The sequence below is a fragment of the Coturnix japonica genome, chromosome 3, assembly GCF_001577835.2.
Source record: "Coturnix japonica isolate 7356 chromosome 3, Coturnix japonica 2.1, whole genome shotgun sequence".
NCBI lineage: Eukaryota > Metazoa > Chordata > Aves > Galliformes > Phasianidae > Coturnix > Coturnix japonica.
Window position 1 is genome coordinate 1,354,449 of NC_029518.1, and position 121,896 is coordinate 1,476,344.

General features: G+C 44.1%; 1 protein-coding gene and 1 long non-coding RNA gene across 3 annotated transcripts; one reads left to right on the forward strand and one right to left on the reverse strand.

Moving 5' to 3' along the window:
- Nucleotides 1–67,948: 67,948 nt before the first annotated feature.
- LOC107310681 lies at nucleotides 67,949–72,129 on the reverse strand. The gene is made up of 2 exons (XR_001553679.2): nucleotides 71,890–72,129; nucleotides 67,949–70,924 (listed from the first exon to the last, which is right to left on the reverse strand). It is a non-coding gene; the product is annotated as an uncharacterized LOC107310681 (long non-coding RNA).
- SPRED2 (sprouty related EVH1 domain containing 2) lies at nucleotides 71,721–121,228 on the forward strand. 2 transcript variants are annotated; one of them, XM_015856534.2, is made up of 6 exons: nucleotides 71,721–71,897; nucleotides 98,172–98,349; nucleotides 99,585–99,753; nucleotides 101,997–102,061; nucleotides 116,921–117,070; nucleotides 117,670–121,228. In XM_015856534.2, the coding sequence occupies exons 1-6, from the start codon at nucleotides 71,851–71,853 to the stop codon at nucleotides 118,318–118,320; spliced, it is 1,260 nt and encodes a 419-aa protein (XP_015712020.1). In that variant the 5' UTR covers nucleotides 71,721–71,850; the 3' UTR covers nucleotides 118,321–121,228. The 2 variants fall into 2 exon arrangements, with proteins under 2 accessions (XP_015712020.1, XP_015712021.1); XM_015856535.2 differs by lacking the exon at nucleotides 71,721–71,897 and adding an exon at nucleotides 90,717–90,827.
- The last annotated feature ends 668 nt before the right edge of the window (nucleotides 121,229–121,896 follow it).

The window sequence follows — 121,896 nt, forward strand, 5'->3', positions numbered from 1 at the left end:
AGTCACACCAAAACTGCACTCCTGTCTTCAAGCTGCAACTGTTTCCACGAACCAATTTGAAAGTGCCTTGCATCCCCTGGAATGTGTAAAAGGTGCCATAAAAATTTTACTAGCTGACATTATAATAGACTTTTCCCTCTTTGGTCTTTGTTCCCACACTCTCTCCAAAGGCCTCACAGCTCAGCATGTGGGCTGCACAGCCTTTTCCCTTCTGTGTTGCAACATTAATACTAGGCAGCAGCAGCACAGCAGCCCGATGAACAGAAGGCTTTTTGAGTTCTTCATCCTTAGTTAACATCTTTTCCTTCCACGTAGTTACATTGGCATTAACTCAATGCCCAAGAGGGCAGAGCAGCTCTGACAGTCTGATGGTGTTAGTGTAGCTTCTTGGTTAGCTGCCAGACTCAGCAAGAACAGCACTCCTAGTCTTCCCATTCCTGAAGAAGAGATTTTCCTCCTTGTTTACTGCTCTGCTGGCATGTGCAATGCTGCAGAGCACGGAATCATAGAATGATTTGTCTTGGAAGGGACCTTTAAGACTATTTAGTTCCAGCCCCCTGCTATAGGCAGGGACACTTCCCTCTAGAACAGGTTTCTCACTGCTCCATCCAGCCTGGCCTTGAATGCTTCTACAGAAGGGGCATCTATAGCCTCCCTGGGCAGCCTGTTCCAACACTGTCTATAAGCTTGCAATGCCAGAGATTTCAATTAGGTCATGATATATATATTTCAAAAGAGACCTAAGACAAATTAAATCAGGACCTTCCACTTGGGAAGGATCAGGTGTGCACAAATGCATCTCTCTGCTTTCAGCTTAAAATGAAATGAAAATGATAGCAGAAAGACTTTCCAAAAGAACTGCAGAGTCTGCAAATGCATCTACTTGCAAAAACTCATTTTGTGCCTGCTTTCTAAAATGCTCCTCTACTTCGACATTGCTTGTTGGTATGATGCTATTGTAGTCTGCTTGCATAAGCTAAGGACACTCTAAATCAGGGACCCAGACTGTTAAGTAGTATTTAAGGTACATAAGAATATCAGAAACCAAGAACTGAGGGAGTCTTATTCTCTGCATCTTCAAGCCTAAACAGCTCTAAGTTACAATTCATCCTGGGTTGGAGAAACCAGGATAGTCTGCCATCAAGAGGTGCACAAGTGGGTCTGATGTTATTGCTTTCTTTATCTGGCTGCAAAAATATCCTGGAATAATCTAAATGTTGAAACCAGAACAAGGTGAGCCATATCCTGGCTGTTATTTTACTAAAGCAAGTACCACAGATGTAGCAGACAGTCATTTCCACTTTAAACGGGAATGGCTCAACATCAGTAACAATCAGTGATTTACACTGCTCTAATGCATAACCCTCTGTACTCACCAGGTTGAGAGCAAGTAAAAAAATATACTGATGGTCAAGCTTATGGCCTCCTTTTCTCTTTCCAGACAAGTAATAAAGACAGCTTCAGGATTTCACTCCTAGACTGAATGCTTTTGGACTGACAAGTTATGGTATGATCGTAGGTGACACAACAAGAACAAATTTTAAAGGTGGGCCAAGCTGGTGAAACACTCAGTCCTAGAAGCATCAAAAGGTCATGAGTCTGAAAACAGACCATACCTCCCTCTTGAGTGCCTCCTGACTCCCCAGGTAAATGTAAGCTGGCTGAGGGGACAGCACCATTAGCAGTTACTAATGCACGTTCCACAGCATCCATCTGAGGTAAGAATATAGCACTGATGCTACCTACTGAACAGACTGAACTCTCTGTCCTATATGCTTGATTTCTTTCTGCTGGTTTCACTTTGCTCTTTCTTTTAATATATCTTCATTTTCCATGGGCATTCAGAATAAACATTTTATCTTGGCTAAGGAAGTTGTATGATAGGAAATCACATCTTAATGATTAGGACTGAACACAAAGCAAAAACAACAACAACAGCAAAAAAAACATAGGGCAGTGGAAAGGCTGGATTAACTAGAACTCCGATGGAGAAAGCTAATGTCCCACACAGCTGCTTTACTGGATCATGAAAAGAGATCCAAGTTCAAGTTGTAAGAAGTCAAGCCAAGTGTAGAATGAGGGCCATGAGGGCCAGTTTTTTATTCTTTTCAATCTGTGGAAGGCCTGCTTTTCAGCCTGGATTAATTTGTCCAGGGGGCCTAAAGGAGCAGGGCTTTAATTTGCATCTGGCTTAACTTTTGGGGTTCCTAGCAGTGGCACTTTCTGAATTCTTACCCATCAAAATAATTAAACACTCACACATAACTCGATTGTGCACTCATGCGTAAATTAATTGGGTGTGCAAGCATGAAAGAATTGGGCTCTCATGCATGAATCAATTGGGCACCCATGCATGAATTAACTGGGCATGCTAGCATGACCTAATTGGGCGCTAAAGCATGAACTGATGATTGGGCGCTCATGCACAAACTATTTGAGCACTCATGTATGAATTCACTAAACCCTGCTACCCATGCCCAAGATGTTCTACCCTCCACCTCTGTGTTTCAACATAAGTCTCTTAGAAATTCTACTTTCAACATTATCACAAGCTTAACATACAACAATTGCAATCTCCACACCCTTACTTCTCCCTCCAAAAACCAGGCAGGAAGTATAAGCACTGTATCACACACACACTTCAATCAGCTCAGCACTAAGAGCTGGTTGTTCCAACCAAACTCCTCCCTTTTCCTCTGAGCACTCACTAACACCTTTTAGCAGGCCCTTACTCTGATGGAGACCCTTTGCTCAAGCCCCCAGTCCTGTCAAGTGTAGCTGGGCACTCTAGGACACGCTTGGAGGACAGCAGTGACACCACTGCAGCTTCTGGATCCCAAACCCTGCCACATGTGCTGGGAGGGCACTTGGGGTACGAATTGGTTGCAAGCTCATGCATGTACTAATTGAGCATTCATGCACAAGTAAATTGGGTGCTCATCCAGAACTAATTGGGCTCTCAAGCATGAATTGATTGGGCTCTCAAGCATGAACTAATTGGCTGCTCATGCATGCACTATTTGAGCAATAAAGCATGAGCTAATTGGGCACCCATGCGTGAAGTAATTGGGTGATCATGCCTTGGCTAATAGGGGACCCATCCCAAACCAGGACAGGTCAGACACTCGGATATGGCTGAAACCAGCACTCATGCATTAGCTAGATAGGTATTCATGCACAGATGCAAGAAACCTGCAATTTTTGCCCCTTACATTCTTCCCTTCACTCCTGTGAAACATTTAAGACCTGTTCAAATACATTATAAACCCCACTTTAAACATCATCACAATCTTAACATTCAGCAACTATAAACACTGAGCTTCTTCCCTGTAGACCAGGGAGTAAGGTCCTAAAACAGTAGCAATGTGTACGTTCACTCATTAAAAATCTATTTCTCTCCCACAAAACAGATTGTGGGAGTTAACATCACAGTCAGATGATACTACTCATCACAAGCTCCACCCTATGCCCCTACAGATCAGTCTATACAAGGGGTTAATACTGTAACAATCTCACATTCACTTACTAAAATTCCACTCCAGCCCCCTGAGAGCCAGATTACAGGGGTTATCATCATCATCAGAGCCTGACCTTTAATTCAGTACAAGCTCCACCCCCTTCCCATATGATCTATATTGCTGGGGTCAACCTTCTCACAATCTGGATACACACACTCTTCACAAACTTCAGTCACCATCTCCATGGATCAGACTGCAGGGGTTAATTTCACAATGGCCTGAATGCATATGTATTATTATGTCCCTCAGGGCATAAATTGCAAGGCTTACTGTGTTCACACATGAGTGCCCAGCAGACTCACACAATGATGCCCAACTAGGTCACACTCCAACATCCAGTAAATTCATGCATGAGCACTCAGTAAATATGTGCATGAATGCCCAATTAGTTCATGCATGGGCACACAAATCATTCACACCTGAGAGCCCTATCAGTTCATGCATGGGGGTCCAATCAGCTCATCCTGGAGTGCCCAGTGAATTTACACATGGATGCACATTTAATTCCTATCCAAGTTCCAAATGAATTCATGACAGTCCACCCAAGTAGCTCATGCATGAGTTCACAGTCATTTCATGCATGAGTGCCCTGCTAATTTATACTTGATTATCCAATTAATTCCTGCACTGGTGCACAATTAATTCCTGCTTGAGCACCCAGTTAGCTCTCACATGCATATCCATTCGATTCAAGATGCCCCATTAATTCATGCATGATTGAACAACGTGGTCGCACATGTTCATATGATAAATTCATGCATGAGTACCTAAATATTTCACACATTATCACCGTTCATTCTGGACATGCACCAAGTTTATTCATTCACTCAACTAGCACATGCACAAGCACTGGATTGAGATCACACAAGTGCTGCACAGTGCATGCAATGAAAGGTTTGGCACAAGGGGAAAAGAAACATGAGCAGATAGTGAAGGAGACATATGAAGGGAGAGAGGGAAGAGAAGATGCATGGGTAGGGGTTTGCTCATGGATGGAGGAAAACCATGCCTGAAAGATGCTCCTGAGGGACTGCAGCATTTAGGTGAGCTATGCAAGGGCAGGGGCACCCTTGAGGGAGGCACCCTTCCTTATTCAAATAAGGAAGCAGAGGTAGAACAGTAAGTGTACACACAGATTGCTATATTAACCTGTGCAGTCTATTCTACACAGATTCCACCCTTTTTCTCTAGTGGGTAAGGTCTTCTGACTGTGGCCTTAGCTCTTTTGATGTGGTTCACAAGGCAAGGAACAGAATTCTAGAGAGTGTAAATACCCACTGCTACTATATGAATCACTATTAAATGTTTTACATAGGCAAAAGAAAGAATGCATTGGACAAATTGCAGTATTTACTGGCATTTATATCGTGCATGGATACCCAAACAGTTCTTGCCTGAGTGGACAGTCATTTCCACTTGGGCACCCAATTAATACACAGGCATGAACCCCATTACCTCATGCATGATCACCCGCTTGGTTCATGCAGACATTCACAACCAACTCACACTTGAGTGTCCAATTAGCCTATACATGAGCACTTGATCAATTGATTTTTGAGCACCCAGTTCATTTGGGCATGAATGCTCAACTGTACATACAGGTACCCAGTGTGCTCACACATGGGCAAGTCTTCTTGGCTTTTGTGCACGTGGCCAAGGTTCCAAGCCACTGGACACATTCTATCTCTCACCTGATCTCTTAGCTTTCAAAAACTCCTACAGGTGGCTCTGAACTCTTGTTTCCCATCTGTTTACACATTGTTCACACCTACTCACCCCCACCAAGACTAACAGACACCACTTACACCCCGGATTCCCTATGCTAGAATCAAGACTCCTTACCATGCCTCAGAATCATGCTATTTATTCCAGCCCTGGCCCATGCCCTGGTGTAATGGAACTGCCTCACCAAAAAAACAACTCCTTTACAATAGGAGTATGTGGAAGCCTAGTCCATATGCTGCGTGTTTCTGCCAATAGACGCATCTTAACATTCATCTGACTTTGAAATGCAAACCACACAGCAACTCATAATGTAATGCTGTCACGGAGTTCTCTCTAGAGCTCAGGAACAAACCCGGGGAGAGAAGGAACAAAGTAACTCTCCTCTCTAACAGCACATGCGGCCCGGCCTCGTGCGCTCCAAGAGAGGGGAAGGGAAGGGAGATTGAGAATGGGTCTAGGGGGGTTAATGATGAAAATAAAAGAATGATCTGCAGTTTAATGAACCCAATGACACTAAACAACAACCAGAGAGTTTCAACAAGGTGAAAAAACAAGTCCAAATCTCACCGTAGGGCTGTGGGAGGCGGGAGGTTCCAACCGCGCTGTCTCCTCACAGGGAACCCCGTCCCCTTCCCTCCCCTCATGGCCATTTAAGGCGGTCTACCAAAAAAGAAAAGAAAGAGAGAAAAGAAATACTTGTCCCCTTAACTCCCGTTATCCCACACGGTGCTCTGATGTGGAATAGCAACACCAACCAAATTACAAAACCACAGCAAAAATCTCCAGAAACCCATGTTACCTACTACAGGAGGGTTGTTTAGGCCTTGAAATGCAAGTCACTTCTCTGTTGCCTTACTCTCAAGCCATGAAAGCCAGGAGGTAAAAAAGCTTCCATCTGATCAGAGTAAAAAATAAACCTCTTTGGCTTCATCTTGTCAGCGCAAAACAGCTGGAATTTGTGGCAGTTGTGATTGTAAAAGTACTGTTTAATTATAAGCTTAAAACTGAACAGCCACACACAATCCACTTGTTTTGATGCCCATCAGGGCACCCTGGGCCATTTAGCTTAGCCACACACATCTACCTCATTACCAGTGCCCCAAATTAGCATGGAAAATAAATGCCACATCACAAGACCACAGCTTTAAATGCACTCATTCCTTACCCAAATTCAAATTTCACATTCTGCTACAAGCTGACAAGATAATTGTTAGGTAATTACACTGTCTTCATTTCCAAGTACAGCAAAGATACAGCAGCAAGAGAATGCACAAGTGTGATAAAAAGTACATATTGGTCTGCTTTTCAAAAATTATTCAGCTGGCCTATGCATTACCATATGAGCACTTGCCTGGAAGGAAGTAATGGCTGGGGAATGCTTCAGATTTCTACTCTTGTTGACATAATTAACATTTGCAGCTAGAATAACAGAGGGTAACAAGAAATGGTAGCTCTCCCACCAGCTCTTCCTTGCCTACCAATGTTAGGGCACCCCAAAGTTGCCACCACTGGCACACAGGAAGCACAGTGGGTACAAAAGAGGGTTAGGAGAACTGGGAAGGCACTGCCAGACCTTTGTCAGCAGTAGGATATCTTCAGCAGTTTCAAGCCTATTTCTACACTATAGTTGTGGGAACGCAGGTAGACCTGTCTAAGACAACTCTAAAAGCAGCTCAACACAGGATTCCAAACTGTGCTCAGGAACAAAAAATAGGACTGTTCTTGCAATGAGGTACTTTCAGGGTCACAGACTATCATGGGCACTTCATTGCTGTAGCTACTTTGAGTGCAAACTGCAAGGTGGACCAGTCCTTCCTATTCCTACTCAAGATTTCAGCAATCCATTATGAAGGACTTCCTCCCTGCTGGTTACCATAAGCCAATTTTATTGTAACCGTGTGGTATTGCACCACTTCAAAGGGAGACACCAACTTGTTAGGAAGCCTACATCCCAAAAGAGCACTGTTTTTAGCTGCCTACAGGCACTACAGAAGTTCAGGCAGGCAGAGAAGAAATCAGACTAGAAATGTAATTCTGATTTAGTTCAAATATATCAGCAATGGATATCATCAGTTGATCACTGGATATCAACAAAGATATCAACAGTTTAGATTAAAATAATCTCTAATAATGGAAAAGAAAAAGAATCAGATAAAAACTAACTAATCCAAGAAGCTCAGACCAGCCATAGCCAAGAGGATCACCACACACAGATAGTAGTTTCCAGCAAGTCACCCTCACAGGTGTTCATCACGGTCCATTATACAGTATTAGTTTATACTCCTGATGGTGGTTTACACATCAGGACATGAGGACATTTAATTAGTGTTCACTCCAACAGGATGGGTTTGCTCACATAGCTACTTTACTCCTGGACCCCTGGCCAATGCATGGCAATGTGCTTACTTGGAAAACAGTTCACTCAGGGGTAATACAAAGATCTCAAACATGATGCTCCATTGTGTGGTGCAAAGATGCACCAAGCGTACTCCCTTACAGGCAGCAGGGTGTTCTTAAAGTGGTAGGAACTGCTGCAGACACAGGTCAGTAACAGCCAGGCACATATTGAAGGTCAAAAATATTTAGCACACCCAGCTAATGAAGCCAGTAATACAAGTAAATTATGTCTTTGACACAACGAACAAGACAGTTTACGGACGAAGTGCACGTGACTGTTTGCAAAGTATTTATCGACTAGACTTGCACCGTCCTACAACAACTTTCAAATGAGAGATGCAACATTCCAAGCATTTCAAGATGGTCTGTACGCTTTTTGCTGTTCCAGTGAGTGTTCATTTGAGCGTTTTCAGGCTCTGCACACTGTGGTTCTGAGTCTGGTCCAACTACTTGTTCTTTCCTTTTGCCTGTTTGAGATATCAGTTGAGCACATCTCTGCACCAGCAATGCTTGCCGTTTTGTTTCTCTTCTCTAAAAATGATCTAGGGCTACTGCAGAAAGATAAGAGGAAACAAAAGCATGGAACAGAGCTGTGACAGGAGGATGGAAAGGGATGAGTTGGTTGGCTATCCTTAACCAATTGGAAGGTCTACTGTGAAAACAACCTAGTTCAGCAGCGTAGTTCAGACCCTGGTTACCCAGCAAGAACCCTAGAAGCCCTAAGGTGAATGGATGGAAGAATTTGAGCTCTTCCCCTAGCTGAGTGAAAGGAGAGTCATACCTGGAAGATCTTCTCAGCTGAAAGGCTGACTAGACCAGAAAGTTTCAGAACATATTCATTTTAAACAAATGACAGCATGGATCTCAACCCAAACCCCATCTCCAAAGAGAACATATCCCAGTCAAGCTCGGCTGTATATTGTAACTCAATAGCCTAGAAAAATAACCTGAGATTCTTGGAGGAAATAGATAAAAAGGTGCACAGATGGAAGATGATAACTTCAGGGATCTTTTCACTGACTGATTAGACACACTCTGGATGTCTCCCCACAGCCAGTAAGAATATAGGAGGGCACCACAGCATCCCTAAAAATAAGAACCTAATTTGCATGCATTTTTCTTCATCTCACTGATACCACAACCCAGGAGCACCTTTGGATACTGGCAACACATGCAAAATGCTTGTATCACAGATAAGCCTAGGAAGAGGGAAGATGATCTGAGGTCCAAAGCTGTGACTCACATGAATCAGCCAGCTTCCTCAGAGTTAATAGAGTTCATCCAGCTAAAGACTTAACCTTGTTTATGTATTGTTTTACTCCTCAGAGGAGTAAGTGAATTCGCCATCACAGACATGCTTTTGGGATTACCTTGCTAATGTAACCTTGATGAAACCCTGCTATTCATCTCAGCAGCACTGAGTACTGCAGTACTGCAGCCCCCACTAAATCAGAACATGCCAGGCTTTCTGTAATTCTTAACTGATGCTTTGTAGTTTCTACTCCTCCCCACCACCATTTAAGAAAAAAAAAAACAGAGTGGATGCCAATTTCCCTGCTGGTGCAAATGAATACACTTCCACTGAAACTGAGAAGCTTCAGCCAATTTCAACAAGCTCAAAGCTTGAATCTGGTTGCTGTTTCTGCTCCCGCATGCAGCAGTTTTTAGATCCAGCAGAGTTCTTGCAGAATGAGTAACAACAATCAGTTATCTCTAAAGCAGCTTTAATGGAAAGGCTTCCAGTCCTTGACAGCAGTTCCAATTACCAACAAGTTTTAGTTCAGGCAAAGGAAGGAATAACTCGGGCAAGCCTTAGCTAAACAACAGCCAAACAAGGATATGCCCAAGCCCCAGAGACCAGGCTTCTGAGTGCCTGTTTCACAACCATGTTCAACCAAAGTATCTTTTCACTGAGGGACTTTAAAATGAGGAACCTTCTCGCTTTTTTTTTTTTTTAATTGCTCAAAACCACAGCTACCACATTAAGACACATTTCTGAGCTTTAAAAAAAGGCCGCTTTCAGCATTCCTAATTTTCACTGTTTATAAGCCATGACTTCAATGAATGATTTTTTTTCCTGCATAGTTGAATATGCCCTGTATCTAGAGGGTAATTTTGGCTTTAATCTGCACTAAATGCTAGAATGTCGGACAAGTGAAGCATTTGATGGTGATGATAATGAGTAGCCCATTAAAGGTAATTTTTAAAAAGTTAATGAGCTCTCACTAAGGGACCGACACGAACTGTAATGAAAAATGTTTGCATAAAGAATATAACTTTCTAGCTATTTATTTTACTTTATAGAGAGCCTATAAAACTTTTTAATATGCCTTCAATTAATTCAGCACTTTAAATGACTCTTGAGTTTTATTTTCATTCTTGTTTTGCCATACTGGATATAGAAATCTAGTTTTCTAAGGAAAGCAACTGATATCCCAATCAATCACTCTTTTACCACCCTATTCTCTATTGAATGTCCAGGGATTCAATTTCCCTCCCTCCCTTAATTAAGGGAACTCAGCAACAAAGTGATTTAGTGATCATGACTCTTGCCATTTCTTTAGCTGTGTGGTCACTGTTAGCCACTATTTGAATTTACCAGCATAAATAAAGCTCTTCTGTGACTAAACAAAGTCAAAGTAGCAATAAATTAAGCCTGCCATGTACACTTGGTTAAACCTTTAGCCAACATAAATACAAGTGGCCTTTTGCTGTGATTTGCATGGTACAATGACATCATACATTTCCAAACAGAACATCAAGACCACAGCCAAAAAGCTAACACAATTCCCTTACGTGAATCAAATTGCAACAATCTCGAGTTTGTTGCAATGACTGTTCATTTTCTGGCTTCTCCACCCTCCAGTCTCATGTGACCACATTATAAAATATTCTACATGGTGAGCTCAAGTTTGCATTTTCTGCATGATTACATTTTGGCAAGGGGACTCCTCATGTTGTCTCTCTCTGCAGGAATGTTTTGAAAGTTACTGAAGTTACTGAAAAGTCAGAATTTCTCAGCTCAGAGTCAAATGCAATCTTTCCGTGCTGAGCCAAACCCTAGGAGGAACAAAGGCTACAAAGCATTGCATCCAGAAACAGACAGAAAAGCAAAAACAGACACAACGACTGCCAAATAGAGGCTGACTTAACTGGAGATAAATCTAGCCAGGGTAGATGAAAGGGAGCTATGATCATTTAGGTGACAAAGTTTCTAGGTTGTGGGGAGAAATAAGGAGCTGTAGTGTGACAAGCTTTTCTCAAGCCTGGCCTGGGCTGTGTTTCTGCTCACCTTCACTTAGAGGGACTGGAGTCAGTGGTCTCCTGAGGTCCCTTTCCAATCTCTGTAATTCTGTAATCAGTGTCTCTACCAGAGGACACAACTAAATTGCAGGACAATGCACAGCCCAGAAACACCTGAGGCACTCCACATTTGAAACCAAAGTGATCCTGGGTCAGAGGCACTGACCTCTACTGGGCATCACCCCAGACTCTGCTTCGAAAGAAGGACTGCTGCTCCTGAAGTCCTTTGCAAGGATAGCTGGGACTGACTAGGGGCAGCATTCACAGCACTGCACTGGGTTCCCTTCTCCATCCACAGAAGAACATGCTCAGTTGATTTCTATCAAGCAGTGCTACTGATAACCTCTCACAGTAGGGGAAATATTGTTTCCTCCGGTGTTGCTATGAACAGCACGTCTAAAAGCAGGCATGGTAACTCTGTTAGGCTGTAGTACAGTTGATGTTATGAGCTGCTGGAATGAAAGGATAAATAGCCTGCATTTCCTTCTCCTTTCCACCTCAGCACCAACCTGGTTTAATCCGGAACTACACCTCCTGAAGAGTCATGCTCTTTTGCTTGCTCTCTGCTAAAAATTCCTTCCCTAAGTAAAGCGAAACAAACATTTTAATGTGGAAAGGAATCAAATAAGAAATTCTATCATAGATGTATTATTGATCCAGAGATGGACAAAGAACAAAAGATGAGCAAGACCTCTCTGAGCCCGTGTGTCCATTTTAAAAGGAGAAAAAATAATAGCTCATCAGTGAAGCCACAAAAAAAGGTCAGTAAGAGGCTTTGGCCTCAACCAGCCTTGGGCTGAGCTGTGTAATTTTATGTCACTTTTTATTTACATTTTCATCATGAAAGTCGTGTTGAAAGAAAAGCACTAGAAAAATAATATATGCTGGTCTTTATAATAGATTATATTTTTACAGTACTCTAAAAACAAAGAGACAAAGCAAAGTCCTTCATGTATCGACTTATTCTCTACTGTCCCTTTATTCTCTTAAGCTTGTGTTGAGTAATAATTCTTGACTTGCAGATCATGACATATTAAGAATGAAAAAGACTTTACATTCTTTTTTTCTCCTCCCTTTCTTTTTATTATTCCTTTTGAAAGATCTGCAAAGGGCTGAAATATCATTGAGGCCTCTCTGAGGCCAATCAGCACAATGCTTATTAAGCACTGCACAGAAGACGTGATCTATTTTTAATTAAGCCATCTTTGAACAATGCAAGGTAAGGAACCTGGCTTTTGAACTGCATGGCAATATCAGTGAATGGATGGTGAGTGAATTAAAAGTAAACATGAGGAAGAATTCCAAACATGGGGAGGGTTCAGAGGGGATTAAAAATAATAACAAAATTAAGGAAGCGTTCTTAAAGAAAGAAAAAATGAAGATATGAAGATTTTCTTCTCATAATTTAGAGGGTGTGTTTCATTCCCCATTTTGATTCACTTTTTCAAACCACATCCGGTTGTTTGTAAAAACAATTTGTTAGCAAATATGTGGTTCTCCTCTGCCCAGAACATTAGAAACTGCAACATATATACAACACTTACTGATGTTTAAGTATCAATCAGATTGTGTATTATTTGAGCAGAGTATACATTCAAGTCCACTTTACACCGTTATGGAACAGACTAAACAAACCTGACCTTAGAGGTGACCCTCATAGGATCCCAAAAGATTGAAAATGTATAGTAGGCAGTCACCACGAGACTTTTACAGCCTGGTAATGGCATGCAAATGACACTCTGTCTCTGTAATGCAGCCAAATTCTGGGGTTGTATATGAGAGTAATTTCCTGAAGAATTTGGAGAAAATGTGATACTTTTCCTTTTATGTATGAAATTCACAACATCTCGTCCTTTTACTGGAGCGCTACAGGGAGAGTGCTGACAAACTTACGGCCAAGCTGTACTGCTCCCTGTAGCAGCCCCTCTCCAAAAGACTCCCTCCGTAAGTTCAGTGAGCATGTTGCCCCAGCATACAGGGAAGGCCCAGTGTGCCAAAATCATTTCCCATGGCCCAGAACAGAGGTCAGCACCTTGCTGAAATATGTGTAGGAAGAAGTGTCCTCCAGAGCCCAGTTTCAGGCAGGAGAGTGGGGAGAGTATTCTGAACTGCCCTGTGGAGGACACATTCCCCCCCTTCCAACATTTATATGGGATGTGAGGGAACCAGCTATGGTCAGCTCCTTAAAGGCAGTCAGTGAGATACCTACTCTCTCCCCACTTCTAAAAAGAATATACACAGTGAAAAACATTGCTCATCTCAAGTGTGAGTCTAGTGCCAGTGCAATGGGTGAAGGTCTTGCTTTGGTTGCTCCATTACTGAGAATTAAGCCCATTTTCACAGTAGCAGCTGACCTACACTTCACAAATGTAATTACTTCTTGCCTATCACATCTTTCTCAGCACTTTCATCCCTGTGGTGTGTTATTCCAGTTTTGCTTCAAGGTTTTCAGTGCAGCTGTGTATACATTAGCCATAAATCAGCTTATCTGTTCCTACTGGAGCTCTTAGCAGAGCAAAATGAGACAAGGAGGGAGAAGTAAGTGCATCTTCCACAAGTCTTTGTTCCTTCTGGTACACTGCCTAGCAAAGGGCCAGGATCACACTGGCATAACACAAAGGAACACAGTCGTGGTTCCACCCTGAGCTCTGAGAAACAGCCCCCTCCATTTATGATGAGAATGTCCCCAAAGACTTTGCCTGGTACCTTGCTTGGTTTTTACAAGAGCTCACAGATGGACTTCTGCTTTGAGACATTGCCATGATCACAAGCACTCAGGAAGGCTTTTTTTTCCTTGCAGCCTGATCCTAAGACTTTCACAGTCCATTGGGAATCTCCCTAACATCACCCATGCCATTATCAGATCACTGCATACTGATGCAGTGTAGTCCACACATATACACATCAACAGGACCAAAACCCAAGGGAGAAAAAAGCAGTTCCATTCCTTTGCACCATTTTCTTGCAGAGCGCCGTCTGGCACTCATGTAATTCTTTTTTCACCTGACTTCCTCAGCCATGAGACACACCTGAACACAGGATTGCCACAAGGATTTATGCTAGACAATGACTTAGCTCAATAAGTTGAGATTCTTCTGTTTGTAGTGACAGCGTTAAAGGGGAATGCAGGGAAACACTAACAAACATGATAAAACTGTTTATTAGCACTTCTGCTAGGTGGGGCACTTAGGGAGACATGGAGCTTTGTTTGGGAAGTGCATCTATCTTCCTGAAGATACTTGATCTTCAGGTTAGCCACAATTAGACACAGGGACTATGTGCTGGATACCTAGCAAAAGTGATCTCAATGAGAAAGTAAAAGGGACCGCAGGTAGGATAGGATGCCTGGACCTGATCTTGCAATTCTCAGCTGAATCCTGCTTCAAAACATCAACACACATGGGAGCCGAGGAATCTAGCCCCATTAAAAATTACTACAAATTACCTGGTATGAAACGCTTACATTATGAAAACAGGGATGATTTTGCATCTGTTAATGAGGATAATGACTAATATATTCAGGCAGTAGACGTGACAGCTGTCTGTATGTTTTTAGGAGCATGTATTTTTAGATGCCATTTACCTACGAACATATTAACTACTACATGCACCCCAAGTACTCCGAGCCCCCAAAGCTTAAGAACGTAGGTTGAATTTCTCTCTGAACCTGCATCACCCCATTGCATCACTCTGCCTCGTTATGTGGAAGCATTCACAGATCTGCCACTCAGATCCTCAGCTAAGTGATATGGTAAAGGGAAATGGCTAATGCCGATGTGAAACAAAACACAGTTGAAGTCTCACACAGAAACTCTGCTTAAATACGACTTCACTGCCTGCTGCTCCATTTTAACTAGTTTAATCGCCTGCTGACCAAGCAGAGCTTATAACTGTTAAGGAATATATGTTTGTGCTTTTCGTCCATTTTTCAAAACCACAGATTTGCAAGACGAACTCCAATTTTAAGACAAAAGTCACCCCATTAAATCTTAACAGATGTTTCTCAAGTTTAGAAGATTAAGAAAGATTTCAGCATCAAAAATCAAAGAAAATATTCTATGACCTTAAAAAAGGATAAATCACAAAGCTCTAAACAAACCAAAAGTCCACTTTGACAGCTGCATCTGACTGAATTGATGAGGTGCTATTGATGTTTGGATTAAACTATGCCTCTGTGATCAAGTACTCAAACATGGGATAAAAGAGGAATATATTCTTTAATCCCACCAACTAATTTGGTGTAGGCAACAGTTGCAGAAAGCAGTGGTTACAGAACAAACGTTGGAAGTGGCTTCACTTTTGCTTATTGACAAAGCTATTTTTATTTCATTAATTCACCAAGTATACTATCAGCGTTTAAACTAACACGGGGAAATCTATATCGGGCACAGTATTCTCCACAAACAAATCACTGAAAATTTCAAAGTCATTAAAGGTAGAATCAATAGGATATGATTCTGAAAGGGTAGGAAGATGTGGTGCTAAAATGTAATAGAAAAATTAGGTATTGATTTCTTTATATAATCTTGATAAAAAAAGTAAACAACACAGGATATTTCTGTTCTATTTTTATAGCATCTCTTCCAAAAAGGGAAAGGGTTAAAAGACAGCTATGTCACTTGTTAATTACTGTCTTCATTTCATAACACTAGAAACTTGCCACCTCCATGAGAAGACTACATAATGTGTGCTTTCCAAAACTCATAGCCAGAGCTCCAGACACTCCATTACCAGGAATTCAGATGGGAGAAACCTGAAAACAAAACTGATCGGCTGGAAGTCTACATCCTCATCTGACTATATTTGAGATCTAGCTTAGTGACAAACTGGAATCAGAATCAGACCTGTAGTGCCAAAACAGTGGCTTTGCACCCACTACTGCATGCCAGCACACTTGGAGTTCAGACTCATCACGAGAAGGATGCTGCATGGGAGAGATTTCCCAGCTGTCTGCAGGAAGCCCGCATTGTTTGGTGGGGAAGAAAATCCAGTGTGGAGATAAATAAACTCTCAGGATGAAGAACCTGCAGAAGGCAGGTATAGCAAGTGGTAAACATCACCTGTAGAACCATAGAAACATCAAGGAGGGAAAAGACCTCAAAGATCATCCAGTCCAACCATCCACCTAATGCCAGTATTTCCCACTAAACCATGTCCTTCAGTACAGTGTCTGTCCTGGAACACCTCCAGGTCACCAGTCCTGGTGACCCCACCACCTCCCAGGGCAGCCCATTCCAGCACCTGACCAGAAAGATCTGGATTACAATTAAAGCTTCTCTGCTCATGCATAAAAAATCACATCAGATCATTATTTCACACAAGGAACTCAAAAACTGTGATGTTAAAGTTATTTACTGGAGAACAATGTCATTTTAGGGGAATAACTCCCATCAGTAAATATTTACAGGAAGAATCTTTTCATTGAAATAAAGGGGAAAGAAAGTGATGTGAAGAGATCAAAGGCAAAGGTAAAGGCAGTAAAGGTAAGCAGGCATTCCCAAATTGGGAAGGAAAAGAGAGGATCACTAAGTTGGTCCACTGAACTTAATGGCAAAATGGTTTCAGAATGGCTGGGAGTTCACCTCTAATCCTTTACTCTTCTACCTCTTTTTGTTACTGCCATTTCTCTCTGCAGCTTCTCTCCCCATACAGATAGGAATGGATTTGCAATGACTGTTATTTTATTGCTCAAACCTGAGAAGAGGAAGAAGAAAGCTTTTTAATTCTGAGAACTGTTTCTGAGAAGAGCCAAGCACTCCCAAGCTATACTGAACTAAACCATACATTTTGTAGGATTAAGCCCAAAATAACCAAAAGCAGCTGCCTTGCATTCGAAAGGGGCAAGAAAAGTGACACATGATATGACAAAAATATAAGAATGGGTGCTCTCTTCACCTAACTTATAAACCTAAAGAGGTACATCTTTGTTTTTGGGATCGTCTAGGCTCTGCAGCACATCTTCAGGTAGAGCTACATGAATGTTTTCAGGAGAAGAATGGATGTAAAAGGAGCTTTACACTGGTATCAGTTTGCTCTATTTTATACTCACTTGTTCTTGAAGGATACAAAACCACACAATAATGTGACTGCAAGACATCAGATGAGAAACTGTACGTAGTAATAACATGTCTGTGCATTAATGGCGTATCGTGTTTCTACTTTGTACAAAGTAGATGTAATATTGACAGAAAGTTTCAGTCTACTGCTCTTTTATATTTTATATATATTTATATTATTTTTAGCTGGATAAAATCTTTGAATTTTTTTTTTCCAAACTGTTGCAAACTCCAAAATATAACTGCTGATGCTGTCAGAATCATGGATATGAAACCAAGCAACAGCGCTGGTTATGATTTAAATAGTTGGTCTGCGGCTGTTGAGCAAAGATGGATTTTACCATTACAATGATACTTATGTAATCCTGACAGTTTTCCTTGTGTTGCTAGGGAATTCTGTAAACAAACCAAATAAAACCACAGCGTACTTCAATAGCAGTGACAACATTTTTGTAGCCACAATACTGAGAATATGGTCTAATTATTCTATAAACACACTTTGATTTGTTTACTTCAGTGTCAAATTAACTTCAAATATGTAACAACAGTCACTGATTTGATATGGTATACAATACTGCCAGTGACTGCTTTCATTGTAGTGTGTGTAAATCTATCTCTTCTTAAAATCAGTTCATTTCTGAAAGCGTCTCTGCCTTACATTGTGAATACTAAACAGGGAAACACATGTGCAACTTATTTAAAGGCGAATTATTTCCAATGAGTTTTGCTACGATCCAGCATATTTCTGCTCCGCTTTATTTTTCCTTTTGCACAGTAGAAGGAATAATTTTTTGGAAGGTTAATAACTCATGACTTAGAGAAACAAATTATAATCTCGCTAGGAAAAAAACGAGCCAAACTAACCTCATCTCCATCCATACAGTTGCCCTGAATCAGTAGATTGTGCTACTTAAAAGAAAGACAGAACTTTGACCGCTTTAACCAACTTAGACAACTGGGACAGAAATCAAACTTTTGAGCAGTTGGAAAGAACACAGATCCTGGAGAGATGCACAGAAGAAACGAATGGTTACACTGTGTTTTTCATTTCCTACTGCATTTAAATGAACAACAGTCTAGGGTGAACATCTATGGCTTACAAAAAGATTTGAGTGTGTGGCTTTGTTCTTTTCAGGGATTTTCATGGGAGATGTACAATGTTTGCTGCTTGCCATGACCATCAGTGGTGGTAAGTAATAGACTTAGTAATGGCAGGCATTGCTGTGCACAAATGACTTTGAAATGGCTGGTGATATGCACACCACAGCTTGGAAAACCCCTGGCTTGTGTCATAAAGTGCCCTTCACAAAGAAGGATCTCCAAATGATTTACAAGCTACACACATTACGTACAAGTCAGAAGCCCACCCGCTGAAAGAAAACCAGCCCAGGAGAGTATGAGACCACCAAATGGCATCTGTAAAACAAAATAAGAGAAAGCAGCAGAAAAAGAAATACTGTTAGTCCCACTCCCTGCACCAGTGGTTTCTGCCCATTTGCTCTCATTGTGATGGGAAATGTGACAGCATCCAGCAGATGAATTTTCTTTTGAGCCAGTAAGGAGTTAACATGTCATGGAAGGATAATCCATTGTTTCATAAAGTAGAGCACATAAGGCAAGAGTGGGGACCTGGGATCTAACCAGAACTCACAAGAACTCCCCTAGGAGTGCTGAACTACAACAAAAGAAGTCCCAGGAACAATAAGGGGTTAAAAATCTTAGTAACGGAAGATGTCACTCCTGTCCAGGTGATCTCAGGACTGGACTAGCAAATTTTCTCCTCATGGTATTGAAGCTCTGTGTTTTCATGAGGCAATAATCCACTCTTGATTTCTGTCAGAAGACCAACCCCCTCACCCCCTTCCCTTCTCCCTCCATGGAGGGAGTGATTGCACCCCAACTATTTATGCAAGCTATCTGCTGTGACTAAAACATTTCTCTTGCCACAGCTCAAATATCAAAACACTTAAGAAAGTCAGTGGAAGTACAGGTATATCACCCGCCTCATCACTGGGACTCCTCAGAATAGACAAAGCACACACTTCTTTGGCAGTATTTAGATATGAAAGGAACAACCTGCTGTGAGTAATTCAGGAAACTGGCCATTCAGGTGCTACAGCTGGTGACAGCACTGGACCAGTATCCTTTATGGATCTGCCAGGAAAATGATAATAAATAAATGAGTTCTGGGGTAAAACCATCATAGGGATAAGGCTACCTAGAGCAGTGTTGCATTTCCTCTAGAACGTGAAGAACAGCTCTGCAAAAGCACTATCTACCTTTATTCTCTAATACAGATGCAAAAATAAGTTGAGGAACTGCAGTAGAAAAAGGCAGAAGATCTGCCACTGCAGACGGTCAGCATCCCAAATACTTACAGATTTCAGGACTTCTCAAGTTGTCCTTTGGTCTCTACGTAAACACTTCCTATGTTTTGTCACTTCTTTTCTGCTACAGGACACCCAAAAAATCCTCAGCCTCACAGAGGTTCCTGTAACCAAGTACTGTGGAGGGGATTTGGCCCCAGGATGCTAATGTGTATGCAGTGTGATCAGCTTGGCTCTACAGCAAACTGCAATGTTCCTAGCAGTGCACCTCAAAAGTCACCAGTCAAGGGAGCTGCCTTTTAAAAGACAGGGTCCTACCCTTTAAAAGACTAAAATCTCCAAGAAGAAAATACTGGATTTACTGCCATTAAGCTGAAACAATCTAGGGACTCGGTGAGAGCTTGGATTTCCTATGCTTGTAAGGTAGAAATTGCAGAAATTAACAATGAAGTTCTGGAAATTAGAGGTTATTATTACAAAGCCTCTATTTAAGGGATAACGTTCTTGGCAGAGAAGTATACAAGGCAATAAATTGCCTTAATAGGCAATTACATTCCCAAAAGCAAAAACTGCAGTGAAGGCTGAATAATTAACCACAAATACCATTATACAACAAGGAGAGGATAAAAGCCATGAGATTGTGCTTTCTAAAAATATTACATACTCACACATTACCTTCCTCCATTTTTAGTACAACTAAGAGTCACCCTTCTTAGTATTTCCGTATAGACACAAGCAGTACAGACTGGGATCTAAAGGAATTTGATTCAGAGCTGAGACTTGGATACCTGATCCACCTGAAACCCATTTGTAAGGACGTGCAGATGGCCTGTAGATCAAGTGCATGGGTAAGGAAAAGTGTCAGACTTCTTAGAAAGTTCCAATATAGTTCTGCACTTTCACAAGCAGAAGAGAACAGTAAGAGATAAAGGGCAAAGGAGCATCCTCACAGAAAGCTGCTGTCCCACTCTCTGGAGGCACTAGTACAGCTAACACCTACCTCCAGGACTGGGCCCTAGGACAGTCATGTGAATGACTTGAGTGTAGAGAGCAGAAAAACACTCCTCCCTCCCACTAATTCATGGTGAATATCTTTTAAAAGAAATAACTTTTCCACCGCAAACCCTGAATGGTTAGTTGAAGCATACTAAGAAATACAGCCAGGTCTGTATCTTCATTTTCCTCCACTTTGGGAACTTGGGGCTCCAAGTATTCCAAGCCTGTTAATGTGGATTCCCTTTTCTTCCTTATTATGTATGGCTGAAAAATTGTAACTGTTTCACCAGCTATGAGCCTCCTTGCCATTATTCCTGCCTCTGTCATATCTATATAAGCTTGTTGTATGTGTATGGAGCATGCATCAACCCCAGGCTACACTTAGACTCACTTGGAAATGGGAGCAGAATGCAACATGCTATTGTTACAGACAAGCTCTCTAGAAAATGATTCTCCTGCTGCAGTTTGCACTGGCTACTAGTTAGTTTTCAAGAGAGGAAGTTATCATGATTTTGCACTGTAAAACAAGGCTTAGCTTCCTAAGCTTGCTGACCTATCTAACTATTATTTGGTTTCTAGGAAAGGGGGGCAGGCTGGAGCATCTGGAAAGACCAGTTTCAGCTCAGGAATTTTAAGTTTTCTGGGCAACTTCTACAAGTAATAGATGGAAATCCATTCCTCCAATGAACTGGTGAGAACTCTCATTTTCTGGAGTAGAAGCCTGGAATGAAGATCTGCCTCTGTCTTCAGAGTTCAGGTTCCCTACACTGGGATTACCTCTGTGAACACATTTACCACTCTCAAACAGTGGCAGGACTGTGAACACTAAGGTTGCCCAGATCTATTATCCTTCCTCTAGATCATTTAAGCTGAGATCACTGAGGCTGTGAGCATGTTCCAAAGTCTTCCTCTTCTGGTATGGTTGCATGGACACAGATAGCGAAGGGCAGAGGTGCTGGGATTCAGCTGCTTCTTACCTCAAGCTGGGCTGGCTAAGGGGAGACCTGTCAAACTAGTTATAAAGAGACTTTCAGACTCAGCTTTCCAAGATCCAGAACTGCCCCCTGCTTCAGTAACTGGGAGTTGCAACACTTACTGCAGGGGCAGCAGACACCAAACCACATGTTGATGTAACCTGTACCAACCAAGGACTGGATACGAATGCCCAAATATTGCTCTTCAAATGCATGAGGCAGGGACTGTAAATCTGAGGATTTTCAGGTGATCTGAAATGCCTGTAAGTTATTTAGTGTGCAATGAACTTCAGAGGGCCTGATTCTGCAGTTTAATTGACCTTGCTGTAAATGTTCTGCTGTTTGCATTCCTTACTTTTGACAATGAGCCTATTAAAATACCCGATTTTCCATCTTCTAATCTGACTTCTCACTTTAGATGTAAAACATAAACTCTCTTGGAAGACTGGAAGACTTCACTGGCCACAAGCACTACACAATAACTGCTGCACAAAAGCAAGTTCTGTGGCTAGCTTAGGCTTTGTAACTCCAAGTGGCACCTCCAAAACCTTCCACATCTAACAAGCAAAGCTATGGCTCCAAAAGGTAAATTGAAACTTTACCATCTGTTCCTCTGGGAACCTTTCATTCTTTGACTGCTCTAGTTATCAAAGGACCAACATTAATTGATTAAATTCTCCTTGCCTTGCACAGGAAATCCCAATACAAGGCAGCTGTCCGGGATGGATGAGGGCTAGTTAGCGGTTGGAATTGAAGTTCTGGAGATCAGCATTTATTTCCTCATACTGCACGAATTTCCTGGTTACTTGATCGCTCTGTGACCTGGGCCTATGCCTGTTACAGTCAGGTTAGCACTGTTTCATTCTTCCAGCATGCTTCACGTGGGATTGCCCAGGCTGAGAAGGCAGGGCTCAGCAGGTTTTTCATGACAGCACAAGCCCTATCACATTTGGGGGTTGGACTCGATGATCTCTAAGGTCCCTTCCAACCCACACGAGACTATGATACTATGATACATCTGCAGTCAGTGCTCTCTTCCTGAGCTGACTGTACCACCTGGGGACATTCTCATCACCCAGTGTCTCTTACTGACTTGTCTGAAGTCCAACCCATCCCTATGTATCTACTGGCCAAGAGGATTATCATGTAAACTCTCCTCAAATCTGCACCCTGCAAAGCTGCTTAGCTTTAGGATAGTTAATTCATTTGGCTTCCAGTAACTACCACTGACTGTTAGAGCCTTGCTTTCCTGTTCCACTGTGAGCTTGAAACAACTGTTTTCATCTCTTCTCCTTCTCTCTTTCCCTCATAACATCCAGTTTTTAACATTTCCTGCCAGACGCACCTTGCCTCCAAACCCCATCCTTAACACATGCACATGTATTCAGCCTCCTTGCTAACAGCTATCTCAAATCAGCCATGCTCCAAACCCAAAAACACCTTTGCAAGGCAAGCTTCCAGCCTCACTGGTCTGTGCCATCCAAGGAGTTCCTGGATAGGAACAGCTATGAAAATCTCCTGGACAGGGAAGGAGAGAAAACACATGAACTGGAAACTGCCTCATTCCTTAAGGTATTTTCTACGTCCCCTCAGGCAGTGACATCACCCTGCTGACAGTGGCCCCCTCAAATGCTTTCAGAGAAGTCTGATTCCTTTTCAGCTATCGTTTGGAAACCTGGTAATCAATCACTGTTTGACACTGGTTAACAATCATTTGATCATTAGTTAACAATCTCAGTTTAAAGCAACCCATCTGGTTTTACCTTTAACGGATTAGGAACAATGCATTTGATCCCTTTTGCAGTCAGAGCTATAACGCTGGGAAAAAAACATCTGGATTATTTTCAGCTCTTGCAGCTGCTTGCAAAGCCTTGGACATGACAGCAACAGTATTATGTGAGCAGTGCTCCCCCTGCAAGGGCTGGTGTTGGTCCCTTTGCAATAAGCAACCATTTTTACCTATGAATGTGTTTCCAGACCTCAGCACATGGATCAGATGGGCCTCCATTACCTTACAACTGAAAAGCATCAAAGCCCAATTCAGAGCAGACCTGTTTGCAGGAAGACCTGCAGAACTACCTGAAAGCAGTATAAGACTGTCAGACATTTCTTTTTTTTTTTTCCTTTTTACTTCTTTTTTTGAGTACTTTTACATTATGCCTACTTATCTCAACAGCCTACAGAAAAAGAATATGCTCTGATGAGTAAGCCTAATTGGCTTTGTCTTTATAATATCTAACACAAGAACAACCCTGACTTTTTTCCAGAGCCTTTTCTTTCCTCTCAGTGGAGTCTTCTTTCTGTACCTTCTCACACTTCTGTATGTGTAAGACAAATACCAGCTGCGTTGCCAGCTCTGCTGTCAGCATTAGCCACAAGAACAAAAGTCTGGGGATTTCTAGCACATGCATTTGGTGTGTCAGACACTTCATGGAGTGTTGCAAACCCCCAGGGAGGGGCTCTTGATTTGTGTATATTGGCTGTAAGCAAACACATTTCTTCTGGATTCCTCCATGCTCACGGGAGCCTTGTGCCACTCGCTCCTCCATGTGAGCAGAGCAAACTGGCTTTCATGCATCAGCTAAACTGGTTTCCATCTCTGATGAAAGCCAGCCCAAAGAAATATAGACAAGTAGATTGCAGTTACTTTCATTTTTTCTTTCCCGCCTTTCTTTCTCTCTCTCCCTCTTTTTTTTTCCTCCTAAGACCAGATACACTTGGGACACAGCATAAACAGATCTGTGGAGTGGAAGCCTCTGTTTAAAATATTAACCCTTTAACCCTGGGAATGAAGTTTCCCTCTTTCTCCTCTCTTTGTTCTGACCTCTTCCACCATAGCCAGCACACAACATTACTACCAGTGCACTGAATAGTAACACATGGTCCAAATCATTTCTTTTAATTAAAAAAAAAAAAAAAAAAAAAAAAAAAAAAAAAGGTGCACAGAGAAAAAAAGCATAGAAAATACCCACTGTCTTTTGGGAAAATCACTGCAAATGACTGTCTTGAGACTCAGAGAGGAAAAAAGCCCACTGCCATAACTAGCAGGTAAGGATTTCTATTTCTGCACCTTCAGTAGAGCAATTTGTAGTTGACAGGATCCAACAAGCAACCCACTAGAAATAAAATAACCTCCACAGATGAGCTTCAAACCCATGGGATCATCAAGGCACAGGATAGGAGAAAGAGCGTAGGGGCAGGGGATCAGCGTGAAGCCCACTGCTCAGTGAAGTGCAGTCAGATGTGATAAATATCATCAGCAGTTCTGCATGGGCAAAGCATCCTGCCAAGGTAAAACAGGGATTAATGTGTGTTCATAATGCAGCCTGTTCTTATTTTCTGCAAGGGTATTACAGACTGTGCTGTTCCACTGCTGACTCACCCTGGGCACACAGCAGTGCTGTCCGATCCTTTCCATTGGTGCAAAATGAGATCTGGTACAGAACTGCATTACTGATCTCTCTCAAACAGAGAAATTCACTTTAGATTTCTTTCTTTCCCCTCTCCAGGCTCTAGATCTTTCCGTAGATCTGAAGTGATATGCACATATAGCTCATTTCCTCTGAGCTGTTAAGTCTTCTGGCAGACTTTCTTGCCAACATATATGTGAAAGACTAAAGTCTCAGCTTGAGAGATAGAACTCAGAAACTGCACAAACTACTCACTGAACTTCTGTGCAGAAGAAGAGCCAGAAGCCAGTCTGAGTTGTAGCAGAGTTCTGCCAATGTCTGGAAAGAAAGATGCCATACTGGCCCATAAGGTGATAGAAAACTCCTCCTGAATGGAGGAGTTTTTATTATTTTATAATTAATTTTATAATTTTGCCAGGTGGGAAGGAGGCAGAACCCTGTTCCATTATTGCATGGCAGGAAACAGCTTTCTACGTGCATGCTCAGTTCAACAGCTAATAACTAAAACATCACATAGAGCATCGGAAGTCAAATAACTTCAAGGTACCTCAGAGAGATGAGAAAAGAGAATGCAAAGAAAAGAGATGAGTGTTAATTCCAGATTGCTCAGCTGTAGGGAGAATACGAGTTTCTCTCATGCTCCCCCTTTCTGGCTGGGCATCACAAATAGGCTCTTTCCCTCTGAACAGAGAGTACTGAAGAGAACAGGAATCTTGGTATTGCCTCCTTCAGAGGCCTGAAGGGAACTATAATTTGGAATATCACAGGTGAAAATGAAAGAGGTAAATGGGCATAAGCAAAACAGGGGGTAAGGAGTAAGGAGAAACTTTCCATCCTTCAGTTACAAGGAAGAAGAAACACATCTTAAATGCCCCTCTGTGGTGAAAATGACATAGGCACCATCAAGGCAGATACAGAAATGTTGGCTGAAACTCAGCCCACAGGTGTGCTACCTCTTTTAAAATAGATCCTTAGCAGACAGTGGATGCATATGACAGGACTTGACTCAGCTGCCTACAGTAGGAACGTTAATAGCTTTGCAACACAGTAAGACACAAACAGAGTTAAAAGTAAGCTGGGAGACAGAAACCAAAGTTTGGGTCGGTACATAAGAGGGCCACCCCTATACCTGACAGGAAGAAGGAAGCATTAAGCTTGGCCAGGAGCTTGGGAATGCCATCAGAGAGACCATGCTAGAATCAGGTTGTTTTGCTGGTGACATTCTCTCACTTGTGAACCTACCTGCCAATTCTGCAAACGCATTAATAAAAGCAGACCAAGACAATTTAATAAGCTCACTCCTGCTGCCAATTCCTTTTCCTTCTTTAAAAGAAATAACCTGGCCCTCTGGTTCCAGTCTGCTAACCATCTGGCATACAGCCCAAGTGGGGCTCAGCTCTCCAGCCCTGAAAGGCAAGAGGTGAAATCCAGCCCTCGCTTAATACCAACAGCATAAAGCCAATTTAAAAGTCTTTAAAAATCTATCTTTGATCGAAGGGAAGATGTTGTTTAATTGAAAAGTCTCCTTTCCTGGGACAGCTGGATTTTCCTCAAGCTGCAGCCACTTCAAAAGGATTCCCAGTAATGTCAGAGCTTCTTAGGTTTAAACTGTCAGCATCGGAATGGCTGCTACAGGCTTTCGTCTCCTGCAGGTTCCTAACGGCTTCTGGTGTATAAAGAACCATCTTAAATAATATAATGCTTTAAAAATACAGCAACAAGGGAGAATGCTAAAAAAAAGATTCCTTCCGAATATAAAGTTATAATAGAAAGTTTCACCGAGGACTGATTTATCTTCAGTATATTTTTAAATAGTAATACTTTTATTTCTTGTTCCTTTAGTTGTACAACTTGTAAATAATAAAGAGGAATCCGTTGTATACATACAAAAACATGTTCTGGAATTTCTGCTTTGCTTCATATGTATGGCATCTAAATGCAGATGAAAAATGCACTTAGGAAGGCATTATTACTCAATAAAGTGTGCCCTGTCATGTCACCACGCTTGACCAAAACTTTGTTACCCTGGCATAGCTGGCATAAAAATAGGGACGTGCCAATATCTGGATGGAGACATAACATCCTCCTCCAAGGAGAGAGAACAGGAGCTTAACAAATCTGATGTCCTGTCCAAAGCCCACAGGGCTTTGTTAAAATTTCAGAGCTGCCCTCTGAACAGAGACTCACCTCATGGCTCTGAAAGCCATGGGCTACACAGGCAGTAGGATAAGAGGTTTCAGACTATTTCTCAGTTGGGCTGGGAAGGGCTGTGCTCTAGAGAGTGCAAAACTGCAAGGAGGATGGATCTCCCCTGTTATCTCAGCAACCTGTTGGAGTGATACAGACCACATCCAGCTGACCTGGATTCTACTGCACCTCCATGCCTTGCCTTTGCTGCATATAGGATCCATGAACTCTTCCATTCAGTGTGGCACATAAACATTGCAGCTTTCCTTCCCCTGACTTGTACCTTTAGAAGGGAGCCTTATGCTTCTCTGTGCTTAAATTCCTCACTTGCACAATGAGAACCACAGGACTTCAAAGAGTACATGTGAGGGCAAATGGTTCAGAGACTGCAAGAATGGAAGTCGTAAAGTGTGATGCTGCAAAACATGTGACAGAAAAGTCTCGTAAAGCACAAAGAGAAAGTCCTAAAGAAATTCACCTGTGCACATTCTTAATAGCTGAGCTTCAGTTTCCCCATGTATGAGAACCTGTAAGGAATTTGCTATCAGATCACATGGCGTTATCCATAGTTAGACCAGCATCTAGAGTGGCTTCTTTTCTAAATGCTTGTGTTTGCTATCTGTAAATCTGGGGGGAAAGGGGTTAGATTAGACAATTAACAGCTTAATTGATTACCAATTACTTAGATCGCTCTGCTACCCCCTACCAAATCAGATCTACCGCTGGTGCAGTTCTACTAAGTTTCTGGAGTTGCAACAGGGACAGCTTTGGCTCAGCGTGTTTAAATGTATATTTTTTATTCAATACTCAGAGCTGTATTTATATCCAAAGCAACGTGTCTCTTATTACAAACATAAGTCTTTGTAATGGCATACGCCCTGAATGCATAGGACATTTCACCCATAAAAAATAACCAAGGTCTGATCCAATCTCTATTGAAATCATCTACAGAATTCCCATGATTTCTAATGGCAACAGAGTCGGGCCCCAACTTTTCTGCCCTTAGAGGGGAGAGCTGCATTCCAAGTTAGTGGTAATATCCCCATATTGATGAGTCACTCACTTTGCAGTACATAATATTTTATGAAGTACAGAATCACTTTCCCTTAGCAATTACAATTTTGAGACAGGATCTCAGACACCAGCAAGCTCCTTTGTTTCACATCCTGCTCTTATATGGCTCTGTAGCCATCCTGAACGCACTGGCCTGGTTATTTGCTAGGGCAAATAATTTGTGAGTTGTGAGCTCTGTGGGAAGAAGAGATCCCAGCTGGATATTAAAACAAGGGTTATGGTTTCATTGAGAGAGGGGCTTCCTTAAACTTCTCACCCCATTTCTTCAGGTCCTTGGTTAGGAGCCTGTCAGTAAGTTCAAGAATATCCACCTCTAAAGCACATTATCCCCTAGTGGAAGGAGTCCCCTTTACCCCTTTGCACTATTCAGTATGATGACAGAAGCTTATAATACATGCAATAATATGAGCAACTGCAACCACCACAGAAACCCATGAAAACCTTTTTTGTTACTTTAGCACTGATAGGAATGCAAACATTCTTTCAAGAAATTAGAAATTTGACAAACCAAAAATCTTACACCTCTCAGTCAAAACCACTAAGATCTAACGTGAACTCCTCCATTCATGGAAGCAATGCAATGAATTAAATCCGCTGTTCCATCAAACGGGAAAGTATGAAGTGGTGTGTATTGGTCAGCTTTGGTCTGTGAAATAGGAAGATTTCATAATTTGGGGGTGAAGCCTCCATGCTTAAAAAAGAAGAGGTACAAATGGACAGGGCATCAAATAGCATCTGACAGGCAGAAGCAAGGTTTGGGGGGTGACTGCGCTCTTATCAACTCAAGAAACGGCTTACAGGACTCAAGGAAGGCCTTGTCTTGGCCACTTGCTCTCTCTAGCGGCCAGAATGCAGAACGACTGAAGTCCTCGGCAGCGAGCGCATTTTAAAACGCCTAGCAAAGAAACAGACAAGATATAAACGGAGTTCATCAGATACTTGATCTGTCACTCAAAGCTTTGTCATGCCATCGTTACACTGGAGAGACGAGATGGGAGTTTCTTATTTTCCTCCAACAAACTTCTTACAGCTTCTAAGCAAACTCTCTTCTTCAATTCCTGGCACAGTGAAAGAGACTTTGAGGCACACAGTCAGTGTGCAGAATGACTTTAGAGAGGGACAACGTATGGTTCAAGCAACGAAGATCCCAGACTGGTTAGCTTCAATGCAGCATGTTTAACATGGAGTAGGAGCTAATCTATATCCAAGATAACCAAAAATGATGCTCCTAGAAATGATGCTACTGGAAAAGTGAATGTCTTAAAGGTAAAGAAGAACTAAAAGTTCTTGGTAAGAGTTTAAAACAAGTGGAAAATAAACAAGGACTCACTGCTTAACAGCAGTGGAAAAGACAGTGCCAAGGTTTTTCATTTGACTAGAACACTCCCATTCTGGGTAACTATTTTAATCCAGACATTGAGGTTGCAAGGCAGTACCTCGGTCTATTATTTAGTGACATTTATAACTCTATAATGGCATTTTGCAAAAATTACCTCAGGCTTAAACTTTTTTTAAAATTATTATTATGGAACAGACAATATAGTGATGTCATAATGCAAAGTTAGTAAATTATAATCTGTCATTTAGCTTTAAATAAGTGTTTTTCCTCCAGACAATAGGCATGATGAATATAAGCACAAATGAACCATGAATCTCTTCAATTATCCTTATTTAGATCCACTTTCACATGAATTTTCATCTGATTCTAACCACAGCCTCTCTACCATGAATCAAAAGCAGACCTGTCTTGCAGCAACACGTCTGCTTAATATAATAAACACCTACAGTCATTAAAAGTCGTTTCAGTGATCCAAGGCTCTTTCACAGCAGCGCAGCCTCCTGTTAGAGGCTGTGTTCTGGAATTAGCAATATTGTGTCTCATTCTCTAGCATCAGATTGCTACCGTTGCTTTTTACTGTTACTAACTACTGCAATTACACAGTAACCACATTAAAAGCCATATAAACAATCTTTTTACCTTTGACACTAATGGCAGGTAGCCTGAGATGAATAAGCACATGATTTTCCTAGCTCTAGAACCTCAGCTCTTCAGGCATTCACCATTCTGCTTGCTTTGAAGGCACTGAAATGAGCTGGCATTATCAAAACAGCCCATGTTGCCTCACTCGGACCAAAGCCCAAGGCCTGAGAGATTCCAGATCTGACATTTCAATTCAAGCAGATCCTCAGAGGAACAACATGGGCTATAATTGTACTAATAAAGATGCACAGCTTCAGCTGTTCCACTCTAGTCCATAGCATCACATGGCAAGTAGGTCCAGGCTCCAACCAAAACCTTGCACTCTAGTTCATGTTTACCTTTGAGCTGTGAACCACACATCTGTGTGACACCCTGAATCCCTCCTTCTGAACATCATGGTCCAAGCTGAGGCCACGACCCCTTGTGAGAACAAGCAAATGCATCCTAGTTCTCTATGAGGCTCCAGGATAATCCTATCACATCCTCTGTTGGGAACCACTGATTTAAAGCCCACACCAAGCCCTAAAATCACAGGGTACAAAAACTGTGCCATGACTCCTTTATGTTTCTTCTCCCTCACTTGCTCGCCTCGCACTGTCATAGCAGATTTTAACCTTCTGTTTTCCCAACCTTCGAGGCACACAATCAGCTTCAACCCACTTGCCAAGGTGATCCTTTTCAACTATGGGCCCTCCTGCTCCTCTCTCCCAACACTCTCCTATTGTAAGCCAGAAGAATAGGCAGAAGGCAAGGAGATAATCAGGCAGCCGATGTGGTCTGAATACAAGTCTCGTTATCTCTTTATGCATTCTCTCCTCAAATTGTACGTCCTGCATTTCAGGCACCCTTGGGCTTGGGATTTACATTTTTAATATTGGGGGCTTGTGACGCTGTCCTCTTGTTGGTTAATTGGTATCAGAGAGCAAGTGTTTTCCCTTCCACTGAAATAAATCTCCCCTAAAGCTGCAATTGCTCATTCTTTTGTTCCATCCTCATTTGAAATGGGTTCTGCAAAGCCTCCATACCACACTAAATAATCTTCAACTCTCACTTTTTAAAATCTGTTGGTTTATGCCTTAATGGCTTTGATGGGCTTTGCTATTCAGTCTTGTTACTTAAACCACTTTCCTCATATTCCTAAACTCTGTGTTTTCATTCATCCCTACCACAGTGGACTCTTTGAAGCTGAAAGGATTTATTTATTATCCAGAATACTTCCCCCCCTAGTTTTGGAAACATACGTTTTTAAATGACAGTGTGACACAGTTCAGGGTATTTTCCTCAGTCTAGAATACTGAGAATGAAACAAACACATTTTCTGTTCTGATTTGCTGAGGAAAAAAAATTCATCCACGCCTTGCAGGGAATCATTTTTCTAGCAGATCCATGTCAGCACCAAACAATAGAAATGCTGCACTCATCGGGAGTTTAATGTGATTTGAAATAACATTCTTTTTGAATTCGGTTGTTAGTGCCGTTAATAAAAGCTAATCAGCAACAATGGTGAATTTCTGGAAGATTACCGCATATGAACTGTAATTCTCCGTCTTCAACATGCATTGGTATTCTAAATTAAACTAATTTGGACACACATAGGAAATGTCAGTCTAGGTAATGCTGTGCTAACAGACTGAAGTATCACAGAGGAGAATCAGGAACAAATAAAATCATCTGTGTAACTTCGTTCTTAAATCAGTGTTGACACGTTTTCTGCTCCTATGACTATAATGTAACTTTCAGATCTTTCTTCATGTGCTGTCCTTACCATGAAGGTAAGGAATTACTGGAAAGCATAATCATCATCATGTTGTAAGTCATGTATTTTAGTTTCGCTCTCCAGTATTTGAAAATAGCTAAAAAGAAGGGTAGAATTTCCAAAGCCCATCAGTTAGTCAGAGGCATTTTCATCCCTTTTTCCAACCTGCAAGCAGATTCTCTGGAAAGATGTCCACACATCTGGAACACTGCCAGGCACTTCCAGGACAGACAGGTGAAATGCCCAGATTCCTCTGTTCTCCAGGGGGAAGAAGGCAACCAAGATCAGGAACCAGAAGTGTTTTGTTTTATCTTATATTTTTATGCTACTTCCAAACAGAGAGATGGCATCACAAAACACTGCAATCAAAACCAGCTCTTCTCATGACTTCAGCTGTAATTAATCTACTTTGGGATAGATGGGACAGTGAGGTGGGTTGAGAACTGGCTGGCTGGCAGAGCACAGAGGCTCGTCATTGGCAGTGCAGAATCCAGCTGGAGACCTGTATCTAGTGGTGTCCCCCAGGGTTCAGTGCCGGGTCTGGTCTTATTCAACATCTTCATCAATGACCTTGATGAAGGGATGAGGCAAAATCTCATACACTGCCACAGTGCTCCATGCTTCCAGAAGGACAGTTAGTGGTCCTGCAATGGAATGCAGTTGGGCAGTGATGCCAACCAGCATCTGTTAGGACTGAGGCCTGCTAAAGCACAGCAAAAACACAACTTGCATGCCACAGAGTTTTCCCACTTTTTTTGTGATGAGTGCTTTGGCCTCGGACGCTTTCAAGACACTGCTGAAGTAATTGCCTATGCATGACTGAAGAATCTAAGAGAGAATTTTAACTCTTCTGAATTAACTTAGCTTTCAAAAACAGAATGTAGCTGTATTCAAAGTACATTACTAGCTCAGGGACTAAGTACTTGTACATGCATATTTACCTCAGGTCAGATACCATGATTATATATATTATTCCCAAGACTGATTGGCACTCTTTGCCCTGATCTAATTATCCTAGATGTAGTTCATTTGCAAACTAACACAAGAGTAATCCCTATGCATCCTTAACACAGACAGTTCTATGAAAGAATGTCAGCAGGACTGTTTTCCTATAATCTCTTCTGATCAGAGGACCAAACCTCAGCCACTGCCCACCCTTCCACCTCTGCTGCAGGGGTGGGTAGGTCAAGTGGTAACTACTCTCAGTTACTCTCTGGTCCAAAGAAGTCCAGATAAATAAAACACCAGCAGGTTCTAATTAAAATGGCCAAAGTTGAAAGGGTGAGGCTTGTTAACAATTGCTTGATTGAACAGTGACTGAACAAGCTATGTAACTTACAGGGGCTTGTTTGGACTATGCCAGCTCAGGCAGCAGATAGGAAGGGGAAAGAATTAGACACCTACCACTAGACCTAAAGGCATTAACTTTGTGGAAATCTAAAAGGAGAGAAAACTTCTGCCAACATCACTACCTTGGTAAGGAATATCTGAGACAATATCTTGCTTAACTGAGAGTAGCAGTAATATATCTGGATACCCCACAGGCGACACTTACTGCCCATAACCACTGCAGTGTGTAGAGGTCAAGCATACACAACCGATTCCTGTCCTGTGCTGCTTCAGTTGCTGGCTCCATTTTCCTTGCCTGCCCATTCTGTTCAGGCTGTACCAGCCCAGAATTTGATTTAGCCTAAGCTAAAACAAAATGAGTCTGAACCACCTCAGAGAGACAAGTGTTCTCTCCCCTTTGACTCACTGATTAGTGCTTTTTAGCTGCTTCTGCTCCTTTTTAAAACTCACAATTTAAGAAGTGGAGAAAAATAACTCTTCTCATTAGCTGTAACAGTCACATGGAAAAAAAAAAAACTTATCTAATTATGGGCATTGTGTTCACAGCCCATTTGCTCTTGATCACCACTTCCTTTTAGTTGCTCCTTGTACCACTGCTTCATCTTGCCTTACAAGTAGGACAGCCGCAATGTAAGGAGTCCACTACCTCCTACTGCTCAGCTACCTCTTTTTTTGCATAACATAAGTGATTTTTTTCATCTCATTCCCAGAGGACGGTGGGGGATAATACTTAAAGACCAGCGATGACAAGTCCTGTGTAATATTACTTCTCACAGACGTTGCAGATCATAGCACTGGCAAACCAGCAGTATTTTTCCATGGAGTTTCTCTTTCCCAAAGAAAAAAACAAAAGCTAAATCTTGCAGCCACTTAAACCAATACTGCTTCCCTGGCCATCTGAAGGAGCTGGGACAAGACACCTTTCTGCTTGAGAAATAGTTAGAATAAGAGATGAACTCAACATCCAAAACTGCGGGGGGGGGGGGGGGGGGGGTGGAGGAGGGGAGGGGAATAAGACTAATCCAAACTGCTTTCTCTTCATCTTATTTGCATCCTGGCAGACCTGATTAGAGCTGAATTCTGCAGAGCATCACAGTGACATTCAGTAGACCACTTGCAATGTATTTCCTTCAAGTGTCCAGAACAAACTACATGGACCTGGAGCCAGGACAGATGTTTGCTTGAAAGCCAAGGTTCCCCACTTGCTTCTATTTGCCAGTTAAACTTACAAAGCAAACAATGGAGAAAGAGAAAACGTGTGTGGGGGGGGTGGGGAGGTGGTGGCTTGGAGGTGGCTCACAGTGTTAAGCCAGAAAATGTCAAAATGAGCCAGACATAGCAGCCAGTAGAACTACTTACACCACGTTATAATGTGCAGAGCATTGCCTGCCTACTGATCCTGAGAGTAATTTGTCATTGTGTTGAAGTTGCATTGCATTTGTTTCCATTAAGGGAGCCAGAATTCTCATACGCCAATCCCTATACTTGAGTAAATGTGGCTAGGCTGCATATCAAGGCATTTCAAGAAAAGGCCAAGATCTGTGCCTTGGAAAGCTGACAGTTTCTCTGCCTGTGCAGAAACCTGATGGACACAACATCACATGGAACAGCCTGTCCTAGTCTGAACTACTTATATTTTCTGGTATTGAATAAAGGTAACAAATCCTCCTGCTTGGGAAGCACAGGCTGGTACAGATATCAGTCAATTCAAGCTAATTAACCTTAAGGAGAAGCCAGAGCTGCCCTGAAACATGGTTGGACTGCCCACTTCTTTTAGCTCATAATCTACCTGCCCTGATTCCAGACCCCAGCGATACACAGGTTCTCTGCATGCAGCATGCACCTAAGATCAACCCTGAGCTCTGCACTCCAATACTGCTCTTCAGTACAAGCATTTACACTTAGTGGTCCAAGAGATAGTAAGTAAAACCATCAGCTGTGACTGATTCACCTGTAACTTCCCTTCCAGCTGCAGGTATGTCCTGTGAAACCGTTCAGGAGCTTTTCTTTGTATGAAACATTAAATGTACATAATTAAAAGAAATACTTGAATGAAGCAAAGTATCAAGTGCTTATCTTGTCCTTAGGAAGCTTCTGATTGACCTTAGAATGCAATTCATGCTCACCCTTTGCTATAAGAAAAGCGGTAATCCTTATAAAAGGCAGATTATTCCAACCTGCCGTTCTGCTTTAGACTACAGCAATGAAAAGAATGTCCTTGGTAATTTGGACTGTTATAGAATATGCCAACAGGTCTGTTTTGTACTCTAAAAGGGAAATCAAATAATTGCTTTGGCAAGACTGCACGCTCTTTATTGTGCGTGGTTATTGCAAAACCACTGGTAAAGACACTGCAATATATTTATCTATGGCTTTGATTCCCAAGAATCTTCCTTTGCCCTCAGCACCCTCTTCTTTCTCACCTTAAAATCTCAGTTTCATTTCATCCCTGACCACAGAACCAGCATCAAATGTGAAACCTGAAGGGAACTGATTGGGGAAAAGTGAGCGGCTAAGCAGTTTCTAACTAAAGGAGAAATAAAACTTAAATGGATTTTGGCCATTTTTAAATATTAAAGGCTGAAACCACAAAATCAAAGTTTTGTATTTCAGACACTTTTATGTACTGGTCTAACTGAAAACAGTTTTGCATAAAAGTAGAGTTTTGCAAGTCAGCCCGCTTCCATAAGGAGAACTAACCCCTCAAGCTACTGCTAAGAGGTTGTTTGGCCTGCAGAGATTTGGCCCCTTCTGTCGTATGCTCCCGTTAGCAAAATAGGAATGAACCAGCGTCCCATAAACCCCTACACCCTTGGAATACAAGAGGCATTCAAGACAAAGAGTAAAAAAACCATCAATTTGGTATTCATTTCCCTATTTCTGGACTTGAATTTCAAGAAGGTTCACACACGGGGTTAGTTCTACACATTTTGTGGGGTTCCATTTACTTCAACAACTGCTAACATTGGGAGGCCCAGGGACTCGAAGACGAACTGGAAATCAGCTGCTCTCATCTCTTTAAAAAAAGATCCCAGCTATCTGGAAAGCCCATTTGCATTGGGGGGAAGAAGGGGGGGTTGGGGCTGTTAGCCTATTACAGTTACATTAGTCCAACTGAAAGAAAACAGCAGGAAGGAAAAAAAAAATAGCTCCCACTTCCTTTCCACTCCCAAGTTAGTTTATTATGTGTATTTGATGGCCCTTCACAACGAGGCAGTAAGACCCTGAACCTGCAATGACCCCTGTTTCCACACAGAACATATGGACTTCAGCACAGGGGTCTGCCTGGACAGAGTTTGTTGTTAATTCAGACTCAAAATCCCCAAGCAAGCAGAAAAACAAAAACATCTTTAACATTAAGTCCAGTAGATTCTGAATACTCTATCACACTTCCTACCTCATTGTTTTATAACTCAACACCACTTTGTAGGCACTGAATGCTCTGCACCCTCAGTGTTTAAAGCACCATTCACCATCTCTTGAGCAGTGTTACTCGGCACCTTCAACTCTTTTTGAACCCTGATAGAACTGTGGGCATTCAGCCCCTCTCCGAATGGGACACAAAACTAAGTTCACTTTGATCTGAAGTGCTGGAATTGTTAGCGATTAAACTTCATTTCTTCAAATCCCCAAATTCATCCATTCCCCTAACAGTTGCAACTTCCCTGCAAACAATACATGCAGAAATCACTAGCATCACGCATTCTATTGAAGATGAAGTTAATTTACACAATCTAGACTTTAAAACACAAGGGTTTCACAACAAATGTGTAGCTATAGCAACAGAGTAAGCTTATGTGAACTTCAGGCATTCATATTCATAGAAACTCCTGAAGCAAGACTGACTGTTGGCCATAACATCCTTACTCTTGCCAAGATTCAAATAGTGGATGAATTATGCCAAAAATAAATGGGTGTGACTAATACAAGCGCATAGAACACCAAGGGAAAAAGAAACACCCAAGCTTTTGCCTCTAAGGCAACGTTTGTTGATAGAAAAGATGGGCATTTGGAAAGCATGCCTTTTCCTTCCTTCAGTCTTTTTGCCTTACTTGCACTTCATAAAAGCCCCACATGCACATTTGCCTCCCATAAATTGTACGACTGCTAGTAATCGCACATCTTTGCAGTCTATAGAACAAATCTTTTTTTAAAGACTTGCTCCCTTTGTACTCCCCTGGTATTTAAGGAGCACGTGTGTGTTGGAGAAGAAAAGTCAATCTGTTTTAACTCATACTCTTTTCTCTCACATGGCTGCAAGCAATTCTATTTGTAGACCCAGAAAAAAGTAAAAAAAAAAAAAAAAAAAAGCATGCCTAGCCTTAGCCTGTGACAAGCTCTGTAACACTGAATATGTTGAAACCCTTTCTCACATTCTCTCTACCCTATATAATCTCTGCACCTCAGCCCAACCAGCCCACTCTCATTTACCAAGGTCAGACTTTTCTAAGGGCCAGCCATGCATTTAACATGCTGGATCCAGATCTGGAAACTTCCTGCTAATTACTGTGGTCACACTTCCTGATCCAACAAGCTTCAAACTGCACAGTAGTCTCTCAAGTGGAATAGGTCACCTAGCTGCCTGCTTCAGGTCATTCAGTTGGCAGGCTTCTCTTGATGAAAGATAGCTCTTCAAGGTAGCTGTTCAAACATGAACAGCAATCTTGACTAATTATATGTGATACACCCACTCTGACTCATGAGGCAGCACAGAAGGGAGAGAGGGAAGGGAGGAAAATTAAGAGAAAAAGAAAGATAAGCAAGGTAACTTCATAGCTCATCTCATGCCACAGCCACTCTGCATGTTTCACTCCTCATTCTGTTCCCTATCGAATAGAAATTCACTGCAGATTTCAGATTCCAAGAATTTATTCCAATCAAGATGTGTCCTTTCTGTCTCATCCTCACCCAGCTCCTCTTCCTGGGCCATACTACAGCTCTGGTTCCCATTATACTTTAGGCAAAACCAACATTTGCTTCTCAGAACTCAGGAACTGTTCTCGGGTCAGAGGAACTCTATAGAGGCTGAACATCACATTGTTCAAAACAAACACAAAGGCAGCAAAGGCCTCTCTTTGGCTGTCATTTCACTTCATGTTCCCAGAGATGACTTTACAGAGTCTCTCAATCTGCCCAAAACTTGATTTTTTTTTTCTTAATGGTGGAATTAACTCAAACACATGTCAAGAGAAGAATGTGATGACACAAGAGGTCTCAGGAGGCTGTGGTAGGCAGCTATGAGTAGAGGTCTTGCAGTAGGAAAACATACAGCCCATCATATTACTGTTACAACCGACTTTGAAGTTTGGTGTAGGGATATGGAAGACGAAGTTTTTGCATGAAGTTCTTCAACACCAGTGTCAACTTGCTTTCCCTTCTTTCAGAAGCAATGACAGCCACAAAAACTCAGTAGTTAAGTTCTGGGTGGGCAGCATTTTTTTTTGGGCTTTAAGATTTTCACCTTTCTTACCCTAGAAATCTATTAGCTTGACTGTTTTTCATTTACCTTGACAGTAAATGATTTTGAAGTAATTTTAGCTATTCATATGGAGTCTGGAGAAAGAGCCTGTTGTAACATGGTTGCTTGAGGACTGGTGCCACTGGGTGGGATTTGTTTACATAGATCCTGTTTCTGGTGTAGATTGTACTGGTCTAGATACTAATTTAAGTTTGCAGTTTGCTGATGCAACAACAACAAAAAAAAAAGTCAAAATTCACTCAAGTCTCTTGCTAATTATAGTACCTTCTGTTAAGATGGGTATGAAAGTTCAAGAGGGAAACACAGTAGGTCTTCATGAAAACTCAACTTGTTGATCCATTTGGACAATCCACTGACAAGTCCACTTGTGCATAGTAGAAAAAACTATATATAGTATCCAGGAGCCAGCCTGGAAGCCAGGAAATCTCATGTGAGGTATAAAAATCCATGAAGAATAAGGGGGAGGGGAAGAAGTTGAGAAATCACAAAGGCTACAGCTTGAACCACGGATTACTTATGAGTGCCTGTGTCTATGTTACCTGAATGCCTGACCTTGCTTTGCCCTGGATACCTCATAATGTTGACAGTAAGTCACAACTTGTCAGTAAAATCACATTGGGTTACTCATCACCATGAGATGGGCCTCCTTCCAAGCAGCACAGATCCAACCAATGCCTCAAATGGCACGTATTCATAATACTTAGCCAACCAACTGGCTATTTCCCAGCCATGAAGATTCTGGTAGCTTGCCCTCCAGCCTCACTAGCAGCACTGAGCTGAAAATAACATCTCTTCTGAGCATGCTGGGGCATTAGCAGGCACTGTACAGCCAGGCTTGCTCAGAGCTCTTTGAAGGGCTCACCTTGACTAACATACACCTTGGGTCAAATTTCAACTCCCTTGCCATCAGGCTACAGTAGTCAGCCGAGAGAAAGAAACCCAGATGTGGACTCATCCACTAGACTTTACACTGCCAAACGTAGTTTACTTTTCATTCACTTTAGAGAGATCACTTTAATCTGAGCTCTATCATCTCATTCTGAAATGCTGGCTAAGGTTTCTCTGTCTTCTTTCCACAGTCACATTGGCTGATGGGTTCTTGAACTCTCCTGTAGTGTTTCCACTCATTGTGTCCACGGTGTGTCACCATACCAAGTATATACAACCTCCTTGAGAGCCCCAGCACAGGACTTTAGCAGAATGTAAACATCACTCCCTCATGCTCTAAACAGTTTCTTCTTTCAGCACAATACCTTGTAGACAGTATGGACTAGCAAAAGGCTCACAACTTTATATCATTTTTACTTGTTGAATGCTTCTGGTGCTCTCAGCCCTTTGACATAAATATTGAACTACTGGAAAGGAAAAACAAATTCCCACTATCTCTATTCCACCAGTAGCCGTGGCTGAGTTGTCTAGACAAATGTGACCACTGTCCGTAAATGTGTTAATTGTGCTCTTTGGAGAAGCATGCATGCAGTCTTGGCAAAACTGAATTACTCATGAATTACTCGGGGACAAAAGGAAAAGACAGAGACACTGGTGAGCATCTTAAGAGGAATCCTATAACTTGTACTGATAGAGGGGGCTTAACTACTTATAAAAGAAGGGAAAGCAACTACATTCCTAATTCTTACTTAAAGCACTGGAGTTATTTAAAATAAGTACACTGAATATCTACTGATGTGCCAGATTCCAAATGACTCTGTTCTTGGTAGACAAAGGCATTACTTTTCCTGGTAGCAAGATGGAGATCTGGTGCTTAGAGATGAAAAATATTTCTCTCATTAATTTCAATTGGTCTGCCTGGATATCCAAATCTTAAGCACGTGCTTATGTACTTGATTTAACACAGAAAGGACTTAAGCACGTGTTTAAGTGTTTTGTTGAGTATTGCCATATTAATTTCAACATGAATTTACAGATCTATGGCTTGACTGACAGATTCAACCCTTTCAAACGTGTATTATCTAATTAGTGCCCAAAGGGAAAGGCCTAGATATAGAACATTTGTCTTTTAGAACACAGCTCACACAGCATTTCATGATGTCTTGACACTTATTAATTGCATTCTGTTTGAATATAAACACTGTCACATGATTCTTAATTGAGAGTTGGCTGAAAAACCATAAGCAGAGAATTACAAGCAGAGAGCATGGAAGATGTGTCAGGGAATGCCATGGGGAATTTTGGTTATGCCCAATCTTGTCCTCGAATAAGGAAAACTGAATTAAAAATAAACAAACATTTGCAGATGGATCAAAACAGGCATGAGAAGAGCCTGAAAAACCACATGCTTAGAGATGCTTGAAATTCACACTTCAGAGAAAGTAAGAAATCTTCTATGATAACTCTATCTTCTTCCTCTCAGCTAGCGCAGATAGAATATTCTTTAACAAGGCCTATCCAAAGAGCGAAACTAGAAACAACCCAACACGGATGAGCCAAAATATACACAGAGTAATAGCATGGACAGTACCATGATTCTAAGAGGGAGATGCTGTCTCCAGGAAGTGAGGAAGAGGAAGGAGTTTTCTGAAAAACTGCTATGCCTTCTTAAAAGTCAGCAGGAAAGGTGCCAGTTTAAATCCTCACCCCCACCTCTGTTCCATCTGCCAGCCTTACTCCTCAAACCTGTTGCAACCTTACCACCTCCAGGTGCATAGACTGCAGACTGGACCGTGGACTTCAGCCATCCTAACTCATGTGATATGCTAAGGCTTGTGACAGAGGCAAGATAAACTATTTTTCCCAGCTTCGTTGTGACACCTGGGAAACTCCTTCCTTGCACAACTGACACCAACATGCAGCAGAACAAGTGGATGACAGAGAAGCAGTTCTGGGTTTTAGAGTCTCCTACAGGCAGGTATGACAGAGCCTCTGTTCAGAAAAACATGGAAACTCCTATGGGATTACAGGACACAAGTCTAAATTCACATGGAAAACTAAGAGGAGGACAGCAAATTATGGTACCCTCTTCTTGGATGGATTATGCTATGTCCTTAAGCTAAGATGAAGGATATTGTTGGAGCCTACATTCTGTATTTGTAGAGCTGTAAAAGGCAAGCCCAGAGACATTTTTTCACATTAGCATGGCATTTGTTAACAGGTACTGGAGTTGCATTTATAGCACATCATTTTTCAGATGACTAGGCAACTTATTTTCATCTGCCTGTCAATTAATTCATTTATCATTTGGACCCTTCCTGTAAGCAAAAGTGTTCTCTCATAACTTTCATACCATTGTAAATTTCTACCACGTGAGGGAATCAAGTACAATTCATCTGAGCTTTCAATCAAAGTGAGGTATATATAGATATAGAGAGGTATGAAGAAACAGTGGTAACAGCATTGCATTTCAGAGCAAAATCATTTATTCTGCCTAACAATGAAGCTGCTATCTAGAAACAAGACTGATTATTCATAATACTACCCACTGCTATTACCAGGACTCTTTACAACCCCCGATAAGCTTTTATCTAACATGTTTAATATGTCAAAGTCAATTTTCCTTTCCGCATGTATATTTCCTCATGTTACTTAAGTATGCAGCTGAACACCCAAGTATTATATAGAGTGTGCATGTATTTATATTTATTTAATATTGCCCCAGCTGCTGACAACTTTAAAAGAACACACAACTTAAAAATAACCGAGGTTTCTTCAGGAAAAGCTCTGCCATGAAAAAAATGTGTGTTTTCTTTCCCCCCATTTAAGTAGCTCAATAGTGGAGAATTACTGTTTTAGAAGTAAGAAGAAATGTTCTGTAACTGTATTTCTCTAGAGCTACATATTGTAATACACAATACAAATTACACAGCTAGAGAACAAAGGACGAGGATATCTCCCCTATTAAAAAGTAAATAAATAAAGAATTCCAGATAACTTGAGAAATAAGAAATACACTTAGATTCATCCTAGAGCCATCAAGGCACTTGACTTCACCAACAGCAGCAGTTCCAAGGCAGCTCCTGGAATCACTGACAGTGTATTGTGCAGCTGAGCTATAAATGTTTGAGTACAGCCACAGGATGGACATGACACAGGTCAGGCTCAGTACAGTCATTGCTGAACTAGATGATAAGCCCCCAGTGTCACAGGGGCAGGTTGCCTTTGCCTGTGCTCCCACTCTTGCAGGCACACAGATATATCAGCTAATCTAACCAAGCTACCACTTCTGGTATGAAGCTGCTCCTGGTAATATGCCATTATTCGCAGCTAGCCTGTATGAGAGATAACACCCCTCCATACCCAAAGCTGACTCTGCATGGTGCAAGCTCAGGTGGCCCTGCATCCATGCCTCAGTTATAACCCACAACCCAGGCTGCCTCTCACAAATCCATCACAACATCAGGAACATGCCTTCATCTGTCCAAGGAACACTATACCTTTATCCAGAGCACCTGCAGAGATAACACTTGCTGCTTCTTCCTACTGCTCCTACCAATACTCTTCACAAACACATCTTTATCAACTCCCAACACAGCAGTGGGATTAACAGGAGACCTCTGTCAACCTCAGGACCCCACTGCACCCCTGTAGCTCATGGAGCAAAGGGCAAATGTTGTTACTTATCTGGACTTTTACAAGGCCTTTAATAAAGTTCCACACCCCATAATTATCTCTAAACTGGAAAAATACGGGTTTAAAGGATAGACTATTTGGTAAATAAGGAATTGGTTGGAAATTTATAGTCGGGGGTTGTTTGCAATAGTCCTATGTCCAGGCAAAGGCCAGTGATAAGTGGTGCCCCCAAGGGGTACATCTTGGGATAGGTACCCTTTAACATCATTATCAATGACACAGCTGATGGGCCAGAGAGCACCCTCAGCAGGTCTGTCAATGGCACCAAGCTGTGGGGTGGTGTTGTGGTTTAACTCAGCAGGTAGCTAATTACCACTCAGCTGTTCACTCACATCATCCCCCTTCCCTTTGGGATGGGGGAGAGAATCAGGAAAAAAGTAGAACTGATGACTTAAATTTAGTTATTAAGACAGAGAAAAAGATAATAGATACGCAACCTGTTGGTCACAATTCTCTTGATGCAGTCCAGGATACAATTGACCTTCTGGGCTGCAAGAGCATATCATCATCTCACAATGAATCTTTCATCAACCTACACCCCCAAATGCTTCTCCTCCAAGCCATTCTCCACCCTACTTGTATCCGTGCTTGGAACTGCTCTGACTCCAAAAGGATTTTTCACATAAGTTACTTCAGAAAAGCTCCTGAAATCATTCATACCACCTGCTGAGTGATTCCTCTAATAGGCACAGCACTCAGAAAGATGAGTTTGCATCACAGAGCCACGTCTTTACAGCTCAAAAGAGAAACATTAGCAAATGGAGACTGCATTACTGTTTCCTTTTGGAGAAGGTCTGACCTGCACACATGGTGAATTCTGAAATCTCATCATGAAATAAATAGGCACTTTTTTTATTTGGAGAATCAAACAAACATTACAGTTTCATTTATTTATTTACAATCTCCAATGACACACTTTTCCCATTCATAATACATAGCTTGGACAGCACAGACAGCAATTGAAATGAGATGAAAAAAATAAAAGGCTTCCCAACTATTTTGGCATTGTCTGGATGGTCATTGCATTTTAATAACAGTTTCAATTAAGAAAACACCAGAATCATAACAACAGTGCTATTTTTGGAAGGCTACTGGGAAGAAAAAAGGAAAATGATTCATCAAAATAATTACAAATGGCCTCAGGGTTAGATTCTGCTCTTACTTACACCACCCAGGTAATTCCACTTACTGCAAATGGATTACTCCAGGCAGGTACTGTGGTCATGTAGCTGTTGAACACCTTGTGCAGAATAGAGCCCTTCAAGGCAAATAACTCCACGCACTTATACTTTTCATCAGGCACATATCCCAGAAGGGCTATACTGAGAAGTTAATAAAGTGAAATAAAAATACAGTCTTCCGGACCAGGTTTTAATTCTGCCTTCCTACACAAGGTTCCAACTGATTAACCAAGTTAGCATTTTGCCTGGGAGGCATGGGCAAGTATGGGGGTAAAGAGCTCATTTGTCCATTACTAATTCTTATTATTGTACTCTTAACTCCAGCAGCTAACAATGATTTAGAGTTACAATGTCAGGAAGAAGGACTTGAATATCTCCCAGCAGCATGCAGACTATCTATAGTGGCTAGATAACAGGTGGGAGTTCTTCCTCCATAAGTATGACTGGCATAAGAAGATTTTCAGGGTGAATCACAGGATATTCCTCAAGAGAGTGAGAAGACAAAGCCTTTGAATTAATTCTCCATTGCAGCAATCCAGAAGTGAGATATCTTCATATATGGAGTAAGATAAGCTTTGTTTTTTCATGTGCCCTTGTGATGGCTTATGATGCCTCACATTTCTCAGTCACCACACATGAAATAATGTGTGGATGAGGATGAGTGTATCACTAGAAGGTAAGAGTGACAAGGTGGGGGAAGGGGGTCTTTTCCTTGTAAACGGTCTTTCTGTCAGGGTACAGCTGACATTTTTTGGTTAAATTCTACCACGAAACTTTCACAGAACTGAAGTCCAAAATGGTGATAACCAAGAGTCTTGAACTTTTCCTGACCTCTTCTTAGTTGCGGCCCAGTGGTGGAGCATATAAAACAGATGTACCTGCCTCCATTAGATCCCTGGAACAAATGATCTACAATATAAAAGGACTCCCAACCAAACTGATTCAATTTCATAGGTCTTTAAGGACCAAATGCTTAAGGATATGGTTTCAAGAGAATGTGCACAGGCTCTTTTAATTAGATGCAGAAAGGAGTGCTTCACTGAACGAGAAGCTAAGGTGCAGCTGTGAAAATGAAAGGTTGCTTGTTAAGTGCAAGATTTCTCACACACCTGAATTAATACACCTGCTTAGAGTTGAGAGCAATAACTGTTCTGTGCCTGCACTTCCTACTGAAGGCCAGGCAAGCATGATTTTTGTCTTTGCTAGTTGCAGAAAAGTCACAGGCAAAGAGCACAGAAGAAAGCATTCCATTGCACAGTGTAGCTGACATTTTTCTTTACAAAACACTATGGATTGATGGCAGGGTATCAACACAGAGATTACATGTACTTGGTGACTAATTCAGTGTTGGAAGATATTGCTCCTATAGCTGATAACAGACTCAGGCATCCTGCCCTTAAAATCATCTCCCATCAATCTAAATCACTCTGAAAGGATCAGCCTCCAAAGGTTCCCAAGTCAGCTGGCACAAAAAAGTCCAGACACTGCCAATGTTTTGCGACCTACTTACTGTAAAAACACAGCTAATGAATGTTCACTCCCTTGATGTTTCCTTTGGAAAGGGGAGACATGTCTAAGATTGTTTAGGAGGTATGTCGTACTCCAAAAAAACGGATTAACATCCTGACATCTTAAAACCGAAGCACCAATGTCTTCAGCCAAATAAATAACGCTAATATTGTATAAAGATGCGAGTTATCTCAGGAGACTCATTCATTTCATTATGACTGAATATTGTCATTGTTATATACCCTTCCCCAAGCAATAGGGTCAGGATAGGAACAAGTTTGATGCAGATGAAAACACATAGTTGTTATGGAAACCTTTGCTTAATTGTGATAGTTTCACATCAACCTGTGTGTTGCATATTTCCACCATCAACAGTGGTCATTACTAAGCCATAAAGTCCTCTTAGCAGGGTCTAAGAGAGTACTGCCATCACAGCAGGCAGGATCTCCAAGTCTTTGCAAAATGCTGTCCTGCAAGTGAAAATGAAATTACCAACTTCCAACACTGCTGAGCTATAGCCCGGCAAAGAATATCAATAGCCCACAGGAAGACTTGAATCCTTGCCCTTGATACCCAGGACTACTCTTCTGAATATCTGGGCACAAGGTAGAAATTGTTACATAACTATACTTACACACAGAATTGCATTCACTCAGAGAAGGCAGAGAACTATGTTTTAACAGCGTCATGCTGAGATCAACTATTAAAAACAAACAGAAACCAGTTACTTGACTTGAGTTTCCTTTCACCCTGTAGAAATCCCTACAGGCAGACAATGTGGCTTTTCGAACACAGGGAAAACCTGGCAATAAGTAACTTGCAGATGCAGACACAGCACACCTATAAGGCTGCTTTCATTGTCTGCAATCTAAAGCTTCAACACATCAAGAAAGTTGAAGACAATCATCTCATCCTCAGTTCCTCCACAGTCTTCCAAAGGGAATGGGAATCCTGTTGCGTGTGTGATCATGTTGCCATCTAGTGACCACAACCTAGAGAATACCCAAGCCCTAACACTCCTGCACAAACACATCCCATGCACAGCACTGTCTGACTGGGTCTTGTCAAACACAGACCTCAGGGAGAAGCCTGAGCTGCCAAGATTATTTCCTCTAACATCACAAGTCTCACTTGAAGCAGAAACAGCAAGAGCCTTGAGCAGGGTAATGAGCTGAAAGCTCACAGAGATTGTAGCTCTTCCAGTATTTTGTGCCACCTTTCAGCTCCAAGGCCAACATGGGGTTCCCTCGCCTGAAATCACATGGAAGGCTGGCAAGACCAACCTCAGCAGTTGGTCACAGCAGCTGGGCTCTGCTGCTCCCGTGGGATTTGCTCAACTTCTCCTTTTAAATACAAGAGGGGGGAAAATAAGTCCCAGATAGGTACTAATCAGCACAAAGTTGTTTCTACTGCTCCTTGAACCTGGATTCAATGGATTCTCCAGAATGGGGGGGGGGGGGGAGAAGAAATGCAACTATTTTATGAAATCAAGAGGATATATCAGCACTGTTTTTTTCAAATGGCCAAGATGTGCAACCAAATCAACTGAGGATTCCACTTCTGAGACCCACAGCTCACTGCTATTAGGTGTTTTGTACCAATCTTGGCCCCCCAAAAAAACTCACTGTCCAAGTCCAGGCTTTGAATCATGGGGGTAAATTTCTCTTTTAGCAATTTAAAAAGGCAAACATTCTTGCCTAAACCCACATGTGCTTTGACCATTTCTATGTAGAGGGCTGTGTGTGCACACATGTATAAATATATACACAAATGGAGAATCCTCTCCAGGAGCAAATTTATTTCTCCCACCCTCTACACACACACACTGCTACAAAGTCAAATGTTCAAACTGGCCAAAGATACACAGATGCATTTCTGTGTGGCTCTCTACTGTGACTATTAAGAGATTTCTACCCAGCCCAAGTACAAAACATCGTTCCAAAGTCTCTCTGTCCTGAAAACTAATTCACCACCCAATATCACGTTTTGTGGAACTTCCAGTTTTGCTCATGCTGAAGAAAGGCCTTCTGCCTTTCTGAGTCTTCACAGAATCTGCCTAGACCAGTACCACCATGTTGGTTCTGCCTACAAGCATACATACACACATACAGTGTAACAAAGGCAGCTCATGCATTTTCATGCTATTATTCCCTGTGCTCTCTCTTTCCCTTGCTTTGGGGTTAGATGCAGTTAGATGCATAAATAAAGTCATATGAAGACTATTCCCCAACAGGTGCAAACCGATCTCAATGCAGGTGTGCCAGTGTGCAATAGCTGAAGGTCTTTTTCCATTGCAATGGCCTTCTGGGCATTGGTGGTTAGGTTATCTCTAGGGAAACACAGAGGAGAGCATACAGCTATACACATCCCTGCCTGGGAAATATGGGAATTATATCTCTTATAAGCTTTCCCAGCAAAATTCACCAGCTGATGAAGACGAGCTCTGCCTTTCCTATGGGATTTGCATGTTCCCAAAAGAAGGAAAAAAAAACACAAAAATGGCCACATAACTATACACACACAGAGAGAGAGAGAGAGAGAGAATAGTTATTTTTACCCCATTACAATACATTTGATTATTTCTACAGTCAATTAACCTCTCACAAGAATATCTCACTGGCTGAGAAAACAGACTGAAGTTTTATTCTCTGTTCTCCTATGGGAACTTATATTCCTCTGACAACTCCTTGAAACCAGATTTTCTTTTAGTCTTTAGCAAGAGCTTTCCCTTACAGAGAGGCCACCCAGGAGAAAATAGGAAGTTCCATAGTTTCATAATCTTTGAGAAGCAGAGATCTGAATTCAACTCCACTCTTACCCAGCTACCAAAGAGTTAATGTGCTGGGTGAGCAGCTGCTTCATGATCTGCAACTACGTATGTACTGATTAGCAGTGGTTGGAATAAAAGACTAGGGCCCAAGGAAGGCGGAGCATTCTCAGAAACAGCAGCCTGGCAAGAAGTTGTCAAGGGAATAGATCCAGAACCCCCAAGAAGAATGAGACAGACTGGGAACGATTAAGGAAAATAATCCCATTCTGAAGTTGTGGGGTCCCGGGAAATTCACACTAATTCAGGATACAGAACAGACCAAAGGAAGATCAGATTGGACCACTCTTAATCTCTTGAGGAATAACAGTAACAGTGTTATTGGAGACTGTCAAGTCTACCCCAGCATTACCCCCACGTAAAACACAAGAGTGTAGCAGTGCTTCTATAATGCTCCTATAGCAGGTTTCACCCTGGTGCAGACCATGGAGCTGATCTGTTTGTTTGGTGGATTACTGAACCAGCAGCATGGTAGCTGTTGCCTATCATCACCTAGCTATGCAAACTTCTAATCAACAAAGCAAAATGCTTTAACAGCTAGAGCCTGTCTCTCCACTCAACTAGTGCCTGGCCTACATTATGCTACTGGAAAAGCTATCACAAAAAGACAACAGGTAAGCATCCACTCCCAAGCTCATCAGTTCTTCGATCATTCAATTGACAGTGCTAATAATTAGCAGTAGCTGGTGTTACTGACTCATTTAACACAGGCCTACCCATAAAAAACCCCCAATCACACCAAGGGACATTCTTACTTGAAGGTAAGAACTACAGCAGCAGTAAATTCAAAGAAGGGTAGAGAACGTTGTACCTATTCCCCACCCTTGCATATGGGCTTCAGTACCATAACACAATAGGAAATGCAGCAATAACAGCATAGTAGCAAAGCCCTAGACTGCAGCAAGTGAGGATTTGCTCAAACAGAGCAGCTATAGACACAGAAACAAAGGAAACAACAACAATAAAAAGCTACTTACCTTAAAAAGCCGCAGATAATCAGAGAACTCCAGCAAAGATACACTCACCTCCACTGCCAACCCTTAAATGAGGTCTGGGAAGGAATGGATCCTTGCTCCAGCCCTTCTGGTCACTCGGATATATTACATGCACCTGCGCTTCCCTGGTTTGGCCCTGCCTTCCTACCAGGTGCTCAATCAGTGCTTCAGGCCATGACTCAGCATTTCTGCTACAACCACAAATCCATCAGTTGGTTTATCTTTTTCAAAACACGATCTTAGCACAGATGACTATGAATCTGATTACCTCAGTTCTCAATGCTTTCTCCTCTCTGTCTCTCAGTGAGTTTTGGTCCCCTTGTAATCTGGTGGCAATGAGATCCACAGGCTAATTCCATGTGGCCTGAAGATGTGTTTCCATCAGGTGGCTGTTACACCTTCTAGGGACGGGATGCTTTGAAGGCTTTCTGTTCCAGTCAACGTGCCTCTGTGGCCATCTTTGCTTCTTTCTTTCTTTCTTCCATGTGACCTCATATGAGAAAGGCATGTTCTTGGTTGTACCCATGTCCCGGGGCAGAGATCACAATACAAAAGCAGCACCTTCCCACTACCACCCCCATAGGTCAATTTATTACAGCTATTTGATGTAGATGTAGGGTTGTCTTTAAAGACCAAAGACCCAGCTGGATTCACACATCAAACCAGTGTGAGGAAGGGTTGCAGATGAGGCCAAGCATGAGGGGGACATTTGGTCATGAAAGCGTATAATGGGAGGGTGCAATGTTAAATGTAGGAGTCCCACTGTTACTAGCTTGGATGTGCCAGCAAGTTGCCTTCCACAGAGCACAGAGCAAGCAGAAAACTTCTGCCAGCATTCCAAATGCTGTTCTTTATTTGGGGGACACTATCACATCCCATCTCCCTGATCCTTGCACTGCAACTTTTACAGCAGCGACCTCCTTCTGGCACAAAGGCACTAGAAAAGCTGAACGCTCTGCATAACCCCAGAGCTGTTTTTGTACCTATGCTCTTCCTCTGGGGGAGGAGGACAGTACCAAAGATCGTGGTTTGCATCCAGACGGTGGGTACCCTCGAATCCCCCTGAGAACAGCAAGGCTGTGTGAAACAAAGAGGGACGGTCGCCTCGCCACGAGATGTCGCCCTCACCTCAGGCAGAGCCGGGCTTGGCCGGGAAGGGACCCCTCGGGTAGCCCCGCATCCTTCTCCTTTCATACTGTGCCCTGAGCAGCCAACATCCCCAAGGTGAAACCCCCCCGAGCCCAGCAATCCAAAAGGATGCTGGCTCTCCCACTGCTAAGAGCCCACGGCATCATCTTGTGGTCACTCAGGGCAAAGCTAGCATTCCTCCTATATCCCCATAACTGGATAGAGCATCCTTCCAAAAATGACTAAGTGCAATAACTTGATCCTAAAATGAGTCTCTTGCAAAACTCTGCAGCCTTCACTTTTGTTGACTTCTGGAGGGTGGCTGCAAGTTGGGACTAAAAGAGCTGGCTGGGATGCAAACAGCTGCTCTGCTGGAAGGTGCATCCACCTCCTACCTGCCTGTCAGCTCCTGCTTGCTGCAGGGTTACCACCTTCCTGGCTCCGCAGGTGGGATCACCTTATCTGCATGCTCCCTCATCCACTGCAGGCAAACACACCCAGGCTAATGCAAGCAGCCTGACATGCTGGGCTGAGCTCAGCCAGCAGATAACTGTTAAGGTGACAGTGTTAAAAACCCTTCTGTAGGTCCATAGGGATGAAGAACTGTTACTCTCCAGGAGTATCAGTGCATGGCCCAAATGGATTATCTGTTTCTGAAGAATCACAAATTCCTTGCTTCCACATCCTTTTGCCTGGGGGCTGCCTTTATGGCTTTGCCCCTCTTGCTGTCCTGCTTCCGTCCCTTTATCTCTAAAAATAGTGAGATTTAGCACCTGGATCCCATCCTGGGTGCCTACAGAAGCAGTTGTTAGGAGCAGAAAGCAGTCCTTGAAGAAGTGACAGAATAAATAGAACTGCTGGATTTCTGAACTGCTGAGCAGCTTTCTTCCTCAGCTTTGAAATTCTCCTCTCAGAAATGGTGTGAAGCGATGGAGCCAAGAGTAAGGTTAACTTCCTCTCTAATGTACCAGTAATACGTCACTGAAGGTGTTTTTGTGGTCCTGGAAGAAGCCTCCTGTCCCTTGCTGTGCATAATGTCTTCCTATAGCCCAACCAAATGTGGCAGCACTCCCTCTGCAGTCTGAGACTCTCACGCTTGTGACAGTAAGCACGGGGGATATGGGAAGAAAGAGGTCACCAACAGCAGGCTCTGAGCAATCCTGTGTGTACGGAAATGACGTAGGAAGGCTCAGAACAGGAATCTGCTCTCAGAAAACTTTTGCCCTCTCTGACATGGGGAGTCCTGCTGATGTCAGAGAAACAGGAGTGGCAAACCCCGGGGCTCATTGGGGAGTCAGATTTCCCCTTTACATATATAGGTATTCACAGGGTTATTATGAACATCTGGAAAACAAATCCTTAACAATTGATGTGATCTTGACCATTTCCTTTTGGACAGCTGGCATAGAGGAGTAAGACAGACTCTAGGGTTTAGACTCACTCTTTTTTCACACATAGCTTTGTACAGAACCAAGCAACTTCTCTGCTTACACATAGTTGTGCTCACGAGCAAATTGTAACTGCTCTGGGTAAAGTTTTATACCCATTTAAGTCCAAACACCCTCCTTTCTTTGGAAAACCATGTTCGTTATTACAAGACAGACACGATGGTACTAGGTTTGTACAGTTCAGTGTTTGGTACCTCCGGAAATAAAAGCTTAAATGATCCTAAACAGCATGCAGAAAGCTAGAGAGAAGAGTTACACAGTGATTCAAGGCACAACGAGGAGATAATTAAACATGGAGCACAGGAGAGTCCTATCTAATTGACTCCCTGGATCAGATTTTGTTGGCAACAATTGGGAGTGAAAATTAAAAGACTAACAGATTCCATTTCCAAGAAGTGACTTTTAAGAGGAATATATCACGCTTCATTAAGAATTTCTTTGGAGCTAACATGAGTTGTGTTCAAAACAAGAAATACCTTATTGCTATCTTTGCTTACATTGGTTTTGTAGATTCAAGTGCCTCACGGGGGTGGTTATTTTTTGTTGCCATGGCAAAGATGATATTAACTATATATGATCAGCAACACCACCTCTATTTGCTCATAATCTTTCCTTCTCCTCCGCTTTCCTCTTCCAAGCGTCAAGATTATTTTCCCTCTTCCTTTTACTCACACAGGTAAGAATAATCTTTCAAACACATCCAGTGATGGCACCTGTTTATTAACTGGTCTGGATGAAGAAAAACAACAGCTCTCTTTGAGTAGCTAACTATTTCAGACACCCCAAAATGTTAATCGCTGGAATTTTAAACCTTCATTTTTTAGCCTTGCTTTCCAATGAAATGAAGCTTATGTGATCCTGCTGCCTGTTTACCTCACCTTTACCACCCTCCTCCCCCATTCATATGTGTTTAAACCTGTTGGCCAATTCCAGCTAAATTTGGCAGAGAGGCAGGAAAACAATATCTCTACAGCCTCACCAAGCTTAATGAAAATCAGCGCTGGGCTGAGGAGAGATACTTGAGAAAACACCCTCATTTTAAGAAAGACCTCGCAGGTCCTTCATTACATGCTCAGCTCATGGGCTGACCAAGCAGTATGCACTATCCCACCAGCTTGCCTGTGTCCTGGTCACCTGAGGTTTCCCATAGCAAGCGTCTGCTGCTTGCTGGCTGTAGGTGTGCTCTATGGCAGCTGGTGGGCTGTATATATGATAGGTAGAGGTGGCGTGGTGTTGTGCAAGGCATTGAGGAAAGCTGTGGTTAACACCCGCTTGGTAATAGGCACCTTCAAAGCATAGTAGTCCAAACTAGCGTAATTCTTTTCCTATGATACATTTCTCCGTTCTACACAAGTGATTCTGGTAGGAAATGTATGGGAAAAATTCCTACACAAAATACTGCTCAGGAATATTCCTTACCTTCCTTAGCCACTGCCTCCAGATAGCCTATATTCTGCTCTTTGCATTCTGGCTGGTAGCCAGAACTGCTAGAGTGATGAATCAAAAGCATCCATAAGGAAAACGAAATGGAGGAGGCCTCTATTCAGTACATTCCTCTTTTGTTAATTGTTGCTATATTTCATTCCAGTCCCCCATCCTTCCAAACTGCTGGGATTGTGACTCAGCTTCAGCAGTGTACATGTTTAGAAGATAGAGTAGTCACCCTCCTGGGGCTGATTTCACTGTCACTTCAGAAGCTCTGTTGCTCAGCAGGATTGTCCATCATACAGATCCTTCTGTGGGTCTTTCCTGCCCTGGGTACTGGATCCCGGATCCCTATCATGTCCCAGGTAGTCGGCCACAATGGACAAGGACACTCGCAGCATGAAGGACCAGAAGGGCAACTGCATGAGGAAACCTTGGCTTTGCTCATCTTGCATCCTAGTGTTGTCCAAACATCAGTGGACATGTAACCTAAATGCTGGACTGTGAAGACCAGAAAGAAACAAATCCCACCCTCCAACCCTGATGCAGAAATGACAGCACATGCTGGCCAGGCAACACTGCTCAAAAAGGACAACTATTTCTTTGGCTGTGGCACTTAATTTCAATAGCTTTTGTTTGTCAGCCATGAGTCAGCTCTGAAGCAAGCTTGTACCTTCAAGGTATGGTATAGATACTTCAGAGCTGACACCTTATAAGTCACTCTGTATATACGGGTAGCTTAACGCCGCTCTCCTAGGTAGCAGTTATACTAGATGGCAGGTTGGAAAGAGGAGTTTGCATAGCTGGTAACCAGAAAGAAGGAGCCAAAAGCAAAAGCTATTGAAATCTGTTTTTAAGATAACTTCTGTGTCCTCCTCAAAATAGATCAAGGCTGCTCAGGTGGAAACTGAGGAAAAAGCCTAGGGAAAGCAAAGCAAAACAAGATTAAAAAAAACCAACAACAATGAATAGCAACAAGAAAATAAACTGGAAATAAACGCAGAACAAAGATGGGGCAAAACAGGTGAGCCTGCCCAAGCTTTACCCCTTAAGTCCCAACCTCTGGATTACACGCGGTCCCCAGGGGCACTAAAACTATCTGCTCCCACTTGATACCCTCTGCAGAGAAGACTTGGAAAATGATAAATAGAAGTGCTTCGAAAGCCTGGAAAGGCACTTAGATTTGGCTAGCAAATGTTGGATCTTTAGAACCAGAGCAACCTGATGATTCTGTGATGAACACCTGATGAGTACCTGACAAGTACTGTGTTCAGTGTCAGCCCCCCACAACAAGAAAGACATCAAGGCCCTGGAGAGTGTCAGAAGAAGGGAACAAAGCTGGTAAAGATGTTAGGAAGCATTTATTCTTCAATAGAGTGGTCAGGCACTGGAATGGGCTGCCCAGGGAGGTGGTTTCTGAGTCACCACCCTGGAGGTGTTCTAGAAACATGTAGGTGTTGTACTGAGGGGCATGATTTAGTGGGGAAATGGTGGTGGTAGATGAACAGTTGGACTGGGTGATCTTGGAGGTCTTTTCCAACCTTGACAGTTCTATGATTCTTTGAGATTTGCCCCACAACTTTTGAACACTGAAGAAATGTTTGTAATGCTGGTAATATTGCGCAGGTTGGATGAGTTAATAGTTTGGGCCCTAGAAAGACTATACATCTGTGTTGCATTTTGGACCATTTTCATTATAAAGGTGTTGAAGTGCAGATATGTAGTTTTCAGGTCAAAGAGAAATCTGATATCAGAAAGTAAATGACAAGGACAGAGATGTCTAGGGACATGCTAAAGCCTGTAAGGCTTTGTATTACAAAGCTAATATTTCCAAGTACATCTTTAGATGGTACATTTATATTGCTAAAAGACCCAGCTCACACCACAATGACAATGGGACAGTGTAATGAAATTGGCAGCTGACAGCAAGTCTTCTACTATTGGCGTTTTAGAGTAGGTCAGACACCACAAACCAGATATAGAGCATGCTTTCCAGAGACACTGGCCACCCACAATTCCTACAGGGCTGGGCAAAGACATCAAGCCAACAGCTGTAGAGCTCTTATTTCCAGTGTTGTGTTTCCAGTCAACATAAAAGCTTAGGTAGGGAATATATTGTCAGGAATGTCTTCTGGGTTTCTCGGGGTTTTTTTTTTCATGGTTGGTTTTCGTTGTTGTTGTTTTGTTTCATTTGGTTTTTTAGGCCTCTTTCACAGCTAGACTTACTAAGGAACAAGAAAATCAAATGACTTGCATGGAGGTCACAGATGAGTCATCAGCTCAGCCCAGTGATGGTCAAATAAAGCTTATTTGTAAAACTATAATTTTATAGTGCTCTACTGCATAGCTTTAAAAATGAATGTATGGGAAAAATACACCCACATATGACAAATGTACTTATGCTCTCTCTGCTTTGGGTGGACGTTCTGTTAGTCACAGAGGAGCATCTGTGCAAAGCTTTTTTTGTTGCTGCTTTTTTGCTTCTCTAGACATTTCATCAAATGGTCCCTGAGTCAGAAGAAGTGGGTTTTGCTATTAAAGTCTGTGTGGAGGCTGCATTCCAAAGCTGTTGGAGGATTCAAAGATAAATACTCTTTCTTTGAAGAAAAAAAAAGAAAGAAGCATCTTCAGGTTTAAAAAAAAACAACAACAATCCAAACCAAACGTAATGTTTATGAAGACAGCAACTAACTAATGATCCTTCCTGTCACTTGCTTTGGAACCGAAACCCAAGAGGCACTTCATTAAAGCTTGAGTCCCTTTCAACTTGCTTTCAGTTGTATAACGTTTGCGCCCACTGTGCTATAAAAAAAATGGTATTGATTCATATTGAAACTAATTCCAACAGCAACAAAATATTAGCCAGCAACCTCATCCAGCTACTGTGTGATGAACAAAGTTCTTTGGAACAGAAGCCATCTCCGTTCTGTGATTTGTGTTTTGTGTGGTGAGGGTGGAATTCAAGCCTGTAATAATCTGTCTCAAGAAAATACATGGGGCTGAGAGTACGAGCTACCGCTGTCTTGACTCGCTGCCTTAGAAACCACATGCATCCTCTCAGATAGGTGGCTTACATCCACAAAGGGAGAGAGAATGCAGTGGGAGATGGAAGAACCACACCGTCCCATGCAACTATGTACCATATGCATACAATAACAGCAACATACATCGGAGGTGTAATAGAAGGATATCAGGCTTGTATTTGACATAAATCTTGCTATGTTGGTCTGAGTAGCATCCCTGCCTTAATGCAGAGCTGTCACTGAGCAGCATCTCCAAGCCCAGGGCCACAGTGTTCTCCATACTGTGGTCCATCATTGAAAACAGAAATAACAATGAAAGTCTTTGCTTACTCTTCCACTATCCGCCATTTTCCCTTCATGGCTGTACCTAAGCCAAGATGTGCTTGAAAGGATTTTGTCCTCCTACATAAGGTAGAACAAGTGTTTCCTCCCTTGTGTCCTTGTTGTGCTGAGGAGCAGGTGATTGCTCAAGGACCGTGTCACCCAAAAGCTGAGCACCAAATTGAGTACTTACCGCATCCCACTTTGCCTACCTTCAGCAATATCTCAAAGACAAAATTACCTACTTAGTGCTAAAAAGAGAGACCAGGACACAGGGAGGGTCAGCATGTCAGCTCTGCTTCACCATGGGAGGACTGTGTGCAAAGGGAAGGATGAGCCTCTGAAAACGGATATCTGCAGAAGAAAAGCTGCTGGGCAAGGCTGCACGGAGAAAGAGGAAAGCTTTGTTTGAGCTGGCCTGGTCCCAGCCTTGCACTGCCATTCTGACTGTGGCTGAGGCAAAAAAAGTCCTCAAGCAACATTACTTAGGCTGGTACATCTCATTTCTGATAGTCAGATCACCAAGGCAATTATAGCTCACGTCCAAGAAAAGCCAAGAAGATGAATGAATAAAAATGTTGAAATATTAGATCATCTGTAGAACAATGAAAACCCCAAACAGATACAAACAATGTCACTGCCATTCTTTATGTTTTGTTTTGGTTTTGTTGGGTTTTTTTGTTATCTTCAAGCTGAAAATCTGTTTGGGCCAGAATGAATTCTTTGGAATGGTGCTACTGAATGTGCCTATAGTTAGGAGATCAAATTAAAATGAATTAAAAAAAAAAAATAAAGAGGTGTTAAAGCTGCTAGGAGATGTGATCATCACAATGAGGGACTGGTTGTAGCCTGTAGGAACCTGAAAAGAAACTGGTGAGTGCAGGAGTTAGAAGGCATTGCTATGACAACAAAGCAAACCACCCCTGAAGAGAATAGAAAATATGTACAGCCATGCCAAGATCATAAGCAGAGAAATGTATATTCTAAGAGGAGGCAAATGAAACATTGACTTGGAAAACAAAATTATGCCTTCAGCATGATTTCTCCTTTATACATGGCACCTCTTCAGGAAAAGCATGCATTTAGCAGAGGGAAAGAAACTTTCCTCAGAGCACTTCTTTGCCCCGTGCTTACGCTTCAAGGAGGAGGCAGAAATATCAGTGCTCTGTGTTTGCACTCCCAGATTTTGGTTAGCTGTGGTTGTTTACACCATCCATAAAGTGGTCTCTATGCTTTTCTTCCACACAACGCCTACTGTACTCATGAACAAATGTAGTGGTATCTTTCTTACGTTTTCCCTCCTAATAAAATTAATCTCCTTTACCAGAAGAAGCCTTTTCATTCACACTCAAAGCCCAAGATACTCCATGGAGGGTTAAACCTAGAAATTCCTCTGACATTCTGGCAGAGAACATTTCCATGTTCATCTACAGCTGCACATAAGTCATTAGTGAGGTCGGTCCAAGCAGTTGTCTGGACCATACCTAGCAGCAAGCTCCCTGGTGACACTGATGCTTGATGACATTCAGCTCTTGAAATCAGAGCCAGAATGGATGTTGACACAAAGATCCACACTCTGTGTGCCCAGTTAGGAGGGGAAAAATCGTCTGCTTCTCAGAGTGAAGCAGGCTGGAGAAACACACCACAGAAGCGTGTGCTGAAGAGGTGGTGAGCAGCGTCTAGGGCTTGTTGCTGGAGTGGAGATGAGAAGTTTTGTGCCACAGGATTGTTCTGTATAGGGGATATCCTCTACATGAATTGCACAGACAATGCTGGAGACAGAGCGGTGGCGGTCCCTACCTGCACAGTCTTGTTGTGTCTTTTGAGACACGCTGTACTCTGTGGAGGACATCTGGAACATCAGCAGCCTAATGCATGAACCATGTTGTTCTGGGCTAGAAGCTTTGTTGCAACAACAACAGCACTGTTGGTGCTCTTGCCGTCCTGGGAGAGCTGCTGCCATGGAGTAGCTCCGGTCACTGACCCCAACAGGGACACGGCCAGTGCCATCAAAAGGAATTTCAGCCTACAGCAATGCCACCTACGTATCCAGACACGCTAAACTGTCAGAAACACTCATCTGTCAGCAGAGCTCTGTCTACACCAGCCCTCTGCCAGCAGTGGGGGAGTTGATTTCTTTCCACACCCTAGAATTATACTGGCAACGCTCTGTAGGTTACACTAAGCCACAGAGTGCAGGCCACGTGTGCATACGCTTTGTTGGCCTTCATTTGATCCTGTGCATTAAAGGCAGCTGGGCTTCCCCTCTTTCCAACAAAATAATAATTACGCCTATTGTTCCCAGTGGGCATGGAGACCCTGTTCACACCTATACAGAAAGTCAAGGCATACAACCAACACCTCGTTGAGATAGAGAGCTTTTGCTCAGGTTAGTTATTACATGCCTTGCAGACTGAAAACAGTGTTTCTTACATCCATTTCAGCTCATTTCCTGCCTGCTTTATAGATTAACTCCCTGTTTCTTCCCAGCAATTTGTGCATGGATGTGTCTTTGTGCAGCAAAGAATCATTTCATCTCAGGGCCAAAATCCCATAGGAAAAAAAAAACAACAACTGAGTATATTGCCCGAGTAAGGTCTATCTCTGCAACCCCAAAGCAGTGTTTTGCCCACTGACAACTTCAGCTATAAATATCTGAATCATCATATACAACCTGAGTGTGAGGAGCACTGACATCAGCTGGAGACATGGCAGCACCAAGCTGCTTCAGAGATGTAGCCACTCTCTGCTGCTTGTCATCAGCATCAAGCCAGAGGTCAGCCCATATCAGAGCACTCCCAAATCAGCTGGATTAACTTAAACCTCCTTTGTCAGCTCCATAAGCTAACACAGTGCATAGCTGAGTGGGTAGATGCAGCATTTTCTCTGCCTAAATACAGATAAAGCAGTATGAGTGCTGCAGAGGGAAACGGGCTCAAGAAAGTTATTTCCCACACTATATTCTGCTAATAAAAGCAACAATAGCTATCTTTCAAAAAGAAAGTGCAGCCATACATATGTGATCATGGCAGACTAAGAAGTCCCATAGCACACAGTCCTGCCTCTTTTTGCAGCTGACTCTAAATGCAATAGCATTTGGTGCCCTGGGTCCTCAGCCCTTCAAATTAGCTGAAAAGCTTTGTATCCCACTTGAGCAACTGAAAGGTGATTCTCTGATCTCAGGAAACACTAATTGCTCCTTTTTCTTTTCCCTGATTTAATTTAAATAACATTCAGTCCCACCCTACCAAATAGCCACTGTAAGGAGATTTAAACTTCCGTACTTAGCACAAAGATTGCAGCAGACAGGTGAGCAATTAGGCAAAAGTAAGCAGCAAGTTCTAATCTAGCAGGTGATTGGTGTTTGCTTCCTGTGACAAGTGCTGTACCTCACCCATGCAGGATGCTCTGCAGGATTTGACAAACAGCACTTTGCTAATGAGCTCTGTTTTCAGATTTCAGTGTTGTGAAGTTGAGACAAAGTTCCGGATTTAAAGCAAATTAAATGAAAACCTTCACCATTCAGCCCAGCTTCATCAGCTGGTAAACAAATCTGTGGAGGCAACACCTTTCCCACGTGCACTTGCTTTCCTTCAGCTCTGACAGTGTTTATGGCCCAGTACCACAACAGGAGTCCTATGTGCACACACATCATGGGTGTTAGGACCTAGATGAGCACCTAAAACCACTTTGGTAGCAACGCCCGTAAAATACATGGAGGTCACGGTCGTTGGAATAGGGACACCATGATTTGAGGTGTTCCTCTTACAATTAGTGGCTTAAAGCCCAATGATGGAAAAACAAAAGCAGACAACAAGAATAAAACCAGCTTCAGCCTCAGTTCTCCTTATTTTCCCATTTTATCATCATCAGTATCTCAGCAGGAGCCTCTGGAGAGGCTGAGGTAGCCCTGCAGGACACAGGCTGTCAGAGATAAGCAATGCTACCCCATAGGGTAGCCATGGAGCCTCCAGGGCAGAACCACAGCATTGTTAGTTTGATCCTTTTGAAGCAGAAGGGTGCAACACTGCCCAGGATGCTCTTTTCCTACTTCCATGGGATGTGCCTTTGTTCTTCTCCGGGGTGATTCTCCTGAATGGGGACACATGCACTTCCCCAGGTTTCCAGCCCACTGCCTGGCTCACAGGGTTAAGGACCCAGCTAATGGCTCTGGGAAGTGGGCTCAGCCCTTAAAAGGGCTGTTGTGAAGAAAAAGGAGAAGCAAGATTAAAGAGAAAAGAAGTGACAAAGCTGGGCTGCGACATCTGATCGAAATCTCAGGTTTCAGTCACAGTTTACTGAAACTTCCCCCCCGCACCCCCCCCCCACACACACACTTCGAAATTGCCTCATGACAGAATGAATTGTTCTACCAACAAGTGTAAAAGGAAATGATTAATTAACCCCTCCCATGCAAACTGATTACCAGGACTTCCATATCTCCAGGACCTGAGCAATGAATGAGCTTCCTGTGACTCCAGCCAGACACCAGGAGGGTGCTGCTGTTAGTGCTCACACTCCTGGCTCAGAGCTGCAGGGACTGCATAGCACATCTGTGCTCATCAGCAGCGTCATGGGCAGTAATTCCTGCAGTCTTTGACCTCGTGCACCGAAGTAGTCTTGGTTTGAATAGAAAAAAATAAGAAGAAACTGTGTTTCATGCCCCACAGCATGCAAATGGAGCATAGGCCTTATGGGGAGATGGGTGCTGCAGCACTCCCTGCCATGCAAACCAAAGACTGAGAGGCTCCAAGGGTAGCACAGCAGTTTGAGCTTTTTTTGTGAAACATGATGCTGCTTTCTGGGAGCACCACAAGAGCAACTGGAAGCTCCTATATCACAGAAAGATAGAGTGCTGCCAGCAGTTAATGGTGGGTATCTCACTCTTGTACAGAACAGCCTTCTCTCCTGTTGAGGTGGGAATCAGGCAGGAGTGGGACGCTCCTGCTTCTTGCAGCTCCTTCCCTTATGGTGGCACGGTTCCCAGATGCTGATCTTAAAGTGCATCAGATAAAATCCACCCTGCTGCTATCTTTGGCCTCCATGCTATCAGATTCTGACCCTGATTCAGAGCTGTGCTGCTCCCAGCCACATGGCAGCACAGCCACATGGCAGCAGGAAAACCAGGCTGTGTGCCCCCCCTCATCCATCCCATGCTTCAGGTTGGGTGTAGAGCCTCATCTCCTTTCAGCTCTTTCAAGGCAGACATAAAATGTCACTACCATAGGGAGTAAGAATGTAACCTAAACCTCAGCACACAGGATCCCCCCTTCCCCCTAAGGAAAATGGTTTCTGTGTTAAACTTTCACAACTAAACCTGAAACCCAGTGGTGTTTGCTTTAGGTTTTGTTACAAACCAAGAACACAGGCCAAGTTTGCAAAGAAAAAAAAAAGAAAAAAAAAGAAAAAAGAAAAAAAAATGGGCTAAGATTCAAACAAATCAAGACCGATTTATGGTTTCGAGTGGAAACCATATTCACTTCACTACTTTCACAAGGGTTTGATCTGAAACCAGGCACAATCTGGCAGCCAGGAACTGCCTTTTGTTTGGAGGCCCAGGTTAAATGGGAGCCCAAAGCAGCACATCCCCTAGCACCAGCACTCCGGGGTCCTTGCAGGAAGGGCCCACGTTGGCAGATGCTCTTGGGATGCCCCATTGCACAGCACCATAAGTCATCACAGCAACTGGGCACGCTGCAGCAGTGCTGATAGAACTCACCAATTTTACTGAGTGATAAGGAGAAGGCCTTAGGATGTGCACGTACTGCATTATCTTTGGGCTTTCTCTCCCTCTGCCTAACGCTGATATTTGTGTACGTTCTGGGCTTGCTTTTGAAATATAAAACAATAAAGTCTGTCTGAAAAACGTGATGGTAACTGTGCCATTGCTGAGGTACAGCGCAGCACAGGCAGAGGTTGGAGGAAATAATGGACAATACGTAATAATGGACATTACTTAACAACCCTGTGCCTGGCTCTAACAATCATGTCACATCATTAAATGTAATGTCTTGCTCGTCCCTGCCAACTCTCCGTTTCCCAAGTCCTACTTAATGCCTTGTAGGTCCTTACAGTGGAGGCTTATGGACCCTTGACTCTGTTGAGGTTCTGTGGGCATGCAAGGACAAGCCAACATCTCCAAACCATGTGGCACCATTAGGGCCATGCCATCCATTTCCTACCAAGACATACATTTCTGCTTGGCTATATACTGGGAGCAAATTTCATGGGATTAGCTACTGGGAACATTAAGTTTTTGTTCCCAGTTTTCTTCAGTTTTTGTGGGACTGGCAGGCCTATCTATTGACAAAAGAAACAGATGCATAAATACTGGTTTGCACACACCCTGTCTCCCATCCTTGCATTTGAGATTAGACTTTGCAGAAGCTTATTATTATTTGCAAAAAAAAAAAAAAAAAAAAAAAAGCAGCAAGGAACAACGCTTTGTTTAGGAGATCAAAGAACCAGCTCAAGACACGGCGGCAGTCAGGTTGGCAGGGGAGAGGTGCAGCATCCCCAGCCACAGACACTCCCTGAGCCAGCAGGAAGCCTCCCAGTACTAAAGGAACATTGTCAAATAGATGGAGACTGAGTTTATACATGATGTCAGTGATGCCACCATTCAGCTTGGGCAATTAGCAGGCCAAATTCCCAGAGAAAGGAAAGCTACTCCAGCAGGGAATTCTTGCTTGCTCATGCCAGCCACTTCTCAAATCCAGTTTTCCACTAATATTTAAGTATCCTCCTCAGAAGAGAAGCAGATGAGTCTGTTCTGCAAAGGCTGACTGGAAAAAAAAAAAGAGAAGAGTACTCCAGATGAAGCACAGCTGGACCACTTCTCTTGCTTATATTATTGACTGCCCTTTGGGATATAAAGAAAGTTCATGCTCCATTGTTCCAGTGACAGAGCAAGGCCTGCTGAGACCCTACTGCTTCATCACAAAACACTGCATGCTGGAGAGACCACAAAGGACCACAGCTGGCCAGCTGTGGGAAAGTTAGAAAAAGAATTAGCTAACTTCCAGTGGCACAGATTCAGAATTTCTGCCTCCTGCTACTTGGAGCGCACAACATCACTTCTTTGGATGGATGGACACATGGCATTACAGGACATGGTTTAGTTATAGGATTTAATAGGTCAGGTTGCTGGTTGGACTTGATGATGTTTAACGTCTTTTCCAACCTATGTGGTTCTGTGATTCTATTATGTGATCATCACTCATGCTGCTGGTTAACTAACAGCTACTGCTCTCACATCAGATATTAAACTGGAAAGGGAAGCTCTAGGACATGGCTATCCAATCAAGGAAGTGCTTGCTCCAGCAGAATCTCTGTAACCAGGTATTTGCCCTGGTACCCCAGACCAGCTTCCGCCCATCCCTATCCACAGGTACTAACAAGCCAGGAAAACACTTGAGCTGCAAACCGCACCGCTACTTCAGTATTTTGCTGGGGATGTTCCTCTCATGCCTATCAGCATCACCTCTCTTATCTGGGGTGAGCACAAGGCACTTTCTTCCTCGGCACATCCCTTGCCTGCCTGCTGCTGGGCAAACAAGCCCCCAGCTCATCTAGCATGACCTTGCATTTCTACCCGTGCACAATCTACCAGCAAACCAGGAGAACCTCAAGGATGTTGGGGTGACAGGCACTACTGTGAGCCCCATCCAGAGCAATCAGGATATGAGCTGAAAGAGGACAAAAAGGCAAAAGATGTCCATTAAAAACTGCAAAATCAAACCATGTGATTTTGGAGCTTCCAAAATGAATGAAACATCACAAATGTTTTCAACCATACCCCAAATATAGGGGGAAAAGACATTCATATCTACAATCTTTGGGAAAAAAAAAAAAAAAAAAAAAAAAAAGTGGTTTGAAAATGCCACAGGATTTTATTGCAATGCCTTTTAAACACAACCCTTCGGTTTGCTATTTTGAAGTGGCATTTTCCACTCAAAAGAGACCTGAAATAAAAGAAAGTGTGAGAAGCTTGAGGGGTGACTAACCTCAAGACAAAACATTGCATTCAGAACACATTTTGGGTTGACCCCAAATAACGCATTGGGGTTTTTCTCATTTCCCCTGAACAAAACAGAAAAATTGACATTTATTTCGCTTTGACCCAATCCAGTTCTTTTTCTTCTGTTTCCCAGCTCCTGGAGGCTGCTATTATTTTCCTTAGATTTTCCAGCCTCTTTATGCCTCCCTGCCATGCAGAACATGGACAAGAAACAAAGCGTTGTTCTGGCTGCTTCAGGGCAAACCCAGACCTCAGGTACCCACTTTTCCTCCATGTTAACTTTCCCCATAAGGAGCTAATCAATGGTATCGATGCTGCCTGACTCACTAACTTCAGGACTGCATACAAACCACAGTGCTGATATAGCCTTTGCGTACGTGTGAGAAGCAGGCAGGGCAGGGAGAATCTGTTCCTACTTAATCTTCCCTCTAACTGTGGCATGAAGATCTGCTCCCAGAGCTTGGTTTCCCTGATCCTAGAGCCAAGACAAGCTTTATCAGTGCTGGAAGATGCTGTGCCGTTGTGCAGCAAAGCTTTCCTCTGCTACAGCATCCCCAGATCACAGAAAGGCTTTTAGGGCCTCCACCTTACATGTGTCTCTTTCACGGTGTTACCTTGCTCACAAGGGCAGCCAAGCATCAATAAAAACAGCTTCTTCCTTCCCCTCTCTTTCCCTTTTTCACACTTCTGGTGTTTTTGCATCCTCCTCTGTGGGTTTCCGGCAGTTCCTTCCCACCCCACAACAGACAGCTATGTCACTGTACCTGCGTGCACTCTGCCTTTTCCTCCCCACTTTGTTTCATCTAGAAAATAAGCTTAAGCATGCAGAAAACCTGTTACACCATCTTCAACAGCTGGGATCTCAACGCCATTTCGCCCTTCTGGAGTTCCCACCAGTGGGTGCAGCCATGCCTTTTTCAGCCCACCCAAACCTCAAACTAAGTCCCATCCTGGCACTGAAAGCTCAGTGTTTTTGCAAAGATTTAAGCCTTATCTGAGGGCATGGAAGTAAAAAGAACAACCCTTCCTTTGGCTCCCATAAGTGCCCTCCTGCAGGAGGTCCTCATGGCATATGCTGCACCCCTCTATGGTAAGTGTGCTTTAATTTAGACCTCTGTGATGCAAGACCCTGATAAGTGCATTTGAAATTGAAAAGGCAGATGGTTCTGGATACAAAAGGCACAAATATGATACCACAAAACACTTTCTGAAGGGTATGCCTTCTTCAAAAACACCTTCTTTAGAAGGACTAAAATTCAGAGGAGAGATGGCGTGTGCCTAAAAGTCATTATTAAAATAATAATAAATGCAAAAAAAAAGTATAGGGGATGCATTGTAATTAGGAATCTTAATTCTTTATCCAAGTTCCATGTTGGCACAAGTGCAAAGGAAAGGGCTCTTGTTTAGGCAGCAAAAAATATCTGTAGGTGAAAACACGTCTTTGGATTGAGAAAAAAACAAACAAACCATGTTTCATCTTTTTGGAGATATTCTAAAACTTGGAAATCAAGATGTAAAGAATTTTCTTCTGGAGTGGCAATGCAGACTGAAGCACATCCACTCAGGAAGCACCAGGTGAAGGATTAGAGCCATGTACAGCCTGATGGGGCAGCCACAGGAAGAAAAGAAGCAGTGTAGTATTTAGCTTGAAATAGTCAGTATGATTCCAAAATTCTCCTAAGTTTGGAGTCACTCTGGTCTTTCTTGACAATATGTTGGTGTACATTTCTATTCTTTCTGGTAATAAATTGCAGAGAGGGTTTTCGGTGATTAAATACCAGTTGCAGCACAGTGATTAGGTATGTGTAAAGGAGCACTGGGACTCAAGCTCCAGCAGAGGTTTTCCTGTCCTATATGACACCCTGTGCTCGCAAAGCTGACTGGTGTTGCTGACACCAGGGCATTTCCTTGTGCCCCCATTTCTCCTGCTTTTCTTGTCCTTACCAAACACAGTCACAGAGATATGAGTTACAGTCAGTATATGACACCTTATGTGAAGCCTTGTACTGTTTATGACCACAATGAGAAAATGCTGTATGATGAAATTTAAGGGCCAAAATCTGGATTGCCATCTCCCAGGCCTTTGATCAGTTTGCTCAAGTCTTGTAAGAGATTTCATGTTCATTACTTCCTCGGAACCAGAAGACCTAGGAGAAGACTCAAATCTCCTCAGAGCAGAAGCTGATTTATAAGCAGCTTCCACAAGTCACCACTATCCAGAGCACTTTGTTTGGCAATAAAGAAAATAGTGCAGCAATGATTTTGGTACAGAAAGCAGTTATTATACACCAGGCAATATGTACATGGTATGGGAGGAACACCTCTGGAAGGAGAGAAGCAGCAAGAAGGGAAAAATAAAAGAGGGGCCCAGATTCTGTGATAGGTCTATTGAAGGCAAACCAATGACAGCAGTGGGGCTGAACCAGGCAGCCATGGAGCCACATGCCTCCTCCTGCACAAACCACCCCTCTGGCCATCCTTCGCAAAGCTGCATCCAAACAATCATCACGTGGCAGAAGTACGTGCAGGAGGGGATGAAGTTCTCTCTTCCTAAACACAGCTTTCAGCACATCCATTTCAGTGTAAATGCTGGGGTTTATAGACTTGAAGGGAAAAACAGAATCAAAGGCAAATGTTTACCTGCCACGGACCTAGGAGGTCAACTTCACAATCCCTGAAACATAAACCAAATTCTTCCCAGGATGGAAACAAAGCCTGTCTTCCACAATAACTTGCATCTGCAGTTTTTCAGCAAATTCTGGGTAATTCCTTTGCCACAGTCCTTCAGTGAACTTCAATTTGCACTTTTAGCACCAGGATATCACAGCAGGAGGAATGAAGGCAGCCCTTTGGTGGCCACTTTGGCACACCAGTGCCTTGGGTTATTTCACTTTGCTGGACCATGCCTTGCTGTCCTGAGGCTCCCATCTCCTGGACTTCCAATTGCAGGCTTCGTTCATCACACCACCAAGTGCTGCTGGAGATGTTGCTGGCTGTAAGTGCAAGAGGTTGCAGCCAGCTCCCGCAAAGGGAAGCACCTAACAGACAACCAGGGAGCAGGGCTGTGCGTCCCCATTCCATGTAGGCAGAGCTGGAATACATACCAAAGCACATGTGCCACCCCAAAAGACTTGTGTGGGGTGACTAATTACTTTTTCTCTTTAGAAGTGGGCAGGGAAGCATAATGTGTTCACGATTACAGGGACATAAAAGCAGCCTGTGATTATTTTTCATGGGAATTTTCAGGAGCGGCGATGCAGGTGTCTCAGAGGATAGCAGGGCCAGATATTGCTCTCTGTGGGATGCTGACCCGCCCTCCCTGCCTCCACACTGTGTGCTGTGGCTTTGTCCCAGCTAGAGCCACAGAGCAAGCGGGGATCCTCAGGAACTGATCTCCTGGCCGATGCCCTGTAGAGGGTACATCCCCAGCTGAGCCAAGATGGAGCGAACCCCACCCCAGAGCTGCTCAGGCACTCGGCCAGGACCCTCTGAATTTGGCTGCAGGAAGGCAATTTTCTCAAAGTTACCTCCTGAAGGGTTCAAGCATAACTCATATAATCCCCCAGGAGGGGAAGAATAGATGAACATAACTCTGGTGTCTTCCCCATATCCACCCATTCTGCACTCTCTGAAGGTAAATCATTTGGCATCTGTTTATTTGGCTCCCATGAGATTATGGAAACAGCTGTAGCATAAATGCAGGAAGCTCCCAAGGGTGGAAAGGCATCTCAAGGGAGGGCAGCCCCTCCCTGGTGACACCACTATAGGACTAACCTCAAGACTTCCACTGGGGAGTGGCTGTGCACGCTCCTCTCTGGATGCAAAGGGCCAGTGAACAGCTGAAAGCAAAGCTCTGCCCACCCTGTTGGTGCTGCTTTTTGAATTCGCCGAGTGTATTTTGGGGGGTGGGAAGGAGGCTGAAGCACTGAACTCCAGATCAGAGCAGTTTCCTGCTATCTGCACCGCAAAGACAATGTGTCATGTGCTCAAGAGATTAGAATTTGGGTTTTGTTATCATCCCCTTCTATCAAAAGGAAGTTATGCACGCAAAGGAAACACCAAACCAGCATGAAAGGAGGGCTATAAATCATTTACCGCTGAATGCTAAGAGGACGGCAGAGAACCCAATAGGAAAGCAAGGGTTTTGAAAAGTCCCCTTTAACTCACAGTCACTTAACTTCAACAACCCTTGCTTTTATGTTGGGAGAGGCTGAAAGTGAATGCATGGTTTCAGAACTCAGAAAGCAGAGGGATTGGTTTTGGGGGGCCAAAGCAACCAGTGTGGCAGTGAGGATCCCTTTCTATTCTCTCTTTCTGGTCTTGGTGTCCCTCTAAATGACCTGCTAGGAAGACTGTACTTGTTGCAGATCATTTCTGCAACTCTTACATTTTTAGCTGTTGCAACAGGGAGAAAAAATAGGCTTAGATGTGGCACTGAGGGACACGGTTAGTGGGCATGATAGGGATGGGTTGGTGGTTGGTTGATCTCAGATGTCTTTTCCAACCTTAATGATTCTGTGATTTTGTGGTTATTGTTGCCTTGAAAATACGATTGCTGCTCAGTAAAACGATCAGGTGAGGGGTAATCATCAGGAGGATGGTGTGATTCAGGGCTGCCAACTTCTACTCTTCCCTCATTTCAAGCTACAGAGTGAGTCAGTGGAAAAGGCACTAAAATCAGTGAGGTCACCGAGGTGCCAGAGCTCATACAAGGGTTCCTATACCAGCAGTGTGGGAGTCACCAGCCCAGAGGGATGCGTTGTCAAGGCAAGAATGTGGGAAGGCAATGGCAAGCCTGCATTCCAAGCTCTGCTATGCCAAATCTTAGTGCTTCTCACCCCAAATCGGTGTCAGCTGAAGGCATGGCAGCCCGTGGGGAAGTCTATTTCCTGCCCAAATGTCCTCAACATCTAGTTCTCTACAACAGCTAAAATATCGCTCTGCACAAGGAACTTCCCATTCAAACATAAAGTGCAGAATATTCACAGCATGCAGATCATTAGTCTTGAAGCTCTGCCACCAATGGCTAATTAACTGGAGGTGCTGTAATGATCACATCTCGGGGAAAGGCTGTATATGAGCAGTGCATGAGCAAAAGTCTCCCCTTGGTGAGCTGTTCCATTCAGAAAAATAAAGTAGTCATTTTGCAAGCGCTGCTCAGAGGAACCAGCGTGGTAACCTGAACAATATGAATGTCCCATGCAATTCTTGTCCGTATGCACTGCACATATGCAATCAGAAGAGGGTTGCGCAGTGAGATGAATGGATCACTTAGCAGCACCCGAATTAGCATGCGAGTGAAAGCAGAGATCAAATGTGAGATCTCACAAATCCACAGGAAGTGACTCAAAAATACGAGATCGGGTAAACCTTCAGCTGCCACGTCTGGGAAAGGGTGGCTGCTCACCACTGGGAAGTGAAATACTAAATACCCCTAAGCATTGGGGACGGAATGCCAAGCTCCCAGCACCGGCAGCAAGGCACATACCATATCCCTGCTCAGTGGGATGTGCACTACAGTGATCTTTTAGAGATGGGAATTTAGCGATGGGATTGTCCCCCTTTGTTTTCTTCATGTGGCTTCGATTCTCCCCCTGCTGTGGCTCTGCGAGAAGCAGCAGCTCAATGCCGCGTATCCATGTGATGCTGCAGCTGAACGCGGAGGTCTTGAGCAAGGAGTTAATGAGGAAGTTGGGAGCCTGTGTAAACCCAGCAGCACTTGGAGAGGAAAAAAAAGGCAGGGGAACCCCCAGCCAAGAAAACAACACGATGAGGTGACCACAGCCATGGTCCTGGTACCATTTCTGAAGGACACACCGTTTCTCCTCGGGGTAACCTCCATACAGGCCTTGCAGTTTGAAGGGGCTCTCGCCTCCACCGTGCTGCTGGCACGCAGTCCATCCAGTTTCTCCAAGTTTTCACTTCTGTTCCTGAAAAGAGAATTGATGCCGTCTGAAAACCGCGAGAGCAGCAGCAGATACCTCCCCAGCGAGGCGGAGAGGCCGAGAGTGGGGCAGACAGGCCTGCCCGGACTGCTGGGCGGCAGCAGGATCCTACATCACCCACAGACACCTCGGGCCTCATCCCGCACCCACGGCGGACTTTCCACGCGCCCTGACGCCTTTCAGCACACGCCAACCAGGCTTACAGGCTTCCGAGGAAGCGCTTTGCGGGTAAGGCACCGCAACGAGGGGTCGGCGATAGGGGCCGGGCTGCGGGAGCGGGGCGGGGAGTGGGGGGCGAGGCGAGGGGAGCGGCCGCATCCCGCCGCCTGCGCTGCAGGGCTCGGGGGGCCGGACCGGGGCGGGCCGCGCCGCCGCGGGGGAGGTGCCAGCAGCGGCCGCGTCCCCTCCTTCCTCGCCGCCGCCGCGACTCCCTCCCTCCTTTCCTCCCTCCCTCCCTCGGTCCGGCGCTGCCCTGCCCGCTGCCGCTCGGCAGCGCCGCCGCTTCCTGCCGCCCCCTCTCCCCATTCTCCGCCGCCGCCGCCCGCGGCGCCCCGCCATGGCGTGAGCGCGGCCATGGGGCTGGCCCGGCGCCGCCGCCTGCCCCCGGGCGCTGCGCCGCTCCCCAGGGCCCGAACCCCGCGCCGCCGCCGCCGCCGCCGCGCCCCCGCGGCGCCCTCCCCTCCGCCGCCGCCTCCCCCGGCCGCCGCCCGCCGCACAGCGCGGCCGTAGCGCCGCCGGCCCGGCCCGCTCCCCCCCCGATCCCGCCCCGCCCCGCCTCAGCCTCCCGCCGTCCGTCGGGCCCGGCCCGGCCCGGCGCGGCCGCCAGCCCCGGCCCTGCCGCGGCGCGGCCTCCCCCGCCATGTGAAGCGCAGGAAGATGCGGAGGCGCAGCCCGGCCGCCCGCGGCGAGGGATGAGCCGAGACGGGGAGAAGATGACCGAGGACGCCTACCCAGACGAGTGAGCGGGGGCGGGCTGCGGGGGCTCCGTGTATGTGTGTGTTGGGGAGGGGGGCCGCTCCTTCGTCGCCGCTCTCGGGATCCCCCCCCTCCCCACCCGCGGACAGACGGACGGACGGACGGACACACGGACGCGCGCGTGCGTGAGTGCGCGGCCGCCCGCCCGCACATCCGCCGCCATTTCGCGCTCCCCCCGGGCCGTGCTCATTTGCATAGCGCGTCTTCATTCATAAAAAAAAAAAAAAAAAAAAAATAGAAAAAAGAAAAAAAAAAAAGAAAAAGAGGAAAGAAAAAAAAAAAAAGAAAAAAAAAAAATCCCTCTAAACCGCGACGTGTGGGGGTGGGGGGGGCTCCACCCGCTTCCTCCCTTCTCCCCCGGCCTCCCACCTCATAGAAGAATAGGGTTTTTTTATTGGGGGTTGGGGAGGACTCGTCCTGCAGCGTGAGGGCGGCCGTACCCCCAGGGCTCGCTATTTTTTTAGTGGCTTTTTTTCCTTTCTGGGTGGGGGGGTCGGAGCCCCGCCCCGGCTGCCGTTTTGTGAATAGGAGGCGGCCGTCACATGACGCCGCATTCATAAATCCGGTCACCGGCGGCCAACGGGCTCGGAGGGCCCCCCCCCCTTCCCTCCCTCCTCTCCGGGGTCCGTATGTGCGGAGAGCGACTCTCAGACCCCCCCCCATAATTTGACCGACCCCTCTGAAACGCCCCCACGCGAATAAACGGCGATCCGATGTGTGAAGGTCGTGGTGCAGAGCCGTGGGCTCGGCCCCCCGTGCATCCTCATCCCTAGTTTTGCATTGAGGGTTTATGACAGCAGGGGAAAGGAGGCAGTGCACGCAGCAATGGGGGGTTGTGAGGCTGGGGGTGTGTGGCGTGGATACCCGTAGCACTGGGAACGGTAAATGGCCGAGGAAATGGCCTCTGCGTGCAAGGCGTGCACGAGGAGGAGTGGTGGTGTTTGGGGCACCTCGTAGCTGTGAAGCTGCATTTCTGCATCACTCCTGACGTTGTGGTTATTTTGAAGTCAGTGCAGTTCTTCTAGGAGAAGCTGGGTTTCTCCTGCTGCTGTGGGGCAGGATGGGAGGTGTGGGGGGCTCGGTTCCCTCTCTGATGGGATGGCACAGAGCTGGCGGCTGCTGAGGTCTGTGGGCTGCAGGCACGATGGGGATGGCTTGCTGGTTGGGATAGATGATCTTAGTGGTCTTTTCCAACCTTAACGATTCTATGATTCCACCCTGCGCCCCAGGCCTGCACTTGCCAACCCCTTGGTGTGGGCACTGGGGTGAAGGATGCCCTGCATTGTGAGTGGAGGCCGTGTTGGAGCTGCTGCCTTGATCCTGCTGTGGGTACCGCTCCCTCCTGGCCCTTCCCTGTGCTGATGGATAGCACTGCTGCAGGTGACTCATGCGCCGTCCTTCCTGGCGGTGGGTGATGTTTTTCAATTGATGTGGTGGTAGAAGAAATAAGGACAGGCCCTCCTTGTAAGTTTGCTCAGGCTGTCAGAACAACGGCAGCATCGCGTGCTATTTGCCCCAGATATCTGGCTTTGATTTGCATAGCTCTTCTTGTTGCGCCGAGTGCACTGTGAGCAAATGTTAACAGGCAGATTACAGAAGAAGCACCACGGCCAGCGTGCATTTAAAATCAGTGCACTGTCTTTTCCCCCCCCATCGTTGGCTTTCTTCACTTTTGCTTGGGGAGCTTTTCTCCCGTATTTAAAGCATTTGATGAAACCAAAGAGGAGAGATGAGGCTCTGGCTGCCCAGGCTCCTTCATGACTGCACCATTTCCGATCGATACCCGGAGGTCAATTTGTCATTGCTGGAGGACGCCTCGTTCTGCCCCCCAGGCTGTGTGTTGCCGGGGGCCGAGCGATCACCCAGCGTGTCGTGGCCGTATTTCTGGCTACGAGTGGGAGGATTCAGCTGAATCGGAAGGCATAAAATGATTCAGTTACGCCCGAAGGCGGCCGTGGCACATCATTACGATGCAGGCTTCCAAGAAAGTCACAGGAAGTAATTAAATGGAAAAGGTCAGAGAATGAGGAAGTGTCGCTCCGCGGCGTTTCGGGATGGAGCCGGGAGCCCTGAGCCGGAGCTGGGGTGGGAGCTGGAGGCAGGGCTGCTGCAGTGCATTTCCTCCTTCCAGCAAAGGCCATGGAGCTGAGCTGCTCCCTGGATCCCACCTCCTTCCATGGCTGCTCCATGCACTCACCCCGCCGACGAAGCAGTTTGCCCTTTACACTGAATTTTTTATTTATCCCCCATTTTGTCCATTCCTGCTGATTTTTTTGCTAGCTGTCATAAGCCGTTCATTCAGCTGTGTAGGGCTTTTTTTTTCTCTCTTTCAAGCTTGAGCCAGGGAGAAAGGCATGGGACATACTTTGTGTCATGACATTATTGCTCGCAAATAGGACAGGAAATGAAGGGTTGCCAAAATATAACTGTTTATTTCTTGGCCTGAAAACACGGCTGTTTAAAATACTACATGTAAGTAGCTGCTTTGTTCGCTTACTTGGAGAACTTGCTGTTTCTAAGGGAATAATAGGTTTGTTGGATGGAAAAAAGGGGAAAGAAGAAAAAAAGCAACCCTTTCTGCTTCTGTCTTGGGAACAAGTTGAAGAGATGGAGGGATTTTGATGAGGGTTTAGTCACTTCACATGGAGGAAGACCTTGGGAAGAGGATTGTGCTTCAGCCCAAACCCTCATAAAAACCCAATCCTGCTTTTGGCTCAGGGAAACCTAAAAAAACTCGCCTTTGGGCCAGAAGGTGGGTTTTTCAGCCAGAAGCAGTGGGTGATGGATGATGCCCGCCCGTGGTGTGGATGCAGCCGGGAGCTGCTTCGACCTGTTTCTGCAGCGTGTTGTAATCTCGATCTGGCGCACCCTCTAGCGTGGGTTAAAAGGTGGCTTTATCTACCCGCTTAATTAAATCCCGAGGCTGCAAACAAAAGCACATTGCGCAGCAGAGGCTCTTCCTTAACGTGGACTTGTTTGGCTGGTAGCTGGCTTGAAACCACAAAATTGTTTCCTTGGGGCCACCAAACCGCAGGGAGATGGTGGTGGTTGTCATTCTTCAGGACCAGGGCAGGAGCTCAGGAATGAGAGGCAACGTCACCACTGGCTCAGTCCCTCCATCCACGTACATGTTGGTACGCTTGAAGAATTGGTGAATTCGATTCTCTTTCCTCCAGCAGAACTAGAACAAAGCATCCTCTGGAGATACCGAACCTGTGGGAGATGCACTTGTCAAGCTCTGAGTATCGTTGTGGTTCTGTGCAGGGTGTTGGATCACAAAAGAAGTGCCACTGCTGCTGAATTCCACCCATTGGGTGGCAGTACCAGGGTTCTGCAGAAGTCCAGGTGCCGTGGCTTGCTGGCTGAGGTGCACCATGCTTTGGCTGCAGGAATTGTTCCTTTCACCAAGTCCATTGAAAAATGTCCTTAGTTTTCTTTCTTCTTCCTCTTTTCTCCAGCTTTCTTAACAGTAGACGATCCTTCCCAGGAAAAGATGCTCAGGAGAGAACAGAGTTGAGTAGAATCAGAAGTGCAGCTCCAGACACTGCACTGATGATGTGTGCCTCCTTCAGTATGCAGAGCGTTTGGTTTTTTGGAGGACTTAATGCTCCTGAAGAAGCGTGGAAATGAAAATAGAAATAGCTGGATGGTTTGTAGTATGAGGGTGCAACTACCTTGCTTCTGCCTGTGTGCAGTTGTAAGAGGCTCTCTGATGTGTCGGTTGTCGATGGAAGGAGCACAGAACTCATTAAGGATGGGATCAGCATGTTGGTACCTGTGTGCTTCACATCTGTGCTCTGTGCCTCTTCTCCTTAAGTCAAACGAGCAGCTGAAGCGCAAAGCTGGCTGCCTTGCACAACAGAAGTAGGTGCTTCCCCTTAAAAGCAAGCTGTGTTTTATCAAAAACAGTATTACAAAGTGTGCTTTCAGGGCTTCGAAGATATGTGTGCCAACAGCCAGCAGGTTCTACCTGTTGCAGAAGATCTTGTGGAGATTTATCCCAAATTAATATTTTTGTCTCCAGTCTCCTTGTTCTTAGACTCTTTGAATAACTTTCTTTGACTTTCTTCACTTGCAACCAGCACTTCAAGGACTGTTTTGGTTTTATTTCCCCCCCTCTTTGTTCTCAACTCCTACGTGTGCTGTAATCAGAGGAGAGATCTTGAGGCTGTCAGCTGAGCCCAATAGCTGATGGCTATTCCATCAAGGAAGGAAATTTCTTCCTACTGGCAAATGTGGGGAGGAGGAGTTGCAGGGCTCCATAGCAAGGCTTTTTTTTCATATGTGCGTATTAAACATCCTTCCAGAAGTAATGGTAGGACTTAACACTGTGTACATCTCCCTAGCAATAGAGAATTGTGTTTCTTGCAGATAGCAAGTACTTTTGCCCCATGTTTATAAACAAGAAGGTCACTTTCATCTCTCTTCTGCTCATCTGTGGGAGGTGTGCATCGATATCTCTGAGAGATGTGCTGTAAAACCTGGTGGTGTTATTTTGATGTAGCCCGTGGGGGAGAAAGGGCCACGGTGCAAATATGTGCTTGTAAGGGTCTGTGCTGCTATGTGGGGACACTCACACATTGTGCATATATGTACAGACCCCAAGGAAAGCCAAAATGCTTAGGCTTTAATTGTGTTTTGCATCTGTCCTGTGTAGCTACCTTTTGCAGTCCCTAGGTCTTTCATGCTTTTATTAGTTAACTCGCTTGCTGGTGAAGGAAGGCTGTTTGAGAGGGGGGCAAAGAAATCTATCATACATGTCATTTTAAGAGAGGTTTTCCCTCTCTCAGTGTGCCATGAGATATATGGGCACTGTTGGCAGCTGGGGGCTGCCTGGTGTGGGTCCATGCAGTGAGAGATGCTGCCCGGAAACCACCCTTCCCTGTACTGGACACGAGCCAGGGGCTCAGCTCAACCTCTGTGTGCTGTATTTCTTCTGCTGACATGCCTCGACACTCCCACCTGGCTTCTAAGCTCTCACAAAGCCAGCTGGCTGCTTACGTGGCTCAGGAGTAGAAAGGTATGCCCCCAAGCTGATAGATATAAATGTGTATGCGTGCTTGGGCCCCTTGTTTGCAGATCTGTGCAGGAGTGTGTGCTGTGGGGCCAAGGAAAGAACAGCTTATCCAGCTGTGAACATGGAAGGTGCTTTTGTATTTTCCTCAAATCAAGGGGATGCAGTATGGAGTTACTGGAAGATGCAAGCGAGGCTGAGGAGTAAACTCAGCTGCTGCTGCAGGGCTTCTGCATCTGGCATTGCAAGTTGTTTACAAGCAGTCTGGTTCTTCAAAATTACATAGAGATCTGAGAGAATCAACGGGGCTCCTCCAAAGCATGCTTGGAGTTTATTTCAGCTGTTTACTTCAATTTTGTCCCCAGAACAAGGGAAAGGTTGAAGTAGGAAAGCACCTCCAGGTCCACCAGGCCCAACTGTGCTCCAGCAGAGCCACCCAGAGCAGGGTGTCCAGAGCTGTGCCCAGGGCCATGTCCAGGCAGCTGCTGAAGTTCTCCAAGGATGAGGATGGGAGGTGAGGGTCTAAGCCTTCAGAGCATTTCATTGCCATGGGTTCTCACCATACCAGGGAGCCAGGGTGCAGCTGAGCTCAGATTAAATCAGCCACGCTCCAAACTGTGCCTGCAGCAGGAGAAACCCCAGTCAACTGGATACAGGCCAGGTCCATCCATCAGAGAGCCAGGTCCAGCATCCCTATCAGACAGCAGTGCATATCCCTGCATTTCAGTTGGTAGGCTTGGCCTTTTTAAAGCAAAGGTATAAATTACAATACGCAAAAACCACTGATACTTCAGTGATGCTTGTTGAGTTTTGCTGTGCTGTATTTTTTTGCTGTTTTTCCTTCTTAACATCAGTGAAAATACAACAAAAACTATCACTGGAGGTTTGTGATGCTGCCAACGTAATTCATTCTTAGCTGCTAGTTGGCATGGGAGGTGTTAGGTTGGTTGCAGCCAGTCCTTGCTGTATGCCTTGCTGTTGGATGTCTGCAGTTGGGTGGCTGTGCAGACAGAAAGGTTACCGAGCTGGAGGGAGTGCTGAAATAGAGCAATCTCAGTGTTTGCACTGCCTCGAAGACCTGCTGCTTTTAGAAAGATATTTGATGTTGAGTTGAACTAGGAAGAAAATCTAGTGCCAAGCTTGCTTTCTGTGGTTAAAGTCACTAATAAAAGGCTGCAGGGTCATCAACGACTAGAGCTGCTTAAGAGGAAAAAAATCCTGCTCTTCACTCCCGCCCCCCCTTTATTTTTCTGGAATCATTTAGTGTTTGGGGATGTACTAGAGCATAAGAGTTCAAATGTTAAATGGCTGGAAGATTTTTAAGGTATGCTGAAGGTGAACTTTTTTCACTTGTTGTCTGAAAGAAGCAGCGTAGAAAGCTTAAGTAGCTTGATCTGAGGAATCTAATAAAGGAGGGAAAGGGATCTAAATGCATTTTAAAGGTGTGCTTAAAAACAAACAAACCCCCAAAAGCATTATATGTTCTGCAGACGAGGATGGCATGCACTTTTCCATAGTGCTGTGTCAACAGGAGCTGTCCCTCTTCCCTTGCTCCCATGGCTGGGGGGCTTGAGATGCTGGTGAGACCCCCACATCTCATGTGCTCCCAGGGACTCTGGGTGGGAGCTGGAGGGAGGCAGGCAGGGGAGGAGCCGGAGGCGTGTGTGGAGCAGGAAGTTCTAGAAATACCCTCTGTAAACACCGCATCCTGCAGGAAGGGCGCCCGAGCCCAAATAAACCATTTCTCCCCTCTCTTTCTGCATGCATACAGGCTCTATGGGTTCAGAGGAGCCAGTCAGATTGGTGGTATGTCTCTTTATTAAGAGAGCCTCAGCCAAGTTAGAGGATAAAACTTCCCGGGTCAGCAGGCTTGTTCATCATGAGAAGTTCCCATTTTTGGCTAAAGTGCTTGAAAACACTGCGGTGCATAGCTTTAAGCAGAAGCAGGCAGGGAGAGGTGGGCACTTTGTCCACTCGATTTGATGCAGGCGTACAGAAGGTTCTTCCCCACCTAAAGCGTGTGTGTGTACAGAAATGGCTGATGAGCAGGAGGGAAAGGGGGGAGGGCAGAGCAGAAAGAGCCTCTTTTGCTGCTTGGTTTTGAACTGCAGAAGGGTTTGTAGGTGCTGGGACTGTCCTGGCACGATGCTGTGTTGGGCAGTGCTAAAATACCTGCAGCTGCATCATGGTGGGTTCTACTGAACTTCTGTGTTTGCACACTAAAAATACTCTTGCTTCTCTCCTGATTTTGATGCTAGATCATACAAATGCTTGTGTACCCAGAGGTTGAGATGTGGCTGAGGTCTTCCATCCAGCTTTGGGCTTGGTTGCTGTAATGCACAGCTTCAAAATCACAGGCCATGAATCGAAAAGAAAAAAGAAAGACTGCTTAAAAGTCTGCCACCACCCATTCATTCAGCTTCATTCTGCAGGCAGATCTTTAGAGGTCACCGAAGTAAATCTCCAGAGAGGGCAGAAAATCCCCTTTTCTACCCCAAGCTCCTGTAAGCAACAAGAAAGTGTTCCCCAAAATCAGCAGCCATGTGAGTTATTCCATAAGTGCTGTACAGGCAGCTTAAAGATCTATAAATTGAAGCATAAAAAGCCCTGAGTGAGACATCCTATTTAGTAGGAAATACTTCTGCTGATTTTATTACTGGTAAGGTTATTTTTTTTCCCCTCTCCTTCTGTGCTCTATCTCTAAGGAAGTGTGGGCTACTTTTATCAGAGTATTGGTGGAATAGCTTCCCCAACCTTTCATAAGGTCGGATAAAAAAACAAACACTCCTCCTCATGGGAAGGAAGGGACGGGGAAAGAAGGGTGTTTTGTGTACGCTTTCCCATTCATATTTTAAAAGGTAAATATATAAACTTCTGGAGCCAGAGCCGCCTAGCTTATGCAATTGTAGGAGCTGAGAACAAGAAGCTTAATTGCTTTCTCAGTGCTGATTTAAAGTGGAAAAAGGAGTGAGTGCTTGCTGCTCTGCTGCCGCTTATGTAGGCAAAATATGCATCAAGGCCTCTAGTGACTTCAGTGATATGGTGGCAGAGTACTGACTGCAAACATACGTAGGGTTTGTATGTTGATTGGGCAGAGGCGATGCAGTGAACTTTGTGTTCCCGGGCTTTAAATTTTGAGATTTCAATGGAACGCAATTTCTGTTGAGGCTTTATCTTAAGAAAAGCAGTTAAATATTGTTAGACTGTTTTCCTCTTTTGCTTCCTCTCTGCTGCAGGAATAGGAGGAATAATTTTTTCATGACACTGTTTGCAAGGTTGTGATTCTGCTGTTGCAAAAACACTTGACCACAAGCCAAACAGTTAGATCCAGTGCTTCCATACACATGTATTGGGTAGGAAACGAGTTGGTCTGATTTACTGGTTGGGGTACGAGTGGATGGGGAGTGAGTCAAGAAATTAGTCTCTCCACTCGGACCGTCTTCAGATGGTTCTCCACTCATGCTAAGCTCTGCTTAACTTCTTGTATTGCAGATATTTAAAGCAGTCAGGTCTTTTTGTCCAGCTCTCTTAACCTTGGGCATGCAGCAGGCTGTCTTTCACAGTTCCCTTCTTTGTATGAGAAGGGAAATGCCTAAAACCCAGTAGTGCCCGAGCGTCCGTGGGACTGGTGACAAACAAACCCGAATTAATGGCCGTGGCTCAGGATAGCCGCCTCCTCTCTAGAGAGCGCTTTTGCAGCTGCAGCAACTGCTTTTACCCTGTACACAAAAGAGAGAAAAGCATCGGCATCATCCTTGGGCTTGGCGTGTTTTGTGTCTGGTGGGCTGCTGAAGTCATTTCCTTGCACGCGTGCCACTGGGCAGGTCTGTGTGTCCGCTCCAGAGCGGTTCATGTCCGGCCAGGAGGGCTGCTGTGACAGAATCATTCAGGGGAGGTGAGCAGGGCTTCCTCAGGGGTGCTTCTGGCTCCTCTTGACTTGAGAAACTACTTTCCATCAACCCAGTGCATGCTCAAAAGACATGTTTTGCTATCATGCTCTTGTGTCAGTAAATAGCACATATGGTGTGCCTCAGTAGGGTTTAGGATTGTCTTTGAACGCCATTAAGTGTTATCTGGAGTTGTCCCTTGTCCAAATGCACTGCCATTTCTCTTGCCATGTAGCCGTGCTGCGTGCCTCAGCAGAAGGGCGACCTTTTCCCTGTTAGCTGCCATAGAAGAACTTGGCTACTCTGCTGTAGGGAGCCTGGATCTGCTCTCTGATCTGCCATCTATGGAACAGTTGGAAATAATGTGTGGCATACGCTGAGTGTCTCAATGAAAGCCAGAAAGGCTCATTCAATGGACTTGCATGGATACAGTTGAAAACACTGCTGGTGTTTGCAGGGAACATGTCTGTGCCTGGAAGAGGTTGTCTCTTCGGGTGATTAACTTTGTCTGGCCTTCAGCTGTGTGCTCTGAACCGAGTGTTGAAGAGAAATCCTTCATGTCTTTTCTCATCTTCTTATCAAAGTGACAGCACAAATATTAGGATGCCCTAAAAAAATAATAATAAAAAAAATCGATAAATAGCTGCCAGCGTTGATTTTTAGTAGTCAGTGCTGGATCATTTTGGAGTGTGTATGGAAATAGGCATCTGTGTGTAACGATGGTTGTGGGGAGAGAGAGTGCAAGGGTGGGATGGCAGAGACATTTGTTGACATAATTGCTGATGGGTCAGCAGAAAAAAATACTACTGTACTTTATTCCAGCTTGTGGTTTTTCAAACTGCCATGGCGTGAACCTGGGCCAGTCAGGTCAGCATTTACTTGAATGGCCGGGGGCAGGTGGTGACTGTTTTCTGGGAGCAGTGTGGAAGTGAATCTTCTCAGTGTCTGCAGACAAGATTTTCCAGTGTCGGATGGTGCACATCTTCCTCAGCTCAAAGTCTGGTCTGGAGGCATGTTTCTTTCCGTGCACAGCATCTCTGCCTTTATTCTTACCCATTAAGCCTAGTGGTGTGCTGTTTTCTGGCGTCTGGTTGCATATGGATTCCAGGCAGGACAGCAGGGATGTGCTGTTGATTCTAATCCCAACCACACACGTGTATGCTTTGTTATGTGAAGGAGCCCTGTGCTGTACATAGCCTTATACACATAGCTGGGTGATTGAGGCATGAAGGATGGCCGGGGCTGGTAAGGAAATGCACAGGGTGTGGAGTCCATAGTGCCAAGAAAACAGTACAGTGAACAATGCCTCACAAAATTCTGGACAGAAAATATATCCAAAAGTTTAACAGTCTTTTGTGGAGGAAGTGTCACGCAAGCTCCAGGAAAGGCCTTATGGTGGGATTGCACTTTGCTTAGGATGGTGAGGAGGCAGGAAACCAGGTAGGGTTTTCCTTGGGTGGCTCCAATGAGCGTATAGGGAACCTGAAAGCTGAAGCTGAAGGGACTGTTTGTTTTCACGGCAATATTTTACCTTTAACTTCCACTGAAAACTGTAGACCTTAAGATTTGGGAAGTACCGAAAGGTTAAAATCCTGCCTTTGTATATTCATTTTATTTTGGAACATCTCGAATGCAGGAACTTTCCTGCAGGAATGTGGCTTTGTCATTCATGATCTAATTGAAATGCTAAATACTGACCTCTTTTGTGCTGAAGAAAAATATTTGCTGCTAAATGTGTGGTAACTTCCCATTGCAGGTTAGCCTTGATTTTGTCAGCTGGGCTTGTTGCAAAGGTCAGAAGGTGGTTACTGCCTTTCCTCTGATCAAACACACAGACAAGCATGGAAAAAGCCTCTTTTAAGGTTGGGCCTTGTGGCTGTTTGTACAAAAGCATGTGCCAGCCTGGCATGGGGTTGCTATAGCTGAAATAAGGGTTTTGCATTGAGCTTCCTCAGTGTGTCAGTGCCTCATTTTCCACGTGTCGTTTCATTAGCATAGGTGCCTGCTGCCTGCTGATCGGTGCATGTGGACTCTAAACAAGTCCTTATTGGACCACAGCTATATGGTTTCGTTTTTCTCATTTTCATCTCTTACATAGGGCAAACAGTGAAATGAAATGGTTTGCTTTGCTGTGGGCACAGCAGATGTTCATCGTCATCACTGGGATGGATTTGGTAGCCTCGAACGTCATTGCATGGTGCAGCAGTTTTGCATTACAGTGTCTGTGGCTCTGATTTTGTGAGTGCTTTTTGCCATTTGGTGCTTCTCTGTGTTACAGATGCGTAAGTTAATCTGCCCATGTCGTGTGTCAGGACTGGATTGTGGCAGGGTGGATTTTGATTTTATTTTTATTTTTTAGGCAATGTGCTGAACACATTCCTCCTCTTGGCTAAAATTAAACCTTCTCCCCACCCCAAACAACTCTCCCACCCATGGACTTGTACCACGCAAGGCATGAGAGACATGCAGAGCACACCGTAGGTTGGCGCAGTGTTTCAATTAACCATTGAATGCTTCAGCCTGGTGCATATCCTAATTAAGCTTGAAAAGATAGCTTGCTCCAAGGTGAATAGAAAGCCTACTCTAACAAGCAATGGGATGCCAACCCCAATTTTACTCTGTATCAAAGGAGAAGCTTAACTTAGGCTTGTAAATTAGCGTAATGTTCAGCACTAGGACTCTGGGCAAGGGAGGGAAGACCCCAAAACCTGAAGGTTTGATAAAATGGTAGAGATGAATTCCTTTCTGAAATGGTTAAAGGGCCAGCCTGTAAAGGAGAGCATTCCCTTATCTCCTGCTCACCAGCTGGAGCTCCTGCCTGATCCTGCCTGCTGCTTGCTTGCCAGAAGATCACGAGGAAGCTCCAGGAGTGGGATTTTTGGGATAGTCCCTTTACTATCCTCCATACTTACAGCAGCTGCTCATTGCAGGCATGATGAGCATTGGGGGTCTCTGGCAGCAGAGCTCAGCCTCAGTGATTGCTGTCTTGGCTAGGTGTAGAGTCTGCAAGCTGAAGGTATCATGAACATTTTGAAAGCCATTTGATTTTTGTGTGCAGTCTTGGACACCACAATATAAGGATGTGAAACTAATAGAGAGAGTCCCAAGAAGGGCAGTGAAGATGGCAAAGGGTCTGGAGGGCAAGAGGAGTGACTGAGACCCCTGGGTGTGCTTAGCCTAGAGCAAGGGAAGCAGAGGAACCACCAAAGCTTGGAAGGCTGTTCTGGAGACATGTTGCTCTGCTGTCAGAGTGTACCCATGGTTTTATTGTGTTGTTGTTGCTCCATGCTATTTTTATGTCATCCGAATAAATGGTTTTAAAGAGCCAATTTGTGACTTCTAAAAGTGTTTGTTGATTCTTGGCAGATGATGGAGGAAAAATAGACTCTCTGGCATACATTTGATGAAGTGCCGTAATGACAGGAGTCTATGTTGGGTGTTCTTGTGAAAGTGTTGCCTAGTTTGTGTTGGAAGCTTGTTCCTTTGTAGCTAGAGCATAGGGATGAAGTTAGAATATCCAGGTGTCACTTCAGAGTTAAAACATCTTGCAAAGTAACAGGGTTGAAGGGTGCACTCATAGGATGTGACTTCATTCTTACTTCCAAGCCCAGTTTTCAATTAGTCAGTTGTAGCATGAACCTGGCTGGCTCTCAGAGTGACTGGAAGCAACCATTGGGCCTGTGTGCAAACTGCAGCAGCCTTGGTAAGCACAGTGAATGCAGGTGCGCACGGCCACCTCACATCCTTCATTAGCCTAAGAGTGGCTGTTTCTTGATAGCTGCCTCCAAGAAGCCAATGCTCAAGAGCTCTGTGTCTATTATTATTATTCCTGTTTCTGCCTCTAATTGATTTGTGTAATTACCAACACTGCCAGTCAATGCAGAGAGTTACAGGGCAATGTAAAACATTTCATTGTGCTGCTTGTATGTGTGAAACTCTGCTAACATGCAAAAAAGAAAAAGAAATAGATGAACAGCTGGTCTTCTTGGCTGTGCAGCAATAAAGCAGGATTTTAATTAAAATAATCACTTGAAAAGGAAAAGAAGTGAATTAGTGTAAGGCAGGTAGCCATAGCTAGCCCAGCTAGCTTTTGCGTGCTTCAGGGAGCAGACCATTGCTTCTCCCTTGCCATTAGGGAGTGTCTTGATATCCTTGACATCGCTGTAGTGGCACCAGTGTTTATCTGGTCAAGAATAATGTGGGTGAACTGGACTTGGAACTAATTTTGGAGGGCTACCCATTGGATCTTTGTTTTTCTATGTGATTTTGACTTCAGTTTAACCAACAGTGCTGTCATTGCCATCGGTTGGCACCACGTTTGATGCAGACAAACAGAAAACATGCAGCTCAGTGTGTTCTGTATGTTGGACTAGTAGAAAACACTTACTATTTGCTAAAATGTATAGTGATACCTATACAAATGTTCCATGAGTCAAGATACAAGTAGCACCTAGTCCTTCATTGCCATTGTGGAAGAGGTAAAACTCCAAGTGGAAAGTTGAGTTGATAGCACTGCACTTATTTTCTTTTTAAAATGTAGATTGTTTTAGCCCACAGTGGCATCCCTTAACACCCTTTAACGAGCGTGGAAATCTAATTATATTTCTTAAGCGGTGAATGTCCTAGTTCAAAGTGATTACTTGGAGCAGACATAAGTAATTAGTCTATATACAGCATTAAATATAGCACTTGCAGGAATGTTTCAGAAGGGTAAGCATTCAAGCAAACTGTTTTGAAGTCGGAGTTGCAGTTCATCCACAGCTTGGGGATTCTGCAGGTAGATCTGAGCTTGATTCAGCTTTTAGAGTAGCAGTTCATTTCGTGTGTGTGGCACTGGTTGTAATGAGAGCTGGGAGGATACTGAGGTGCATCTAGAGGAAGGAGCACCTTTGTCCAGTAGTTTATTGGTATCACCTACAGAACACAGTGCATACAGTAACAGCCATTTCACTGTCTTAAAATGGCTTTAAACGAGATAAAAACCCAAAAACAATGTTGGCTAGCATAACATGCAGGATGGCCTCCCTGGGCTGACAGCTCTGGGGACCTGGGTGAGGAAACTCTTTGCAGCTGCTTTTGTACAAAGAATGGTGTGACCTGCAGATGGAGGCTTCTGCCAGTATCTTGAGCTTCAGAAAAACAAATATTCACTCAAAATAACATTAAAAAAATAAACTTCCCCTTCTTCCTGTTTTTATAGTTTGCGTGTTTCCTCAGTGTCATGGTTTTGTCTCCAGTACTGTAGATTATTAATCTTCAGAGGATCAGGACCTTCATAGAAGTATTTCCTGTACATGTTTATCTGTCTTCTTAACAAATTAGTATCTACTAGTTCTCTTCTGAATTTTCCTGCAAGCAATAGGAAGGTCTCCCTCAATAGTAAGGCTTTTTGCTAGAAAAATATCTAGATGAATCATTGCCAGGGGTTAAAGTACCTTTTGTATGACTGAGTCGATGGCATCCTTTAGGACATCTGCAAGTAGCCCCACATTCCAGAGGTCACTGTCTTTGTGTTGGTTTTGGCAAAGCATTGTTTCAGCTACGCTTCATTTCTTTGGTTGTGAGTACATCTGGAAGTCTCCTCTCCAAGTGTCACCTGGAATACTGGAAAAGGGATGCAGCGATGTCTAGGGCAATGCATTTCCACCCAACCTGGTAGCAGGAAGAAGCGTGCAAGGCAAGTGTTGGCTGTTAGTCAGCAGAGGAGTCCCCATTTTGTATGTCCAGCCATTGTATTCACATGCTAGAGTGGGTTACAGGAAATCTTTGAAGCTGCTACACTGCTAACATTGTTACTTGAAGATGAACTCATCTTAGTTTTTAAATTACATGTACTAAGTATGTTTACTTAAATGCATTCTTCCTTGAATGAAAGCATGTGGTAGATGAGGACTCAGCTCCCATGTTCTCAGCAGAGTCACTGCGGTTCAAGTACAGGCTGAAGCAAGGATGTGGTTTTCTTCCTTCCACCCTGAAATCAGTGGTGTGACCATCCTAGGTGACTGCTTGCCTGCTGAAATTGACGTGCAGAGGGATGAGTCGGAGTTCTGAATTAACCATAATGTGCAATGACTTATGGCTGGAGTGAAAACGACCTTGAAGAGTGTGGCTGCTTCAAAGCATGATTGTCCATCCTTAAACCAAGACTTTTGGTTGCTGAATTTTCTCATGTTCCAAGATCTTAGTGAGAATAACTTAAAATAAATCCTAAGCAAGCAAGTCAGGTGCTCATAATATAGTTGGATGAAACTGCTTTCAGCAAAAAGAAAACCAGGTTCTTAAATGGTGCATTGAGGGATGAGCTTGTGTCTTCTGGGGGTGGCTCGTCGATTTTGTGTCCTTGGTAAACTGGAATTAAAACTAGTTAAATCTGAGTTGAAGGAGGGGAAAAAATAAGTTGTGGTGGAGTCAGATAAATGCTTGTGGTTCCATTATCATCTGCTGCACACACACTGAGTGGCTGTAACACAGCTTGAGAAATTGAAAAGCAAGTAGGAACTTGGAAAGAAAAAAATCAGGTTGTGTCTTCATCCTCCCTTCCTCACTTGCGTAGTTTACTGGGGGTCAGCAGAGTATGTAGAAGACAAGAGGTGAACACCTTTTTATCACAGGTCTTCAATAGGAAGACTGTGTTGTTTTTCTCCACTATTCTCTTGTTTTGTTCTGTTTTGATGTTCTTAAACTGCTGAGGGTTCAGCATGCTTAGAGGTGCAGCTTGTTATGTGAGTAGACTTGCATAAATTGTTTCTTGTTTCCAAAGTGTGTTATATTTTAGTGCTCTGTAGGGCGTTGGTCATCTGGGGTATTCACCAGCCAGGAGATGGAGGCTGCAGCCCCCAGATGATACTGCGCTCCAAATCTTGAAGCTGCTTCATCATCTGCTCTGCTGGAAGGCTACAGGAGACTTCAGTCAACTTCAGCTGTCAGGGGACTCCTGAGGACTTATCCAAAACTTCCTTGTGAAAGGAATTAGCATGAAAGTAGGAAGGTGCAGCATGTTGGACAACTCTTATCCCTCAGGATGGCAGAGGATTACACTGAGGCAATCTTGTCTGATGACCTATCCTGCTGTATGTGAGCAAAGTCTTTCTCACCTATGACGTTTTTTGCTGGCACTCCCCACCACTGCATCTCACAGCTTTGAAAGCAGCTGCCCATTAAAACACGCTGTTGGAATTACTAAGCTGTTACATGGGACCTGAAATGGGGCTGTGCTGAGGACAGCAGTGGAGGACAATAAAATAGTTCCTGTGCTGCTAAAAGTCAAGGCAGAATTGTTTCAGACATCTTCTGTTTTATGAATGTGAGTGCAGTGATTGGTGCTGAAGGGATGCCTGTAGTCCTCCAGCTTCAATGTTGCAGTCTTTTTGTAGGTTTATTGCAGTAGTTGGGATGTGTTTGCATTAGGAAAGCATCGTGCTTAGTGATACTTAATATTCGTGTGAACTCTATATCGATAAATGTATAAGCAGAGTCAAGCTGTGTCATGGAGCAACTTGATCCAGTGGGTGGCAACCCTACCCTCAGTGGGGCTTTGGAACTGAGTGATCTTTAAGGTCCCTTCCGACCCAAGCTCAGAAATGAACGTTTGTGGGCTGTCCATCCCCAGCACATTCCTTGACTGCAATCTGGACGAGTCTGTGAGACTTCAGTATTTCTTATACATATGGGATTTGCCACGGTACAGCTGGAAGAAGCCCTTTTTGGCTGCTCTTTCAGTGGCGTCTCTTTCTGCTGCATTTTTGTTTCCTCTTCTCTCCAACACAAGTTGGATGAAGGCTGGATTTAAAACAGTGTTGTAGACAGCAAGGGTGGTGTGAATGAACTGGATCTGTTTGAAGTGCTAGACAAAGGAAAAAAAAAAAAGCTACAGCGAACATGTTTATCAAGTCTTGGTTTTGCTGGTTTGTTTGTTTGTTTTAAGCTTCAGAAATGGAGAAAAGCAACCTCCTTTGTGCCTCGCACAGAGCAACTTCTTGCTGGGTTTGTGAGTTGCTGGGGTTTGGTCCTGTGCGCTGTGCTGACCCTGCGCTGCTGAAGGTCAGCCTGTTAGGACTGGCTCCAGCAAGCTGAGGAGATTTCATCCTCTGAACTGCAGTTTCTCTAGCAGCTCCTTTTGCTCCAAGCGTGGTCTCGGCTCTTTGAACTGTGCTCACAGTTGGCTGGGAGGCAGCAGGAAACAGATCCACAGCCTCGTTGGCTCTCTGGTTGCAGTGTTTGCTAACAGCAGAAGCCTGCAGCAGCAGCGTGCATCCTGCTCAAAACTGGGGAAAATGTTCCCGTATCACAGCAGTCACTCACCGGTCCAAGGCAGGAAATGCACAGAAGCACTGGAGGATGTTTCACTGTAGCACTGAGATATGAGATAGGAGCAATAGGCGTGTTGAGGTGGTCCTCGAGAGCCTGGAACTCAAGGGAAAAGGAAGAAGAAAAAAATAAGTGCACCAGCACTGACACACTTGAATCCAAGGTTTGTTAGTTCAGCCTTAAGGATAAAGAAGCTTTGCAAAATTAAGAAGCCAGACAGTGATTCAGATTGTGCTTACAAAAACCTTGTGACTTGATATTTCCTTTTGGAGAAGGCTCTTGGGAACTGAGCTCAAAGCGAACTGAATTAGGTGCTGCTGCTTCTTGCCTGTTGCACTTGCTTTGTGCAGAGGGAATGCCAGGTCACAGTGTTGGTTGCAGCCACGAGTTGAGCACGCTGTCTTGATGATAACAGGGAGCTTTTCCATGTGTTGTATTTCCACAGCATTTCTCCCATCTTACCCCTCCCTGATCCATGCACAACATACAAGTGACTTTGCGGAGAAAACCCAAGTCATGGCTTGACCCCATGCTACACTGTGAGTTTTAAAGAGGAGCTCTTAAAAAGAAGGAAGGCAGGAAAATGGACAGATACCAAGGAGATGTCGGTACTTAAGCTGCTGTTTCAAAAACATGATTACAACATGGTTTATTCAAAGATAATTTTGTCTTACACTGGGAGGCTAATTTCATCTTCCCTCGTCCCTCGAGAGAAAAACTTCAGAAACTGGGCTTGCAGCAAAATGGGTAAGGCATCTTTGTTTAATTCTTTTTCTGGCTGACTCGCTTTGAGCTCATAGCGGGTGTTCTCCTGCATGGAGCATCTGAGGGTAACAGCAGCAATGCTACAGAGCTGGGAGAGGAGAGCACGCTTGTGTTCATAGAGTCATAGAATGGTTTGGGTAGGAACATCGCCTAGTTCCAACCCCCTACCATGAGCAAGGCTTCCAACCACTATGTCTGGCTGCTCAGGGCACCATCCAACAGCTCTGTGTCCTTCTTGTGCTGGGGTTAGGGTATAGCTTAGTTCAGAAATCAGGTGAGTATTTTTAAAGCTAGTCTATGAGCCCCATTGTCCCAATTTTCACCCATGCAGTTTGGACTGAGGGGATTCTTGAGCAATATTTCTTGCTGTAAAGCATAGAGAAAAATCAAGGGTGACTGCAAAACCTGGGGGCACTAGGTGAGCTCCCCAAAAAATTCCACAGGTCTTGTCTCAGCCTTTTGAAGAAGCTTTTGGGGTATAAAGCGTGGCTAGGGTGACACATGCACTCAACTTTGGACCTGCTTGCCATTCAGGAGGTATCAGTGATGTGCCCCAGGGTCTGGCGTGCCTTGTGACAGCCCTGGCTGCTCTTATTGCTTTATGACAACCATATCACCAGTGTTTGATTTATTTATTTTTTATCATTATTATATCTTATAGCCTATCACCGGGGTGGGGAAGCAGGGATCTTTGGCCAGTCAGCACGCTGTGAGCAGGAGGATGTTGCCAGTGAGTAATGGTGCAGTGGGAGCGTAGGGTGAGGGATGGCTGGGGGATGAATCAGCCAGCACTGCCCTGCACATCTGTCTGGGAGGCAGAGAGCGAGGAGGCTGAATCATGCAGTGGAAGCCGTCTGGCAGCCTCCAGCTGGGCTCTGCAGCAATGGTGATATGCAGAGACCCAGGGGCAAGATGTAGAAGAAATGGCATCCCCCAGCAGGTCTGTGTGTTCTCTTGTGGCACCTCATTGCTTTTTCAAATCTTATTTCTTCTTCTCTCCCTCCTCCTCCCATCTGCCTCCTGAATCATTTCTGGTTCAGTGCGTGGTTTGTCAGTGGATGTGTACAGCTTCTATGGAGTGCAGGCTTTCTCCTATGGATCTATATCATTTTTGCATGGCTAATGGTTAATGCACATCAGTTATTGAGAGGGAAATGGATACTGCTAAGGAAGCCACTTCCTTTGCTTGTTGCCTCTGTCTGTGGATGTTTATTGGGGGTTGGAGGGTCTTAAAAGAGGTGCAAGGCAAGGTGGGTGTGTATGCTTGTAGTTATGCTTACAGCAGAAAGCTTTCAAGCAGGAGTGGAACTGACTTCTTACATGGTCTGATAGTGACAGGATGAGCTTTGAACTAAACAAGGGGAGATTTAGGTTAAATGTCGAAAGAATGTTCTTTACTCAGAGGTTGGTGAGGCCCTGGCACTGCTGCCCAGAGCTGCAGGTGCCCCATCTCTGGAAGTGCCCAAGGCCAGGTTGGATGGGCCCTTGGGCTGCCTGAGCTGGTGAGAGCGGCCAGCCCACAGCGCAGGGTTGGTGTTGGATGGGCTTTAAGGTCCCCTATAACCTAAGTCATTCTGTGATTGATTGTATGATTAATAGATAGATCATACTATCGGTATCACTTAATGTGTGCAACATTCTAGCACAAGGAGGAGCAGGATGCTACATGTGGCATCACCATTACTGTCATGGCAGGCTGCGATGTGACAGGGGAACGGGGTCACGTGAAGGTGGTGTGGTCTTGTGCATCAGTCTAATAGACTGGTCAGTGAGATTCCTCTGGGGCCTTAGGGGAGCAGTATCAAACCCTAAGTCTCATTTTATAGAACAAAGAGTGCAATAAAGCTTAGGAAGGTGGAATACTTTTGCTGCACTTGTTAGTTTTGTTTGTTGTGTTTACTAAATAAGCATTCGTTACCTCACGTAGGATAGTTGTAATTGTTAATGATCATTATATGTTAGGGGAAAAAATGGAGATAGAAATTGATTTTGGCTTAAAAAAATCGTTTCAGGCTATAGATCTGCAACTACCTGTTTGGCTGGCCAGCCTCCTGTGTGCTTTTTGCTTATCTTGCGTGTAATATAAAACAAATACCATCTGCCAAGCAATAACTTCCTTTCTCATTACAGTAAATGATAATACTAATTAGTTTTGCTTGGAATCTGTTAATATTTTGTACCCTTGTGTGAAAGTAGTAGGACTCGGGCGTACAGCTTTTGTGCATGCTGCGTGTCTGTTCAATGTGCCACAGGGTAAATTATTCCAACGAGTTACTTTAACAAAGTGATTTTTCTTGTCTTTCTCTTCCTTACAACTTTCCAAGAGCTGCTGCCATGAGCAGCTGTAATGACTGACTGATCCTTTGAATGATTTTGAAGGGAAATTTGCAATCACTGGCAATCCTGCTGCCCTACAAAGCTGAGGGTTGTTCAGTAATCCATTGGGAAAGAGAGCTGTGGGGATTTGGAGGAGGTTTGCCCCAGCTCAGGAAGGCTATTCTCTCATTGGAAAGTTTCACTGCCAAGACAAAAGCCCACATGTGAGGTTTTGGAGCCCTTTGGAGCCAGGGGCTGGGTCTCGGTTTGCAGAAGTCCTGGTCCCCACAAGCAGGATGGAGCTGTTTCTCGTAAGCTAAATGAAATCCCACATCAGTGCTGAACAAGGGTCGCAGTGAAAGGGCTGCTTTGTTGGCTGCTGCCTTGTTGCTGGAGGGAAGCATGGAGGTGGGTGGCTGGGGTGTTGCAGGTGGCTTAGTTTTCCAGAAGTCCCTTTCCCTCTGAAGACAAACAAACAAAACTGTTATTAGTCTTTACTAGGAACGTTTTTATGAGCATTTGAGCAGTGCTGCAGGGCTGGAAGCAAACTGGGGCCTCAGCCCAAATGCAGCCAGTCTTTATTCTGCCTTTATGGAGACCCAGAAAGGCGGTAAAGAACAAGAAATCAAATCAGAAGGTACCCTCAGAACTGAATAAAGTCACATAATACCAACAGTGCTTAATGGGATGTGCGCACAGCGCCGTGTGTGTCATGTAACTTCCCTGAGCTGGCTGGCTGGTGATTTCCAAATCCTGTTTCCTTTAGGGCAGGATTTTCCCCCTCCTCCTGCTGCCTTGCAGCACAGGGCACTGCTGTAGCTAGTGGCGTGCTCAGTGTTAATATGATCCTTTTTCCTCCTTTTTTCTTTCCTTATTTTTTTTTTTCCTGAAACGGTGGATCAGCATACAAGCCCTGTGTGCTGCTGAGCTGGGTTCGGCAGCTTTGCTGTAGTTTTGAGTTGTCATAGCACACAGTATTGGTGAAGAACAGCCCTTTTTCGTTTCATAGGGAAGCTGAATGGCGGTATTAAATCCCAGTGAAATATTCTGGTCCTGTTCAGAGAGTGAAATGTCCTGAAGGAGAGACTGTGAGCTTAATAGTACCATAAGGTAAAGTGCTGCAGGATATGTGTGCTGCAGGACTGGGCAAGCAGCACTGGAGAGAGTCGTGCTGAGATCTGTTTGATTCATCTCCTGTTCTTACTTTGAGATGGAAACAGACATTTCTCAGAGTAACTTTTTATGCTGTCAGCACTGGATTTGAACAACAGGAAAAAATGCTACAAGTTTGTTGCACTAGAGATCAGTTCTACAGCGGGCTGCAGTCATAGAGCCTATCTGAGCTCTCCAGTGGGATGTCTGCAGGTGGTGATGAAAAGATGGAGGAGAATAGGGACCATGGTGGTGGTTTTGTGACTACATGAATGGAATCTAAGAACGAAGGCAGTGGGTGAGAAAAACAAATATCAGGTTGGACCTTCGGTGTGTGGTGGTTACTGTTCTGCCTGAGACCTGAAGGTCTCCTGGCTTTACAAGCTGGAAGCTTGTAAATGGGGAGAAAGTACTGAGGTAAATTAAGGAGGCATTGGCATGGAATTTGAGGGGTGATATTCCTTAAATACATCCTAAAATCCTGAGGTGATGAGATCCGGTGAATAATTAAGTTTTTCTCCTTATTGGTGTAGATATTCTTCAACTTGGTTGACTATTTGTTCAAGTGCGGTGGCCAAGGGCACCAATTCATACTGCCATCCCAGTGGTAGGACAGTCATCTCTCAAGTTTATTGGGCAAAGTGGTGATGGATTGACGGTTGGTCTTGATGATACTGGAGGTCCTCTCCAACCTTTATAGTTCAGTGGAAGTTAGTGAGTTTACGCCTTGCTTGACTAGATTTGCTAGAGAAGAATTGTCACCTTCTGAAATATATTCTATTAAATTACAGCAGGTGTTTGGAAGTGCTTGTAGGAGAAGGCCAGGCCCAGACATCTTATTCTTCCATCCGTGTACCTGATGGGTGCAGTTTCCCACCCACCAGATAAAGTAGTTAACTCGCCACTGGGTCAAAGCCAGATGTTTAACGAGGCTCAGGGCTTTTTATTTCCCCATTGGCCTCGCTGCATTGCGGTTGTTTAAGTACCACAGGCTTCAATAGACAGTACTGGCTGCACTGCACCATGCAGTCCTGGTATGCTGCAGGAAAGTGCTGCTATTCCCTGTCACTGTGGTCAGTCTCATAGACTCATGAATGCCTTGTTAAAGCTGGTCTATAGATAAAGCAGCTGTGCTTCAGTTATCACAAAAATAATTCTTCAGACACTTCATGTTGAGAATTCTCCATATCCTTCAGAACAGCAATTACTTCATTTTTAAAAAAATATATTTTTCTACATATATATGCACGCCCACAAGCTATAATTTTTAAAGGGCTCCCCTTCCCTTCCAATAAAAGCAGCATGTGGCCTGCTGCACTACCTTTCCTCCCTGGGTTCATTATGGTTTTTGTTCTGGGTGGGGCCATCCAACAACCTGAGACAGCCCCAGCAGCAGATGGCTGGCTGCCATGCAGCTGGGTGATCTGCAGATGCTTTCCTCTGCAACTCTTAACACTGCTGAAGACAAATCTGTAGGGTTAAGATAGCAAAGGACTCCATTTAAGAGCTTAATTAAGAATAGTTTTCCTGGAAGGTGTAGCATGCAGGCCATAAACCAGACAGTTATAACCATCTTAAAGTTTAGATGCTGATAAAGTGAGGGGAACTAAGGCTAATGCTGGATTCTCAGCTCTTTTGCTTCTAACTTTGTGAAAGATGTGCGTTATCTAACTCTAGTGACAGTATCTTGTTAACAGAAACAGGCCAAATATTTTCATCCACCTTGTTGCTGCATATTCTGGAATAGCTGAATTGCTCAGCTGTCATCAAAAAGTGCGTGGGGCAGGCTTCAGAGTGGTTGCTTCACTCTGTGGTGCTCCAAGCCATCAAGGTGTCCATGAAGTCTGCAGGCTGATCCTGAGCTTGGGAGAGGTTGATGGCTTGCAAGTAGTCAGAGCTTTGGTGTGTTCTCATAAAGTTAAATCACAAGGAAAATAAACTGCTTCTGTGCAAAGGAAGCAAGGTCCATATATGGACCTGAAATATATCAATACCTCCCAAGCATTTATCACCGCTGGTATGAAGGAGTGTTGCCTATTCCAGGCTTATGATGGAAACTGGTGACAAGATTTTGAATTGAGAGAAGCCTTGAAAATTTACTGTGCACCTTCTGAATCCTGATCTGGTGACTGCACCGTGCTGTCAAGCTCTAACCTTCACTTTTTCCTTTCTTTTTTATATCTTCTTAAGTCCCTTGGTAAAAGTCACGCATTGGGAAAGGTATGTCTGTGTCTGGAGCCCAATTAGAGTGGGTCCAAGCTCCCAGGGTAGCGCAGAGTCACCAGTAACTTGATTGCATAGGAAAGTGTGCCAAGCGATTACGTGAATGGAGTCAGAGCTGCACCCTGCTTACCTTGCCAAAGGCAAACCCTACTGCAGGACAAGGTCCTTTTCTAATAAGGGGGCAGAGGTCTTGCTGTGATAGGGGATGAGAACTAGCTTTCCTTGCTTAATAGGAAGTGGCTCTTCAAACTGGGAGATTATATATGGTGCTTTGGGTATCTGGGGGCAACAGACAGCGTGTAATGAGGGAAGGAGTACAATTCTGATACTCTTCTGACAACTCTTGTTCCTCCAATTCATCTCCTACCATGTATTCTTGGAAAACAAGCGATGATTCTGCAGTGTCACTATGTCCACTTTCTGTTAAAACAAACTTGCTCTGTTTGGGTCAAAAGAATCACTGTTCCACTCTGTTTCCCCACCCCTGGCCCCTAGTCCACGGCCTTCTGCCGTCATGAAGATGTTTTGGCTGTAGGCAAAGCCTGGTCCAAAACCTCTCCTTAGTGCTTCCCAAAAGCCTGAACTGTGTTCAGGGGGTATCACTGGCTGAGGAGCAGCCTGACCACACTGACTTTCAGAAAATGCCTCTCAAAAAATTACTTTTTCATTTGAGTTAACAGAATGCCTATCGTGTCCCCCTAAGTGGTGTCACGTCTGGCCACGCGGATGTCGAGCATACAGATAAAATTGGTGGTCCTGATGGCAGAGATTGTAACACCTCAGAGGGCCGTAGGCTGTGGTATCTGCCTAGATGTGGAAATGATGGCTCAGTGCTGGACCACAGTGTTGTCATAACAAGCAGCATTTAGGTCAGAGCACCTAAGTTGTACATGTAGGTATCCACCGGTATGCAAAAACAACTGTGAGCATAGAGAAATCTCTGAGAAGTGCAGATAATCGGTGGAAAATACAAAGTACTGAGTAACTCCTGATTTCTTGATTTATTTTTTTTTTTTCCTTTAAATGAATGATTTGTGTAGCAAAGTAACTAAAGGCAGCATTACTTCTGGGACAGCCAGAGGCTCCCCTAGGGGTAGTAAATAACAAAGAAAGTTGCATTGCAGGGGGCAATTTTCAAGCCTGTTTGGAGGAGCAGCAGTTTGTCTGGATGGCTTTTGCAGGAGGATGGGAAGGATGGTCGTATCTAAAGCCTTTTACCTCAAAAAGAAAGCTTGAAGTTTAATGAGACTTCTCCAGAAGTCCGAGGAATCAATGTAAAAGCAAGACAACACAAGACCAAGCCTAGGGAAGCAGGAGATGACTGAGGCAGAGAGGCATGGTTGGTTTTCTTTGTTCTTTATCTATATAGACCATATGGGAAGGGTACACAGAAGAAGAGAACACAAATTATCCTGGATGGAAGCAGCTCAGCTTTTACACTGTAGGAAATCAGCTGCAGTATTTTGCTCAGTTCTGAGCATCAGGAAGCCAAGTGATTAAAGTTGCTATGGATGAAGTCTAGGAAATACAAAAGAAACTGGATACCTTTGTAGGCATGCTTGCCTCATTTCCTGTACTACAACACTGTGTTGAGGACTCAGATGAAAAATATTGTTAAAAACTTTGTTTCTTGGTTCTGAGAGTGCATGGCACGTGCCAACTGCAGTGCAGGTAGCGTATCTGAGTGTGCTGGAAAGCTTTCTGTCAGACCACGCAAAGTCCTCAGAGCAATGGAGATAAAACTTAAGCGTGTGTGCTGCGCAGAGAGGTTAGCGGCCTTCGTTGTGTAGGTACAGCAAGAAGGAAGGAGCATCTGTAAAATAAAATGGGCAAAGGGGGAACTTCAGGGTGTTTTTTGCCAGATTGGCCATGCTGCATGAGGTTGGCCCCAAGCATCTCATGATCTGTCCTTAAAATGCATGTTGAGTTTCTTCATTTGTGACCTTTCATGATGAGCTATTTCTTCCAGAATTCTTTTGTTGTGAGCTTATGATGTGCTGCCTTTGAAAGCCCTTCAAGAGCTGGTGGGGCTTTTTTTAAGAGCATGGCGTAGTTCTCATGGTCCTGATATGACCTGAGCTGAGGTGATTCCTGTTTCCTTCTGTCTGAGGTACCAGCTGGGGTCACAAATGTGTTTTGTGTCGTGATTCTGGGGGAATTTCTGAGGGCCATCTTCCAGGCTCCACTTGGCTCCCTTGAGTTCCTGGGTTATGTGAGCTCCATGGTTTTTCCACCACTGTGGAGACCAGTTCCCTTACTCTTACCATGTGGGTGTTAGCCTTGGGGCTTCACTTGGCTCATCTTGCTCTTCTCGTCCCCATCTCTAATAGCATACCATGCGTTGTTTGGTGTCTGTGTTGACATTGGGAAAATCAGTGGAGCTGTTCCATGTCGTTTGGTTGGTCTCTGCACTATGGGGGTCTTGAGCACTCAAGACCACGCATTGCAGAGGCGGATTTCCATCTTGGCCACAAACTCTGCAAATGCACTGCGATCAGATCGGAGCTGCCTAAATACCGCCCTCAAGAAAAACACCCTGATGAGAATGTGTGATGCTCACAAAAGGTTCTGTTTTGTTTTGTTGCCATTGCAGTGACAGCTATATTGTGCGAGTCAAAGCTGTGGTTATGACCCGAGATGACTCCAGTGGGGGATGGCTGCCGCAAGAAGGAGGCGGCCTCAGTAGAGTTGGCGTCTGCAAGGTCACGTACCCAGAGGGCAATGGAAGAAGTGGATTTCTAATCCATGGTGAAAGGCAGAAAGACAAACTGGTAATAGAACCTAATTCAACTTTTTGTCTGTTCTTATAATGAGAATTATCCCGTATCTGATGCTATTGTGTTCTTGTGCAAGATTTAAAAAATAAAAACAAAAAAGGCATGTACAGCTAGAGCCAGATTGTACGAAGCAATCCTGTCCTCATCAAGAAAGCAGTTGAGTTGCCATCTCTCACTGTCTGGCCATCATGCTGCCACGAGCAGGTAAAAGGTGTGCAAAGAACCCCCCTCTGATTCCTTGAGAAAGGGCCTGCGTTTTTCTCACATCTAGCAGGGCTGTGTGAGAAGTGAATTGAAGTGTAAAGAATCCATGAAGCCAGTCACATTGCACTGGGTAATGCAGCGCAAGACTTTAAAAATGGCAATGAATTATTTATGCTGCGTGCTGCTCAAGGTTTGAACAAGCAGGGTGAGAATATGAAGACAAGTTGTCTCTTATGAATTGACGCACTCGGTTTCTTCTGGTAGCTGTTTATCTGAGGGGGGAAAAAAAAGACACTTTTCTTTCCCATACAAAGCAAATTAATAAAGCCTCTTCCTTATTTGCAGAGTCTGGTTTAGCTGTTGTATTTTGTTACCGCATTTTTATATATTCAATTCTTCTGAAATTCACTCTTATGAAGAGATGGGCTGGCTTAAAAATAGGCTCCCCGCACAGGCTCAGGAAGCTGAGTGCTTGGGAAAAAAGTGTATATATATCACTTTAGTTGGAAATGGCCTTGCTTTCAAAAGTTCTGGTGTTTTAAAGCTGTTTAAAGTGCAGCTCATCTTTTGTGTTACTGTTCTGCTTAGGATGCCTTTTTTTTTTTTCCCCCACGTTATTTTCAATCAATGCTTACAGTTTGGGGGGGAAACGGGGTAAGACTTAAATGCTGTTTCTGTTCTCTCTGAGCATCACCCTAGAAATGATTTCTGGCACAGAATCCTAGCTGGGCATGAGGGAGGAAAGAGAAGTGGGGGAGTGTAATAGCACCTCCTAAATCTGCCCCAGCGAAAAGTACCTACTCAGAGCCTAATAAAAAGATGAATGTGTGATGCTTATGAGAACAATCAAAGGATCTGGTGTTTATTAGTCATAATTTAGTAGGGAAGGATGTGCTCTCTACCAGCATAGCGCGAATCATGACTTGGCTTGCTTTTGGGTAGAGGAAGGCGCTAGTTGAGGCTGAAGTGGTGACATCTGTGTCCTCGGTATGGGAAAAGTGACTTTGCTCCTCTCCTTCTCTCAGGTGGTGCTAGAGTGCTTCGTGAAGAAGGACCTGGTGTACACCAAGGCGAACCCGACCTTCCACCACTGGAAAGTGGACAACAGGAAGTTTGGGCTCACTTTTCAGAGCCCTGCTGACGCTCGAGCCTTTGACAGAGGCGTGAGGAAAGCCATTGAGGACCTCATTGAAGGTACCAGGGCGTGTGTAAACTTGAAGTGTCTTCAAAGCAAGGAGATGGGAAGATGTGGGAGTTAAATACCAGTCCTTGGACTTGGAAGTCAATCTGGCGCTTCCAAGTGTGCCAGGCTAGCTCAGTTCAGAGAGCCGTGTCTCTTCATCCCTTAAGGAGAGAAGGGATTTAAGCCCAAATATTTTTTCATCCTGTCTGGCCTGGTCTGCCAGGATCTCACCCATTAGTTGTTGTGTGGTTATGACTGATTTTTTGATAGGCTGTGCTTTCGTGTTAGGGACAACAACAACAGCCCAGGCTTGCCTTTATGTGTAGCCGAATCCACTTACACTGAGTCTTTGTTAAATCAGCAGAGGATGAATTCCTGCACGAAGCTGAATTAAAACTTTGTTTTGTTTTTGCAGTAATTACTTTTGTCTGTGTCCGCTTGGCTGAATGGCTGTACTTGAAGACTTTGTTGTGTTTGGTGTTTTATTTTTTTCATCCTTTAAAAATGCATTTGAATTGCCCATGCTTTGAAGAGGTCATAAATTCTTCCTCTTCACATCTCGCTGCAATCAGTCATAATACAGCTATAACCCAATACTACTTGATTTTATTTACATGAAAATCAATTCTCTGATTTTTGAGCCATCCTGCTTTTCTTGCAGTGCCCTGTCCTTGCTTTACCATGTAAGTGGTAGCTACAGAGTGGGAATTAATCCCCCATGGCTCTTTCCTGCTTTGAGGAAGGATCTTCTCAACTACCGGTTGTTCGCTTTTTCCTGTTTATTTGTTGACCTGAACAAATCATGGCTGACCCTCTGCTTTCTTCCTGCTTGCTAAAACCGGGAAGCATTTTGATTCACAGAAGTGACATTTTATAGAAATGACACACGGCCAAGCAGCGTTCAAAGATTTTAGCTCAGTTGTATTGAGTGGTATTTTGGAGATGCACCCGGTGCATGGCAACTCCAGTTCTTTTTGATCCATTTTACAGTGGAAGTATTTAAAACCAAGTTCCTCTGCATCTCAGATACTTCAAAATCAGCAGCTCTATATTTATCACATTAACAGCACAGGCTGATCCTCATGAATGTGCTCCTACTTAACTTCCAAATAAGGCTTTCTGAATGAAAAACAATCACTGGCACGTGCACGCACAGTGTCAGACCTTGGCTTTCATTTGCTGCTTGTTTTTTGTTTGCTTCATCAAATTCAGCAGGTAATTTAAAGCAGGGCAAACCGCGTCTGAAGCTTCGCTTCATGAAATCACTGCTCTATCCAGCAGGTTATTTCGTGTTGCTTTGAAAGTCTGTTTTGTGCAGGAGTCCTGGGCAGCCTTGTAGGGAAAATCTAGATGTTTTAATTATTTTTTTTTAAAACTAATGTAGCAAACTGCCTGAATGTTTTCACGTTACATAGTGTTTTAAGTGGGCTTTCACACTTGGCTCTGCACATCTTTGCGGTTACGCAACTGAATGCAGCCAAGGCTGGTACAGTTTAGCATTATATAAAGTACGCTATTTAGGATAAATTTCCAGAATGAAGACGCTACAAAGCATTTAAATATTCTAGTTTAAGGATGGGGTGTGGCTGCAACCTAGTGGGATAAAGCATCTCAATGAGGTGGCACCCATGAGGTGAGAGGAGTTATCAGGGGCCAGAGATGTAGGATACAATATCCCACTTTTTCAGTCTTTTTTTATGGCAGTATGAATTTCAGTTCCTTTCAGATACATTGCTTATGTGGGGAAAGACGATTCTATTGATGAATTGCTGATAGCAGGGATGTTTACTGTATTTAACAACTTACAAGAAAAAAAAAAATCAAAAGCTTCCTTTTCAAAGTAAAAGTTTGTTTTTCAATAGAAAGTGATTTTTTGACCCAATTTTAGGGTTTTCTTGAGGAATAACTCATGAGTGGTTTCTTGACAGCTGAGGGTCTGGACCTAAGCACCGATCAGTGCGTAGCTTTACCGTTCTTCAGAAATGAAAGCCTTCTGCAACTGGAAATGCTGACTGCTATTTTTAGCAGAGTTAATTAGCATTGGCAGCCGTGTAGTTACATGTCAAGAAACACTTTCAGATTTTACCTTTCCAACCCAGCAAACAGCAGGTGGTTCTTCTTCCTAAAAAAGAGCTTTTCACATCTATCCAGCAAATAAAGCTGTTAGCCTCCAAGCATTCACCAGCCTGGTAATAATAACAATTGGAAAAGTTGCATGGGAGTGTCATATTTTTAAAAGCCTGCTTGTTTCTAGGGTCTACTACTTCCTCTTCAACGCTTCACAACGAGGCTGAGGTCGGTGACGATGATGTCTTCACAGTAAGTGCATCTCCCTTCTGGCCGTTCTCCTTTATGATCTTGTTTTACATGGTCAGGTTTGAAAGGTTTAAGGGTTCGTTGGTTTTTTTTTGTTGTTGTTTTATTACCTGGGTTTGGCTTCCGGCTTTAATTGCATTTGTTCAGTGGGTGTGTTTTATTTGATGGAAGCATAAACCCTGCAGAAGGTAAACTTGGGTTTCTCTTGGTCTCCCATCGCCATGTGAGAAGCACGACAGAGCAGAGCAGATGTTGTCAGGGCTGGAAGTGAGCAAATAATGTCCCTCCAGTTTAACACGCCATGGTCTGAGTGGTTCTTCTCCATACAAAAATAAAGTAGGTAGCTGCGTCTTAGGTGTGCAGTCAAGGAAATGAAGTTCTGAAATATTACCTTTATTATGGGGAACAAAAGTCAACCTTGAAGGCGTCCTGTGTGTATGTGAAGGTAGAAAGTTCATTGACACATGAGCTACCCAGCCAGCGGTGGCTGAAGGAGGAGTGAGTTCCTCATATTGAATTTATGGTGATGTCCAAAATGTGTTTTGGAGCTTTTTTGAAACAGGAGCACCTACTGTCCCTGCTGCACTCAAATGCTTTGAAAAGGAGGAGGGAAGAAAAAAAAAAAACACAACCGAAACAGTGACCATGTCAGATGAAATTGTAATCTGATCGCGGATATTCTGTGTACTGAAAAAACAACGCTCACAATGAATACTTTGTTTTATTACGCTTATTTACCTGGCTCTACTCACAACCCCCCTTCCTTACACGATAAATGCGCTCGTTGTGTGGTGCAGGTGGGGGTGGGCTGCCAGGTGGGACGTCCTCATTCAGGTCCTTTTCTTTCCTCTAGGACACCCCTCTGCACCTACGGGGGGAGCAGGGCAGGGCCGAGGGTGGGGAGAAGTACCATCCAGCCAGCCAAAAGGTGTCTTTGAGGCCCAAGTGGGCTGGCGCTGGACAGGGCTTTGTGCAGTGCTCCAACCCAGCTGCTGGCACGTCATCTGGCCAGTCCTTTTGTCATGGCTCCAGAGGCAAACAGCAGTCAGGGTTAAAAGGTGACTTCCTGTGCTCGGCAGCAAACCCATCATTAGCAGCTGCTTCCCAGCTACCTGCCAGGGGTGATTTATAGGCACAGAGCTGGGGGAGGCCCCGCTGGAGCCAGGCCAGTTTACCAGTTTGTGCTGTTTCGTCCCCAAAGCGGGGCACTACTGTACTTGTCAGGGTGAGGATGCTCCCTGAAACACACCTTGCATGGGCATCCACATGCCAGCTCTCACTGGGTGAGGCACAGAAATGCAGTGAAAAGCAGCCTGCAGAAAGAGCAAAGGAGATCTTTTTTTTTTTTTTTGGCTTTGTTGGGCTGAATCTCTCCTTTCACTGTAGTAAAGTTCTTTGAAGTTCTTGGCTTGCCGTTTATCTGGGAATCCTGGTAGATGATGGTGGAGCCTGAGATCTGCATAAGCCAGAAATAACACACCCAAGCGCGTAGGGCTTTTAGACTGGAAGAAATTAATGTGTAGTGTTTTTTGGGGGTTGGTTTGTGTTTTATTATTTTTACCCTTCTGTTTCATTCTTTCTTTACACTCCTTTTAAACATATATATGATAGTCCAGTTGGTCCTCCTTGCCCAGAAAATGTTTATTGCAGCTCTCTTGTAAACGCCACAGCAATAGATCTTTTAGGGTTTGGGTTTTCACTCTGTTTTAAAGAGAAAGCACATTTGCTCTTTTTATTTCCTAAGGTAGTTATTAAAATCCTTGCAGTCCTCCCCCTCTCCCACACATGGATGAATAAACTTGACTGCGTGCGGCAGAATTTTCAGAAGCATCTGCATGATTGAGTCATTTAAGCAGTCATTTACGCATCTCTGAAAATCCCAGCCGCTGCCTCCAGTCCTTGCTGCAAGGTCCTGCCTCTCCTTGAAGAAGATGTTGCAATCTGTTCAACAGCTGCGGTCCAAAATTGGAAGTGGCTTTGCAGATCAGTGCTGCAGCTCGGGCAGCGGTACCCTTATGCCCCTTCTTTATAGTGCACGCTCCCTGGCCATCGTTCTGAAGCGTGGATTGCATCTTTAAAAACAGGGCTCTGCCATTCGATAACTCCGCTGTGCTTTAGATCCGTAGTGATGAAAGAAATCAGTACAGCCCTCTGTTCTTAGAGCCCTACCTAAGGGAGCAGAAAGCTGAGGTATATGGAAGTAAATGTCACTGACTTTGGGGGGGAAAAACACTAATTTCTGAACTGAAATCTCCATTTAGAAGTTTAACAGTACATAGTTGTGTTTCTTTAATTCCAGATCCTCAGTAGAGCGCATAAATGTTTTCCATATGTTAGCAAATAAATTTCGCCTGTCTTGTACATTATAAATCGTCCTCTCAAGAGATGCAATCTGAGTAAGACTAGCCATCCGCTCCGTCCCTGCTGGGGGAAGCATTGTCTTTGCAGCAGGCTGAGATTGTTCTGTTTGTCTTCATCCATCCAGCTTGCATCTTCAGACTTCTTTAATTAACATTCACTTTGCAAATACCATTTAATAAGGATGGAATAATTCTCTAGATCCTCGGCCGCAGAATTTGCTGTATAATTGAGTTCTTCTGCAGATTTTTTCCTTAATCTACACTTTTACTTTCAATTACAGATAATAATCCCACATGACCATGAAGTGAAAAATGTGAAGTGAGTCCAAGGAAAGAAAGGTCAATGTCTTCCAGAGTCTGCAGAGTGCCTGAAACAATCTCTTTTTAGCAACCCATCCAAAAAAACAGAGGTGTTCGTTCTGAAACCCTATGGCCAGTGCAGCTGAATTGCTACTCATGTGTTTTTCAGATAAATGGGCAGCGCTGTGCCTGCTTTAGTGCTAAAGACAAGACTCCCACTGGCAGGAGGAACTATGGCTCCTGTGTCCGCTCTGCTTTGGGAACCTAAAAACGACTGCAGTCCTCCTTTGGTTTAACAGGGATGGGAGAAAAAAGAAAACACAAAGAAAACCAACCTTGCTGTGTTTCACAATCCTTTTACAACGATAGCTGTTTCCTGTAATTAACAGTGATTTTAGAAATCCTAGTGTTTGTTGAAAGTGAGACATTCAGACTTTTGCAGATGATCTAGAAAAGCGTGGCTGAGCTACAGGCTTTGGTTCATAGACATCTAGTCTCAATCCACTGCTTCTCATGCAAATTTCCAAAATCCTGGCTAAAAGCTCACTTGCCTCCTTTCTCCAGAAGCAGAACAGGGCAGATGCTCTCTTTCTTCACTCAGGGGATATGGCCATACCTTGCTGCTACCAAGTCTGCGCGTCGTTTTCTCTCTCCTGTGGGTAGCCAGCATCCTGCTGCTAGGATCCATACCCGCAATCTCCAGATGTAGACTTCCCCCACAGAGCCATGTATTCAGGGCAGCCCCACACCCCTCACACCCCTTTCCTCAACACAAAGATGTTCCTCTGTTGCTCAGGGATGCTGGAGCCAGGAAGCTTGTCCCACAGCTTGGATGCTGCTGGCGTTCATTGCTGGGACAGACACGATGCTGGCGGTACGGGTTGTGGCAGATGTTAACATTACAGCTCTCCTCGCATCTCTTCTGGTTTCATAATTAAAAAAACAGATTTCTCCCTGCTGCCTTTCCATGAAACCTTTTCCCTACTTTCATCTCCCATGTGGGCCTCAAGTGTGTTACAGCCTCACTATTAAAATTTATAAGATTTACGTTAGTTAGATAAACACTAAATCTAACTTTTCTTGCTGGCTTGGTTGTTTCATATTCAGATGGTTCTTTTAAAGAATGACTGTAACTCATTTTCTTTAAAGTACACGCATAGAGACCCAGCCCAGTTACTTTGGATAGCTACACTAGTGCATTTTTGAGTTCTCTGTGAGGCTGGAGCATCCCTCATCCTACCCTCCCATGGAAAATGATGTTGCTGAGTGTAGAGAAGCACTGAATTCAAAGATTTATTCCTTTCATGAGCTGCACTTGGGATTGAGAAGCAGCAAGAGCCTTCAGTTTCCTTTTTCTTGAGGCTAAGATACAGTAACAGAAAGGAAAGCTGCTTTTGGAGCGGCGGAGCTCTGGATGGTAGTGGTGGGGTACAGTGCTTAGGCTGTCACTGCAAGCAAGGCAGCATTGATTGCTCTATAAGGCCAAGCAGAGTGACTGGGGACCCATCACAGCAATATAGTCAAGTGGCACTACCTGTGGTATTCTTGCTTAGCAGTGCCCAGATGACAAGGGTTCCATGCTTCTAGCCATATCATCTGGGCTTGGAGCTGATGTTGTAAAGCACAGCTATTCCAGTTGAGATTAAATATATATATATAGAATCAGAAAATTATGAAAGTTGGAGAAGACCACTAAGGCCATCAAGTCCAACCATCAGTGCATCCTCACCATGCCCACTAACCCATGTCCTTCAGTGCTACATCTGCCCTTGAAGAGCTCCATGGGTGGTGACTCCACCATTTTCCAGGGCAGCTGTTCCAATGTATTACCACTCGTTCTGAGAAGAAATCTTTCCTAATATCCAACCTCAACCTCCCCTGGCACAACTTAAAGCCATTCTCTCTCATCCTATCACTGTTAACCTGGGAGAAGGGGCTGACCCCTGCCTCGCCACAACATTTTTTACCCCTCTTTTCCTCAAGTTGACTTTGGGTGAGTTTATGTTGGTCAGTGGGAACAGTAGCACTCAGATAGGTTTTCTGTAGGGAGAATCAAGTGGGGAGTTTTTCTCTGGTTGACAGGTCTTCATAGTGGTGTGCTTCCCCCTTTCCTTCAGGTCCTCCAGTTTCTTTTAAGTGATGCTGGAAATTAACCCATTTATTTCTATTTGTTCTACAAATACAAGCAAGTTCTGCTTGCTACAGTGATCAGATACCCGAGACAGAGATGTCACCTGGAAGGGCAGCTGCTGTTTTCTTCAGTAGTTCAAAGCCACACAGAAGTGATGACTGCCCACCTCACAGAAGTTGTCAAGATACTCTATACATATGATCTGATTATTCTTACATATCTTGCAGGTTCACAGTATGTAAATGAAAAGCTTAGATGAGCTGATAGGAGAGATAAGCAGTAGATAGTAGATAGCTTCCTTTGAAAGAAGGGAAGGGGGACACAGGACTTCTCAATTTCTGCATTGCCATATTGTTTTTATTGCATTACGTCTTGCTCTCAGGTCAGTCTTTAAGGGGTAAAGCTTTCTCAGACCAGAAATGTGCAGTTCAAGGCGATTCTCAAATGCACTGAGTCTTTAAGACAGTTTTTTTATCTCCTTTTTTCTTTCTTTATCTCCTCTTTATCTCAACCTGTATCAGGCTGGTTGTTTTCCCCCACAGGCACCCAGGCCCCTTGCAAGGTGACCTGTTGCTCCAGCAGTTCCGGCTGGAGGAAGCAGTCCCTTCAGTGAATCACAGCCTGCACACAGCCCCTGCAATTTGGGACATGTGTGTGAAGACTGGCAAACAGCATCCGTTGTTCAGCAACAGATTATTAAGCAGATAATATCTGTGTCGCGCTCCCTTGAGCCTTTCTGTCCTGTAGTTCTCTGTAGCTAATTAGAGTGGCTATGTGGATGTGTCAAGCTCCTTTGCTGAGGGTAAGCAATTCCTTTGTCGCAATCCTTTCTCTTAAGTTCTGTTTTTATAGTGTGTTTTCTGGCTCCATCCCATTCCCATATACAAACGTAGTTGGTTCTGCACTGGGATTTGGATATATCCTGCAGGAAACCGAAATGTGATCTTCTCCTACAATGGAAGTTTCCTTTTAGCTGCATCTTGCCAGAACTTGTGTTACAGTTGGTGCACCAGTCAGGGATCCTCATGTTCAACTTGCTCCTTTTCCCTTGGTCAAGTGTTTACAGGGGAGATTTTTGTTTCTTTCTGGTTTTAGCACTCCTTTCTTCTTTTCCCCATGCTTAATGATGATGGGGCGGGTGGCATATTTAAGTGTACCAGCTCTTTCAGCATTATCCTCGCTTTAATTCTTGTGTTGCACATTACCAGGCTTGATTTCACTTAAGTGATCTCCCAGCTTCCAAAAGCCTGTTTCCTTGTAATATATGGTCCTTGGAGGCTTCTGGACGGGAAGGATATCAGCAACCTGCCTGTAGGATTTGTTGTCTGAAGGTGAATGGAGCAGTGTACTGCCAACTGTAGTTTGTAGCTAATGAGTTCTTGCTCTGAGCGTGTTGCAGCATCACTTTGCACTTGCATTCAGCCAGCTGAGTGTTTGTTTTCCAAAGAATTAATTTGGCTTCATGGTAATATACTGCAGCTATGTGATGAGTTAAAGTATGAAGCTGTTTATGAGCACATTCCCTTCTAATTCTCCCAAGAAGTAAAGGAGAAGTGTGCAGGCTGCTGTGCCATCCAGAAGGGCAGCGAGTGTGTTGAGATTTGGCCTTTGGGGACAGGAACACACAAACAGCCCAACCTGTACCACATCTGGGCCACATGTGTTTCCTGTCGGTGCTGTGCGGTGGTCAGGGTGAAGCAGGCATTTAATGGGAAGATTTTGCAGTGCAACTTTGCAAAATGAGTCTCTGGCCTCTGATTTTGGCCTTGCTTTTGTTCGGCTTTGGTTCCTCAGTCATTTCTTTAGCACTGTGTAGGGGAGCATAGGTGAGGGACTCAATTTGAAGCAAGAAACCCAAAGGAAGCCTATTTGGTTCCCCAAAACTTGAGCATCAGACCCAAAACTGCTGGCAAGGAACACAACTCCAGTTGGCTGCTGCAAAGCTGGCAGAGCGATGTGAGGCTCCTCCTGTTTGCCAGCACAGGGAAGTGACCCCAGAACTGTCCCTATAAAAGAAAATTAATCCTTTCCCAGTGTTTTAGCTCCTGCAGGGCCAGAGAAGCTCTTGGCTGGACCAGACTTCCAGCACCCTGCTCGTGTCAATCCTGCACCGCCAGTGGATTTTTTGATGCTCTGTAGAGCAGCTGGTGGAAAACAGCCTGAAGAGCTGGTGAGACTCCCCACACTTTGCTTCTCCAGGCACTTTTTGTACTGGTGGCTGAGTGGGGCTGATAGGAATCTCAGCACCAGTCTTTGGAAGAGGGGCTGTGATTTCCACACAGTGCATTTTGAACACAGGCAGATGGGGTTGGAATCCCATTGTCTCATGCAATGGGTATGGGCAAAAAAATCAAGAAAAGAGAAAAAAAATAAATCAATGTAGAGAGTTGGGGCCACTTGGAGCGTGCACCCAACTTTTGCTAAGTCTAACCATAATTTGGTTTTGTCCTCTGAATTTAGTTATTTATTTATTACGTTTTCTTGGAGAGCTCACAAAGAGAAAGGAGGAGTTTGGGAAAGCTAAACAATGCAGTTTGCTCTTACACGAGGCTCCAAGAATGATTGCTCCTTTAAAGCAACAGTCTGCATCATGATGCTGCCCACACCCCCAGGCTTGTGCTGGTTTTAACTAAGAATGCAAAAGCCCTGGGAGCTCATTGTGGAGCTCTGCTTGGCGTGGAGATACATTATAAACAACTGTATCTAAATAGCTGCGTTCCCTCCCCTCACCTGCCTAATGTGTTTTGCCAAAGGTCTGCTTTCCCTGCATCTTGTAAATATTTTATGAAAATTAAATCAGAAGTGATTACAGCGGGCAGTTCATCTGTCTCTGGTTCCGTTTGCAAGGAGAAGGGAAGGCAAAAGTCAGTAAGTGCCACTGCATTTTTAAGCAGAGCCTGACATATTTACAGTGCATGCGAAGAGGGTGTTTTTAAAGTTTGCATCAGCTGTTGGGTTCTATTTTAGTGATGGATTCCAGCTAAAATAACGTGGATGCTCAGAACTGTGTGAATAAATGACCCCTAAATGACTTCTTAAGATACCATATCCATCTGCTGTGGGAAGTCTGCATTCAACTGTTTTTCCTCTCTGTTTGCATCTGAGTGTGTTACACAGGAGCAGCGTGCCTATGAACTTGGAGGCTGCATTGTTTCATCTGTACATAGAAAAGATGCGAATTATGAGACCAGAGGCTCCAGTTCTTGCAGCTAATCTCATTTTTGTCAGCATATCCCTTTATTTTCCTCCTACCTGGGAGTTTCTGCACAGAGGAGCTGGGACTCAGTGCTAAGTTATGTGGTGCCATCTGTTCCTGGCTGCCCCTGGAGCTGCACAGGCTCTCACCATCCTCTGTGTGTGCTGCTTAACACCCACCAGCCAAGCTTCGTTCCTTTATTTCCTAGCATCCACATCAGCCTTCTGAAGGAAAACCTTTTTGGCAGTGCTGGCTGCGATAAATTCCCTTCTAGCACCTGAAAACAGGGAGCCAGTGCTTCCCTAATTAATGGCAGCCATGCTGATAGCATGTCAAAAACTGAAAACTTCAGGGAGGAGCTGGGAGCTGCACAGTAATGAATCAAGGCAGTGATCTGCTCTATCCAGGTCTGCATCCTGCTGTGAGGTAGGGCTGCCTTGGTCTGAGCTTTTCTCTTATCACATTCTGCTTTTCACTTTGGAGTAAGTAGCTGATGCAAAGACATGGCGTGGAACATCAGCTCAGTGGTGGAGTTAAGGGCAAGGTGAGAGATTCCATATGGGAAGGAGATGTCCTGTAGGTGCTGTGTGGCTGTAGTCCTTCCTGAGCTTCCGCAGGCTCTTTTAAATGCCTGCCTTTGCAGAGCTGTGTCTGGTGCCTTGTATCACTGGTGAGCAGCTAAATGCAAAAGTCTCCCCAAGGTTTTTCCCATAGCACATCTGATTGCTTTATCGTTTTAGCTGTGTTTGATTCGCTTGTGTTCATTTCAGGCCTCTCAGCGAGTTGCTAAACCACATCTGTGGAGCACGCCGAGCTGACCGGCAATGCCAAGAGCGGCTTTAGCACGAGCTTAACAGAGATGATCTCGTGCACAGAATCCTTGTAAATGCTCCTCCAGGTTTTGCTGACTTAAGGCAGTGCAGCCACTGGGATGTTTCTGGCACTGAGAGCCATAACCATGAAAGTTAAAAAAAAATAAAGGTAGCAGTAAAGCGTCTGCCTTTAAATACACAGAGCATATCCAGCGAACGGAGAAATGGAAATCCTTTTCTAGCTCTCTTGAATAGAGAGAGTAGGCATTAAGACAGGAACTGAGTTTTGATCCTCCCCTCTCTGTGACACGCAGAAGTGCTCTGTCTCTTTAGGCTTAAGAATGAAAGCTAGAAGGGAGAGGAAAGAATTGGTCTTGCAAGATTAGATTAAGGGAGTTCTGAGAGACCGCATTTTATCTTAATTTCTTTGGAAAAGTGGAGGTTTCTTTGCCGTGCATCCAGAATAGCTCTCAGACTTCCTCTTTGCAAAGTTCATAAACAGTGGAGGCTCTGCAGATAAACCTCAGCTTCAAGCACAGGTCTGTAGCTTTGGCTCTCTTTACCATCCCGTGGACTTTTATCATTTTTCCTTTCCCTAATGATAGTGCAGCTGTGTTTTCCCTTTTTCCAGTGAATGGGGAGGGCTGTGCATGATAGCACTGGGGCACGTGAGCAATTGTACCAAGGCAGAGCAGGCAAACAGCGGGCTGCTTCCCTGTTTTCCAGGCTCATCCTCAAGCTGTGACTTGGTGACTGAGTGGGGCTTGTTTTCCTGGGGATGTGAGATGGCAAGTGTCTCCTCTTCAGCACGCACAGGCTTCTCACAATGAAAGCAGGAGCTGCAGTGGGGAGGTTGTGCTGCTGAAGTGTCTGCCTTGGTGAAGATGAGACCCACCACGTTCTGTGTTTCCACGTGGGCTGCATTCAGAACCCCTCGGGTGGGAATGATTCAGCAAGCAGACCTGCTGCAGAGCAGTCTGTGCAATAGAGAACAGGTTAGCTCATAGACAACTCATGCCTCAGAAAGGCCAAGCTGGCACAGATTTTCAGTTCAGAGCCATTACTTGCAAAACGACATGTTCAACGCTGTGATGCTTCTATTCCCCATCGCCATCTCTTGTAGCTGTAAAAATCCTAGCAAAAGAACAAACCGTCTTGTTTGACCAGCAATTATTCTTGACAGCAAACTTGCTGTAGTTGGCTGAGGGCATTTGTGGAAGCTGCAAGCAGCGGAACTCTCATAAATTCCCTCAGGCAACTGATTTCTGACGAGCTGCTTCATAATTTGGTGATGAACCATTCTTTTTCCTTGTCACCCTGGATATTGCACTGTACAAAGTGAAACTGTTCCATGAAGCTCTTGGAGGCAACGTGATCCATCCAGATCAGTAGCTGGGGAAGGGGAAAGCTTTTTTTCTTTCTCATCAGTATTTATGATCGATACTTATCTCAGAATGTTACTTAGGCACCTGATTAGCCGGCTGTTCTTGTGTAACAAATCCATTTAAATGAGAAGTAAACTGCAGTAAATTATTAACGTAATCTTCTGCACTAATGACTAGGTTTTTTAAATTGAATGAGTCACTTCTTAAATTGTGAGAGGGAAACAGGGACCAGGGACGCTTCTTTCTTTCGTTTTAATGATCACAGTACAAGCATTTGCATGTAGAAATGCAGTGTTTTTTCTCACAGCAGCCATATCACACATGCAGTACTTGTGCTCTCTCAGATTCGTTGAGCTCACTTGCAAAAGGAAATGTGCAGCGCAGGTTTTATAAAATTACTATTATGGCCATGATTAATGATTTTGTTATCCGAGCAGCAAAACCACAAGACTTTGCAGCCACCATAGCAATCGCAATGCTCCAGTACGTGCCGCACAGAATTTGCTAATTGAGCATCGAGGGCATGTTGAAACGGAGTTTCTTTGTGGACTCACTGTTCCAACTGCTTTAGGTTTGGGTTCATTTCTCTTCTGTGGCTACTGGGCATGTTTTCAGTAGTTTTTTCTCTCTCTCAAAAAAAAACAACAGTGGAGCCAGATTGGTTTCAACAGGCTTTAGAGGAAGACAGCGTTTCTCTTAGAGACCAATGGTTTGGACATGTTTTTCCATCAGTGAAATAGCCTGACTCTGGAGACTGTGTGCTTTCTAGATTTATTCCTGTAAGCAAATGTGTTGTATTTGGGTGACCTGCTGAAAACCCCTAATGTCTTCCCCTCTGTCATCTTCCCCCAGATTTTCACTGCTGTGGTGGTAGCAGAAAATCTTAGCCAACACAGTCTTGTTGTATGGGACAGGAATTGTGTTCTGCTCCTATCACAGCTGAAGTCCTTTCCCTTGAGGTTGAGTCTGACTTTTACCAGTCACCGAGTTCAAATTCAGTTACAGTTGAGTAGTAAAGGGAGCACCACAGCTTTCAGGGCTTGAGCATCTTACCTTTGATTCTTGGTCACTTACTTTCTTCTGAGAGCTTCTGTATGGCTTCTTGAACCACACTGTAACTATGGGATTTATTTCAAGTCCTTGCTTCTGTCTGAACCTTATCTGAGCACGTTCCAATGAATGTCTTGTGTTCTCTTCCAGAGGATGTGAGACTAATAATCACTTCCTACTCTCCTTCCACATGGGACTCGCAATTCTATAGACTTCTTCTTTCCCATCTTTACATTTCCTTCCATTATCTCTTTTCCAGGGTGGAGAGAGCCAACCTCTCTAATTAGCCAGTATTCAGAAACCATGTATCTCACTGTCCTGGCTATTGCCCTGGGAGCTTTGCCATGGTGGCAATACCCTTACGAAGATTTCAGTGCTTCTTGTTTGTTTGTTTGTTTTAATTATTATTTTAATCTGCTGATGAGCTGTTATGGAGCTGCTTGTTTTAACCCCGAGATCTGTTTTCTCAGCAGCAGTAGTTACTTCAGAATACATCACTGTACATGGCAGATCAAGGTGTTCCTGTTAGATTGCATATTAGTGGCAATTAGAGTTTGTTGTTGTTTAACATCTGGTCCTTTAGCAATATAAGATTCTCAAGCAAGTTTTCAGGGTCAGCTTTCATTTTTACTACTCTGAATAACTTAACTATCATGAGAAGGTTTTATCATCGTGTATCTTCAGCTTATTTATGAGTAAGCTCACTGGCGCAGATGGAGATCTGGGGGCTTCGTCCATGACCTTCTCGTTCTTCAAGCCATTCATTCATAAGTGTTGAGGGCCTTCTTTTTTCTTCTACCAAAGTTTGGTGAGGGACCTTTTTGGAAGGCAGCAGTGCTGATTTCAGCAGAGTCAGCAAGATAACCCTGCAACCAGTTGCCTTCAGCCTTGTCAACCTGCAGGCAGTGCAGACTTTTTTATGGAAGAGTGAACAGAGAATTAGGCTTGGATATCTTTCTACCTTTCTTGGTGCTCAGAGCAAGTATTTGCATTGGAACACTGCCCCTCTAATCTGAGGACATTGAATGTGGAAGTGAAGCAATTTTTAATATGGTTAAAGCAGAGGCCTGAGCCACAGCTTCTTTGGTATGCTGCAAACAGGTTTTGTAGCCATGTTGACACATGTGGAGGAGAGGCTCAGTTGCCCTGCTGGCTCTGAAGCAGATGAAGGCGTGGAGCAAAGGGTAGATAATGATCCAGCATGATACAAATCACTCCAGCCTTTCTTCCAATTGCCTCTTGCAGAAATATGGCTTTCCTCATGGAGCCACACATGCACTTAGCACACAGCATGCTCTGTGGGGGCTGGTTATAGCCCCCAGCTGTCTCACTAAGATTATCCAGCAGTTATATCCAGTTCAGGACTTCTTTCCATCTAGCAGACAAGAGGGTTTCAGGCCAACATATGCCACCTACTCCAGTTGAGTGAGTTTCCCAGGCTTCTTTCTGTTCACCACGAGCGCCCACAGTGTAGCTGGAGCATACCCACAAAGGCTTGTCCCAGCAGGGCTCTGCTGCATTTCCACTGAAGGGTCCTGCTGGCACAGCACCATGCTAAGTCCTTCTTCCTTCTTGGCTCATGGCAAAGTTTAACTTCAAGAGAATGCTATAGGGCAAAACTACCTGCAATACAGGGCATTTGCCATTCTGTTCTAAGAAGCTGAAATTAAAGCTCTGCGTCCAAGTCTGCACCACACGCAGTGCTGCAGAAAAGTACTTGTAGGAGGGGGCTGTAACTAAATCCTAACTCTTGAAAGGTTTTCAAAATAGCCTGGAAGCTTGATATTATTTTGAAGAACTTGCTTGTAGAAGCTGCTAATTTTGTCTTGAGGCGTCTCCAGAAAGTGCTAGATATAGTAGGACTTGAAGTTACAGGCACAAAACTTAGCTCAAACCCCAGGTGTGAATGCCTACATCTAGTAAAAAATGAACTCCAGTGCAGTTGCACTTTGTAGGTGTTATTAGTTTAACTTAAGGCTTATTCTAACTCTAAATACATGATTTTAAAATAATAGGGGGGAAAAAAAACCACAACAGCCTCACATGAATTAAAAGTCAGTTCACAAAGGGTGAGTCAGCCATTCAAAACTCATCCTGCTTGTTTTACTTCTCAGATAACACAGTCTGACTTCACATCACACTGCAAACAGATCTGTGTATTTGCTTTCGACAAAATAAGGTGGCAGTTCAGTGCTATACGAGTCAAAGTGGGTCGACAAATATTTTGTGTTGTAATGCTTGAAGGTGTGTTCACCTTTGGGCAGCGTCTTGCAAAGAGTTGTTTTGAGAATAAACAAATAGCCACAGTGACTGTTTTTGTCTTCTTGGATTAAGAGACATGTTCAGTAAGATTCATTGAAAAATAATGTTTAGAAGAATAATATTTAGAGAGAAGGTTTTTCAGGTAAAGCCAGTCTTCTGCCATTGTTGATATAACCACCTTTCCCTGTTGAGTTTGTATCTCCACCTGGTGTTGTGGCAAATGGGAACCTCTCCATTGGGCTTGCCTTAGCTGCAGCATGGGTTGCTAGTTGAAAAGGGTTGGAGATTTTTCTTCGTTTGTGGCACCAGTGTTTTTGGAATATGTCATGTTACAGCTTTTCTGTCCATGGGCAAAAGGAGCCATCAGTGGGGGGGGGATAGGGGGTTGCTTAACAGCTGCCCTTTGATATTTGTGGTGAAGTAAAAAAGTCTAAACAATCAATGGAAAGCATTAATGGGCCTGAACGTCTGGATATTGGATATAAAATACAAAGGTTGCATCCGAAAGTAATGCCTCCTATTTTGTTCACTGTCTGTCTTGATGCTCTTCAGAGGCAGATGTTGATGGGAAGGAAGGGCTGTGAAGAGGGGGTGGCTAAGATTGGGTTATCCTGCTGTGCATTTCTGCAGGAAGATAAATAAATATGTTAAGAAGCTGCATGTATCGGCAACACCATATTATTACGTGGTGTTTTGCCCTTTCATAATCATTGTTGTGGAGCAGTACAATTAACAAACCTAAAGAAGGTGAGCATGGTGAGGCCGGAATGTATAAAAATACAAGTAACGTTCATTGTACATTAAAGATTAGTGACAAAAGGAGAGGAAAAGCCCTAAAACTTTTAAAGGAAATCTAAGCATTTAAGTTGCCTGCAATGAACTGGAATTCACCATTTGGAGAAGAATGTTGAAAGAAGTTTTTTGACTTTACAGTATTCCTGAAGTCAAAAACACCAGAATTTCTGCAGTCCTGAGTGCACATCAGGACATAAAAGACAGCATCGTTTGAAGGAGTTTAAATGTGTGCTTCAGAGGTAGCTTCCAGTGTGACCATTCACCACTGTGCAGTGCCTAGTACAACAAATAATGTGCCAACTGTGTATGAGTGGTGTTAGTGAATATGTCACCGGTGGGCTGTGGTATACTTAATTTTTCCACTTGTGTGGCAACGTGTTTTATGGCCTGGCAACAAACCTGCTTCTTTCAAGAGTTTTATGTGAAACCTGATGAAGCCGCCTGCCATCAGGTGTTGCCAGTACCGCAGGTGTGTGCAAAGTCAGTGAGTAGCAAAACGTCTCTTTTAAGACGGCGTGCTGTAACAACTGGACGTATTACAAGTTTTATTTCCCCTTTCCATCTCTAACAGAACGCAACAGATAGCTCCTCCAACTCCTCTCAGAAAAGGGAACAGCCTGTGCGAACTCTGGCTTCTCCAGCATCCTGTGAAAATCGAAGAATTTGCACTCGTGGGCACCTTCATGACCATTACACCTCTGACCACTACCACCTAGAACAAGTAAGGCACTTTTCACCCTTAGGACACAAGGGGCTGTCTTTATCATAGTTAGATAAGTCCTCACAGCATATGGTTGCCCCCACCACCAAAAACACTCAGAAAGTCCTCACTCCTTTCTCCATCTCTGACAACTTTAGCTTTAAGTGGCATCTAATTATTAAAATAAGCATATGTTTACACTGATTTAAAACGTCAGGTCTTTCCTGTACTTAAAAGGAGCTCACAACCAAGAGGGAGAATGACTTTTTACATGGTTTGTTAGTGAAAGGACAAGGGGGAATAGTTTTAAACAAAAAGAAGGGAGATTTAAATTAGATGTTAGGGGAAAATCTTTCTCTCAGAGTGTGGTGAGGTGCTGGCACATACTGCCCAGAGAAGCTTTGGATGCCCCTGAATCCCTGGAGGTGTTCGAGGTGAGGTTGGATGGGGCCTTGGGCAGCCTAAGCTGGTGAGGGGCAGCCCTGCCCTCAGCAGGTGGGTTGGAGCTCGATGGCCTTTAAGGTCCCTTCCAACCTAAGCCATTCCATTATTTTTCATTTCTACACTCAAACAGCTTATTAATCTTTTTTCCCTCTTTATCTCCATCCCTGCTTCTACAGTCAGTACCACGATCCTACCGGCACGTCAACTTTCCAGATGACGATGAAGAAATCGTACGCATCAATCCTCGGGAAAAGATTTGGATGACTGGATATGAGGACTATCGCCATGCCCCAGCACGAGGAAAGAACTTCGATCCTGATGACATGGACTCCTACGTACGTTTTGCCAAAAGCGAGTCCTCAAAACACGAGTACACTTATCCTTACGTAGACAACTCAGACTTTGACCTGGGTGAAGATATCAAGGGTGCTGTGATAAAGACTCAACCTGTCAAATTCAAGCCCAGACGGAAGGAAGATGGTGAGAGGTCACGGTGCGTGTACTGCAGGGACATGTTCAATCATGAAGAGAACAAACGGGGTCAATGCCAGGATGCTCCAGACCGCATCAAGACTTGCATCCATCGAGTGAGCTGTATGTGGTGCGCAGACACTATGCTCTATCACTGTATGTCCGATCCAGAAGGAGACTTTACAGATCCTTGTTCGTGTGACACCAGTGATGAAATGTTTTGCCTCCGGTGGATGGCCCTTATCGCCTTGTCTTTCATTGCTCCATGTATGTGCTGTTACTTGCCGCTTCGGGCTTGTTACCACTGTGGGGTCATGTGCAGGTGCTGTGGTGGAAAACACAAAGCTGCTGGATGACTACAAGTGAGTTCGGTGTGTTATGTTTTTCCTGTAGTTCGGGGAACACATTGGTTTCAGAGCATTGAGATCACTTATTTTGATGCAGCCACTGTGCCCAGCAGCATCCAGAAACCACCAGTTTGGATCATCTTACATTTGATCGTCTGGGGCTCACACTGCATTGATTTGCTCATCAAGTGTTCTAACTAACTAACGTACAGCATAGACTTTTGTATTATTAATCTGTAATCAAACAGACTGTCTTGTACATGTTTATATTATTTTTTTTTTCAGTTAAAATGAGTTTAAGAACTGCTTTAAATGGTGGTGGATTGTAGAACATCTCCAGGTTGTGTCCGTCTTGCCTCTGCTCACACGATACCATCAGTGCGTTAGCAGGTTTTGGCATTTCTCTAAGCGGGGTGGTATAGTGAATGAGATCTCACTTGGAAGATATTTTAACTTGCTGTCAAGTTATTGTGCGTATGGAAGGCGTGCTAGTAACAAACTTGTACCACAACACAGTATTTCTGTTGCTGGTTTTCTTTTGTTTTGGTTTTTATTTTTTTTGTCCTGTTTTCCAAAGCCAAAATAGCCATGTAAGCTGCAGTTTCTCTTCTAGAGTCCATCGTCATTTCCTTCAGCAAACATCTTAAATTATTTCTCTGTTCTTAAAGCTCTATGAACGGAAAGCAAAGCTCAGTTACCACAGTCACATAACCATTGAGAAACTGGTAGTTCTCCTTACCTGTAATCATTTCAGACCACTACTTGAAAGGGAAACTTTAAATGTTAGTGTTTTCTTTTTTCCCTAAATAACCTTGGAAAAATAAAACTGTGTTTTCCGAGTTCTGCCCAAAAGAAGGGAACTTTTTCTTTAGACAGCCATGTAATGATTTGAGTACAAAACACTACAGTTCCAGATGAGGAAAGTTGTTGTTATGCAAAGAATTATTAACAATGCAATGTCAAAAGCACTATTGTAATCCACAGCAATTCTGGGGAAATGCTGCAAGTGGTGGATTATACAGAAAACAGTATTTGTTTATTTCTTTCAGTATACGTGAGCACAAGAACACACGTGTTCACAGTAGAAACTACATTTAGCAATCTAAACAGATGTCAAAAATCCAAAGCGAGGATGTTAACCACCGCTTTCATTTCCTGACCTACGGTTCTGATTCTCCGGATGCTCACAGATGTCCAAAGTAATGCATATGCAACCAGCATGTATAGGATTAATCACAGGAGTCTTTGCAGGAGCCAGACCGAAGTGTCTCCCTCACTTTCCCCTCCCTGTTTCACCACCCAGATTTATCGAGTGGATGCATACGGTGCATACAGCGGGATAAAATTATTTTAATTATTATTTCTTTTTTTACATGTCACGTTGTCTTGTGTACAAGGCTTGTAATTAGCTGTGGGGGGGGGTGGGGGGAGGGGAAAAAAAAAAACAAAAAAGAGTATTTTTCTAATATATTACAGGAATAGCCAAATAATTTTTATTGAAAAAATTAAAAAAAAAAAAAAAAAGATTTAGCGCAGTGAGTTCTAACTAGCATAGTACAATCCGAATACTTTGAGGCAGCTAGGGATTGGCTTGTCAAAGCTGGCACTGCTGTTCCTGCCATAATTTCTTTCTGCAGTAAATTGCCAGTGAGCGCATGTCCTTTCCCTCCCTCTATTGCACATTGACATCAGTCTTAAAAGAGAGGATTTTGTTTTTCTTTTTTCTTTTTGCCAAATAAATGTAAAAGGAACGCTTGCCATTTTTCGTTCTTGTTGGAATGTCCCAACGGTTCCTCTGAGAGTTAATCACAGCTTTTTAGTAGACCATGAACTAAGTATGCAACGTGCTTATACACTATAGAGTTCGGTAGGCTTAATTTGTAGCAGTTGCTGGGGATCTTTTGGTTGGAAAAGAAAAAGAATGATAATGCAAAAGGGATGGAGTGTTAAACTCTCGGTGATGCGTCTGGGTTTGCTGAATGAAATATAAATATTTTGTGCCTAATAGCAGTTGACAAATCTCTCAATGGTGTCTAGTAAACATCAAGCCAGCCTCGAGAACTAGTTTATGGAACAACCTTTTCCTTTTATTTCAGTTCTCGGAGTTGTTTCTTGCAAACAAATATCTGTAAGATCTTCTCTCTATAAAGCACAACACTACAAAAAAAAAAAGATCTTACAGTTTTTTGTCCGATCTTGAAGTGCCCCTATTTATTTAAGTAAAGCAGACATACTCCAAGCCTTTCTGTATGTCCAGAAATAAAAAATAATAATAATTAAAAAATAAAAATAAACCCTCCCTTGTTATTATTAAATTTTTTTTCTTCAGTTTTTTCCTCCCTCCTTCTTCCTCCCTCTTTCCCTGTTGGGTTTTTGTACTACTTGTAGATTTTTGCCGCGCGTGTTATTTGGTTTGTGAAAGCAGTGGTGTAAGGGCACAATGATAGAAAATGGGTGTCTTTTTGTAAATATTCCTCCTTACTTTCCACACTGCTGCTGAACAGTGTGTAGCGTTCTCCCAGTCAGCTTTGCAATACTGACATCAATCATTCGAGAGAAATTATTCAGATTTTATTTTTGTATCTGTGGTAACCAAACATTAACCAAATTTGTTTTCTGTCATGAAAAAATGTTTGGGTTGGTTCGGTTTGTTGGTTTTTTTTTTCAAGCTATCGCTCACATTAACAAATTAAAGTGCCTGAAGCCTCATCATTATTGTATCTATATACTAAAAGTTAAAACCCTGTTGTATTGATTTTTATAAGCCTTTTTACCTCTGTGTAAAAAATATATATACAAGTGTATGATGTACATTTTAGTTCTTAACTTCTTTTTTTATTGTTTCTAATATGTATGATCAGTGTAGCTATTGCTTTAAAATGTACCATGTAAATATAAATACATCATATCAAAACGATGCCTTTGGTTTGGGGGTGTTTTTCAGGTGTGTTTCTAGGAGGGCGGCCTGTAGGTCAGCCTGCCCTGGTGGCCATGACAGTGACTAGGCCGTGACAGCGACTAGGCCCTGATGGCAGAAGCCATGGCACATTTTCAGTCCTTTTTTTCCTCACACCTTGCCCCAAGGAGCAAGAAGAAGGGGGCTGGGTGGCCCTGTTAGCTCCTAAATGTGTTTGCAAAACAGTCTGAGCATTTCTAGGTGCACTGGAGAACCCTGGAGGGATCAAGAAACACAGCTCGCATCCCAGCCGGCCATGGAGAGGCTGATTGCTGGAGCAACTTGGTGCGGGCTGGCAGGAGGCTTCAGAGAGATGCACCCCAGCAACTCCACCTGCCTCAGTGGGCATTTACACTGAAAGAAATAAAAGGAGGAACTCAGTTACACAGCTGGAGCTGATTGACTCAGAAACCAGGGAAAAACAGTGAGTATGCCTGGTTGCATTGCAGCTGTTTCCAATGAGAACCAGCACCCTGCATGTGGCTTTCCAGTCACAGAAATCGCCTCAGTGGCTGAATCTGTCCCAGCTTTGCTGAGATTCCGAGTCTGTTCCTGCTTTATATTTGTATTTATGTATTTCTGTAGGTGTATGGTCATAGAATCATAGAATAGCCTGGGCTGAAAAGGAC

Coding starts and splice junctions, on each gene's coding strand:
- SPRED2 (XM_015856534.2), top strand. CDS start 71,851: ATGAGCCGAGACGGGGAGAAGATGACCGAGGACGCCTACCCAGACGA. Junction 71,898..98,171: donor GAGGACGCCTACCCAGACGA/GTGAGCGGGGGC, acceptor TTGCCATTGCAG/TGACAGCTATATTGTGCGAG. Junction 99,754..101,996: donor CATTGAGGACCTCATTGAAG/GTACCAGGGCGT, acceptor GCTTGTTTCTAG/GGTCTACTACTTCCTCTTCA.